Source organism: Microtus oregoni, unplaced genomic scaffold, assembly GCF_018167655.1.
Source record: "Microtus oregoni isolate MIOR12 unplaced genomic scaffold, Mior012 000032F_ref0000030, whole genome shotgun sequence".
Lineage (NCBI taxonomy): Eukaryota > Metazoa > Chordata > Mammalia > Rodentia > Cricetidae > Microtus > Microtus oregoni.
In genome coordinates, this window is record NW_024543091.1 from 27,764,429 (window position 1) to 27,895,574 (window position 131,146).

The following is a 131,146-nucleotide window of genomic DNA, read 5'->3' on the forward strand; positions in this document are numbered from 1 at the left end:
TAGACACATGCAAAGTCTGAAAGGTGAGACCAATAAGGCTCAAATGAGAAGGAAGTGGGAAGATTAAAGTTTGGAAAGCAAATGAGACCCAGGCATTGGAAAGCTATTGGAATTCAAAACGCAGTTAGGCAGGCAGGGCAAGGCAGTGTTACATATAATTGTCATGTGAAGTCAAGGTTGTCTGCTCTAGCACTTCCCCATGTGCACTGTGGACCAGTAAGGCACACATCACTGAGAGGCTCTGAAGAATCAGAACCTCGGAGCCCACCTAGAATTGACTGACTCAGATTTTTGCTTGTTAGCAAACAAGCAAAGGCTGAATTTAGAAATCTAACCTAGTGGCATATAATATAAAATAAAGAGATTCAATCTCTAGTACAAATCAATTAATGAGATTGACAACCACAGGACTGTTGTTTGTTTTTTCGAGATAGGATTTCTCTGTGTAACAGCCTTGGCTGTCCTGGAACTCTCTTTGTAGACCAGGCTGGCCTCGAACTCACAGAGATCTGCGTGCTTCTGTCTCCTGAGTGCTTGGATTAAAGATGTGTGCCACCACTGCTAGCATGAATATGTTCTTAAAGGGAAACTGGGACTCTGGCCCTTTCTGGTCTTTCTCTGCTTCTTAGTTGCTATGAAGCAAATGACTTTGTTATTTCACATGTTCCCTGCCTTGACAGATGGCCTGGCTTAAAGAAAGAAAGAGCTCCAAATGAGCATGGAATGAGGCCTCCAAAACTGTGAGCCCAAAATAAACCTTTTCTTCTTAGAAATTCATTTGTTTTGTTCTCTCTCTCTCTCTCTCTCTCTCTCTCTTCCTTCTCTTTTGTTTTGTCTGTTTGTTCAGGATGGCTCAAATTGGCTCAAATTCATAATCTCTTGGCCCCAGCCTCCCAAATGCTAGGGTTACAAACAAGCATGCATCACCATGCTGGACTCTTCCAAGCTGGTTATTTTAGATACTCATTACAATCACGGACAGATGACAGAGTAGGTAGGTCTTGATTTATCAAGAAAATACTTGGATAGTTTTTAACAACCTGGATAGTTTCTAACAAAACAGATCTCATGTTTTCACTATAATTCACCAGAGTCTCTGGAGAAGGAGCCCAAGAAGGACATCTCTGAGAGGGACTATTAATAGTTGTTTGTTTGCTTTGTTTTGTTTTCTTTTACCCTGTGCTGGCAATATGATGTCCTGAGTTTTTGTTTTGTTTTGGTTTGATTTTTAGTTTTTTTTTTTTTTATTTTCAAGACAGGGTTTCTCTGTAGCTTTTGGTTCCTGTCCTGGAACTAGCTCTGTAGACCAGGCTGGCCTCGAACTCACAGAGATCCGCCTGCCTCTGCCTCCCGAGTGCTGGGATTAAAGGCGTGCGCCACCACCGCCCAGCGATTTTTAGTTTTTTGAGACACGGTTTCTCTGTGTAACTTTAGAAGCTGTCCTGGAACTTGCTCTGCAGATCAGGCTGGGCTAAAACTCACAGAGATCCGCCTGCCTCTGCCTCCTGAGTGCTGGTTTTTGAACGCAACTAAATATATCGGTCAGTTTTGTTGGCTCGATCTGGAATCAACTAAAAGGCAAGTTGTGGGGCAATCCTGTGAGGAATTTTTCTGATCAGAGTAATTCAAAGTGGGAAGGTCCACCCTAAATGTGTGCAGGATTGTCTGGTGGTAACCCAGTTCAAGAATTTTTATTTATGATAGGATCACTATGTGGAGCAGGCTTGTCTTGAACTTGCAATAATCATTCTTTCTCAGGCTCCTGAGTGCTGGGATTATAAATATTTGTGACCACCCACATCTCAATTAGTGTAGTTGTGTCCAATATAGCAAATTATTGCTTCTAATTCTGTAGCTATCACATAGGGTCCACAGCAATAATTTGTTATCACAGAGTGATCTTTGAAAAAGCAGTCCAAGGGAAATGGCTCAGGGCTAAAGCACTTCTGTACAGCATGAGGATTTGAGTTCAGATCACTAGCATCCACACAGACCCAGGTGTGAAGGTACAGGTAACCCCAGCAGCCCTGGGGAGGTAGAGAGAGGAGCATCCCTCAGGTCTGGCATCCAGATAGTCTACCAAACCAGAGAACTCCAGTCCAGTGAGAGACTTTTGATGTGGGAATCCCCTCTCTGTGTTGCTTTTCTTGGTTAATGAATAAAAAAACTGGCTTGATAGGGCAGAACTTAGGTAGGTGGAGAAGACAGAACTGAATTCTGGGAGGAAGAAGGCAGAGTCAGAGAGAAGCCATGGATCCTCCACTGGAGATAGATATGCTGGACCTTTGCTGGTAGGCCACGACTTTGTGGTGATACACAGATTAATGGAGATGGGTTAAATTAAGATGTAAGAACTAACCAATAAGAAACTAGAGCTAATGGGCCAAGCAGTGATTTAATTAATATAATTTCTGTGTGGTTATTTCGGGGCTAAGCTAGTGGCCCTCCTTGCAACAGACTTTGTCTAAAAGAAATGAAATAAATAAATCATGATGAATAATAAAGAAGTTATTTGAAATTTATCTCTGGCCTCCACTCTCTGCTTAACTCACACCTACATGCGCATACTCCCTACAGACACACCCAAAGATAAATGGGGAAATCAGTCCAGTCCACTAATTCTTTCTCTTTTCTGATTGTCTTCTCACTTATTACTTGAGCTCATGTGTCTCGGTGTTTATCAAGTCTAGTCTTTTTGTTGTTGTTTTTTAAATGAAAGCAGAAGTAAGACTTCAACAGTTCTCCGTTCAAACTCTTACTCCTTAAGCTGCCATCTGTTGGGAGACCTATTAAGGTCAGCGACAGCGACAGATGGGCAGATAGCGTTAACTACTAAAGGCTTTTGCAAACAGAAACAGCCACACAAGTCCAAAGCAGGTCCTTCAGTCCGTCTGTAGCTGTACATTTGCGTGTTAGCTTTCAGTTCCTTGAGAAACCTTTCAACTGCCATTACAATCATTTTGACATTTTGTATTCTGCCTCTTATTTTGCATAGAAGTAATAAAAAGGGATTTAATATTTAGAATAAACAGCTATAAGTCAGGTGATGATGGCACATGTCTTTAATGCTAGCACTTGGGAGGCAGAGGCAGGCACATCTCTTAGCTCAAGGCCAGCCTGCACTACAGAACAAAGTTTCAGGACAGCCAGGGCTACTCAGAGAAATCCTGTCTCAAATCACCCCCTCCCCCAGAGAACAGCTATGCTGTGTGTGCACCATCACCACTACCAGAGCTCACAGACTCTGGACCACAGCGAGGGAGCCTGCATGGGATCAACCTAAGCCCTCTACGTTTGTGTGCCATTTCTGTAGCTTGATCTAACTTGTGGGACTCCTAGCGGTGGGTGCAGGGCCTGTCTCTAACACTTTGGCTGACTTCCAGGAACCTACTCCTCATATGGGTTGCCTTGCCCAGCCTTAAAACAAAAGGAAGAGCTTAGGCCTACATTAACTTGATATGCCATGCTTTGTTGACACCCATAGGAGGTCTGCCCTATTCTGAACAGAAACAGAGGAGGAGTGAATGGGTGGGGGTGGGGAGAGGGAATAGGAGGGGAAACTGTGGTTGTGATGTAAATTAATGAATAAATTTAATTAATATTAAAGAGCACTGGCTTTTCTTCCAGAGGACCAGGGCTCAATTCCCAGCACCTGGGAAAAAAAATTAAAAAAAAAAGAAATGTTTAAATGGGTTAAAATAGTAGCTTGTTTTTCTTTTTAAATTTGCCAGCCACGGTGGCCCATGCCTGTGATCCCAGCATTTGAGAGGCAGAAGCAAGCATATCTCTATGAATTTGAGACCAGCCTGGTCTATATAGGGAATTCCAGGACAGCCAGGACTTTATAGACTCTGCCTCAAAAAATGAAGCCAACTAAATTAAAATAACTGTAAGAAAGTTGACCTTTCTCTCATTTGCTTGGGCATCTGGAGTTTAGTTTATATCAAACTTCCAAGCACATTAGCATGTTTTTAAAATAGGTTTCTTTTAAATTCATATGAAAATTTACACATCAAACATGAGTGAACCATGTTGCAAGTATTTCTCCCAATTTGTCTCTTTTATTTGTGGTATTGTTTTTGCAGATGACATCTTCCAGGTCTGTAATCATACACATCTATATTTTGCTTGTAGACATTGCCTTCAGCACCATTCTTCAGAAGGCTCCAAGCATCCTTAGTTGTTTAATGTTCGCCAAGTTCTACTAATTGCTAAACTGATACTATGAATGCCCAAACCAATCTTCTACTTATTGTATGCCTCCTAAGTATCACCCCGTACTGCTGCTACAGGGTCACGTGAGACTCACTCCACAGGACAAATTGGAAGAATGTTAAGAAGCACTTAGTTATTATGGCAGAGGATACTCAGTCCATCTTTCTTGTTATCATATCCCTTGTAGTTGGTCATTTGGAAGGCGAGATACTGGATGAAGGTGAAGTAAGCAACAGCAGGACTGAGGCTGCAACCCAGTGGGTACAGTTCTTGCCCAGCACGGGTGAAGCCTTGAGTTTGATCCCCGGTACTGAATGACTTGTTGTGGTGGCACGTCTGTAATCTCAGCAATCAGGGAGTACAGGCAAGAGGATTTCGGTGATAAACTCAAAGTCATCTGTGACTTCATGGTAAGTTTAAGACCAGCCTTGTCCATGTGACACGTGTCTCGAAAGTAAAAAATTTATTATTTCAATATCTGTCAGTCAAAATCTGGTTGTTAGTTCGAGACCAGCCTGGTCTACAGAGCTAGTTCCAGGACAGGCTCCAAAGCCACAGAGAAACCCTGTCTCGAAAAAACCAAAAAAAAAAAAAAAAGAAAATCTGGTTGTTGCTTAGCAGGGCTACTGATCTCAGTATTCATCATAAGGGTGCAAATGAAGGATTGGCCAAGGCTCCCATCTGTATCTGACTGCGGGAAGGTTTGAGTCTAACTTCGTTTACATAGTTCTTGGCAGGATTGAGGTCCTCACAGGCTGCTGAACTCTTCAGCTTCGCTCTTGGATTTCAGTTTCTCACAGTGTTTATTGGATTACAGTCTCCTTCAGATCCTTGGCATATAGATAGGGAGAATTTATGTTTGTCCTGGGGTGAGTGTTTAAGTTTTTTTTTTTTTTTTAAATTTTTATTTATTTACTACGTATACAATATTCTTTCTGTGTGTATGCCTGCAGGCCAGAAGAGGGCACCAGACCTCATTACAGATGGTTGTGAGCCACCATGTGGTTGCTGGGAATTGAACTCAGGACCTTTGGAAGAGCAGGCAATGCTCTTAACCTCTGAGCCATCTCTCCAGCCCCGAGTGTTTAAGTTTTGATAAACTGATTTATAAGAAACATCTTTGTGAAGGAAACAATTTGCATTAGTACCCATATTCTTAATTCTCTATTCAAGAGTAAAATGAGTGTGGTACACTGAAAATCCCAAATTTTAATCATTTATGGCTTGTATAAATAATGTATGGTTGGCTTAAGTATTCACAAACCATTGCCCATTGCATAGGACAATTTTGTGCTATGATAGCGTCGTCAAGAAAATGAATGTCTGTGTATTATGTGTGTACAGTATCTGAAGAGGTCATAAGAGGGTATTGGGTTACCTTGGACTGGAGTTACAGATGGTTGTGTGCCACCATGTGTGTGATAGTTTGAGAGAGAATGATTCCATAGGCTCATATTTTATCTCTATCATCTATCTATCTATCCATCTATCTATCTTCCTTCTTTCTATTTTCCATCATTTATCATCTATCTAGTCTATCTGTCTGTCTGTCTATCATTTTCGAGACGGGTTTCTCTGTGTCCTGGCTTTCCTGGAACTCATTCTGTAGACCAGGCTGGCCTGGAATTCAGAGATCTGCCTACCTCTGCTTCCTGAGTGCCAGGATTAAAGGCATGCACCAGCTCCCACCCTGTTATCCCTCCACCCCACCCCCACCACCGCTCCAAGCTGGGCTCATATTTTTGAATTCTTCGTCCGAAGTTTGAAGCTGTTTGGGAAGGATTAGGTATGGCCTTGTTGGAGGAGGTGTGGGTTTTGAGGTTTCAAAAGTCAATGCCATACTAATTGAATCACTGCCTCTAGCTTGTGGATCCGATGTGAACTCTCAGCTACTGCTCTAGCAGCATTCCTGCTGCCATGCTCCCCTCCATGAACGGGCACAGACTCTAATACACTCTGGAACTGTGAACCTCAAGTTAAATGCTCTGTTTTGTAAGTTGCCTTGGTCATGCTTTTCCACAGCAAAACAAAAGTTATTAAGACATGTGGGTGCTGGGAATCAAACCTTAGTCTTCTGGAAGGGCAACCAATGCTCTTAATGCTGAGTCATCTCTCCAGCCACTAATCCATATTCTTATCATTACACATACATTCAAATTCTTTCCAGAACATTATTCTTTCACAAATACTCAGCTCGGGCCATTCACAACTCTTAGAAGTCCTCGTTGACAATCTTGTCTGCTTCCTACTCTGAGTCAGAGTCCTATCTTGTTTCCCAACATTCAGGCCATCATCTACTATGGTATTAATACTTAACATATTATTGTGTGATTCATGGCTTAAAATGTGTCTATTATTATGAGTCTATGAGCATGTCAATGGCTGAAATAATTTTATTCATCTTCTTAACCTAAATAGCTAGCATCACGCCTGACATATTGATGACTGACTTGTTAAATTAACTAATATACAGGCCTGTAAGAGCATAGTGACCTTTCCAACAATTTCACAAATGACTACTGCTTGAGACTGATCTAAGGGCCAGTCATTTAAAACAGACTAAGTGGCCATCTTTGTACATATTTAGGCCTAAAACAAAGCTTTGTGCTTTGAATCCTTTATATTTAGTCATCTGTTATAATCAAATGAAGAAAATAGTAATTCTTGTTTTGTATTCAGATGGGGGGGGCTGGAGAGATGGCTCAGTGGTTAAGAACATTGCCTGCTCTTCCAAAGGTCCTGAGTTCAATTCCCAGCAACCACATGGTGGCTCACAACCATCTGTAATGAGGTCTGGTGCCCTCTTCTGGCCTGCAGACATACACACAGACAGAATATTGTATACATGATAAATAAATAAATATTAAAAAAAAAAAAGAGCCGGGCGGTGGTGGCGCACGCCTTTAATCCCAGCACTCGGAGGCAGAGGCAGGCGGATCTCTGTGAGTTCGAGACCAGCCTGGTCTACAAGAGCTAGTTCCAGGACAGGCTCCAAAACCACAGAGAAACCCTGTCTCGAAAAACCAAAAAAAAAAAAAAAAAAATTAGATAAAAAAAAAAGAGTGGTACCAGGCTCACAAGATAGTAAATAGTGTAAGGTAACATACTTAATTCTTGGGGTTTCCTGCTTTGAACCCTATGGTGCTAACTGTTACATGACAGTACCTTTAATAGTTAGCTGAACAGAGCCAGGCATAGTGATGTAAGCCCAGAACACTGGACACCATGGCAGGAAGTCCTCAAATTCTGATCAGCATGGGCTACACAGGAAAACTCTTGTCTTAGAAAAAAAAAAAAACTAGAAAAAATTTTCCCTGGGTGTGATGGTGCACATCTTTAATCCCAGTACTTGGGAGGCAGAGGCTGGTAGATCTCTATGGGTTCAAGGTCAGTATGGTTTACTGTTCAGTTCCAGGACTTCAAGGGCTATGAAAAGAGACCTTGTTTCAAAAAACAAAACTTCCAAATAAAAATGGTGACTAAAGGGAAGGGGCTTATTTTAGTCAATTCCCAGTACCTCAAAGAAAAAACATCCTCCGAATATCGACTTCCCCACCACATTCCTGTGTGTCTGATCCTCTCTCCACATATATTTCTGTAGAAAGTTACAAAGGTTCACAGCTCTCATATGCCTTGAAAAAAATGTGCCCACACACAATTTGATTTGTGTTGCATAAAGGAATATGCCAATTGATAACTACTACAGCACTTTGGGACCATTTTATTTAGGAACACAGAGAGACAAAGTGGTGATTTTAGTATTTTTTTTGCCCTTTAAAACTGTTTAAAATGGAAATTCTAGTGTTTCACAGCAGCAATGTTACTCACACTTCTAAGCATGTTAAACTCCCTATTTTTTTACATTTAGTATGTGAATGCACATACACACATGTATATATGTAGGACAAAGGAAAACTTGCAAGAATTGGTTTTTCTTCCACCATGTGGGTCCTAGGATCAAGCTCATGCCACAAAGCTAAGAAATGTTGACCCACTGAGCCAGCCAGCTCAAAATTAGCTGTTCATAAAAGCAAAATGTGAAGCAATTCACAGAAAATTCTAGACAAGAAGTCAAATACCATAAGCTTTCCATTATCACTCTTCTGATATTGACTGAGGGTATAGAGAAATTTGATCTCTGCCATCTTGAAACATGACTGGAAGAGGCGACATTTGGTTGCTGGAGTTGGAAAGTGTGATTGTGCTGGTTGTAGCTCTTTGGCAAGGCAAATACTGTGGTACTGAGCTGTCCAGAGCCCTATTATGACTTTTAAATCATGGTATTGTTTCCAAAAGAAGATACCAGAAGAACAAAAAAACAAAAATAAGTAAAAGACAGAAGACAAGCTTTTTCATTTCTGAAAGCTTCGGTGTTCTTGGGACACACCCAACACTGCTGCTTCTGGGCTGTGGCCGCTAACTCCAAGCTGCAGTTCTTCATGCAGTGACAAGCACGCTACACTGTGGGCTTTGTAGCCCGTCTGTTTTGATTTCTGTATCAACCTTAACTTGTAATTCAGCATTAAAAGCTGCAGATGCGGGAGGTGAGATGGGCACGTGCCTCAGAGAAGTCCCAGATAAGGAGTGGCACAGAAGCCTCCCCCTCCTCTTTCTTCTCTTTCTTCCAGTCTTCAAGTTTTTATGGAGACCTAGAAGAATTAGCAAAAGAGATACCAATGTTTATTTAATGTTGACAAGATCCACTAAAGAAGTCAATAAATGTCTATTGGTCCACAGGTTTACAATTGACCCCACACTAGCAAATGGGAGGTACAAGGATGATTCACATTCTAGGTTTTTTTAAAATTCTTTTCTTAAGATTTATTTATTCCCCCCCCCCTAAAAAAAGATTTATTTATTATGCATACAGTGTTCTACCTGTGTGCCAGAAGAGGGCATAAGATTGGTTGTGAGCCACAATGTGGTTGCTGGGAATTGAACTCAGGACCTCTGGAAGAGCAGCCAGTGCTTTTCACCTCTGAGCTATCTCGCCAGCCCCCAGATTCCAGGTTTTAAATACTAAGTTTGGAATGACTTGAAAAATAGCAGTTTTGAAACACATGGATAAGCAGAGAGGTTAGGCATACAAAACATAGATTAAAAAATATTGAGGCCTTCTGAATTTCCAGGATAAAAAAAATATTGAGGCTGAGGAAAGTCTAATGTGATTTCTTCTTGAATTACCTTTATTCGGTGTGTGTGCTCATGCGTGTGCACAAATGAATATGTGTGCACTTGGATGCATGTACCACAGCAAATATGTGGAACTCAGAGGGCAGTTTCCTAAGTCTGAGAATCTGGAGCCATCTGAGGTTACAAAGACATTTGTCCAAACAATAAAACGAATATGTGGTTGGTTTATCAAGTGCAAACAAATTCATTCATTTACCCAAAGGCGAAATTTATCCACAAGGCAACACAAACTAGAGAAATTAGGACCCATAGAAAAATCTTTTCCAACTTTATTAGAAAATACCCTTTTTCAGTTGTGGAGGCACATGCTATAATCTCTACATTAAGAGACAGAGGTAGAATGATTGCTACAAGTTTGTGGCCAGCCTGGGCTCTATAGGAAGACTTAGTCTCAAAAACAGACAAACAAACAAACAACATAAGAAAATCAGGTAGTGGCCGGGTGGTGGTGGCACATGCCTTTAATCCCAGCACTTGGGAGGCAGAGGGGTGAATTCCTGTGAGTTCGAGGCCAGCCTGGTCTACAAGAGCTAGTTCCAGGACAGCAGGACAGCTAGGACTGTTACACAGGGAAACCCTGTCTCGAGAAACCAAAAAAAAAAAAAAAAAAAAAAAAAAAAAAAAAAAAAAAAAAAGAAAGAAAGAAAAATCAGGTAGCTAACTCCATTAATCTCAGCAGGCAGAATCTCAAAGGCAAGTGAATCTCTATGAATTCTAGGTCAGCCAGGTATACACAGTGAGACTTTGTCTCAACAATCAAAGAAGAAATGATAATGGAGAAGTAAGGGGTAGATGAAGAGAAGATGTGTACCACTACCACCTGGAGCTAATAATTTTTCAAATGTCATTCAGATATAGGAATGAGAGTACTGCATTACCAAAAATGATTCCTTCCTGCACCAAGGAAGTATTAGCTTATCTATTTTCTTTTTCTAAGGACCGTGTCCTGTTGTTTACAGAGTGCAATACTTCCACTCACTACTTCAGACAACAATAACACAGACAATACCTTTCAGATCAAATCATTAAAAGAAAAAAAACGAAACCCTAATAATGTATGCAGGTCATCCCTTGGCTAATTTGGGACCTTAGAGAAGCTGCTCTACTGGTTTTCCTGAAATAGCACCATATACCACAAGCTAATCTCAATCTAAGATGCTTTCCAAATATGAATGGAACGACTATTGCCAAGAGCCTGATTATGTTTATCCTAGAGTAGGAGAACCAAAAATTTAGATGTATTCTGGCATTGCTCATAATATTAGTTAAGATTCATTAGATAACAGAGGATTTTTCTGAGAAAAAAAAAAGATGAATTTCTTTTCTAGAAATTGGGGGTGACGAACTTAGGAGATGGCTCAGTTGCTAAGGTTTCTGACTGAATTTGATCCCCACCATTCATGTGAAATGGCAGGTAGGCAGTTGGCATCTGTTACCACAGCCCTGGAGGAGTGGAGATAGGCAGATTCCTGAAGCTCACTGGCCAGCCAGCCTAGACAAATGGATGAGTCCCAACTTTGGTCAGAAGCCGTGTCTTAAAAACTAAGGAGGAAAGCAATCGAGGAGGAAGTTAATTGATGTTGATCTCTGGTCCACACACACACATTCACACACACACATATATATCATACACACATACAAACACACACACACACACACCCTCCAAAAAGGAGGATCTAGGGTGTATACATATTAGCATAATTAAAATACAATGACAAAAACGGCTATATGTTTATATATATGTTATATGTTTATATGTTATATAGCCATCTAATTGGCTATAGTTTTCCTAAGGGTGCAGGTTATTATGACAGGGTTTTTGTTGTTGTTTATTTTGAGAGACAGTTTCTCTGTGTTACCTTGGTTGTCCTGGAACTCGCTCTGTAGACCAGGCTGGTCTCAAACTCAAAGATCTTCCTGCCTCTGCCTCCCAAGTGGTGGAACTAAAGGCATGTGCCACCACTGCCCTGGCAATTTTTAAAGGTTGTAATTTTGTGAGTAATTAACTATGTGGCAGGTACTGACTCTAATATTTTATTTTGTGAGACAGGGAATCCCTGCTGTCCTAGAATTCAATATGTAGAATGTGTAGACCACACTGGTCTCAAATTCATAAAGATGCACTTGCCTCTGCCTCCCAAATATTGGGATTAAAGATGGGCATCTGGCCTCATGTACTTCAAATACACTTTTTCATGTGATACTGGGGGGGGGGGGGAGAGAGAGAGAGAGAGAGAGAGAGAGAATTGTGTGTGTTGCTGGCAACTCATGCTAGGCAAAGGCTCTAAGAGCTATACTCCTAAGAAGAAGAGCTGTACTCCTGTTATGAGCAGCCCTGTGAGACTAGGAATTATGATCCTTGGAGTAAAGCTCATAGAAATTCACTGATTTTCTAAAGATTACAGGCAGCCCCATATTTAACTCTTTTTGAGTTTGAAGATTAGTACATGGAATTGTCTACTTTAAAACTATACTTTGATGCCTGATAAGCAAACAATGTGTTTCAGTAACTGTTACCACCTGTCTCAGTTGCTCATGCCCTAAATCTTGTAGGCATCCTTGATCCTCTTTATGCAGTCAAACTTGCAGCAATTTCCCCCCTTTGAAGAAAGAATTTATTTTGGTTTATGGTATGAGGGGATATGGAACTTAATGGAGAGGAAGGCATGGCAGGAGGAGCATGACGTGAGTGGTTATACTGCTCTGCAGTCAGGAAGCAGATAATGACGAGCGCTGGTATTTGCTGGCTTCTTCCTTTTCCCCGATTCTTCAGCCTGCGATTCCAGTCCACGGGACAGTGCCACCCATATTTGGGTTGCTCTTTCCTCTTCAGTTAAACCTCTCTCAAAGACATTCCAAAGGAATGCCCAAAGGTTCTGTCCATTAGGTGATTCCAAAAGTAGTCAAACTAATGATCGTCACAAGTCTACCACTTGTTAGCTCTACACCAAAACACATTGTTCCATTCCTGGTCCTCAAAGGCTCATTCTAAATGCGTCAGCTATATCATCTCTTCGAAAGCTCAAAGATGACTGCAGAACAAGGGGAGGGATGAATGTAACTCCCAGATAATGGGGAGATGTGTAATAAAGAGTCATCTGCAGGACATGACATAGCCACCACACTCATGAAATGCAATTGTGGCTATCTGTGTAAGACATGCAGAAGGTGGGACTAGTGACCATTTTCATCATGGATTGGGGAGGGGCCATGAGGCCCAAAGCCTTTTTATTTAAGTAGCAGTCAACTGTTGTGGGGAGATGTCATTTTCTTTAGTTGTGTAGCTACTGATAAGCTGGGTTTTTCCTAGTGATTAACCTCCCATCAGGCAAGAATTTTTTTTAAGTGTTTTTCAAGACAGGGTTTCTCCATGTAGTTTTGGCTACCCTGGAACTTACTCTGTAGACCAGGCTGTCTTGGCACTCAGAGATCTGCCTGCCTCTGCTTCCTGAGTGCTGGGATTAAAGGTGTGCGCCACTATGTCAGGCTCCACTGTATTTTAGTATTCACTGACAGCTTCACGCACACAATGGTTCCTCAGGTTCCTTGTAGAGGATCTGACCTTGTTTACATTGCCTGGCCTTGGCAGCTTTTGGAAATATTAAGTGTAAGTCTTCATGACTTTGTAACTATTGCATTTTGTATATCTAAAAAACAAGCTCCAGGAATGATGCTGCCAGGCTCAGATGAATGCAGCTATAGTTGCCTCTATGCAACTTGGTGGCTGAACCTTGGGGGGAAAAGCTTCCCTAGGCAAGCCCATCAGCAACATTTTCAATTCAGGTTCATCTTTTGAAATGAATTTTCAATTTCACCAGTTGGAGTCTTCAGTGGTGGAGTCTTACCCTCAGGGCATCTTTTCCTATTTTCCTCCTGAATAGGGAAATAGGTTTCTCTTTACTAGCTTGAATTCACTTGACAACCACAGTTGATTTATCCATGCCTACCTTTTAAACTCACACTCTTCTCCCATCTTCGTGCTGTCACTGTAGCACTGACTGAGAACACTGAGCAGTAACTGTGCCACAGCCTGAAAGTTACACTGTTGAAATTTCTAATACCAAACAAATTAGTCTATTAGCTTACTCAAAACTTTCAGGACATGGACAGAATGATGTATTCAAGTTCTTTGCTAGACTCAAACAAAAGTGCCTCTAGCACATTAAGCATCTCATTCCTCTTCAAAACTGCATGAGCCTGGCTTCTTTCTTTCTTTCTTTCTTTCTTTCTTTCTTTCTCTTCTTTCCTTCCTTCCTTTCGGATCTAGTTCATTCAGTGATTTTTTTTATTAATTTTATTTTCATTGAGCTCTACATTTTTCTCTGCGCCCTTCCCTGCCTCTCCCCTCTTCTCAACCCTCTTCTAAGGTCCCCATGCTCCCAATTTACTCAGGAGGTCTTGTCTTTTTCTACTTCCCATGTAGATTAGATCTATGTATGTCTCTCTTGGGGCCTCATTGTTGTTTAGGTTCTCTGGGATTTCTATTCTATTTCTTTTGTCTTTTGCCCAAACTCTCACCAGAATGGCCCTTTAGTCTCTGCTTATGATATTCTAAGGTTTCTTTAATCCACTGTGCCAAAATCTTTCAAGTTCCTCCAGAAAGTCCAAGACCCACATGGTCAAGCACATCACGGCACCTTGGTACCAATTTTCTGTAGTGTTTCTCTCGTTGCTGTACAAAAAAATAGCTGACAAAGTCAACCTAATGGAAGAAGTGTTTGTTTTGGCTCATGGTTTGAACAGATACAGTCTTCTCATGGCAGGGAGCACATGACCGTGAGGAGGTGCACACTACGTCTGTACTCAGGAATCCAGAGTTATGCTGGTGTTCTCATTGCTGAACCTGTTGGGTCTACTTCAAAGTACATCCAGACTTAACCACGTGTATCTCCAAGGTCATAAACTAGCTCAGGCTATTATTACTCTCCACCTGGATGTCTGAGATAGTCTCATAATTAGCTGATGCCATTGTAGCCTATGCTCTATGAAGTACCCATCTATCTTTTAAAGAACAAGGATCATATTGCTTTACCCTTCTGCTTGAAACACTGCCCTAACGTAAGCTTCTTAGGATGACCTATACTTCTCACTGTGTCCTGCATTATCTGCTTTCTCTGTTTTTCAACCCTAATAGTGTTTAGCTGCTCAGCATATTATAGTGATGTTGATATTTTCAAATATCAAAATTCCAAATATGGTCCCGCTTTCAATTTTTACTATAACTTAATTTCATGTGCTTTGAGAGGACTGAAAGGGCAAGTTTGGGGTGGGTTTTGTTGTTGTTGGTTTTTGTTTGAGATATGGTTCCTTCACAGAGCCCAGGCTTTGGGGCTTCAAAGTTCAATCCTCAGTCTCCAGCGCTGTTAGAATTACAGGTGTGAACCACCACATACATTGCTGGAGGTCCGAGGAAACTAATAAAGTTATGGAGAATAGGTTAAAGTTCGAGAACAAATTTCTAAACATGACAGCAGTATTGAGAGTCAGCATATTGCTAAGCATGTTTTTTTGGATTGTGGCCAGCCACTTCAGTACCCAACGGGAGATGTGGAGGGTAGGTACTATTAAAAGACAGGTGATGCAAAGGGTTTTTAAGGTCTTCAGAAACTGTCATGGTTACTATCATCAACTTGATGGACCAAGAGTTAGTTAGGAGATGAACCTCTGGGCAAGTCTGTGTGGGACTTTCTAGATGCAATAATTAAGGTGGGAGATCCACCCTAAATGTGAGCTGTAAGATTCCGTAGGTTGGGGTCCTAGACTGAATAGTAAGGAGAAAGTGATCTGAACACCGCCATTCATCTCTCTGACTGCTGATACACTGTGACAAGCTGCCTCATACTTCAGTCACCTTGCTTTCCTTGCCAGGACAGACCTTGTCCTCAAACTGTGAACCAAATTAATTCCCTCCTTCCTTAACTTGCTTTTGCCTGTTATTTTGTCATAAGAGAAACTGTGAGCACAAGAATGTTACTGAATTATTTCCATAGCTGTAACACAACAGGGATGCTGAAGAACAAAGTGTGTTTATGTCTATGGCTTGCCCCAGTTGTGGCAATAGCTTATAATGGCTAAATAGAAACTGACTCAGCTGGGCGGTGGTGGCGCAAGCCTTTAATCCCAGCACTTTCAGAGGCAGAGGTAGGTGAATCTCTGAGTTCGAGGCCAGCCTGGTCTACAGAGTGAGTGCGAGGATGGGCTCCAAAGCTACACAGAGAAACCCTGTTTCAAAAAACCAAAACCAAACCAAACCAAAAGAAACAAAGAACCACTGACTCAAAGAACCAACACAGAACCTAGAGCTGATGTTAAGAACTTTGATTTTAGCTGGGTATGTTGGTGCATTTCTTCAGCCCTAGCATCTGGGAGGCAGAGGCAGGAAGGCCAGGAGTTAAAGGTCATACTTGCCTATCTTTTAAAAAAAATTTAAAAAGGCTCAGCAGGTACTGAAAGTCACTTTCCACCAAGCCCAATGGCTTTAATCCATCTCCCAGAGCCCACACAGAGAATGAGCTGACTCCCACAAGTTCTCTTCTGACCCCCACATGCCACGCCCCCACCCAGTAAATATATTTTTCTAAAATACATTTGATCATTTGAAAAAAAATTGACAAATGAATATGGCCATATATATATATATATATATCTTCATGTTTCAAAGCCAGTTTCTAAAGGGAATGTATATTTTGAGTACTTTATTTGGTAAGCTTTTCATAAATTAAGGATTCAGCTTTTAAAAGGTTTCTAGCCTGGCCAGTCCTTCCAGTTACCGGAAGAGGGAGGCTTCTTCTGCCTCTGCTTCCTTCAAAACAATTCCCTGGCTCTCCTGCCCTATTTACAAGGTCCAAAGCAAATAAAACAACTTAAGTCAAGTGTTGGAAAGGCATAACATGCCTTGTCATGGCTTCTAACTAATTTGCTTAATATTTCCCATTTATCGATTGAGTTTTAAGCTTCCGTGTTACCATGTTTTGAGAGAGGGCATCTTTCCCTCCTCCTCTGTTGAATTAGCCACAGTGACACAGGTCACTTCTGCATCATCTTCCGGTAAGGAGTCTTACATTTGGTCCTTGGAGGTGTGGTTTGCCTGTATTGTTTCCTGACTCTCCTGTATTTTACATTTCATCTAATATGTAGTATATATCAGAAAGCCTTTGCTCCACTGCTGGGGATTGAAACCGGGGCCGTTGTGCATGGTGGGCAAGAGTGCAATCACAGGGCTACACTCTTTCTTGTCTCCTTTCTGTTCTAGAGCCTTAGGTGCCTGTGCTATAACATGGACACTAGAACTCAGTGAAACTGAGCGATAATTTTTGGAAGGCCCTTAGAGATCAACTGAGGAAAGCCATGGCTTTCGTATTGTTTAGGACCCTCAAGAAGTGCTGGTCAAAATGAGTTCATGAAACGTCTCTTTAGGATGACGTCGCATCAGGGGACCCGTGAACCGCTGCAGATCCACATGAGTGGACAGCAACACTCCAACTACCTGTCACACAATTTGGAGTTCCGATTACTACCACCCTCCAGGCAGTAACTCAGGCAACCGGAATTTTAGTTGAGCAGCAGACGGCTTTCCGGAACTAGCCTGGGCGGTCGAGCAGTGTCTGTGAGGCCTCAAAGCGGGGAAGGTCGGCAGCGAAAAACCTCTGCCTGGGCGCTCCCCGGGCCCCTCCCAGCGACCGGAAGGCCTCAGCCTCAAGGACCTGCGGGTTCTCAGTCCAGCCCGGTCGTCCCCGCGCCGCCGCGATCAAGTCCTTCTCCAGCCGGCCGTGGGGTCTCCCCTCTTACTACGCAGGGGCCAAGGGGCGTGGCGCGGTGACGCACAGGGGACCGACGCGATGACGCAGCGCGACGCGGTGACGCACGCCCCTTTGTTGGCTCAGTAGCGGTAGCAGCGGCCGCGGAGGTGGCGCTTGGGACTGTTTTCCGTCCGAGGCCGGAGCGGAGCGGTGTCTGACTGAGGCGGGCAGCAAGCGGCCCCCGCGCTCCCTCCCGCCCTGCTCCGCGCCCTCCCGGCCGCCGCCGCCGCCCACCTCCAACCGCCGCACCGGGGGAGCAGCCGCGGCCCACGGGGCCGGAACCAGGCCTGCGTCCGGACGGCAGCCGGAGCCGGAGCGAGAGCCGGGGCCTCGGCGTCCCCGCCCTCTTCGCGCCGCGGCCAGCGTCCGCCGGGCCCGCGCGCGTCGCGCCATGGACTCGGACGAAGGCTACAACTACGAGTTCGACGAGGACGAGGAGTGCAGCGAGGAGGACAGCGGCGCCGAGGAGGAGGAGGACGACGACGAGGACGAGCCGGACGATGATAACCTGGACCTGGGCGAGGTGGAGCTGGTGGAGCCCGGGCTGGGCGTCGGCGGGGAGCGGGACGGACTGCTGTGCGGGGAGACGGGCGGCGGCGGCGGCAGCGCTCTGGGGCCTGGAGGAGGTGGCGGCGGCGGCGGTGGCGGCGGCGGCCCGGGGCACGAGCAGGAGGAGGATTACCGCTACGAGGTGCTCACGGCCGAGCAGATCCTGCAGCACATGGTGGAATGTATCCGGGAGGTCAACGAGGTCATCCAGGTGAGGGGCCTCCGCCACGCCGTCTGGCCCTGGGGCCGGCAGGAGGATCGGACCCTGGAGGCCCGCGCGGCGCCCCAGGGACAGGCCTGGGCCTGGCTCGTCCGGGGCCTGTCCGCTCTGCCGGCCGGTTGGGAGGTGCTTTTGGGCGGTGCTTCCCGGAGTCCTGGCATGGCGGAGGCCTGGGACTGCCTGAGCGGCTCTGTCCGGCAGTTCCTGCAGGACCACGGCCCCGGTGTCCTTCCTCGTGCCGGAGGATGGGCCACCGGGGCGGGCTGGAGGAGAGGGTGAGGGAGTGAGTGTGGAAGAGGTGTCAGAAAGAATCCGACCCTTTTCACCAGGTTTATCCTAGCCCTTGAGTCTCTTGAGCAGTTTCACACGGGATTAGGGCAGGCCCTTCAGAGCAGCTTTGGTGTGCGATTGCCCCAAGTGGGCACCGGCTAATAAAGAAATGGATCTCCTTGGCAGTCTTAAGTGGCTACTTAGAGGTGGGGGAAGGGAACTATTTCTCGGAAGAGGTGATGATGGGCTTTATTTTCTGATGGTGAGGCTTGTGCCTACTCTTTCCTTCCTTCTTTCCTTCTTTTTTTCTCTTTCTTTTTTTTGTCTTTTCTGTTTGGGACCTGCTACGTGATGGAAGCTGGTGGAATAGTTATTGCAGATTGCCTATACACTCTTGTAGCTTCAGCAACAATAAAATTCAGTGTTGTCTAATTGGACAAAACTCTTTTGTGAATTAAAAAAGCTTTAGGCATCTGAACTCTTTTTGAGATTTCTATTTCGTGCACAGAAAGTTAGGCTTTCTTTTAGCTAGTAACTACATCTCACATAACATTATACTTTGTATTTTTGAGCTTTAGTAAATAAATCTCGATTTGCTTGGGGAAAATGTCACGAATGGGGTACGACTGAAAAACGAAAAGGACACCGATCATGTGTAAAAGTCTGAAATTCCAGCTACTTGGGATTGGAGGGCTGAGGCAGGCTAATGGCAAGTTTAGGTCCTGCTTGATCTGCAGGCTGTCCTGGGCAACTTGGTGAGACTGTCTCAAAAAAGAGGAGAACCGAGGATACAGCCCAAGTAGAGCACAGGACTAGCGTGTTCGAGGCTTTAGATTCAGGCCTCAGTTTTGCAAAAATAAATGAATGAAAACGAAATCTTGATTTAGTTCAACTTTTAGAAAACAGTAGTTACATGGGAGGAAATTACAGAGTAAAAAATTACTCTTGTTTTAAAGCACATTATTTTTTTTTTAAACTTGAGTATGGGCAGATTTAACAGTGTCACCGCCACTTGCTGACTTTCTATTATTAATATGTTTATGGTTTCATCCAGTAGGCACCGTTTTGCAGATTAAATCATGTAGGCATTAAAGAATGTGTTTTTAATAATGGAAAAATCTCATCTAGTGGTAGTATCACATTTCAATATAGATAATGTAGTCTCGGGAATAGATGGAAGGATTTTTTTTTTTTTTTTTCGAGACAGGGTTTCTCTGTGGCTTTGGAGCCTGTCCTGGAACTAGCTCTGTAGACCAGGCTGGTCTCAACTCACAGAGATCCGCCTGCCTCTGCCTCCCGAGTGCTGGGATAAAAGGCGTGCGTCACCATCGCCTGGCTAGGAAGGATTTTTTTAAAATAAGCTTTTATTATTATTATTATTATTATTATTTTGCTTTTCGAGACAGGGTTTCTCTGTAGCATTAGAGCCTGTCCTGTGAACTAGCTGTTGTAGACCAGGCTGGCCTTGAATTCACAGAGATCCGCCTGCCTCTGCCTCCTAAATGCTGGGATTAAAGGGGTGCACCACCACTTCCGGCCTAAATGGCAGGATTATACAAGTCAGATAAGTTTCACTGGTATAGTTTAATTCTTAGACAATTGAGATTTATTTATTTTTTTCTTTTTAAGAAACAGAAAAATTGTTTTAATAAGGAATTTGTGGTTAAATCTTGAATTCTTTTTATTTTCATATAATTATATAAAATCTGATGTTTTCAAATTTACTACCTAGGTAACTGGTATTATAATAATATTTGAAATAACTCAAGGGTGTTTATCAGAAATAACTTTGACTTATAAATGTGTATCTTACTATAGTTAAATCTCATACAATTTTGTCGGTTCTTAGATTTGTCTTAAGTTACCTAGGTCAGAAACATGTCATTTCTGGAACAGAAATATAGTTGAAATGTGTGACATCATTCTTAGTTTAGATAAGAGAATAAATGCTTCTGAACTACCAAGGCCTACAAAAAGGAGGGACCCTTACTTGGGGGCCGGTCTTTTTCCATATTTCCTTGCTTCATTATTCCAGCTTTTGTAAGTTAGGATGTTCTTAAATAGAGTTCATGAACATTTATATTTAGAAGTACCACTCAAGGCAAAGGTCAGGATATATCTCAGACCATCTTTCCTTGAATGCTTAAAAGTACATCTGAACTAGGTTTAGGGCTCGGTGGCACATGCCTTTAATCCCAGTACTCAGGAAGCTGAGATGGACGGATCTTTGTGAGTTCAAGACCAGCCTGGTCTAGTGTTCCAGGGCAGGCTACAAAAAACTACAGAGAAACCCTGCCTCGAAAAACCAATCAATCAATCAATCAATGAATAACTAGGCTTAATTATGTTTTGGGTTATTTAGAGTTAAACTCAAATAACTGTAGGACTGATGTGTGCACATCATAAGAAAAACCTCTTAAGAGAAACTTAAAAACAAAATAAGCCACCAGAGAGAGAAACCAAATATGAACTGTAGCTACTTCTCTAGATACTGCATAACTATATATAACTATCTGTGTATGTATATGTGTGTGTATGTATAGATGTGCGCGCGTGTGTGTGATATTTTGTGTGATCTGTTTTCAGTGGGGAGAAAAAATAGGTTTCAAAGCCAGTCTAAAGAACTTTTTGTAATAAGTAACGATTTTTCAAGATTTAGTGATTACACATTATTTTTTTAAAGATTTATTTATTTATTATGTATACAACATTCCTTCCATGTATGCCTGCATGCCAGAAGAGGGTGCCAGATCTCATTATAAATGATCGTGAGCCACCATGTTACTGCTGGGAATTGAACTCAGGACCTCTGGAAGAGCAGTTAGTGCTCTTAATCGCTGAGTCATCTCTTCAGCCCTACACATTAATTTTTTTTTTTAAATATTTATTTATTTATTATGAATACAATATTCTGTTTGTGTGTATGCTAGCAGACCAGAAGAGGGCACTAGACCCCATCACAGATGGTTGTGAGCCACCATGTGGTTGCTGGGAATTGAACTCAGGACCTTTGGAAGAGCAGGCAATGCTCTTAACCTCTGAGCCATCTCTCCAGCCCCCACATTAATTTTTATAATCAACCTATAGCTGACGTTTTTATGGTGTTTGACTTATAAGCATTACATATCTTCAGAGGTTAGTCGTAGAATTTTCTTATTTCTTGGTGTAAGTCCATTTGCAGAATTAAAGCTTTGGGATGGTGTTAATAGTATTTTCCAAGTTACAGTAGTTGCCTAATTGTTATCAAATGGTCATTTAAAACATTGCTTTGGGGAGTGAGGTGTAGTGGTGTACACGTTTGATCCAAACACTTCAGGAGGCAGAGTCAGATTGATTTCTGTGTGTTTGAGGCCAGTCTGATCTACATAGTGAGTTCCAGGACATCCAGAATAACATAGTAAAACCCTATCTCAGAAAACAAAACAGAACAAAAAGGGTCTTGTTATAGATAGCTCTGGTTTCTCTTAAACTTAGAATTCCCTTCAGTCTGGGCCTGGTATATATGCTAGGCAAGTATTCTGTTCCTAATCTATGCCCCAGTCCTTAAAAAAGTACACACAGACACACACACACAGAGCTGTTTTGAGACAGGAGTCTCATTGTGCAGCTGAGGCCATCCTGGGACTCTAGGCTTATGCCACTGTGCATTGTACTATCATTCTATTTATGAAATAATAATCATATATTTATCTTTTTTTTTCTCCTTTCATGCTTTTTAATTCATTTCATTTTGTCCTGTTTTGTTTTGAGACGGAATTTCTGTATTTTGCTCCTGGATTCAAGAGATGGTCTTGCTGCAGCTTTCTGGGTGCCAGTACTACAGATATGCCATACACACCAAGTGCTACTATAGCAGGGTGAACTCTGCTTATTTATTTTTTGTTACTTGTATTTTTTTAATTTGTTTGTGGTTTTCTTTTAGACTTTTTATTTTAAAATCCGTCTGTTGTGTGGGTACATGAATGCCTGCAGAGGCCAGAAGAGAGCACTGGATGCCCTGGAGCTGTAGTGACACGTGGTTGTGAGTTGCCTTGAGTAGATAGGTGATGGGAACGGATTTTTTTCCCCCCCCTTTAAGATGGGAGTTTCTCTGTGTAACAACTTTGACTGTCCTGGAACTCAGTTTGTAGAATGCAACAGAGGTCTGCCTGCTTCTGTCTCCTGAGTGCTGGATTAAAGATGAGTGCCACTGTGCCTGGTGGAAGTGAATTCTTGCAGTGTAAGAGTAACAAGCCCTCTTAATTGCTAAACCATCTCTCCAGCACTTTTTTTTTCTTTTAAAGGCATAGTATCAACAGGTGTTTAACTTTGTTAAACCCATACACCTTGATACTTTTAAGTATCCCACCCGGCTCCCACATGCCTAGCTTTGCCCCAGAAATAATAACACGCAAATTGTGTTCTTTTAAGCACTGCCTGACCCATTATATATCTAGTCTCTTCTTGGCTAACTCTTACATATTTGTTTACTTTTATTTTTTGAGACAGGTTCTCTGTATATCTTTGTCCTGGAATGACTCTGTGGACTAGACTGTCCTTGAACTCTTAGAGATCCCTCTGTCTCTGGTGTGCTGCCACACCTTGAAGTCACAGAGGTCAGTCTACCTCTGCCCCTTGAAGTCTCAGTGGTCAATCTACCTCTGCCTCCCAAGTGTTGGAATTAAGCCGGGCGGTGGTGGTGCTTGCCTTTAATCCCAGCACTTGGGAGGCAGAGACAGGCGGATCTCGTGAGTTCGAGGCCAGCCTGGTCTACAAGAGCTAGTTCCAGGACAGGCTCTAAAGCCACAGAGAAACCCTGTCTCGAAAAACCAAAAAAAAAAAAAAAAATATGAGAAACCAAGTGTTGGAATTAAAGGTGTGTACCACCACACCCAACTACTCTTTCTTTAAGAACTTTAACTTTTTTTCAAGCCTGCATATATTTTTAAACACACTGTAAACCATTTAGAGTTTTTTTTTTTTTAATCTCTCTTTACTGTATATCTCTTTTTCTAACTACTTGAGTCTAAGGAGAGGATTAAAGCCATGGCTTTGAAGGCTGAATCCAGCCCATTCCTTAGCTTTTCAGCCTTGTGGCAGAGGTACTTGCTGGAGCCATTTTTATTACCACAACTCTGTGGTGGTTCAAGGTCCCTGTCAGGAAGCAAGCTGCAGCATTCTGCTCACAGACCAGATTTAGTCGGACTGCCTGGCTGAAAGAGAGTTTGCCCTGGCAGGACGGCCCAGAAAGCCGGCATTTTAAAACGGAGCAGCTTTTTTCCTGCTATGGCTGAAAACCGAAAAGCATGTATTCAGCTTTTCCTCAACACCTTTTAAGTGTTTTGTGGCAGGAACTCTTTTTTGTTTTTTTTTTTTTTTGTTTGTTTTGTTTTTTCGAGATAGGGTTTCTCTGTGGCTTTGGAGCCTGTCCTGGAACTAGCTCTGTAGACCAGGCTGGTCTCGAACTCAAAGAGATCTACCTGCCTCTGCCTCCCAAGTGCTGGGATTAAAGGCGTGTGCCACCATCGCCCGGCTGTGGCAGGAACTCTTAAAAGAGCTGCAGGGTTTTGCAGCTAAAGCTGAGTCAGGAAGCCTCTCTTAGATGAGAGCACCTGCCAGCCTCTAGCAAGCAGAGCAGACCTGAGAAATTGCTGCTACCAAGAAAACATGCTTTACTCTTTCCCAAGCTTTCTCAGGTTTTCTGTGTATTCAGTTATTCACGTCTGGGAGCCATTTGTAGTGAGGAACTGCAGGCTGGCCTGCTTTTCATCCCACCCTGCTCCCGCATGGCTAGCTTTGCCCCAGAAATAATACACAAATTGTATTCATTTAAGCACTGCCTGGCCCATTATATCTAGCCTCTTCTTGGCTAACTCTTACAGGCTCCCATCCTCTGGAACAGTATCTGAAATTAAGCATGAATTAAGATGAATTTAATACCACATTAGGACAAAATAGTTAAATAGAAGTGTTTCAAACTGAGTGACTAGAGCCTCGGAAGAACATAAGTAAAGGATGATTGTAGTTTGTTGTTGCTTTTTACTCTATTCTTTGAAACTTTGAGGGCCAGCCACCCACCTTCGAATGAATATATGAAGATTACTCTTTTATGTTTGCCCATCCTTGGTTTGGCGGATTTCTAGCCAGCTTTCCTAACTTAAATTATCCTGTCTACCTTTTGCCTTTAGACTTTTACCTTTCTCTATTTCTGTATATTTTTTCTTTCCTTCTTATTCTGTGTCTGGTTGTGTGGCTGGATGGCTGGCCCCTGTCATCCTCCCCTGCTTTTTTTTACTCCTTCCTCCTAGTCTCTTTGCCTGGTAGCCCCGCCTATTTCTCTCCTGCGTATCTATTGGCCCTTCAGCTTTTTATTAACCAATTAGGTGTTTTAGACAGGCAAAGTAACACAGCTTCACAGAGTTAAACAAATGCAACATAAAAGAATGCACAACATCAAACAAATGTTCCACAGCATAAATGAATGTAACACATCTTAAACTAATATTCCACAACAGATGATGGTAGAGTTTTTAATACTAATAAAGAGACATGATTTCTACAGTCAAAAAAACTAATGTTACCTCATGAATAAACACGAACTACTGACTAGGCTTGTTATTTATTTTTTTAAAGTTTTGAGAACTAGGGAGATTTTTTTTTGGGGGGGGATAGGGTCTTTTTATGTACTGTTGACTGCCCTGAAACTATGTGTAGATCATACTGGCCTCAAACTCAAAAAGATCTACCTGCCTCTGCATTCTAAGTGCTGGAATTAAAGGAGTGTGCCACAATGCTCAGTTAAAAGGGGGAAAAAAACCCACATAGTTAAAATCAGAGAAAAAAGAACTTCATACCATTCTCACAGTGGAACCCAGAAAACAGCACAGTCATCTCACAGGTTACTTTTAAAAGTATTTCTAGGTACTAAGGATTGAACCTAGGACTTCATGCATGCTAAGCAAAGTACACTGCCACTTAAAAAATAGAAACACAACCATTTTGTTTTGAGTCAGGGTCTCACATAGCCCCCACAGGACTGGAAATTATATGGCTGTGGATGACCTGGCCGATCATCTCCTTTACCTCCCCAGTACTGGGATTATAGGATTATAGGCACTTGCCTTCACACTTTGTCCTTTTTTTTAACTTTTAATTTTTTTTTGTCTGTCCCCCTTAACTTTTAAATTTTGGGACAGGGTTTTTGTTTTTTTAATATTTATTTATTTATTATGTATACAGTGCAGGCTGGAAGAGGGTACCAAGTCTCATTACAGATGGTTGTGAGCCACCATATATATGGTTGCTGGGAATTGAACTCAGGCAAAGCTCTTAACCACTGAGCCATCTATCCAGTCCCAAGGGACAGGGTTTTGATAAGTTATTTAGGCTGACTTTGAGTTTGTGACCTTCCTGCCTCTGGCTCTTGAGAGCTGATATTATAGGCCCGACCTTTCGAGCTGCTTGAGTTCTAGTACCTGAATCAGCTGAGTCACTTCATAGTGCCTTTTTCTTTTTTTTATTTATTTGTTTGTTTGTTTTTGTTTTTGTTTTTTTTTGAGACAGGGTTTCTTTATGGCTGCCCTGGAACTTGCTCTGTTGGCCAGGCTGGCTTCAAATTTAGGAGTTCCACCTGCCTCTGCTACCCAAATGCTGAGATAAAGGTGTTTGCCACCGTTACCTGGTGTGTGTATTATTTTCTTACTGTTGCTCTGATAAATCACAAAAGTTTAGTGACTTAAAATACAAATTCATTATTAAGTAGTACTGATGATCAGAAGTTTGAATTGGCTCTCAGGCTAAAGATCTGGGTTGGGTGTCAGCAGCCTTTGTTTTTCTGGAAGATTTTTTTTTGTCCTTTCTCACTGCAAGATAATACCCCATATTTTGATCTCAGACCTTCCTCCATTCTCCAGCATCAGGGCATCTTCAGATTTCTGATTCTGCCTTTTTTTTTCCATTTTAAAGGACTAACATGGATCTTATAGGCTATCTTACTTCAAGATCAGCTTGTATTAGTCTTACTTCTATTTGCAATGTTAATTTCCCCTTGCATTATTATATAGTCTCAGAGTCTAGGTATTTGAATGTGAACACCTTGGGGTAGTAAGGTCACATATACCAAGCTGTGTCTCAGCAGTATCCTTCTGTGATAAATGGTCAAGCTGCTTGCTCCCAGAAGTACTAAGAAAGGTCCCTTAGGAGAAAAAAGTCACTTCAGGTATAAGGGTCACCAGCCTTAGTTCTTGTTACCTAAGCTGTTTCCTATGCCCATTGCAGGATTTACTTCTGGATTGTTCTTTGGCTTTTCTTAGGCCACTGTTTGTCTTTAATTTGGCTTTTGTGGATTTTGTTGTCTCTGAAATTATCATATAATCCTCATTCCTTATGTTCTGCCAAATCTATAACCATCCTTTAAATCCATATGCTTCTCCTGATATATGTGCTTGGTAGTAGTTATGCAAAGATGAGCAAAGTATATTCCTTTTCTTTTCAGGGCCCAGAGTGTAGGAAAGCAGAGTGGTCTATATACAACTTGATAATAAAGGCAATAACTCAGAATTTACTATGCCCACTTTGATTTATTTGTGTCCTAGTTTTGGTGATGGTTTTGCATGGTTTCCAAAGTTAAGAGTCTTAATATGCCACTCTATGCCAGGGACCTATCCTTCTAGTTCGTGATTTTTTTTAAAAAATATATTTATTTATTATGTATACAATATTCTGTGTGTCTGCCTGCAGGCCAGAGGAGGGCACCAGACCCCATTACAGATGGTTGTGAGCCACCATGTGGTTGCTGGGAATTGAACTCAGGACCTTTGGAAGAGCAGGCAATGCTCTTAACCACTGAGCTATCTCTCCAGCCCTCTAGTTTGTGATTTTTTTAGTTAAGTTAGTTGCAAGGCCCTCATACATTGCTCTGTTTTTGAACTATAGCCCTAGTCCCTTAAATGCTATTTTCACAAGATGACGGTTCTGGTGTGGGTTCTGGTATTTCCTTTCTTGAATAGTGGCCCATTGCAGTCTTCCTTTCTATTTTCTTCTTCTTTTTTTTTTTATATTTATTTTATTTATTATGTATACAATATTCTATCCGTGTGCATGCCTGAAGGCCAGAAGAGGGCACCAGACCTCCTCACAGATGGTTGTGAGCCACCATGTGGTTGCCGGGAACTGAACCCAGGACCCTTGGAAGAGCAGGCAATGCTCCCAACCACTGAGCCATCTCTCCAGCCCCAGTCTTCCTTTCTAAAAGGACAAGTTAGATTTTAGGAAAATAGTATAGTCTTATTAGATACAGTTAGCAGTTATTACAAGGCTCTTTTTAGAAATATTGGAAATCAGGGATGTAATAGAGCTTGGTCAAGCTAATGGTTACTCCCCTCCCTCCCCCCACAGGGTTTCTCTGTGGCTTTGAAGCCTGTCCTGGAACTAGCTTTTGTAGACCAGGCTGGCCTTGAACTCACAAAGGTCTGCACCACCACAGCCTGGTGCTAGTGGTTACCTTTCAAACATGGGAACCTGACTTTAATCCTTAGAATTAAAATAAAAAAAGCAGGGCATGATGATGCATGCTTGAAGGCGTAAGTCATAAACAATCCCACACCAGTTTGGAATTATGATGAATACGGTGGTATTTATTTAAAGGAGAAAAAACTTACAGATCACCGTCCCAGACAACAGCCCTCTGCGCAATCAGAAAGGAGTCTAGTTGCTGGAAACGGAGCAGGAAGCAAAGAGAGCTTGAGGAGGGAAGTGGCCGCTTTTTTAAAGAGAGAGACCACGCCCCAATGGGCTGGTATCTCAGCGGCTATTGGCTGGAGGAGCCGAAGGACCTCCCACAACACCTGCTTGTAATACTAGTGCTGGAGAGGTGGGGGAGTTTCTCTGTGACTTGCTGGCTAGTTGGTGGGTTGCAGGCCAGTAAGTGACCCTGCCCCCAAAAAACAAAGTGCTTGGTGAATGCAAAGCCTCCAGATAGAGGCACAGGAACACATAAATACAAATGCCTGTAGGACACACATACAAAGAGGTATCAGAAAATTTAAAACAACCAGAAAAGGGTGATAGAAAATGGAACATGTACACAGACGACAGAGTGGGGTGCATAAGAAAGTGGAGGAAGATCTGGGAGTGGCAAGAATTGAATTAAAATATATTGCATTACATTCTCAAAGAATAAATAAAAAACATTGAAAAAGAAAAGAAAACTCAAGCAGGGTGATGATGTGCCTTTAATCATAACACTCTGAGTTCTAAATCAGGTAGGGTGATGTGAGACCCTTCTCAAAAAGCAAGCAAATATAACAAAAAAGGATAGACAGTATTTCGCTGTTTTATGGGTAAGGAAGTTGAAGGTGAGAGGAATTAAATGACTTGTCCAAGTGGTCATAAGATATAACAGTAAAAAACACACATGTGAATTCTTTTTGTCTTGTTTTGAAAATTTTTGCTTCACTATTACCCCTTTCCCTTCCTGTGTCCTTGAGACTGACTTGAATAGAGCTGGCCAATGCGTTCTGAGTTGTGACCTTATTGCTGTGACCTATAAGTCTAATTAAATAGAGTCAGAGGTCTATCTTTAAGATTTTACATTTCAACTAGGCTTGAACTAGGCCTACACCTAATTTTATATGATGTGTGGAGTTGTACAGTACCTGTGTAGAAGAAGTGAGGTGTCTTTCTTTATCACTCCAACTGTTTTTTTTTTTTAATTTTAGATTTATTTTGTATGCATGAATGTTTGCCTTCATTTATGTATGTGCACCATGTGCATGCCTGGTGTCCATAGAGATGAGAAGATTCCTTGTTATTTGGAACTGGAGTTAGGAATGGTTGTAAACTACAGCATGAATGCTGGGAGTCAAATCTGGATCCTCAGCCATAGCAATGAATGCTCTTAACCGCTGAGCAATCTCCTTGGCTTTCTTTTTATGAGGCAGGGTCACTGGTTAACTGCCTGGCCCTCCTGCTCCCCCCCAATCCTCTTGTTTCTGTCCTTCAGTGCTAAGATTAAAAGCAGGCTACCATACCCTGCTTTTTGTGTGTGCTTCTGTCATTCAGTGCTAGGATTAAAAGCAGGCTACCATACCCTGCTTTTTGTGTGCTTGGGATCCAAACTCAAGTCCTTGTATTTGTACAGCAAACTCTTTATCAACTGAGCTATCTGTCCTGGCCCAAGAACATAGACCTTTAGAGAATTTTAGATGAACTTATTACTATTACTAGTGGTTGTGATTGTCATTGTTGTCTTTTCTTCCTCTTCCATCTTCATCTTCTTTGTTTTCATTTTCATCTTCATCTCTACTCATATTTCCTTGGTATAGTTATAGCTGAGTTCTTAGAATATATGACAATATCTGAAGCTTGATTGGTAATGTTGCGTTTTATCCAACTAAAGCCAATTGGACCTCAAATTTCACAAAATATTCTAACTACCCATAAGAAAGTATAAGCTGGGTGTTTAATCTCAGCACTCAAGCTTGAGGCCAGTCTGGTCTGCGGAGCAAGTTTCCAGGGCAACTATACAGAGAAACCCTGTTTTGTTTTGTTTTTATAAAAGCAAAGGGCCTTGATTCTTATACAAGCTTGCAAACTCGGTCTCTACTTGTGTCCAACATATTGGAGTGATCGGAGAGTTCTGAGCTCAGTTAGATTTGGATTTTTTTTTTCTTCCATGATATTTATTGAGCTCTACATTTTTCTCTGCTCCCCTCCCTGTCTCTCCCCTCCCCCCTTCAGCCCTCTCCCAAGATCCTCATGCTCCCAATTTACTCAAGAGATTTTGTCTTTTTCTACTTTCTACTTCCCATGTAGATTAGATCTATGTAAGTCTCTCTTAGTGTCCTCGTTGTTGTCTAAGTTCTCTGGGATTGTGGTTTGTAGGCTGGCTTTCTTTGCTTTATGTTTAAAAACCACCTATGAGTGAGTACATGTGATGATTGTCTTTCTGTGTCTGGGTTACCTCATTCAAAATGGTGTTTTCTAGCTCCATCCATTTTCCTGCAAAGTTCAAGCTGTCGTTATTTTTTTCTGCTGTGTAGTACTCCATTGTGTAAACGTACCACATTTTTTTTTTTTTTATCCATTCTTCAATCGAGGGGCATTTAGGTTGCTTCCAGGTTCTGGCTATGACAAACAAAGCTGCTATGAACATAGTTGAGCACATGTCCTTGTGGCACGATTGGGCATCCTTTGGATATATACCTAAAAGTGGTATTATTGGGTCTTGAGAAAGGTTGGAGAAACCCTGTTTTAAAAAACAAAAAGGCACTGGAGAGCTGGTTCAGCACTAGCTGCTCTTACAGAGGATCCAGGTTCAAGTCTCAGCCACCTATATGACAGCTCACAACTGTCTGTAACTCGAAAAGATCTTACATTCTCACACAGACATACATGCTGGATAAACACTAATGTACATAAAATAAAAATCTTAAATAAAAAATTAGAATGTAACATTTAAACAAGAATTGAAAAGTTAGGGATGACACTAAGCTTGCTTAAATATTTGGTTAATGCTGGAGTCAATAGAAGTTCTGGTTATCATGTAGTCAGATGAAAAAGATTGAAGAGATCTTCATGGTTGTGATGGCTGTTTATGGAGTTCTACTTCCATGTTATATATGTTATTAAAATTTCCACAGCTTTTAGAAGCGAATGCCTTTCTTGTTTGAGTACCTTTGACTTAAGTTCTCCATATGCTAATGTCTCCCTGTAGTATTGAATTTTAAATTTGTAAACCTGCCTCATAATAAGCTTTTCTGTGATTTTAAAAGACATTTAACACATTGGAGAATGTGTTAACTTTTTTTTCAGGGGTGTATAGAATTCAGAATAAAACACTCTTCTTACAAATTGTTGATTAGGGAGATTGTTTTGCATTGATATTTTGAATTTGTGCCTGTGCATGTGTGTTCAGGCATTAGTTTCATAAGGTAGAAAGAACACTAAAACAGAGTATGGACACCGTGCTCAGTTAAGTAAATGCCAGATAAATACCTAAGGCAGATTTGCTTGTTTATATCTTGTTGCAGATACTGGTAGGTTTTGCAGTAACCAGTAAATAAGTCACTCATCTTGTGTAACTGTTTTATTAATAGTTTTGAGTTCTGTGTGCTTCTCTGACTCCTCATTTATAAAAATAAAAGCAGTTGCTAAATAGTACTAACTAGGTAACTGTGAATTTAAAAAAATGTTTTTATCCTTTTTAGGTATTCCAGCTAGGTTAAATGAAGAACATTGAAATTGCAATGCAAACTTTGAATTTTTATTTTTTATTTATTTATTTATTTATTTATTCATTCATTTATTTATTTTTGGTTTTTCAAGACAGGGTTTTTCTGTGTAACAGCCCTAGCTGTCCTGGAACTCGCTCTGTAGACCAGGCTGTCCTCGAACTCACAAAGATCTGCCTGCCTCTGCCTCCAGAGTGCTGGTATTAAAGGCTGAAATTTAAGATGGTTTCTCTGTGTAGCCCTGGTCACCCTGGAATTCATTCTGTAGACCAGGCTGGCTAGAACTCTCAGGGATCCGCTTGCTTCTGCCTCTGAGTGCTGGAACTAAAGTCATGTGCCACCACCACTGCTTGGAACAGCATAAACTTTGAGTCAGGTTAATTTTTCTCCTTAGATGTCCAAAACAGTCAGGAAATTGAATGTTGATGCTTGTGTGACTCGTTTTCCTTTGTAACCTCTAACTTAAAAATAAACAAAACAACCTGGGGCATGGTGGCTCATGCCTATAACTAATAGGATTGCTGTGAGTTTGAAGCCATCCTGGGTTACATACTACTAGTTCATGGTGCACACCCTTACTTCCAGCTCTTTGGAGGTAGAAGCAGGCAAATCTCTTGAGGTTGAGACCAGTCTTGTCTACAAAGTGAGTTCCAGGACAGTTAGGATTATGTAAGGAGAATTTGACTCCAGAAAGAAAGGAAAAGAAAAATGATTAATAACTTAGTAGACAGAAAAAGAGTAGGAGGCAGCAGACAAAGGCAGGAGCAGTGGTTGGGTATTGAATGAACAGTAAGAAACAGATTGTCATTCTAGATTATTGAGTGATAGGAGATGGACACAGTCAATTAGTAGGCAGCATGACCTGTTTCTGAAAGATTTAGGATAGTGCTGTTAAAATAGACTTAATCCCTAAGACAGTGTTAAACAACTTGAAACATTCCAACTTGGTGGAACTAGTGCAAAAGCACCTGTTGGTCACTGATCATGTAAATAAAAGTGTGGTGAGAATTCTGTTAGACTAATCTAGCAAGGAAGAATGGTCTGAAATGGGTGGAGAAGGATAGCTTTCACAATACTAGGTTAAAAACACCTTTCTCAGTCACCAGGTTACATCCCCAGTCCCTCAGTCTGTCTTTTTGGCAAAGATCATGCATTGTATTTGGTTACTATTATCTTGCTCCAGAATTAGAGATGGTTGTCTAAGCCAGGTATGAAGGACTACAGATTCAAGTAACTGTGAATGACAGATTCCACTGTGGAAATGGTTATTGGAACCTTTTTTAGTCAGAACAAATGAAAGTCTCAAGCCAGTATGTTTGCCATACATTAATGGGGAACTCAGATGAGTTACATCAAATATGGGAAATCTTTCATGCTGTATGTCTTAGCTTTTGGATGGATGGAAGCTAGTAATCTGCTAATTACTCATTCTAAAGATTTAACCTAATAGTCAAAAGGAAATTAGATTGGATACAGAGATGGGTAGATAATAGGTGCCTATTAATAGACCTTAAGATAGTGCAAGATAATTTTGGTTCCTGGTCTGTAATGTTGATTTCCCCATATCCAAGGAAGTCCTAGTCACTCTGCGGAATCTTCATAAGTGTGACTTTTTTCAGGACTTAAGATCACACTTTTTTACTTGCTCCTGGTTTAATGGATTACAATGGTAGATCCTCTAGAAATGGGGGGAGGAGAACTTTTCCTCCTCTCCTCTCCTCCTCTTCCATTTTCCTCTCCTCCTTTCTTTTCGAGACATGGTTTCGCTGTGTAGGCTGTTCTGGAACTTGCTCTGTAGTCTGGTCTGGCCTTGAACTCACAGAGATCCACCTGCCTCTGCCTCCTGAGTGCTGGGATTAAAGGTGTGTGCTACCACTGTCTGACAACTTTTCCTTAAATTTTTTAAAATCCGTTATTTTAGATTCATGCAAAAAAAATATTTCTTTTGCCTGTAGACAGCTTTTGGTAAAGACAGGTGAAATGGGCATTTATGGGAAATGTCTGACTAAAATTTAACAGTGTAATACTTAGGCTGACTTAAACTAGTATTTTGGAGTATTAAGTAGAAGCCTCTTAAAATGTGAATATGAATTTGAAGTTATAGGTCAGATTCTACTTTGCTTTTTAAATTTTAGCTCAGAGTTTATATATAAATGCCTTACTGTTGAAACGTAATGGGCCTGGGTGCCTGTCACCTGTCTTAGGGTTGCTATTGCTATGAAGAGACACCATGACCACGGCAACTCTGATAAAGGAAAACATTTAATTGGGGTGACTCGCTTGCAGTTCAGAGATTTAGTCCATTATCATCATGGTGGGACATGGTAGTGGTGCAGGCAGGCATGATGCTGGAGAAGGAGCTGAGAATTGTACACCTTGATTACGAAGACATTAGTGTACAGTAGAAATTTTCTGCATATAGACATTTGACAGTTTAACTTTTTTGTAGAACATTTAAATATAATTTGTTGTCTGTGAAGAAACAGGGTTATGAAAGTGCCTGCTGTATCTGTTACATTAAATACTGATGAATTTTTGTTGCATGCTATATTGGTGTTATTTTACTGTGTTTGCGGGAAATAATTTGTCATTAAGAATAGTTTATTTGGAGCTCGGGTATAGCTGAGTTGGTAGAGTACATGCCCAAAGCCCTGTGCTCAACCCATAGCACTACAGAAAATCAAGCATAATGGCACATACCTGTTATTCCAGTAATGGGGAGGTGGGGAGAATAGGATTAGAAGTTCGGGGTCAGACTATGTGAGGTTCAGTTTCAATTGACTAAGATAGAATAAATGCAAGAAAAGCAAAAAGAATATTGAATATGGGACAGTTACAGACTTCAAGTTCAAGAATTTTGCTATAGAATAGAGGCAGATACTTCCCCACTTCCCTTTTTTGGTTTTCCCCTCCCCTTGATATACCTTGATTTTAATTTATCAAGTCTGTCTCTCTGGCCTTTGCCGCTGTGGCCCATTGATCTGTCCATCTGTCTGTTACAGTGCATTTTGGGTACTTCCAGAAGTTTGAATTCAGTGATGCAAAGGACAGGCGGGCTGCAGCAGCAAAGGTAGGACAGAATCATTCAAAAGACAAGTCATTAAAGGATCAATAAGTGCACACACACACCAGCAGCAATACTTCATTATTTAAAGGCCTAGGATTTATTCTGTATACTTTTATGGGAAAGCCTGTTCTAGGAAAGCAAATCTAAACTATTTGTAAAGAGCATGGATTTATTTTGTAGTTTTGGGACCATGATCATAGCATATATGTGTATTTTAAGGTTACTACTGAGCTATATATACTCTTACCTTATTTTATTTAAACAGAAGCCTACTACTTGGCATTTAGATTAATAAAAGGTACTTAGTACTATATTTGTTAGAAATATTGAGTGGTTAGAGATGATTTAATGGTGAATATTAGTATAAACCAAGTTGTTTTTTGGGCAGTTATATTGAAAAAGGTTCCCATTTTGGAAACGGGAGAAGCAGGAAAGATGGATTGATTTGCTTATGTATATGGCAGAAGCAATCTGCATCTTGCAGGTTGTTGTATGTGTTTTTTTTCTTTTGCTAATGTCTTTGAGAAATTGTAAGGGATTCTATTTAAATATTTTTAACATAGATATGCTATACAACAGCAATTGTAGTAGTAGCTACTCATTGTTTCTGCTGTTGCTTTTTAAATAGAATTTTTATAGTGCTTTCTAAAGCCTAAATTATAGGTAAAATTTAAGAGCTTAAATTTTAAGCTATGATTCCCTTGCCTTGAATGCATACAGCACTGGATTTGGTCCCCACCATTCCAAAACACTTCTCCAAACAAAAACCTTAAACTATACCGTACAGAAAGGTTGCTTACATTGTAGAGTTGGTTGTAAAGTAAGGTACTGTAGATATAGTTGAATGATGAATGATATTGCTTTGAATGATATTTGTGTTACTTTGTTTCTGAAAGGAAAGTGATTTGCTTTTTTTCTGGATAGATTAGTACTGTTGCTCCTTATGACTTCCCAAATAAAAAGTTAGATAAAAATGTGTATTTGATCTTCAGTGAAGATCCGTAAGCTTTCAAAATGACTTAAAACTTAATATTTAAATGTCCTTGGCATGAGTTTTGGTTTTAGAGCCTAGATAGTTGTGGTTAGTTATAAACTTAATATACTATATTGGGGAGATCTAGTGTGAAAGCATATTTTTGAAGTGAAACTTTATAGCATAAACTATAGGAAGTGTGTTTTGAGTTAAGTTTTGCAAAACAAAGTTGGGGTTTAAATTGTCCTCTTAGATCTTGGCTAAATTTTTTGCTTTCATATTTTATAATTCATTCTCTTCTATTGTATTTAGGTAATTTATAGTTCCTTAAATCACAAACTTTTATTTTTAACCTCTCTTTAATATGGGACGTTAAAAAGCATTTGTCATGAATCTGCAATTTTTTGAAAATTGTCAAACCTAGTAGCCCAAAGCAGAATTTTTAAGGAAAAATTGTGGTGTTGGAGAAATGGCTCAGCAGTTAAGAGCACTGGTTTTTCTTCCAGAGGTTCTGGGTTCAATACCCAGCATCACCCACCTAGTAGTTTACAGCTGTCTGTAACTCCAGTTCCAGAGGATCTGACACCTTCATACAGACATACATGCAGGTCAAACACCCACACACATGAAATAAAAATAAATAAAAGTGAAAATAAAAAAAGTAGTGAATTTAAGGAATCTAGGATCTGATCCTGGATGTACCACTATTAGTATAACTTCTGTTTTTCACCTTTCTTATCTTCAGAAATGCAGTGTGTATGGGATTAGAAAAGGAGAAAAACAGACTTCTGACAGCAGAAGGATAGTGATTAGGGGAGAATAAGGTTATTGTGTGAGAGAAGGTTAGAGGTGATGTGGGAGTAGACATGATTCAAATACATGAGACGCATGTATGAAAGTGTTATAGTGAAGTTCATTACTTTATACATCTAGTTTACATTAATAAGAATGAATGTTGTGGACTATAAGATAGCCACCAAAATTGATGAGCAGAATTTGATCCCTAGAACTTATCAGTAGAAGGAGACTATTGGGTTTTTGAAAGTTCTTCTTAGACTTTCACATATACACTATGGCACATGAGTGCTCTCTTCCTAAGTAAATGTAAAAAAAAATCTTGTGATGACTCAACACAATTTGATTAATTTATGTCTTTATGAAAATAGATTCAAGATTAATGCTATAAATTTTTAAAGAACATTTTTAAATTAATTTTTTTAAAACTATTCTTGCTCATAATGATTTTTTAAATAGCATTTTCTTGATTTCAGTTAACTTTAGACTCCCATTTCTGTCTTTTAGTTTTTATAATGTTGGTGATTTTCAGGTGCTTTCTTATTGAACTTTATCTCCAGTCCCTGTCAGTGTATTTAAATCTACAACTGAATCCTATTTGTGCTTATTCTTTCTGTTCAGATGCTATCTATCTTCTCTGAATTTCTTGCTTTACATTCTTTACAGTATTTTCTTATATTGCCATATTAGTTTTTCTTTTTTTTTCTGTATAGTCTACATTGGTTTTTCATTTGTCTAGTTGTTAGCCATTTAATTCATTGTTTTTAGTGTGTATATATATATACATATACATATATATACATATACATGTATATATATACACACACACATATATATAGTTTTCTATTAAATTTTATTAGTAAAGCGATTTTTTTTAAAGTTTTAGTTTCTTTACACCAGTGCTGTGTATTGTTTCTTTGTATACTTGCTGATGGGTCTTAGGCATTTTCAGATTTTTGTTAGTCTGAGAAAATTTTGCTTGTTTTTAACCAGGTGGTGGCCGCACACGCCTTTAATCCCAGCACTCAGGAGTGAGAGGCAGGTGGATCTCTGTGAGGTAGAGGCCAACCTGGTCTACAAGAGCTAGTTTGAGGACAGCTAGGGCTGTTACACAGAGAAACCGTATCTTGAAAAACCAAACAATTAATTCTGCTTTTCTTAATTTACATTTATACAAAATTCTGTTTCAGTTTTTCTCTCTCCAATTTTCTGTGTAACCAAGAATGACCTCGAGTTCCTAATCTTCCTCATTCTACCTTCCAAATGCTGGAATTATAGGCACAAATCACTGCTTTCACCTTGCATGGCTTTATACCTATCTTAATGAATTCTTTTTTTCAGTTGTTCAAGACAGGGTTTCTCTGTGAAACAGCCTTGGCTGTCCTGGAACTCACAGAGATATACCTCCCTCTGCCTCCCCTGTTGCTTATAGGTTGAATTTTTTGTTTTGTTTTTTGAGACAGCTCTCATATATCAAGAACTGACTTTGCTTCTTCCACCTCTATTGTGTGTAGCAGTTACAGGTTAGGAGTACAGGTGTGCACTGCTCTGCCTGCTTATATGTAGTGCTGGGGATTGATTTGAACCCAGGACTTTGTGTATGTTAGGCAAGTATTATATCAACTAAGCTATCTACATCCTTAGCCCTAATTTGAGTTTAACTAATACCATTAAATTCATTCATGGTTTTAAAACATCAAATGATACTTCAAGTAGTATATTATAATCATTACTACTTTTTTTTTTGTTTCGTTTTGTTTTTTGAGACAGGGTTTTTCTGTGTAGCTTTGGTGCCTGTCCTCAAATTAGCTCTTATAGACCAGGCTTGCCTCGAACTCACAGATTTCATCTCCCTCTGCCTCCCGAGTGCTGGGATTAAAGGCATGTGCCAGCACTGCCTGGCATCATTCGTACTTTTTAAAAATTAATTTTTTAATGTGTATTGGTAAACATTTTGTTTACCGTGTCTATGTACCTGTGCATTCCTGGTGCTCATGGAGGCTAGAAGAGGACATCAAATCCCCTGGGACTGTAGTTAAAGACAGTTTGGCCTGCCCTGTGGGTGCTTGAAATTGAAGCTAGGTCCTTTGGAAGAGTAGGTAGTGCTTTTAACTACTAGGCCATCTCTAGTCTTTTTTTGTGTGTTTGTGCTGGATTTGAATCCAGAGTTTTTTCATGTTGAGTTACACCTGCAGCTTTGGTTTCTAACATACCCAACAGTCAGATGCTCTGGGCACTCAGGTATTGAGGTCAATTGAATCTATACTCTGCACTCTACTTGAAGCCCTTTTTACTTAATCTATCAGCATGCCTTTCCCTCTTTTTCTTAGCACACATTTTCTGCTGTACACTTTATCATTGTTTGCCTGTGTCTGTCACAGGCTTTGATTTTTAGATTTTTGGTTTTTCAAGACTGGGGTTCTCAGTTTAACAGACTTAGCTGTCCTGGAACTGGTTTTGTAGGCCAGACTGGCCTAGAACTCACAGAGATCCGCCTTTCTCTGCCTGCCAAGTGCTGGGATCAAAGGTGTGCGCCACCACCGCCTAGCTTGATTCTTAGATTTATTGTTTAAGACTACTTACCCTAAATCTGACTGCAAAATTTTTGAAAGATGTTATTTGTTGTGACCCTAATAATTTTTAGAAATTCTTTCAGGGATGATTGTGAGATTGTCTAGACAGGAACCTGTAGATTGGAATGTTTGTGAAAGACACTGCCTTCTGTCTTCACTGTTGCTGATACAATTGACAATAGTCTGGTTGTGTGTCTTACTGAGATTTTCTCTTTAGGTTGTATATCCTTGATATTCCAAAAAGATCTTTGTGAATCTTCGGGTTCACTGTGCTAGGTAAGCTTTTAGCATTCTCTGAACTGGAAAAACTTATGTCTGTTTGTAGCTTTGCTGGAATTCTCTTACTGCTGTGGTAATCCCTTTTCTATCTTGGAATAATGGTTTAACTAAACACTATGACTGAAATTTCCAACAAAACCAAGGGAAGATTCAACTTGCTAGGATGTCAATAATATCTGTGATGGAAACTAATAGTTAAGGTTATAAGCATATTATTGAAGATGAAAACATACTAGAAGAAACAAACTAAAAGATTAAAATGGTTGCCTTACAATATTAGAAATAAAAGCCGGGGCTGAAAAGATAGCTCAGTGGTTAAGAGCACTGGCTGCTCTTCCAGAGGTCCTGAGTTCAATTTTTAGCAACCACATATAATTCACAACCATCTATAGTGAGATCTGGTGCCCTCTTATGACCTGCAGGCATACATGCAGGCAGAATACTATATACATAATAAAATAAATAAATAAATAAATCTTAAAAATAACTCATGTTTGAAGAAAAAAAAAATCAAAGCTGAAGACAAGTGTAGTGATATGCAGTTTAATCACAGCACATGAGAATCAGAGGCAGGAGGATCTCTGTGAGATCCAGGCCGTCCTTGTCTACAGAGTGAGTTCCAGGACTTACAAAGAGACCTGTTCTTAAATCAAAACTTAGTGTAGGGGGCTGGAGAGATGGCTCAGTGGTTAAGAGCATTGCCTGCTCTTCCAAAGGTCCTGAGTTCAATTCCCAGCAACCACATGGTGGCTCACAACCATCTGTAATGACGTCTGGTGCCCTCTTCTGTCCTGTAGACATATACACAGACAGAATATTGTATACATAATAAATAAAAAAATATTTAAAAAAAAAAAACTTAGTGTGGTGGGAAATCCCATCACCGGAGGTAGAGGTAGGCAAATCTTTTAGTTGGAGTACAGCCTGATTTACATAGTGAATTCCAGGACAGCTAGGGCTACATAGTGATATCCTGTCTTTAAAAACAACCACACATCCCTAGTAATAAGACTGAGAAAAGACAAAGATTTAAAACTTAGTCTAGCAAGGTAGTTTAAAAGGTAAAGGCACCTACTGCCAAAGCCTGACTAATTGTTTGATCCCTAGGATCCCATGATGGAATGAGTGAGCTCACTCCTGTATATTGTCCTCTGACTGCCCCAACACATACATACAAGTTAAATATTGCAATAGTGTTAGTTATAAAACTCTGTATATGCATTAAGTATAATAACTTAAAACCTGGCTGGTTTATTACTTTTTAATGCTTATATTTAATGGAATTTTGATGTGGTTGGAATCATTTTTACTATTTTTCTTTTTGTTCTCTACCTATATTTATATATTTAACACTTCCCTCACCTTGATGTGTTACCACTTTTGATTCAATAGGTTTTTTTTATTGATTTTTATTAAGCTCTACATTTTTCGCTGCTTCCCTTTCCCTTCAACCCTTTCCTAAGGTCCCCATGCTCCCCATTTACTCAGAAGATCTTGTCTTTTTCTACTTCCAATATAGATTAGATCTATGTAAGTCTCTTTTAGTGTCCTCATTGTTGTCTAAGTTCTTTCTAATTGTTTTTTCTGTGTCTGGGTTACCTCATTCAAAATAATGTTTTCTAGCTCTATCCATTTTCCTGCAAAATTCAAGCTGTTGTTATTTTTTTCAGCTGTGTAGTACTCTATTGTATAAATGTACCACGTTTTCCTTATCCATTCTTCGGTTGAGGGGCATTTAGGTTGTTTCCAGGTTCTGGCTATGACAAGCAAACCTGCTATGAACATAGTTGAGCACATGTCCTTGTGGCACGATTGAGCATCCTTTGGATATATACCCAAAAGTGGTATTACTGGGTCTTGGGGAAAGTTGTTTCCTAACTTTCTGAGAAATCGTCACACTGACATCCAAAGGGGTTATACCAGTTTGCATTCCCACCAGCAATGCAGAAGTGTTCCCCACAACCTCTCCAGCATAAGTTGTCATCAGTGTTTTTGGTCATTCTTGCAGGTGTAAGATTTTCTCAGAGTTGTTTTGATTTGCATTTCTCTGATGACTCAGGATGTTGAACATTTCCTTAAGTGTCTTTCAGCCATTTTAGATTCCTTTGTTGAGAGTTCTCCGTTTACGTCTGTACTCCATTTTTTCCTTCTTTTTTTGGATTATGTGTTCTTTTGGTGACCAATTTCTTGAGTTCTTTGTATATTTTGGAGATCAGACCTCCGTCATATGTGGGGATAGTGAAGATCATTTCCCATTCTGTAGGCTGTCATTTTGTCCTGTTGACCATGTTCTTTGCTTTAGAGAAGCTTTTCAGTTTCAGGAGGTTCCATTTATTAATTGTTTCTCTCAGTGTCTGTGCTGCTGGGGTTATATTTAGGAAGTGGTTTCCTGTGCCAATGTGTATTTCCCACTTTCTCTTCTATAAGGTTCAGTGTGGCTGGCTTTATGTTGAGGTCTTTGATCCATTTGGAGTTTTGTGCATGGTAATAGATATGGGTCTATTTTCATTCTTCTACATGTTGATATCCAGTTATGCCAGCACCACTTGTTAAATATGCTTTCTTTTTTCCATTTGATATTCTATTCTTCTTTGTCAAGTATCAGGTGTTCGAAGATGCGTGGATTGATATCTGGTTCTTCTATTTGGTTCCATTGGTCCTCCTGTCTGTTCTTATGCCAATACCAGCCTGTTTTCAGTACTGTAGCTTTGTAGTAGAGTTTGAAGTCAGGGATTGTGATGCCTCCAGAAGTTCTTTTATTTTACAGGACAGTTTTATGTTTTTAACAACTCAGGAGAAGAGTAGTTCTTGGTAATTATTCAGATATTTACCCTTGCTTTTCTTGTTTTCTGTAGTTCCAGGTTTCCCTCTTGTATCATTTGACTTGGTTTCAAATGTTTACTCTCAAGAGATGACTATTTTACTATTTACTGTGTGTGTGTGTGTGTGTGTGTGTAGGTCAGAGGATGGCTTGTAGGAGTTAGTTCTCACCTTCCACCATGTGAATTCCATCACATCAGGCTTTGTGGCAAGTACCTTTACCCTGCTGAATGTGGCCCCTAAAGATCTTTGATCATTGTAATATCTTGGTCATCTAAAAATCTACTTTGTTTCTTTTGAGTATTGGTAAGAATTTGTTTTTGTTGTGTCTGGTTACTTTGAATTCCATCTTGGACATTTTTGAAGATGATGATTTGTTTTAGTAGACAAATCAACCTGGGTAGACTATAATTGTAAGCAAGGGTTCCATTACCTGTTGGTTTTTAAAGCTTAATGCTAGGTTTATTTGCCTCTGTTCCCATGTGTGTAGGTTGATCCTAGGACTTGAGTAGTGATTTAAATTATAATTTGTTCTGAAAGCATCTATGCTTTTTTTGAGTCTCATATATATACAACTTTAGTACAGTTTCTCTTTGGCACAATCTTGGGTCAAAACCAGGAGAAAACCTAATGGAATGTTTAACACCATCTTATTTCCCTACATCTATCAGTCCATCTGTTTGTCCATCCATCTTGTGAAAATCTAATGGAATGTTGAGTACCATTTTATCTCCGTATATCTGCCTTTTGATCTGTCTGTACGTACATACGTCCGTATATCCATCCATCTATTCATATCTGTCTTTACAGTGCTGAAGATTGAATTCAGGGTCTGTCATATTGTGGGCAAGCACATCACTACTGAGGTACATCCTAGCTTTTTTAAAAGTGTTTTTATTTACCCAGACCGGCATTTAATTTGTGAGCCTTTGCCTCTTGAGTAGCTGGTATTACAGGCTTGCCTTCCAGACCCAACTTCACCACCATCTTATTTGTTTTTTTTTTTTTTAACCTTCCCCATTATACAGTCTACCTGCTATTTATTTTCAGAGTTCTCTGTTAGTAGCATGTGCACATGCTCCCCCACTTCCCCGGGTTTTTTGTATATACATGCATGATGTCTTAGGGTTTCTATTGCTGTGATAAAACACCATGACCAAGAGCAATTTGAATAGGAAAATGTTTGAACTTTTCTCACCTCACAGTTGATAAGTTCATTACTGAGGGAAACTGGAGCAGGAACCTGGAGGCAGGAACTGGAGCAGAAGCCACAGAGTGTTGCTTACGGACTTGCTTGCTTTTCCTTGATTCTTAGTTTACTGCTTACACAAAAACCATCTATCCACCAGGTTTGGCACAGGCTTGTTCATGGACCAGTCTGGGCGGGGTGGTGGGGGTTATTTTCTCTATTGAAGTTCTCTTTTCTCAAAGGACTAGCTTTTGTCAGTTGACATAAAATTAGCTAGAGTAATTGATCCCTTGTCAGCTTAACATACAAACAAATCAGTATTCTACTAGAACCTTTCCTTTCTTATTTGTCCCCAAGATGTCATATTAATTAACATTAACATCACAATATAAAACATGCCAATATTTAACCCCACTCCTTAAAAAAAAAATCAAACATATAGTTGGTTTTAGGTAGTGCTTGCCTTTAATCCTATCAGAGGCAGAGAGATCTTTGTGCTCTAAGTTAAAGGCCAGCCTGGTCATACATAGAGACCCTGTCTTAAAAAAAAAAAAATAAAATAAAATAAAAATAAATAAAAAAATAAATTCAAATACTTTAAACATTCAGTTTCTTTAAAACATCCAAAGTTTTTCAAAAGTATTCAGTTTCCCTAAAATTTTAGTCTCTTTAATTATGGGCTCTTGTAAAATAATAATAATAATAATAATAGGAAAAAGTAAATACTTTATCCAAGAGGGAAGAATCAGGTCACAGTTAAAAATCAAAGCAAAACCCGAGTCCAGTGGGGATTCACTAATGATCTTTTGAATTCCCAAGGGCTTCATTTCTCCAGCTCTGCTGTTGGCAGCACACACAGATTGCCCCATAGACTCAGACTGGCTCTACTCCACAGCTCCCGCTATCCTTGTGGTTGCTTCATGGTACTGGTATCTCCAAAATGCTGGGGTCTCTGCTGCTGCAGGGCTGCACCATCACCTCTCCTGGGCTCTTTTCAGGGACTCTGACTCTGCTGCATGGTAGCAAGCCTCATCTCCCCATGATCCCTTTATGTTTTCAGAACCAGTACACCTGGGAAGTGCTTACACATTACCAAGTTCAACTGCCAGCATGAAGTACTCCCATTTCAGGATCCTGAAGGTGGAAAAAATCAATGTTTCTCCCTCTTTGGACCATGGTTTGTGTGTTACGTTGGTGTCTTAGTCTCAGCTGATTGTTAATTCTGTCGTCATAGCAAAGGTTTCATTTTAGTGGTCTAGTATCCTGTTAATCACAGCCAATTCTTGAGCTCCTGCTGACCAGAAGCACAGATACTTAATTAAAAATATCATATGGTCCCGATAGAGTCAGGGTCTTTCCATGCAGTTCTGCATGTTGGAACTTGCCATGTAGACCATATTGACCTCAGACATAGATATCCAATAGCCCTAGCCTCTGTCTCCTGAGTGCTGGAATTAAAGGCTTGTGCCACCAAGCTAAACTCCAGTACTCCTTAAGGGACTCTCCAAACATTTTCTGAAACTTTAAGGGTGAGATTTCTATCATCTGCATAGCCCTCAGCATTCTTATAAGCTCTTGCAGAGCAGACTGTTGAGTTCTGAGTACTTGGTGGCTTTTCCAGGTTGTCCTGGCTAGTTTTATGTCATTTTAAGTTGACAAACTTAGCGTCAGTTAGGAAGAGAAACCTCAACTGGAAAATGCACCTCCACATTGCCATATGGGCAAGTGGTACATTTGATTGATTGATTGATTGATTGATTGATTGTTTGATTGATATGGGAGGGCCCAGCTCACTTGTGGGTGGCACCTCTCTTGGATTGGTGGTTCTGGATGCTATAGGAAAGTAGACTGAACAAGCCATGGTGGACAAGCTAGTAAGAAGTGTTCCTCTGTGACCTGTGCATCAGTTCCTGCCTCTAGTTTCCTGTCTTGAACACCTTTGCCATCTCCAGATGATAGACTGTAAGCTAGCTGTAAGATGAAATAAATCCTTCTCTTCCCTATTTGTTTTTGGTCCTGGTTTTTCATCACAGAAAGAGAAACCCCAAGACAAGCCAAAGTTCAACAGTCATCTCTGAAATAGTCAGGTCTGTCTGTCACAGCAACCCACAACCTAGTACCACTTTCTGTTTTAGTGTTATTGTGTTCCCTGCCTATTACTCACTTAGCCCACCGAGGTATATCATCAACTGTTGAAGTATTCCAGTACTCGTATGTAGATTTTGCTACTGTCTGTAGTTTCTGCCATCCACTCGGGATCTTGGAACATATACTTCATGACTGATGGGACCTGCTGTTAAGATACAGAACTTTTTTTAGTTCTCCAGGAAGTTCCTAATGCTTCTTTGTATTCTGACTGCTTCTTGTTCTGAATAACCTTTTAGTGGGGAACGTAAAGACTGTTAAGACATGGCTGGTTAGTTATGAATCAGTTCTGCTACCTGTTATAGTGGAAGGGGCAATAGAGCTAGATTATACTTTAGAATTTATACTTAATCAATGCATGAGATTAATTTTGTAACCTAATTCTAGTTTTCTCATAATCATAAAGATTTTAAATCTAGACATAGTAATCCTAGCACTTGGGAGATTAAGGCAAGAGAATCTTAAGTTTTTTGTTTTTGTTTGTTTGTTTTCCAAGACAGGGTTTCTCTGTAGCTTTGGTTCCTGTCCTGGAACTAGCTCTTGTAGACCAGGCTGGCTTGGAACTCACAGAGATCCCTCTGCCTCTGCCTCCCAAGTGCTGGATTAAAGACGTGTTCCACCACCTAGCATAGAGATAAAGTTGTAATCAAGCAAGGCTAGTTATTATTTTTTTTAATATTTATTTATTATTTATTATGTATACAATAGTCTATCTATGTGTATGCCAAAGGCCAGAAGAGGGCACCAGACCTTATTACAGATGGTTGTGAGCCACCATGTGGTTGCTGGGAATTGAACTCAGGACCTTTGGAAGAGCAGACAATGCTCTTAACCACTGAGCCATCTCTCCAGCCCCAAGGCTAGTTATTATTACTAGACTTAATTTTGATTCCATAATAAGATTTAGGATCAGTTTAGTCATTTTCCTTTTTATATCTTAACTCTTAGAGATTCATATTTTTCTGGAGTATGATTTTAAAGAAGATTCTTAGGATGTCTGAATAAGAACTAAGAGATAGACTTAGTAATATATGCCTGGATGTGTAGAATACTACTTTGATGGTTGGCCTTTTTGGGGGAATGGGTGGGGATGTTGTGTGTGGTTTTTTGTTTATTTGTTTTTGGCAACAAATGGTATTGTCAGAGATACCTTTCATGATACTTTTAGATTAGATTATTTTAAATTATTTATTTTATGTGCATTGGTGTTTTGTCTGTATTTGTCCGTGAGGGTGTCCTATCCCCTGGAACTGGAGTTAGAGACTGTTGTGAACTGTCATATGGTTGCTGAGAATTGAACCTGGGTCCTATGGAAGAATAGCCAGTGCTCTTAACCACTGAGCCATCTCTCCAGCCCCCATATTAGATTATTTTAAATCAGTACTTAACTAATACCATTATTAACCATATTGAGAGGAAATTTTAAGCTACAGAAATAATTTTTGAAATCCTCTTTGATGTAGAAATTTTTATATGAAATCTAAGTAGGACAAATCTGAGTTTAAGCTCTGTTTCCTGCACTGTCATGAGCGCTCATATCTTTGAATGAATCAAATTTCCCTGATCACTCAAGCCCTGTTGAGTTTCTGTTTTAGAGACAGGTTCTCATTCTGTGGCACTGACTAGCTTGGAACTCAGGAATTCTGCCTTAGCCACCCAAGTTTTAAGAGTATAGGTGAGCCAGCACACCATGCCCCATTATGTTTTCAGTTTTGAAAGCGGTGTGTTCTAGTAGTAGACTTGCTAGTTTAATGGGAAGAGGAAATTTTTGTGACAACAGGAAACTTTGATTTCAGAGTTCTAACTTTTCCTTCTATAAATAACCTAATGTGAAAGAGCACTCCAGGAGTACACACTGTGTCTTTCATTGCATGGTACAGGTACTTTGTTCGTTTGGTTAAATATGTCTAACACACTTTGGATAACTTTGAACAATTCAATACTCTGGTCTTAGAGATTTTATTAATTATATTTAGAGTGCTGATTCAGTAGTCTGTTAAGTACTTAGTGCAACAAATTACCCAATGCCTTATATTTTTGGTTTGCTTTTCAAGATAGGGTCTTGCTATGTAGTATGGACTGGCTTCTTTCTTTCTCTCCCACCTACCTTCCCTCCCTCCTTTTTTCTTTCTCTCCCTCTGTCCCGCCCCCCCCTTCTTTCTTTCTTGTTTTCTTGAGACAGGGTTTCTCTGTAACAGCTCTGACTGGCCTTAAACTCACATAAATCTGCCTGCCTCTGCATCCGCAGCACTCAGGAGATGTGCACCACCACTGCCTGGCTCATTCTTTCCTCAGGTGAGGTTATAGGTGTAGGTGACTTTAATTAGCTTACTACAATAATTACTTGTCATCATTTTTCTTTTTGGCTTATTTTGAACCCTATAAAGAATGAGGTATATATGGAAAACTATTTAAATAATCTTTATCATACAACTAAAAATTTATATCTCCTTGGGGACATGTTTCTCTAGGAAAAGGGTATTGTGGGTGGGACTTGGTACAGCAGTGCTTTTGTGCTTTTAGCAATGGTACATAAAAGAAATATATTAGGATAGGAAGTTTGGGTGCATTATTAGGGAACTTGAAATTTAGCGTAGAAGTTCTTACATGTCTGTGAAAGAGCTGGGTTTGGTGCATTCTTGTAATCCCAGCACCTATGATGCTTAAACAAAAGAAGTATGAATTGAAGGCCATCCTGAATTACACAGAAAAGCACACACATACAAAAAAAGATTAGTGAGATACAATTACTTCAAAATGTTTTTTTCCCTTCTTCTTCAGAATCCAGCAACTATCACGAGAATACTCCTTAGCCACTTCAATTGGGATAAAGAGAAGCTAATGGAAAGGTAAGGAACTTGTATTGTTAGCTTTGTACTTAAAAGTAACAAAGAAAGCCCATTGAACTGAATTTTAAGCAAAATTGATTTTTATAATAGTGAACAAACCAATGTGTAAGTTATAATTGCTGCTGTTTCCTGTATTAAAAATTTTGCAGTCAGGTTAGTGTTAGGAAATTCAGGTTAAATTCTGCTTTATTTTGGAAATGAAATAGAAAACTTTATTTCAGCTTCTTTGATATATCTTCTTGAATATTACGAACTAAAAGCAGATTTAAAAAAGCATTTACTAATGTTCTTGGAACACGTAAGATCTTTCTTATTAGTCACTAAGGATTTATTATTCATGAATTTTAAATTTATATTAGGAATATAAATGACATTCAGGAAAAACAAAAATGAAGTTGGTTAGGTTTTCTAGCTGTCAAACTAGATACTTCGCTTGGTTCTCTGTTTTTAGAGCAGGATTCGGCTCTGGATGTTTTACAAAGTTTGCCTCTCAAAATGTATCTAGTTTTAAAAGAGTAAAAGTTACTGAGATCGAGACTGACAGTATTAACCTTCTCCTTGGTTCCTTAGATTGGGTATTTGGGGGCTGTTGTCAGGGTAACGGTTTTCATTTTACTCTTACTAACTTTATTAGCAATCTTAATTGCAAAAATTGCAGCTTGTTGTTGGGGACTGATGAGTATTGTGAGAAATGAATGGAAAAATCTTTCCCATTCTACTTTCATATTCAAAGTGCTGTGTAAGTCTGATATTAAGTAATATTAGAAATGTAACTCATTTTATACACCTTATATCTGAGTTATAAGTTAATAGTAAATTATTGAGAACTTTCTGTTAGATACTATTTGATTTAATTCTTTTGATGGTTTTTTGGTTGTCTTTTTGTTTTGTTTTTAGAATCTCACTGCAGCTCTGGCTAGCTTGAACACTATGTAGAAAAGACTGGCCTCAAACTCACACAGATCTTCCTGTCCCCGACTCTGTCTCTGATGGGCATGAGCCACTATGCCCTTTCTCCTCATAGTTTTTTTAGTACTAGAAACTGTTGCCTCCACCTACTTGATGTGGAAACTTGTTTTGAGTCTTAAGTTATTCAGCTTAGTTTTGTAACAAAGACTTGAACTTATTTGTTGGTCTCTAAAGCCTTGTCTTAAGCGCATTGCATTCAATTTTTCCTGAGCTTGTGAAGGATACTTACCTATTCTGATCTCCCCACCCCCCAAATGTGTCTTGCTATCTTTTTGTCAGTGGTGTTTCTTAATTTTATTGTCACTTACTTTGAGGTTTATTTTATGATACTTTCAAGAAAAAGTTTTCAATTTGCATTATAGTCTTGAGTTTTCTTTTGTAACACTGCTGAAAACATTTTCCACTTACATACTATACTTTGTTATCACTGTTATGTTTCATTTTAAAGCATTTTATGTATTTTATAATTCTGAATATTCACCCTTCATTGATTATTTGTTTTTAAATACAACTTTTCTAAATAAAATAAAGGTAACTTTTAAAGAAATTTAAAAGCTCTAAATATATATATTCCTGTTTTATAATTTCTGTTTAGATTTTGCGATTTCTATTTTAAGTTGCACTCTACCATATTTTTGTTTGTTTATTTTGTTGACACCATTGGTTTTCTTTCTTATTTTGGCTTTTTTTTGTTTCTTGTTTTTTTTTTTTTGTTGTTTTTTTTGTTCTCTGTGGCTTTGGAGCTTGTCCTGGAACTCGCTCTTGTAGACCAGGCTGTCCTTGAACTCACAGAGATCCACCTGTCTCTGCCTCCCGAGTGCTGGTATTAAAGGTGTGCGCCACCACTGCCTGGCTTGGTTTTCTTTTATTATTCTCTACTGATGTTCATGGTTTTTTTGGGGGGTGTTCGGAGTGATTTTTAATTTATTAGATTTTTATTTTTAAAATACCAGTTTAAATTCTCGCTCTCCCCTTTTCCCATTCCTTCCACACACCCTCCCACCCACCCCATTTAATCCTAAGAGAGGGTAAGGCACTTTGCTTTGTAGAAAATTGAAGGCCCTTTCTACTACATCTAGGCTGAGCAAGGTATACATCCAAAGAGAATAGGACCCAAAATAGCCAGTACATGCAGTAAAGATAAATCCCAGTGCCACTGCCAGTGGTCCCTCAGTCTTCCCCGCCATACAATTGTCAACCACATTCAAAGGGACTAGTTTGGTTCTATGCTTGTTCCTTCCTAGTCCAGCTGAAGTTGGTGAGCTCCCATTAGCTCAGGTAAACTGTTTCAGTGGATGAACCCTTCATGGTCTTGACCTCTTTGCTCATATTCTCATTCCTTCCACTCTTGACTGAATCTTGGGAGCTCAGTTCAGTGCTCTGATGTGGGTCTCAGCCTCTTTTTCCATCTGTTGTTGGACGAAGGTTCTATGGTGATACTTAAGATAATCATCAGTCTGACTACAGGGCAAGGCCAGTTCTGAAACCCTCTCCTCTGTTGCTTAAGGTCTTATCTGGGGTCATCCTTGTGGATTCCTGGGAATTTTTCTAGAGCCAGGTTTCTTGCTAACCCCATAATGGCTCCCTCAATCAAGATATCTTTGTCCTTGCTCTCATATCTGTCCTTCCTGCATCTCAACTATTATTTGTTTAACTATGTTCATAGCAGCATTATTTGTAATAACCAGAACCTGGGAACAGCTTAGATGCCCCTTAACTGAAGATAAAGAAATTGTGGCACATTTACACATTAGAGTACTACTACTCAGCAGTAATAAACAGTGACATCTTGAATTTTGCATGCAAATGGATGTAATTAGAAAACACTATCCAGACCCAAAAAGATGAATATGGCATGTACTCACTCATAAGTGGATACTAGATATAAACAAAGGTCATTGAGCTCATAGTTCATGATCCCAGAGAAGCTAAGTAATAAGGTGAACCCAAAGAAAAACATATATAGGCCCACCTGGAAATTGGAAACAGACAAGATCGCCTGACAAAATTGGCAGTGTGGGGGCGGGGATAGAAGGAAGGGAAAAGGGGGAAGAGGAGAGGAGAAGAGGTGGGTTGAGGATGTTCATGTTTGACGTTTCAGCTTTCCTAATAGTTTTTATACACAGTCATAAAATGATACTTATATATGGGTACAATGTCTGTATCCTTTTTCTGTATGATAAAAACACATATTTGTTCTTTATCCTTTCCTCTTTCCCACTCAGCTTGATAAGTTGATGATAATTTATATTTTTGGTAAGCAGTAGCTAGTGCTGTTTCTCCATCCCTGATTTCTTGATTCTTTAAAAAAAAGTCTTTTTTGGGGGGCAGTCATTTATGTGTGTCTGTATATTAATGTATTACATGTAGAGGTCAGAGGACAGCTACTAGTGTTCATTTTTCTCTTATGTAAGTCCCTGGGATCTAACTCATTTCATCATATATGGCAGCAAGCATTTTCAACTTCTCATTTTAGCCATCTCATTGTAGTGGGTCACATGCAGCCCCTTCTGGTCTTGTGCTCCTGCCTACATTTCTGAGTGCTGGTATTATGGATACACATCACCATCTTGGGCTGCTTTTCTAGCCCCCAAAGACCATTTGTCACTGAATATATACTTTACTGGCCTGGACTTGCTGTATGTCCTGAGTAATGGGGATTACAGGTGTGACCCACTACATCTGAACATTATTTTTAAATTGAGTTATTTTTCTTTATCTTTTCTGGTCTTTCGCTGTCTTGAGTGGCGCCCCCCCCCCCCAAACTATGAGCTATTCTCTTTATAACGTTACTCGGTTTTGTGGGAACTATTAGTTGCCTTATTTCTCTCACTAACATTATTAACTATTCTTGTGAAATTTGGGGGAGGTGCATGGTTTTTTTTTTTAAACTGTTTTTTTCTTTTGGGACAAGGGTTTGCATTATTCTTGTACTACAGACTGTCCAGGAACTCACTGTATACCTAGGTGGTCCGCAAACTCATACAGTTCTCCTGCCACATCCTCTTCAGTGTTGAGATTACCAAGGCGAGCCACTGTGTTCAACTGTTGACTGTCCATGTACCAAAATAATTGGAAGTAAATGAGAATACATAAAGATATGAGATGTGTCTGAAGAGAAAAGAAAAGGTACATGGAAATGTTCAGTTTTAGGTGTATTTATTATAAAAAAAATAACGAGGTGAAATGGGATCAAGCTTTTGAAACAAAAAGTTAGAAAAATAAACTCAGACAGGTAGGATATTTAGCATAAAAGCAGTCATGGCTGAGATAAAGAATTAAAAAATATATAAAACAGAAAATTTTAAAGTAAATTTTGAAAATGGAAATATCAAAGCCAAGGGTGGAGAGAAAAAGTTTGCTGTTAAAGAAAGGACTTGTAACCCAAATACACAAAGAAGTCTTAGAACTCAACAACAAAACAACCTGATTAAAAACTGGCAAAATGCCGACATGATGACACACCTTTAATTCCAACACTTCAGAGGTAGAGGCAGGGAAGTCTCTTGAGTTCAAGTCTAGTTTCATAGTGAGCTTCAGGCCAGTCAAGACTCCATAGTTAGCACCCTGCTCCTCAAGGAAAAAAGGCCAGGTATCATGGGCACATGCCCATATTCCCAGCAGTTGGGAGGTTGAAGCAGAAGTATTAAGAGTCAGAGACCTTGGTTATATGTTGAGTTCTAAACCAGTATGAGCTTTACACTCAAACTTATCCCCCAAAGAAAAGGGATGGAGAGCTGGCAACTGTAGTGATGAGGCGAGCGGGTCTGATTTTCATGCCGCCCGGCTCCTGCATGGCTAGCTTTACACCCGAAATAACACACAAATTGTATTTAGGTATTGTTTCTGCTTATTTTGATGTACTTACATTATTTTTCTCAAAATTGTGAAATGTTTTCAGTTTCTTTCCTGTTTTCTTCTAATATAACAAATCATATTAGTGTATCTTTTGATTACTCATCAATGAGCCATAGTGCCTGGAGTTCATGGTACTTTAAGGGAAATAAAACATTTTTAATTCCTCCTATTTGTCTCTGTGCCTCTTAGTCTATAGTTAAACAAATATGCCACATTGTAAAAATAAATGTGATTTATTCTTTAAAATTATACATTTTTGATAAAGGGTAGAAAAAGGGCAATTTTATAAATTCATTGTCTTCCATTGTTATAACAGCTTCTCAGACTTTTTTCCTTTCTTAGTTTTCTTTTGTTGTGCTGGGGAATCAAGCCCAGGAGGCATGTGCATGCCAAGCAGAAGCTCCACCATTAAGTGCACTTGCTCTCTTCCTCTCCCTCTTTGTCTCTTTCCCTCTGTGTCTACCTGTGTTCTCCACACCCCCCATGTCTTTCTCTCCTGTTCAATACCAATAATTTAAATGGGATTTTCTGTACTTTCCCGGTTTTTTCTCATGTTCCTTGATGAAGCAGAGTAGAGAATCAGCTGGAGCAACAATCTTTTATCTTGCACTCATAGTTCTTATGTGATATTGCTCCCATTACCCCAGATCTTAAGCCTCTTCATTTTCTAGTATAGTAGAGTTAGCAGTTAAAAACAAATTTTAAGAGGCTAAGTGGAAAAGACATTGAGAAACAAGGCATTGATGTCCAGTTACCTGGGAAGCTACGACAAAGGATTTCTTGTTACCTGTTTAAGAGCAGATAGGTCTGCCACTTCCCAAAAATACTTCATTTACAGACTGAGAATCAGATATGAAGACTGTGCTACCAGAAAAGCACAAGAAGTACTGTTTAAGTGGAGGTGGAGGCCCAGTTGTTGCCTGGGGCACAGACATTACTGCTCGACTTTTGTCAGCATAGGGGCATGGGAGTAGCGGAAGAGTAGTAGCTCAGCAGCATCTGGAAGATGGTTATCTCTTTCTCTGTTGAATTCTCCCTTGAACCTTCCTTCAGTGCTAAGGTTTTTATAAACTGCTAAATGAGTCCCCCAGAGAAAGGAGGGGAGAGCAAACCTGAGTTGTTCTTTCTCTTCTTTTTGGGAGCCAAAACTAAAAAAAGCCTCTTCTAACTAACCTTTCTACTTTGTATCATGGTTTCTGTTTTCATATTGTACATCAGTAGAATAAAAGCTTTAAAAGGGTTCTGGCAAAATGGGTTAGCAGGTAAAAATCACTTGCCATGTGTGCCTGATGTTCTGAGTTTGATCCTTAGAACTGTGGAAGAAAACAAAAAAAGTTCTGCAAGTTGTCCCGGCCTCTACAGATGAACTGTGTGTGTGTGTCGTTTCAAAATTCTTTAATAATTCTAGACACTGGCTTTGGGCTTTGAAGAACAGGAAAAACTAGGAGAGTCAATTCGATCTGAGCCAGTGACTGCGAGTTCCAAGGGTTGACCCGTGGTTTCCAGAAACTGGACTGAAGTTAACAGGTTTGATAGCAAGTATCTGAACCCACCAAAGCATTTCACTGGCTCTAGAAAATACTTTAGTCAACTATTTTCTGTTCTTAAATAAAACTTTATTAAACATTGTGACATGAATGTTAATCATGTTTTATTTGTACAGATTTTAGAACAAGACACCAAAAATGGAATTCCTTTTAGAGTTCAAAACAAGTGAAACACACTTTTTATTTTCCCCTGGCATTTCAGAGTTATAGTGACTACTTTGTAAGTTTTAAGTCATTTTAGTTGTTAGTATATAAAATGGGTATTAATGAATTAACTGGAAGGTATTTTAAAGAGATGCAAGTGTTTGAGGTGGGGTCTTACTGTGTTTGTCCATGCCAGTCTTACAGATTCATGATTGAGGTAAACGTTACTCAGACTTCCAAGTCCTAGGGCTCTAGTGTGTGCTACCACTTCCTTGTCTTACCCAGGTTTTGTTGTTCTGAAGCTTACTACTTCAGAGCAGAGGAAAGAAAAAGTATTCTTAAGGATGGTGTCATCCTTTCCTGACTTGTATTTCAAAAGGCTTTGTGTTTTTTGTTATGAAATACTAATACCTACTTAGTGAAGTGGTTGGGTTAGTTTATAGTCTATGATACTACTAGAGCTTTTCTTAGCTGTCTCTCTAACATGTTTCATGTGAATTTGGTTTTTCAGAAACCTTCCTTTTAAAGTGACATTTTCATTCTTTTATAGTGTAAATTTTTTTCCTGTTCAGTTGTTTTTGACAGTTGTGGATGGAAATAGATAAATGTCTCATCACTCTGTAGTGTAAACCTAAAATTTCTGTTGCTCCACTTATTAGATGTATGATCTTGAAGCAATTTTCTTTGTTAGTTACTTTATCTGAAGTGATTTTTCCTAGCCAGTGTGTTAGTACATGCCTGTAATGCCTGTACTAGAAAGGCTAAGGCAGGAGGATTGAGAATCCGAGGCCAATTTGGGATACCTTGTAAGACCCTGACTCAAAACAAAACACAAACAATAAAATCTCCCACAGATGTTTTTTCTTTGCTTTGTTTTCCGAAGTTTATCTGCTTTCTCAAGGCTCCATAAAGTACAATAATCTTTGGAAATGTATCAGTTTTTTCTTTGCTTTGTTTTCCATAGTTTTCTGCTTTCTCAAGGCTCCATAAAGTACAATAATCTCTGGAAATGTATCAGTTATGTCTACAATACAGGTTGAGTTGGTGTGGTATTTAGTGGACAGACAGCAGTCTTTTTCGTCACGGTACTTAGCATTGTTTGGGAATAAACAAACTACCTCTGATCTGGGTAGAAAAATATTCTTTGTTGAATGACATTTGTTGGGGTTATGGAGGATATGGAAACATGAGAACTTACGCATTTCTGGTAGAAAAAAGAACCAAGCACGGGAAGAAAGTTAAAGAGCATGTGTTGAACAATACACAGTGGCTAAAGAAAGAGAAGGGAAAATGTAAAATCTTATTTGTAGCCCTGGTTGTCCAGGAATTTACTATGCAGACCAGGCTGACCTTGAATTTAGAGACATACACCTGCCTCTGCCTCCTGAGTTCTGGGATTAAATGTATGAGCCACCACGCTCAGCTCAGGAAGTTTTTAAGAAAAGTAGTTTTAATATTACTCTAGATTATCCAGATGGTGGTGCCAGTGCACGCCTTTAATCCCAGCACTCAGGGAGGCGGGGGATGCAGATCTGTGTGATTTCCAGGCCAGCCTAGACTATAGATTGAGTTCCAGGACAGCTAGAGATAATAACAGAGAAACCCTGTCTCAGAAAACAACAACAAACACACACATACACACACCTAGTATGAGCAATGACAGTTAAGTAGGTAGGAAAGATTAGGTAGAAGTGATGTAGAATTTTATGTGAAAGGATGTTCAGGGAACCTGCTAGTAATTTGGGCTCTTCCCCTAAAGATAATGGGAATGGTTAGATGAAATCCTGAAACATATTTTAAAAAATTAGAACATAAAAGTGTTAGTAATACAGAATTGGATGGGAAGGCTCAACGAAGCCTGAATCTGGAGAAAATAAGCCAAGATTCCCAGTCTGTATTACTAATCCAGAAGAGTTAGTTGGATGAAGAATGGAACTAAGAAGGAGTACCGGGCCAATGAAGTATGGCCGAATTTGATACACTACTTTTTGTGAAGCCTGGACTTACATCAGTGAAGTGGCTTAGAAAATCTAAAGCTTTAAACTTGGGTTAACTGATTGCTCTTCGAGCTGATGAGGGAGAGGAACTTGATTGGGGGAGGGGGGGAAATGGGAGGCGGTGGCAGGGAGGAGGCAGAAATCTTTAATAAATAAATAAATTAAAAAAATAAAAGAATTAATAGAAAAAAATAAGTAAACTTGGGTTAAGATGATCACAAACTGTTATTGCCTCTTTTTCCCTAACAGCAACAAACTTAAGACCTCAAACTACTTATTTTACTCCCCCCAACTTTGTTTGCTTATTTACTTGTGTGTGTGAGTGCACACACACATGCAAAAGTGTATGTATGTGTTCATGCATGTAGCGGTTAGAGGAAAACTTGTGGGAGTTGATTCTTTCCAGCGCTTGAATTTTAGGCAGATTTTCAGACCTTGATGGCAAGAATTCTTCCTTCTTGAGCCATCTTGCTGGCCCCTTAAGTTTAGTTTTCTAATTAAACCTGCCAAACCAGGGACTTCAAATACTAGAATTGCCATAGACAAAATCAAGTGTGCTATCACTAGGAAAGATGAGTACAAACTGTCTTTCAGATGTCAAAGTCAATTTCTGTAACTGAAATGTAAAATAATGGTAACTTAGTGAAAATTTATAGTAAATGGGAGCAGACTAAGCTAAGATTCAGAAGCTATCTAATAAAAGATGAAAAATATAGAAGAGGAGAGAATGAGAGATAGTCTTTGGGATGAGAGTTTTCCAGATTGGTAAAGTATCAGTGTATATACAATTCTATCAATTCCCATGCAAAATAAATGCTCTCCAATTGATTCTAAGATACTATTTTTCTCTCTCCCTCTGACTCTCTCCCTACCTCCTCCCCTTCTTTCAAGGAGCCTTGCCTCAGACAACCCAGGCAAGGCTCCTTGCTTAACAAACACTTTTCTCACACTGGTGGACTGCCTGCTGTGGGGAGATGGAATAGAAAATGTTTTTGATTTATTTTTTGTTTTTAAAACATGGGGTCTTTATGTAGTCCTGGCTAGCCTTGAACTTGCTATTTAGAGCAAGCTGGCCTCAAACTAAACTCAGCGATCCCTCTGCCTCTTTCTCCTGAGTATTGTCTGTTAAAGGTGGTTGTCACCACGCACTCCTTAACTCCCTTTTTAGAGACAGGATATTGCTGTGTTGCTATAGCTGGCCATCTTCTTATCCCTGCCTTTCAAGTGCTGGGATTATAGGCAGGAGGTAACATGTGAAGCATTTTTTTTTTTTTGGTAAACACTTAAAAAAAAAGATTTATTTTGATTTTATGTGTATCTGTATGTTTTCTCTCTCTCTCTCTCTCTCTCTCTCTCTCTCTCTCTCTCTCTGTGTGTGTGTGTGTGTATGTGTGTTGCCTATGAAAGCCAGAAGAGTGCATTGGATTTTCTGAAACAAGAGTTACAGAAGGAAGGTTGTGAGCTGCCATGTAGGTGATGGGAATCAAGCCCCAGTTCTCTGAAGAGCAGCCAGTGCTTTTAAACACTGAGCCATGTCTTAACCTCAGTTTTGTTTTGCTCAAAAACACTTTAGCATGTCTAAATCTTTGTGAACCTTTGAATGATGACACCTTAAAAGATGGAAAATTTTACCTACATGAAAATTTATTCTCTTGTAAAATCATGATGTTTCGGGTCCAAAGCATTTTAGACTTGAAGACATCTGATGAAAAGAAATCCACCCTTTAAAACATAGTAAACAAAGTATATAGACGTGTACCTGTGTTCTTCACACTCAGGAGGCATAGGCGTGAAGTTTAAAAAACAAAAACCATAAACTCAAACTTAAAAATAATAGTAATGAGACTGAAAAATGTAATATTTAAAGCATCAAAATGTATCAAAAAATAAAAGTATATAGCATATTCTAAAGAAGATCAGATATCTCATTAATAGCTTTAAAAGTGATTATTAGACTTATACTTTAGTGACTTGAAGAGAAGAAAAAATCCTTGCCCATGTTCATGGAACATGTTCATAAATAGTGTGTTAGTGAATAGGTAGTTGATCTGGGACAACACAAGTTTGAAGTGTGTAGGTTTGCTTTGATATTTTCCCCAATGATTAACAATAAATTGAATACCGCACAAAATTAGTTAGCTTTGTCATAAATCCATAGAATAATAGAAGTTATATTTTATCAAAAATTGTACACAGGCCTTACAGGGAGTCATTTGTAGTGGAAAGAAATGCGAAGAGGCATTATTCAACTGTAGTTGTGTGTACATACATACATACATACATACACACATATACTATAGTATATATGTGGACCATGTAAGTGCCCTTCAGTATAGGGTTTATTCAGTATATTACAGTATGTACATACAAAGATAAAACACTGTGCAGATATGTATTGATTGACAAATGTCTGCTAAATATTGTTTAGTGAAGAAATGAATGCCGTATATACACAAAGAGTGTGTTACACTATTGATATATCTGTGTGGCTGTGTATGCATGAAATGTTGTCTAGAATGTTAACTAAAGTATGGAGAGTCCACCAATTCCGTGTTGTAATTTAGGGTAGCCAAAGTTTGTCTTTATTAACATCATTTTTCTTTTTAGGAAAGGATGTTTTAGGAAATTGTGTTTAGTGTATTCTTTTTCCTTTTATATAAAATTTGAACTTATGTTTTTCAGGTAAAATTTATAAGACAAAACATTTTTGATTTTGCTACAAGGTTTTTTCTCATTATCTGAATCACATTGTTTTAGGTGTCAGTAATTCACATAATGTGTATTTACTTTACGTGAATTACTGACAACTTTAAATTTATGAGTTTCCTTTATAACATGTTGACATTTTGATTGATGGATTGAATATTTCTTGAGAAATACTATAGTTAAAATACTTAAAAAGATACTTATTGATCTTAGAAGAATCATAATATGATTTGTTCTTGGATGAGTGAATTTTCTATAGAAACATCTATTTCTATACTTTTCATAAATGCTTAAGAAAACCTTCATTAAAAAATACTGGAAACCTGGATTGGTGAGATCACTCAGCAAATAAAGGTGCTTGCTGCCAAGTTGAAATACCTAAATTAGATGCCCTAGGACCCACATGGTAAAATGAGAGAATTGACTCTACAAGCCTCCCCACACACCCTAATAAACACTCATGTAATTAAGGAATTTAAAAAATACTGAAAATCTTGGTTGAGATGTCTCAATGGGTGGTGCCTGGTGAGCATCAATAGCTGAGTTTAGATCCTCAGTATCTACATTGAAAGAACAAGAACTTGGGTGTGATGATGCATATCTATAACCATAGTGCTAGTAGGCAGAGACTGGTATCCCTGAAGCTTGCTGTCCAGTCTGTACAGCCAAAATGGTAAGCTCCAGGTTCAGTAAGAAATTCTGTCTCAAAAAACAGCAGAAAGCAAACAATAACCAAAGTTTACCTTTGGCCTACACACACATTAAGGAGCTTGCACACTTAACAAACATAATAGTAATTTCAGCCTTGGGTAAAGCTAAAAACATAATTGAGCATATTCTTTATTAATATTTTTATTTACATCTTGTTTTCCTTTTTAAATACTAAGATATTTCAGGCCGTGTGTAGTGGTACGTGCCTTTAATTCCAGCACTTGGGAGGCAGAGGCAGGAGAATCTGTGAGTTCCAGCAAGAGCTACATAGTGGGGCCTTGTCTTGAAAAAACAAAACCAAAAAGATATTTCAGAGGACTGGGGACCACGACTCATTTGGGAAACATTTTCCTTGGCATTTACCATTATAATCCACCAAGTAGTTCACCATTTGCTCTATAGGCATATAATTTATGTGATGTATTTGTTTTAAGATACACTGTTTCATTTCTTCTCCTTTCTCAGTATGTTAAAGAAATAATTCAGAGGAATTTGTGGAAAGCAAGTATTGTTTACAGTGAGACATACATTGCCTCTTATAAAATAGTTTAAAATTATTACTAAAGTAAATTTCATTTGTATAAAATACAGCCTAATTTTAAAATAGCATTACTCTTCACAGGTAATAGTGGCTGTAGCCCAGCTTTTATTCTAAAATTTTAGTTACAGTTGTGTTAAATGCTAATTGCTTAACCTTTCAAGGTGCCTACTTAAAAACAAAGTTAAAAGAAAAGCCAAAAGTCAACCTCACATGCACATCCTCTGTTTGCTGTCATTTAGCCATTTTCCTGTCTTGACCAGAATGGGTTTGATCTTGGTTTATTTTAGTTTAGTTAATTGATCTTTCCTTACAGGAAGTCAGTTTTTTTTTTTTTTTTTTTGGAGAGCTCTAATTGTGCTATTTGCTGGGCTCTCATCCTTTCTGTTTAAATAATGCAGGTACTTTGATGGAAACCTGGAGAAGCTCTTTGCTGAGTGTCATGTAATTAATCCAAGTAAAAAGTCTCGAACACGCCAGATGAATACAAGGTCATCAGCACAGGATATGCCTTGTCAGATCTGCTACTTGAACTACCCTAACTCGGTGAGTACCTGGTAGTTTAAGGCTAGCACTATGTCAGAGGGTAAATCAACTTCCATTACTTAAACAAAGGACAGTCTGAAAGCCTGAGACCAGTAACTATTTCTGTAGCCCATTAGTAGGTTTAAGAATAAGGAAAGGAAAAGGAATGTCCCAGTTCTCTTCCCATTCCTGTACTGTTTGTTTTTCAGACTTTTCCAAGTTGTCATTGATTCTTTCTGGAGTTTATTTTACCACCATTTGGAGACTGTGTAATTGATCAACAGTTTATAAACTGGTTTTTATACAGCTTAAAATACATTCAAAATTTATTGTTTCAAATAGTCAAAATCCTTACACATTTTTTAGAGTACTTTCAGGACTTCATATTCCTCACTATATTAATCTAGTCTGATATAGATTCTTAAAAATGGCAAGTGGGGGTAGAATTAGAACAGAATAGAACCAAATAATAGGTATTTCTCTTTAAAATGTCAAAGGTTTATTGAGTAACTATAGGAAAATTATGTTTGTAGTGTAAAGATGTTCAGTTGCTTGGAATTGAACTTTGAATTTAATAATTATGACCATCATGCTGATATTTTCAGCATGATATTTTTTTTTTATTGCGAAAAGAAGAAAAAAAAACATAAACAAAAAACAAGTTTCCACCTCCTCCCAGCCTCCCATTTCCCTTCCCCTCCTCCCACCCTTCTCCCCCTCCCCCCACTCCTCTCCCCCTCCCTCTCCAGTCCACAGAGCAGTCCGGGTTCCCTGCCCTGTGTTAAGTCCTAGGTCCTCTCCGTCCATATCTAGGAAGGTGAACATCCAAACTGGCTAGGCTCCCACAAAGCCAGCACATTAAGTAGGATCAAAACCCCCTGCCATTGTCCTTGGTGTCTCATCAGCCCTCATTGTTCGCCATGTTCAGAGAGTCCGGTTTTATCCCATGCTTTTTCGGTCACAGTCCAGCTGGCCTTGGTGAGCTCCCCGTAGATCAGCTCCTCTGTCTCAGTGGGTGGATGCACGCCTCGTGGTCCCGAATTCTATTTAATAGACCGATTTTCTTGTAGTTGGGTGGTTATCAGGTGTTTTCTGTTGAAGATTTCTCATTTGTTAGTGTTAGAATTTTAGATATGTCTCTCTAAAGGAGTTTATTTGAAAGGTGCTAACTTGTTCAAATGATCAGTTATTCTTTAAAGTTAGCAAAAAAGAGTGATCAGTGAACTACTTTAGTAGGAAAAGTGTGGAACTACATTTCTGAATTCTCAAGTTCTAGCTGTGGCTTAAACTGAATGTTTTTCTTTGGAAGTGATCTATCAGTTTTACTTAGGTTGGAGTTTTATCTTTCAAATGAGCTGGCTTGGATCTCCTATCCATCTTTACAGCCTGTGAGCTGTATTACTTTTCTTTCCTTAAATCATAATCCTAGTGTATTTGTAGAGTCAGCGTCTTTTGGAATTCATTAAACTCAGGTTTTAACACTTTTATTACCTTGAATGATTCTTTTTGCCAGTTTAGATTTATACCATGTCTGTACTAGTACTAGTTTCTGTAAACTAGTAGTACTAAGATCTAAATAATTTGTCCCAGTTTATAGATGGCTTTCTTATTCTTCTGCCCTTTTCCTCTGTTTCAGTATAGCCAATTTCTCCTTCATTGAAATCTTTAATTTTAGAGCTAGTTGTTACGAATATCAATTACATTTTCAGTGCCCTCGATATTGTCCAAAAGTCTTGCATAAATTTGACCAGGCTTTTGTAGTGTGTATTTTTTTATTTTTGGTTTTTATACAGCATATGATGGAGAAATTAAGCCATTAATTTGACATAGCAGGAATTATTCTAAATTTAAGAACATAATGGAGAATAAACATAAAATTTGTCTTCATAGAACTCACAGGCTAGCTGGTCAGATTCCTAGGGCATTCGGAAAGAATAAGTAGGTACTTTGAGACAGCAGATAAATTATACTATAGTACCATGTTGGAGGCAGGAACCTGGGTTTTATTTTTCTTCCTCAATCTCTCTTTTAAACATTCCATTTGTTTATTTACTCTGTATGTGAGTGGGCATGCGTGTGGAGATCAGAGGACATTTTGTGGGAATTGGTTCTCACCTTCCCTCATGTGGGTTTTGCCATCTTTGACAGCCAGAGCCTTTTTCTGCACTATTGACTCAGCTTGGTTACTTTCTTTGTTGCTCTGACCACGTGCTTTAGCAGGAAACAACTTCAAGGGGGTGTGATCTTAATTTTTTTGCTCATGGTTAAAGGATATAGTCCATCATAGCACGGAAGGAGTGGTTATGGGGATGGAATGTTAGACATTTGGTTATATTATCTCTACAGTCAAGAAGCAGATTGCTGGCTTTCTCCTTCCCTCTTTTAATCCTTGTGAGTCCCCAGGCAGAGGGATGGTGTCCCATCTGCTTCAGGGTGGGTCTTTTTCCTTGGTTAATCCTTTTTGGAAACATCTTTATAAGCAAGCACTAGGGATGCTTCTAGAGATACTAAATTCAGTCAGGTTGTTTATGAAGATTAACACCCCTTGTGAACTTGACACCCACATGGTCACATTAGACTGAAATACAATGTAAGTTCACAGTCTTTTGCTGTGACAAAATACCCCAGATAATCAACCTGAGGATTTGGTTTGGTTCATGTTTTCAGAGACTCCGGTTCTTGGTTTATCTTAGGGCCTGTGGGGAGAACAGACTTCATGATTCTGACCATGGTGGAGTGAAGCCAAGCCACTCAGCTTGGGGGATTTAGAGGAGAGAGGGAGAGGACTGGGCAGGAGACCCAGTTTTCCTTTTATGGGGACATTCTACATTTATAGTTATTTGACTTAACATCCACCTAAACTAAGCCTTACCCGTAAAGGTTCTGTAACTTCCAAGCAACCTCACAAACTGGGAATCTAAGTCTTCAATATACAGGTTTTGGGGACATTTAAGATTCAAACCACAACAGAGACAATTCATTTATGGATCTAGCACATCCATAGGAATTGATAACTGAGGGTATGATTAAAAAAAGTCAGGAAAATGTTTGAGTATAGAAACTAAATAAAGGAAGGTAAAAGTGCTAAAAACTTAAAGATCCTGAAGTTAGGGGGTTGGTTAAAGGTGGCCTCGGAGAGTATTTTAAGTTGTGTGGTTAGTTCAAAGAGTGGAAATAGCTAATATTATGAACTATATAATTCTAACACAGTTACTTTCTCATCATTTCTAGATCAGTATACACAGATGATTGCTTTTGTTCAGTTTTAACAGTGTCACCAGAAACCCTTCATGGAACCTTATTTATGTGTTGAGGGATTTCTCTCTTAAGAAGCATGTTTATTTGGACTCTCTGTCAGACATTTGCAATTTTCTCTTTTTTATACAAATGTTCAGTACCTTATCTTTCTAGAAAACACTTTTACTATTATACACTGTCACATGAATAAAGGCGTGTGTTCCGAAGAATTGTTTTATTTTGTTATTTTCATTTTTAGAGAAAGGTCTACTATGTGTCTCATGTTGACCTTAAACTCATGTTCTTCCTTCAGTTTCCTGTGTGCCAAAGTTAGAGGCTCACATTAACACACTTGACCTAAACAAATGTTTCTGAAAGCTTACTTTCTATAGTACTTTGGAGTTAAGTATCTGGGAGAGAGGGTCTCACTTTGAATTTACTAAGATTTAGGATAGAGCACTGGGTCAGTTCTCAACAGCACTACTTTGTTGGCACCTAACTCAGGAATTTTTTAATCTTAACTATGCTTGCTTATTTTGAGTTAAAACAGCTTCAGATGTAGGTGAAGATCCTGTGACCCTCCAAAATGTCGTGACCGTAGGCATGTTCCACCACACTTGACTTTTTATCTATCATTTTACTAGAAAATGTAACATACTTTAATAGCTCACTTTAAAAATTGTATTTAAGAATCAAGATTTAGCTGGGTGGTGGTGGTTCATGCCTTTAATCCAAGCACTTGGGAGGCAGAGATCTGAGTTTGAGTTCAAGGCCATCCTATGTCCCTGATAGCTAGTTCTACACACACACACACACACACACACACAAAAAAAAAAAACAAAAAAAAACTGGAGGGGGGTGTGTAGTGGCTGGAGACATAAGAATTGTTAAATAGAGTCCCATTCCCATGTTGAATCGTCCATTTAGAATTTTGGTGCTTCTAGCATTAAGCACCAACATTATTTGAAAGAATCTGGTCTAGGTCTGCTCCTTCTTTACTTTTGAAATAAGTTGTAGATTTATTTATGTATTTAGCTTTTTTTTTTTTTTTTTTGGTTTTTCGAGACAAGGTTTCTCTGTGGTTTTGGAGCCTGTCCTGGAACTAGCTCTTGTATGTATTTAGCTTTTTGAGATAGGGTTTTACTATGTAACAGCCTCGGCTATCTTGGAATTAGTGCTGTATACCAGGCTGGTCTGGAACTCAGAGATTCACCTGCCTCAGCCTCCCAAGTGCTGAGACTAAAGGTGTGCACTACCACTGCCCAGTTTATTTTTTTTATTTTTTATTTATTTTTTTATTTTTTGTTTTTTTTCGAGACAGGGTTTCTCTGTGTCTTTGGAGCCTGTCCTGGAACTAGCTCTGTAGACCAGGCTGGTCTCGAACTCATGGAGATCCACCTGCCTCTGCCTCCCGAGTGCTGGGATTAAAGGCGTGCGCCACCATCGCCTGGCTTGCCCAGTTTATTTTTAATTATGTATATGAGTGGAATAGGTTGTGCACATGAGTGCAGTGTTCACAGAGGCCAGAGAGGTGTATCAGATCCCCAGAACTGTAGTTGCAGGCAATTGTGAGTTGCTTGGCGTGGGTACTTGGAAACGAATGTTCTCTTAAGCTCGGATCCATCTCTCTATTCTATTTTCCTTCTCCACCATCCAATTAAACTCTTGCGAGAACTGATGGATTTCTTTTTTATTCTGTTTTTTTTTTAATATAAACAAATGACTAATTTTCGAGATTATATTGGCAATTTCTGATGGAGGACAGATGATTTTTTTTTTAGTTGAAAATAGTTTTTTTTTTAATATACTATATAGTAAGATCATGGTTTACCCTTTCCAATACCATGATTTCCCTAGAAATCTGCTGTTAACTGGATGTTGTGGCACATATCACTCCTGTGTTTAGAAGGCAGAGGCAGCCTTATTCTAGGTCTATCCCCCCTCCAATTTTTTTGAGCATTATTTGCTATATATGTAAAATAAAATGTCAGAAATTAAACTTTCTTTAGATCCTTTATAATCATTTTTGTTATAGATGATACTCTAAGTTATTAATACTCTTTTGTTTGGATTTATTTACAGCATAAATGAATAGTCAAGTTTTTTTTTAAATATTTATTTATTTATTTATTATGTATACAATGTTCTGCCTACACGTACCCCTGCAGGCCAGAAGAGGGCACCAGGCCTCATTACAGATGGTTGTGAGCCACCATGTGGTTGCTGGGAATTGAACTCAGGACCTTTGAAAGAGCAGGCAATGCTCTTAACCACTGAGCCATCTCTCCAGCCCCCGAATAGTCAAGTTTTATGAGTTAAGTAAGGACAAAGAAATTAAAGGAACTGGATATGAGGTAGTTAAAAGCAAACATGTCAAAGATGAGAGGAAAATATGTCGGACCAGATGGAAGAATATGGTTGTAATAACACACTTTTCTTTAGTACAGTGAATGTGTATATTCAGACCACAGGCTAGGTTTTGCACTCACTTTAGCCGTAGTGATTTATTTTTACTTAGATATATACAGGGTTTTGCTATATTCTCCGGCTATCCAGAAATTTACTATGACTCTAATCGGCTTTTATCTCATGGTCTTCTTAATTAGCCTTCCAAGTCTATAGGCATAAACTACATCTCATGTTTGTTATGTGTACCTAGTTAATATATCATTTTGTAAAATATTCTGTTTACAGACTAGATAGTGCAATAGATACCATTATGGCTTCCAATAATAATTTATTAACTATTATGTCCTTTAATCCCTTAGCTTATTGATTCTTGATTGAATAGAAGAATGATACACAAAAATTCTTGTGATCTGGTAGCAAGCTAGTGCCCTATCTTTTTGTGGTGATGGGGAAAGTAATGAGATTATTACACCTTCAAAGTTGGCATACTGTGTACTTGCTATTCTGCCTATAAAATTAATTTCAGGATTGGGCTATACTTCTTTACATGACTACTTCTGTGAACTTAAGAAATAAGTTGGTAGGCTATGTGTAGAATTTTTGGTTCTCTAATTCTTTGCATCAATTACATAAAGCATATTTTAGATAATAGCTAATTAGAAAATATAGCAAAGTTTTAAAATTATCACTTAGAAGAAAGACTAAAATGAGCTAGGAATAAATTAGATAGGAACTATGTGAACGAAATTGTTAGATATTAAGAGAACTTAAAGAATGACTTGAATATTTGGCACAATATAATAGTAGTTGGATAAAATGTTTAAAAGGAATAGATTGTGTTAGGGACAGAGAGAGGATTAAACTGCCAGGTGCAAGAATAGACAGTAGCTGAATAGGGTGTACTTTAGGAGAAGATAATGGAGAGAAGGCAGATTCTGCAGGATGTGGTGTTAAAACAATATGGAGGTAGAAACAGACTCAAATTTCTTAAATTTGAAGCCATCATTGAAGACTGGCTTTTACCATGTATAGTAAAGTGTTTTCATGGCAACACAATATGAACACTCCGAATCGAAAAAGTATTTTCGGTAATTATAAAGACCAACTATAGTAAAAAAAAGTTCTGAAAGTCATTGGGTGTGCTTGGGTGTATGTTATATGGCGTGAGAAATTAGTAAACTGTGAAGAAAATGGTGTGCACAAGAGAGCCGTGGGTAGGACAGCCCAATGAGAAATTAGCAAATTATGTTAAGAAAATGCCAAGGAAAAGAAATTGACTGGATTGGACATGCTAAAAACACACACACACACACACACACACACACGCACACACACACCCTTGCAAAGTTGAAACTTCATTCTTTATTTTTAAAAATGAAATTAAAATTATTTGGAGGAGGAGTGGATCTGGGAGGAGTTAGGGGAGTAATGAAGGTAAATATGATTTTAAAAAATTTGCTTTGTAAATAATTCTCAAAGAACAGTCAGGTATGATGAGGGATACCTTTAATCCCAGCACTCTGGGAGGCAGAGGCAAGTGGATATCTGATTTAAGGACAGCCAGGGATACACAGAGAAACTATGTCTCAAAAAACAAAAACCTCAAAAGAATGTGCAAAAATATATTTTAAAGACCAAATCATTTATTTTGTTTTTTTATGTTAGATTGGTGAAAGCTCCGACATGTGTATGAGAAACTTTATACTACTGCTCAGTCAGAACTGCTACCAGTTCTTATAAAAGTACCTAATAATAAATGTTAAATTGTACTTGTATACCTGTCATCTTTTATGTATCCCTCTTAAGAAGTCACATGGTTGCAACGTGTATTACAGTCAGTGTGACAGAGTGGTAGGAAAAATCTTTTGTTTCATTAATAGTGAATGAACAGTTAAAGAAATTGTGGTTTAAAAGGAGGTAAACCATGGGACCAGAAAGAACACTTACTTCTGTTCCCAGCACCTACATTGGCTAGCTGTAACTCAAGCTCTCCTTGGCCACCTACACGTACACATTTCCTCCATCCCCTCACATATACACATAATTAAAAATAATAGAACTGTGTAAAGAACAGGGAATGGGTAAATGTTTGTACAGTTATGGGGCCCCAGCAGAAATTAAAAACCCAAACAACAAAAGTAACAAAGTACCAAGGAAAGCATAAGGTTCTCATACTGTATGTGTATGTTAGAATGTCTCTGCAAGTACACTTCAGAAATGAAAACAACAGCCATTTCTGATAAAGGAAATGGAATAGGGCATAAACAAGGGGATTAATTTTTCCACGTAATCACTCACTCAAAAGAATTTGTTGTCTTTTTAAAAGTGATACTATTTCAAGGTGCCGCTCAGTGACTGCTCACAGGTGCCACTCCACTGCTGCTGCTAAGTGCAGGCACCTGATAGAGTAGCCCAGACCTCTTGTTTGTCTCAGTCCCCCAAACAACTGAGAGTACAGGCACATGCCACTTGTAGTCATACCTGCTCATAGCATTGCTTAAAAATTCTCACATCCATGTTAACACAGCTTTACCAGCTTAACGTGGAAAATGAGGTAATTGATTTTATTTATTTATTTTTTGCAATCAGCTAGAGCGTTTATTATTTCGAGAAGGTAGGTACCAGCATGCTAGTGTCGTGCACCCGAAAAAGGCAAAAATGGTGAATGGTGGTCCCTACGAAAAACTTGCGGACTCCTTTATATCACAACTAAAGGAATTGTAAAAGTGGTGTGACCATTCTAGCTAAAATTGGTTTATGCAGGTGACATTGATTTTATTTTTAAAATAGAATATTTTTAAACTTCTTTGACGGTTTTTACAATGTGTTTTTAAATGTGTTGCTTAAAAAGCTTAAATAAAAAGTCATAAATATTGTAAACTTGCTTTTTTGTGTTGACGTTTTATGTATTTATTTGGCAGTGGGAGAGAATCTAAGCTAGGACATCAGAAAAACTAGACAAAAAAACTGCCACTGAACCATATCAGCCCTGTAAAATGTTCTGAAATCTAAACAAGTTAACCTTTTGTTTGAGTTCAAACACTATACTTTGTTCAGCCATCACCTCAAAGTTAGAACAAAATCTATTATTAGTTTTTCTTAGTTCTTTGTGACTCGTGCTGTCCAAATCTCTTCCTTTCTCTTGCTCTGAGCCTCATTTTGCTGAAACTGTAGGCATGTACATATGGGCTTACTATTATCTTAATTACTTGTTTATTTTATAGTTATGGGAAATAATTCTAGGGTCTCAGACTTGTAGGCAAGTGTTTGAGCACTGGGTTATATTCTTTTTTTTTTTTTTGAGACAAGGTTTTTCTTTTTTCTTTCTTTTTTTTTTTTAAGGTTTTTCAGTGTATACCTGTTGATGGGATAATAGATTGGTATTTATAAGTTATTGTTTTTAGAAAATTATATTGGTATCAATTCTTGTATGTTGATACAAAGTTAAATTATATTGAATATTGTATGTGAGTATGCTTCTACCTCTGTTTAAAACATTTGTTATGTATTTATATATATTGTATTGATATGTATATTTACTATATTGCAATGTACATTTCTACCTCTGATTAAGATACTTATATATTGTTTATGTAATGATATACATTGTTTACATTTGGAGGTCATTGTCCTTATTTCTTGGACAGTTGTTTATTCTCTTAGTCTTCAAGTTAGATAGGTATTATCGAGAATTATAAATCAATAGTCATATATGTTTGTCATATTTATATTTAGGCTAATCAGGTTCTTTAGATACATAGAGATTATATTTAGTATAGATAATATAATCTTCAACCTCTTCGAAGAGCTGTAGAAAATGGCCTTTAATCTAACTTAGAGTTTCATGGTAGTGAGACACAATCAATCACTCCTGGCAACACCGCTCTACTCCCGAGAGAATGTTGAGCACCAAAGACACTCTACTTGGAGTTTGTCTTCTTCTTGGCAGAACTGGCCTTTGTGCAAAGAAAAGCCCATTCCTCTACCACTGACAGAGGTACAGGATATCCATAAATGGATAAAAACAGGATTGTCTTATCCTGCCAAGACAGGGTAAGATAGTTCTAAAAGGTTTCTCACCTTTGAAAATGGTGTGTCAGTTACGTTAGATCTTAGCCAAAGTTGGTTGCCTCAACATTGCAAATGAGACTTTGGGTGATTGCACAGGTAGGCAGTTGTCTCTGTCATTTGTTGCACATTTTGGAAGTTTCTAGATTGTACTTCCTGTTTACTCAAGTAATATTACTTCCCTTCTCAGATCTTTGATGGAGTTGAAGATTAGAAAATTGTAGTTACCCTCCTCATGATTTAGATAAACTCAATTTCAATACATTATTTAGACTCCTTGAAATAGAATGCTTAGTAAAACTTTTGTTATATGTTTCTTGCTTAATATTGTTTGTTGCTTATAATTTTATATTTGGTATCTATTCCTATTGTATATAGTTGTATTGGGTTTGGTTCGATTTGTTTAGACAAAAGGGGGAGATGATGGGGAAGCTCAGCCAATCACATTTGGCTAGGGTGTGGGCCCTTGGGGAGCTGGAAGAAGGACCTGGGCATCCAGGTGCCCGCCCCTTGTTTTGTATTCATTTGGTTGCGCGTGATTCTCGCTGGATCCCGGTCGTGTGAGTTTCTCTTGCTCAAAATTATTAAAATTATATTCCTTGTTTTTGAGCTGGTCTGGTTAATTCTGACTACCGGTCGACCACACCCTTCATTTACCTAGCTGAACTTGCTCTGTAGACCAGACTGACTTCAAATTCACAGAGATCCACCTGCAACTGCTTCCCTGATATTAAAGGCACCACTAAGTTCTAGATTATAGACATATGCTACTATACCTGCTTCATAATAAATTTCTCAGTTTACTACAGAATTTAATTTTTACATTCTTTGTAATTCCATGAAGTTCTGTATGTATTTGCAAAACATTTAAAGCTGTGCATGTCAGCACTTGGGAGGAAGGCAGGCAGATCTGAATTCAAGCTCAGCTTGGTCTACATACATACTGAGTTCCAGGACAGCTACATAGAGAAACCCTGTTTTGGAAAACCAAAAAGAAAGGGGGGAAATGAAAGGAGAAGAAAACAGAAACATTTAAAAATACCATTTTAGAGTTAGTGCTTTTGTAACTATCCTTGCACACCTTGCTATATTTTTATCCTTGTATGACCTTCATAATTTTTAAATTTTAAGTATTATTATAATTCCCATTCACCTTTAAAAAAAACCTATATTTTTTGGTAGTCATCCTCCTTTCACTACAGATATAAAGCCCATGGCAAACATTTTCTAAGGATTTATTGTTTTGTACCTTTTATCTAAATAGAAACTGTGTGAGTCCTTTTGTCATTGGCTGTTTTAATTTAGCATGTTTTCTGGGTTCATTTCATGTTATAGTATCTATCAGAACTCAATTCTTTTTTGTGACTATATATGCCTTTATATAGCTGTTCCTCATCTGTTTGTTGATGAATATCTGAGTTTCTGTATTTTGGCTATTATGCATGGTGCTAATGTAAATACTGTGCATAAATTTTTATAAGGATGTGTGTTTTAATTTCTCAGAATATACTGGCTGGGTCAGTATGTTTTAAATGAGAGTGGGCACCATAGATTCATATATCTGAATGTTTGACCCCTAGTTGGTGGCTGTTTGTGAAGGATTAGGAGGTTTGTGATTGTCAGAAGTGTGTCTCTTGGGTTGGTTTTGGGGTTTCAGAAAACCTATGCCATTTCCACTCAGCTCTCTTCTGTCTTGTGTTTGTGGATCAGATACACGCCTGCCTGCTGCCGTGCTGCCATGTTGGCCATGGACTGTAGACTTGGAGCCCCAAATTAAACATTCTTTTATATGTTGCCTTGTCACTACACTAGAAAAGTAACCAGGAGAGAGGTTATAACAGCTGCATTAATATTTTGAAGTAATTGTTGCTTAGTTGTTTTCCAGAGTTGTGGTATCCTTTCACATTCTTACGAAACAGCTCTTGTAGTGAGTGTGACATAGTGTCTCATTGTGGTTTGATTTAATCTCCATAGTAGCCCATGAAATCTTCATATATTTAATTTAAACATGTCTACCTTTGTAAAATTTGTATCAATGGCATGTATTTCCTATTAATCAGGTAGACTGTTCGAAGTATTCACATGTCTAGATTTTATCATATAGAAGTTAAATTTTAGGACCTGTTTGGTTTTTGTCAAATGGACATTTTAACTACTATGAGAATTGTGAGATAATAAAGCTCTGAGGCACTATGTAGTTAGTTCAACTTTCTTTTAATGAAATTCTTGTTAAATATCATGTTTTGTTTTTGTTACAGTATTTTACTGGCCTTGAATGTGGACATAAGTTTTGTATGCAGTGCTGGAGTGAATATTTAACTACCAAAATAATGGAGGAAGGCATGGGACAGGTAATTTGATTTTTATGTCGTTGGATAACTATAGCCAGGTAAAAATTTTGGGATTAAACATTTTTCTAGATTAAAACAGGCTTAAGAAAAAAAAGACTTTCCATTTAACAGTTTAATCTAGATAATGTGGTTCCATCATTTATCAGCCCTGATAATCTCTGTCAGGTTCTCCCTGATAGAGAACTTTGTATTTTGCTTGTAACTTTTTTTTTTTTTGGTGAAGAAAAAAAACAAACAATTGCTTACAAGGATAGTTACACTCAAAAATGTCTTTCCTGTAATACAAACGGAAAGGATTGAGATCCTGCAAACTGGAAAGTATTATCAGAACCTAGCAAACTGCCTGGCGTCGTATAAATATTGTTCAATGAAGAAGTTTAAATTTTGATCTTTTCCAGACTATTTCGTGTCCTGCTCATGGTTGTGATATCTTAGTGGATGACAACACAGTTATGTAAGTATTTATTTCAGGGTCTGTATGTTTCGTTTTATTGGTTAAGCCAATTAATTACCTTTGATTGAGTACCTTCAAGAAAGTTAATTATTTAAATTCTGAAGACGCTTTATGTTCTACACTTATTCCTTTATAATACAAAAAGATACTTGCAATGTGCTTAAAAGTCACTCTTAATGATAAATTTGGAATTATGTGGTTGCTTAATTTAGTTAAATTTCAAAATTATATGATGTGATAATGAATGTGTTAATTGATGTCGTCTGGGAAAGAGGCTAAGGCAGAGAATCAGGGAGAGAGCTGAAGGCTGGGAGTGCTGCTCAGTGAGTTGCCCAGCCTATATGAGCTCTGGGCTTTGATTTCCAGTACCTACCAAAAACAAAACAAAAATGGAAAATAATAAAAAGTGATGTGACTCATGAAAATATGTGTGTTGATTTAAAAAGAGAGGATCATTAACAGATAAGACTCCTTGCAGGTACATAATGCCAGACAAAGAAAAGAGTTTTCACAAAGAAGAAACTAGGTGTCTAGTCAGCGTTTCTGTGGCTATGAAGCCACACTGACCACAGCAACTCTTAAAAAGGAAACATTTAGTTGGGGTGGCTTGTTTTTACAGTTCTGAGGTTTAGTCCATTATCATCATGGTGGGACGTGGCAGAATACAGACAGACATGGTGCTGTAGCTAGCTGTAACTGAGATTTCTACATCCTGTAGGCAACAGGAAGTCAGCTGACAGTCTTACCTAGGGAAGCCTGAGCAAAAGAGACCTCTAAGCCCACCCACACACACACTGACATACTTCCTCCAGCAAGGCTATCCCTCCCTACTTGAACACACCTCCTAATAGAGCTTGGGGGTGGGGGGGGCAGTTAAATTCAAACGGCCACACTCAGCTTATGATGCAGCTGAGTCTGGCAGCCTTTGAGGATCTCCAACACTTAAACCCTACAGAAGACTGCCTTAAAGAAACAGAAGGCTGTGCCAGAACATTCTTTATTAGCCACTCACTGCACTGCCTGGGGATACAGTGGTGTCTGCTAAAATACTGCTTCTAATTTCAAAGGCACTGCAGCTGGAAGCTGTAAACCAATTGTTCTCTTGTACAAATATTCTGTTTGAATGGAAAACAGAAATTTGGAAAAAGAAGCTAGTGAATTTCCAAAACTAAGCTGCTTAGTTCCTGAGCCAAGGTCCTTGTGCCCTCAAGTTATCATTCCAGGGTGCCAAGCAGATGGAGGTCTTAAATGATCCATAAACAATTTGTATAATTAGTTTTAAGAAATTCCTTATACATAAAATTTATCTGTGGGGGGAGGGGGAGAGGAGGCGGAAATTTTTTTCAATAAAAAAATTTATCTGTGATTAAAAAGTAATAAAATAAAACAACAGCAGTGTGTTTTAATGAGTAATTTTAACTTATTAATGCTAAATTAACCCAACCAGCACAACCTTTTAAGCTCACCTATTCCGTTTAAAGGAAAATTTTTATTTTATGTGTGTGCGTGTAACACGCATCCCAGCATGCTGCTGCTTCCTCCTCCTCTTCCTCCTCCACCACCACCACCACCACCACCACCACCACCACCACCACCACCACCACCACCACCATCATTATTTTTCGAGACTGGGTTTCTCTGTGTAGACCAGGCTGTTCTTGAGCTCAGATCCACCCTCCTCTGTCTCATGAGTGCTGGGATTAAAGGTGTGTGCCGCCACCACCAACACCACCACCTGCTCCCATTCTGCCTTCTTAAAAACTTCAGTCTATTTTGGTTTATTTAGAATATATTTATTGCTATTACTAGTTCTGTATTAATCTTGTTTGTCTTAAGAGCTATTTCCATTACTGTTTTCGGCTACCAAAATAAATCAGCTACCACTACTCTTCCACTTGTTTTTATCTTGTCCCCCTAGTACATCCTTATTCATTGTATTCTTTCTTCAGTGTGTTAGTTTCATCCTGCCATCCAGTGCACTGTATCTTTTCATTCATTCCAGAAATTACTGGGTACTTCGTTGTTATCACACCTACAGTGCCATTTCCCAAAAAGTTCACAATAATAAGTGTCACATAAGTACATTGTATATGTAAGGCAGTATTAGAAGGAAACATTATCCCTTAAGACTAGAAATAAAAGTAGTAAAAATGGCTGGGTAATATTGATTAAATATAAAATGTCAGGTTTTAAATATTGATGAGCTTTTCTCTTAGATCAAAGGGGGAGGGTTTAATTAGTGATGTGGATGGAAAGAGTTTGACAGTTTGTCATGGTTTTGTCACAGATACTAGTCAAGACTTGAGTAATATGATGTGTGTTTTAGAAATGCAACTCTGGTGTAGTGGAGAATGCTTTAGAACGGGGAAGTAACGGGATGAGATGTTTACCAGATGTTTATACTGTAGGGTAAAGATTTAGGAGGCAGTAATTCAGTGGGAGCAACAGAATTTAGAAACAAAGCAGATTGTGTGATATGAAAACTTGTATGGATTTTCAATTTGATGTATTAGTCAGGAACTCTTAAGGTTTGAAATCCATTAAACAGGTAAATAACATTAAGGTAACAAGAGAGGAAACCATTGCTCCTGGAGGAAGTGTAGGATGAAAAAAAGAAAAAGACTGAAGTCGTAGAGGCTTAAACTTTGAGTTGAAAGAAGAGTAGTAGTCATGCATGGTACACTCAAGAGGCTGAGGCCAGTTTATGCTACATAATGGAATGCAGTCTTCAGCTTGAAAAGAGAGCACGTAAGTTAGATGTAGTCAGACACTTAGACTTAAATGATGCTTTGAATGAAAAATAGAGAAACCAAAGGAGTAGAGAATGTTATCAAGAGGTCACTGGTGATGTTACTTTTCCAGAATTATAAACAAGAATAACAGTGAAAACAGATCATTAGGTTTCCTTACTACAAAACAATTTTACTAGCATGACAGTAGATATTAGTCTGCAGTGAGTTATGAGTAAACGATGGGGGAATTATGGTAATTCAGGGAGATGAGCTGTCAGCTATCGCCCAGTAGATTTCATACTGAAGTAGATATTTGATCTCTAGATATTCTAGTCTCCTTATGTATTAGAACATCTTTTTAATTAAAGAAATCAATTTAAGCCTGTTAATGTCATTGCTAGTTAGACTTAACAAGTTGTTCTTATCACTTAACAAGTTGTAAGCATTATCTTTCAACATGTACACACTGAAACTAAATGTATTGGAAATTCAGGATCAGAGTTGGGGAACTCCTTCCTCTGAGCTTATTTTCATATCTGTTTTACATGATAGTAATTAAAGTACTATTTGGGCGAGGACTAGATAGAAAATGGGCAAATATCTAAGAAAACCATTGTGCCTTGTTTCCTTGAAATCATGGGATCGTTAAGCAGATAATATTCCAGTTGTGGGGAGGTAACTGTTGTTACAGTGTCTGCTGTGCAAGCATGAGGACTTGAGTTTGATCTCTATAACCCACATTTGGAAAAAGGGAAAAAGTCAAGCTTGGTTACATGTTCTTGTAATCAATCCCAATGCACAAGAGGTCGTCTCAAATCCAAAATTAATGTCACCGGAGTAACAACACTTAAGGTTAACCTCTGACCTGCATGTATATAACATATATAATGCATACTCCCAAAAGAGTCAGCAAAAATGATACACCCATAGAATAAGCAAGCAGATTATAATAAAAATAATTTAAATTAATACAAAATTCATGTAAGTGTAAATCAAAATTTGATGCTCCAACTTAAAAGGTCTTTTGGGTTTGTTGTTGTTGTTTTTTCCTTTTGTTGTTTTTAGTATTTTAGATTGGGTAAAGATGAAAGAATTTTGATAATATCTGAAGTTCCAGGAATATAATACCAGAGGGAGAATAAACAAACTGTTAACAGTGTTTGTGAATTTGTTTGACAGTTTAAAAGTGCATGTATTCTTTGGTCTTTATTTGCACTTAGATAGGTTATTACAGTGTTTTTTGTTGTTTGTTTTTGCCCCCTATTGTTTCTTATTACTTATTATTTTTTTCCCCATAATTGGTGCCTTAACAATTTTGTCTTTGACTTACAGACATTTGACTCCGATTTATCTAGATTTGGTTCTGTTTGTGTTTGTTCTGTGTACAGATCTTTGAACTCTGGATTCAGAGGTTAATGTTTGTCTTAAACTTTGGGGACTTTTTGTTCCTTATTTCATGGGGTGGGGGTGAGGCAGAGTAACACTGTATCCCTAGCAGGCCTCAAATTCAGAGATCCATAAGAGGACATCAGTTAGAGTTGCAGGTGGTTGTGAATCAACTACTAATGGATTCTGGGAACATAAGGTGGGTCCTCTGGAAGAGCAGCTGGTGCTCCTAGATGCTGAGTTTCCTCTAGCTTGTTTTATTTATTAAGAGAAGATCCATGGACCCCAGGCTGACCCTTAAACTGAACTCCTCATGCTAGCTCTATCTTCCAAATGCTGGAATTACAGGTGTCTGTATCACCGTGCTTAGCTAGCCCATTATTTCTTAAAACACCCCTCTCTCTGTGTGTATGTTTCTGTGTAATGTGTGTTGGCGTGGGAATCTATATGGAAGCATATGTGTATATACTTGCATGAGTGTGAGTATCTGTGTGAAAGTTCAAGGCTGACAGTGGGGGATTTCCCCTGATTGATCTACACTTCATTCATTAGGACCTAGTTTTTTAGTTGAACCACTGTTTCTGCTAGCCTAGCTGGCTAGTTTGCTCCAGGAATCCCTGTCCCTGTTTCATTAGTATTGGAATTATAGGTGGGATACCTTTATATAGTGGGCATTAGGGCTCTGGACTTCAGTCTTCATACTTGACATAGTAAGTCCCCACTGAGACATCTATAGTAATAATAATATCACTTCTGTCCTTTCTTTGCCCCATAGTAACCCCATTACACCTATTGACATTTTATTTGCCACACATTTCTAGGAGGATCTTCTTGTTTTCATAGTACCTTTTATTTCTATTTTAAACACTCAAAACATTTTTATTGACACATCTTTTGGTCAAGTTTTTTTATTAACTTTTTTATTGAGAGACTGCTGATTTTATTATTAAAAACAACGTAATTTATTCTTAGGATCTAACTCAAACACCTGGGCTCTGACAGAGTTTTATTGACTGCTTTCTCCCAAATGTGGCTCACATTTTCTTCTTTTATTTTATCTACATAATCTTTAGTCGAAAACGGTACATTTGTTAGTAAACTATGTTGTTCTCCTGGCCTGATTTCATTCCTCTCTCTGTTCTTTATTTTTTTTTTTTTGCCCCCCTCACATGTTTAGCCGCTGATAGCACTGCTCTGTTTTAAAATTCTCATTTTTAAAATCTGCCTTTCTATGGGTCATTCTTCATTCATAAATAAAAATTCTGTTAAAACGTTTAGACTATAAGTCATCTAGTCTGATAGATCACCTTGAGGTATAGGTTAGGAATACATTTAAAGAGTAGCCACATCTCAGTTTTGAGCTTTGACTATTTGTTGAGTTGCTGTTCCTTTTTAGAGCAATTTGAATGTGTTCACTATTCATTTATTGGAAGTGCACAAATTTTATTTCCATCTCATAGTCTTAAATATGGAGCTTTTATATACTAATATGTGTCAACATCTGTTTGTATTCATAGCTCCTACCTTGTCTCCCTTCCTCTATCCTCAGACATCACCTCCTTTGCCGCCAAACTCATTATTATCAATGAAAGGTTATCATTACATGTTAAGGATGTTCCTGGATTAATAACCTTGGGTGGTATTCTTGATTTGCTCTTCTCCTGTATCCACTCTTGTACCAAATTCATTTCATTTCCAGCATGACCCGGGCCATCTTTACTCTGGTTGAAATTTGTTGTTGAACAGATTTCTTCATAGTTTCATCACCTTCCAGTAATATTTCTCAAGTGCCTTCTGCTGTTTTTTTGCTGTTCATCTTATCAGCTCTTACATTTTCTGTTACAGCTATACAGGGGATTTGGTCTGTTAAAAGTATTGTGCATTTTATTTGCATTTGGTTTTTACTTTATTTACTACTGTCTCCTGCTTCAGTCATGTTTTTCACTCTTTCTGAAGTATCCTTTAATTTTTCTAGTTCATTCATCCTTTGAGTCATTATTCAGGACTATGTTTGTATTTTAATTTTGTCAACACCCTATATGTTTCTAAACTCGCCCTCTATTTTACTTACGTTAGCTTTCTTATTGCCTATACTTTATAGCTGCACGACCCAAAGTTACACTGCTTATACTGACTGAATCTGTTATTTTCATACCCTGAACGTCTTCATTCTTTGGATTCTCAGTACTTTTTTAGACTATTAAATCACACCCCCCTTCCTCTTCATCATCTAGGGGACTAAATATCGTGCCTCCTGCATTCTAATAGTAGTATTATTAGTAGTAGTAATGGTAATAATAACATTCTACTACTACTAAGCTCTTTCCTACTCCAACTCTCAGATTTCTTGGCCTCATCTAGAGTTTTGTAGGATGATATACTTCGAGAACATTTTCTTTGTCCCAAGATTTTTCCTTGTTGCTTTCATGAAATAAGTAAAAATTATTTGTCTAAACTATATATCATTTATTACATATGATCAAATAAATTTGTTTTTATTCATCATATCAGTTTATTATGTCATTTACTTGCTTGAGGTCTCCTTTTGATTGTCTATAGCTTCCCTACTAATCTTAGGATAAAGAAAAGTATATATTTCTATGTTATGAAGTCTTTCAGGATGTTCAAGTAGTATCTCATCTTTTATGGCTGACCTTGAACTCAAAATTCTGGTCAGCCTCCTCTGTGAAGACATTATAGGTGTATGCTGCCATGTTCAACTGTTTAATTTCAAATATGAATTGTAATAGTGTTTTTTCTAATTGTGATGGATCTAATTTCACACGATGTGGCGTGTACCTAAAGTAATAATAGTAACTTTATTATTATTTACATGTCTGGATTTAGAAGCAGACAGATTCATTCCCATTCATTTTTAGGTGAATTATGTCTGTTGCTTTCATAAAATCTCCTGAAGACTGTGGGCATAGCTTGCTATTATTGTCTGTGTTTAACAAGTTCTTGGGTTTGATCCCAGCATCTTTCTTTTTTTTCCTAATGGTTCATAGACTCATTGACTATGATTCTGTTCTAATTTTCCATTTGTATGAGAGACAAAAATGTTATTTTTTTTAGTTAAGCACTGTTTCATCAATTTTAAGCAATGGTTCTTAACGCCTTATTATTTAATATGAGGTAGTTGCAGCCTTTATACTGTCCTTTACCTTTATTTCTCCACCTTCTAACATATCAAGTGCATAATTACTATACATTACTAACTTTATGTGTTTTTTCTGTTCTGTCATTAATTCTTTTTATTTTTTGCTGTGGATTGATTCTTAACTAGGAACAACTTATTTTTGTCTTTCTTGAATATCATTTAAGTGGAATTATGTAGCATGTATTTTTTGTAAGTTATTACCATTGTGTGCACGCATATATGAATTGAGGTGAGTGATAGCACACATGTACCACTGAGCATAAGTGAAAGTCAGAGGACTACATTTTTTAAGAATTTTTATTTACTATGTATACAATATTTTGTCTGTGGTATGCCTGCAGACCAGAAGAGGGCACCAGACCCCATTATAGATGGATGTGAGCCACCATGTGATTGCTGGGAATTGAACTCAGGACCTTTGGGAGAACAGACAATGCTCTTAAACTCTGAGCCATCTCTCCAGCCTCTAGAGGACTACTTTTGAGAGTGGTGCTTTCCTTTCAGTTTTGGTCCCAGGGGTCATCAGGCTTGCTCAGCTGAGCTAGCCTGCTAGTATTCTTTTGTGTATGCATATATTCTTCATGGGCATCGTGTCTTTGTATTTGTCTGTATTATTATTGTATAGTGTTTGATTCTTTAGATAATAGAGATTTGAAGTTTGTGGGTGGTTTGTTTTGGCCAGTGTAAACTTTAAAGAATACTTTTCTATGTCTTTAAGCAGACATATACACTGACTTTCTTGGGTTATGTTGGGACTGAAATAGTTTAGTAGATCCTGCCAAATTATTTTCTAAAGTAGTTGTGCATATATTCCTCACCAAATATGAGATTCTTGGTGGCATTGTGGGCATATCTCATTGTAGTTTTTTTTTTTATTTGAAGTTTTCTGGTAGATAATAAAAAGCATTTTTCTACATTTATTTTCAGTTTAGGTAACTCTGTATTTTTTTTTTTTGCTGCATTTATTTTACTATGCATGCATACCATGGCACACTTGTGGAGGTGAGACAGCAACTTGTGGAAGTTGGCTTTTTCTTCCATATAGGCCCTGGAGGTCAACTCAGATCAGCCTTAGTCATCTCTCTAGCACTAGATAGTCCTTTTAATCAAGTGCTCACTGAAATCATTTCTCCATTCTTAAATTTGGTCTATCAGTAACTTTTTGTGTATTTTATACCCCTCTCCCCATGTGTCTTACCCTTTACCTGTGAGAGGTGATTTACTTTGATGAGGAAAAATTCTCATTATGTCTTCAGAAGTTTAGATAATATGTGGTTTAAAAGAGTTGCTTTTTTCACAGTAAAACAGAATGAATGCCCTTTTATTTCTGTGCAGAGAAACAAATAATATTGATTTTGATATTCTGAGTAGGAAGTTTATCAGGAAAACAGTAGTTTATCTTCTGTTTACAATGTACATAACTCAGTTTGTTAGTAAATCAATTCCTAACTGAAATGTAAAAATGAAACCACTTTTGACACATAATGCTAGAGAAAGAATACATTACTGATAAAGCCCCAGCATTATTCTAAAATGTTACTTACCTGTAAACATAAAAATGTATAGATTGAAGTAAGTAGGGAGAGGCAAAGAACTGTTGGGGAAGCTGCAGATTTTGTAGGTAATGATATGTTTCTGTACAACCGTTGACCTTTGATTATTTTGGGCAAGTGAATTATAGGGTCAGAGAGAATTGCTTTGACTGTTGGATTTTGGAAGTCTTAGTGTATCTGTGTCTCAGGAGGAGAGCAGAATAACTGAATTTGAGGTTGTTGGGATATTTAGTGAGATCTTGTTTCAAAGAAAGGCAGGAAAAGAGGAAAGTATAGAAAGGAGAGGTGATCGTATATTTAGAAAAATAAAACACAGGTTTATAAAAATCCTTAGTTATATGTGATGTTATTTATTCTTTGTGTTTGTCTGCAGTTTGTACATCAAAGGAAAAAAGACTTTTTAAAGGAAAATGCTTTTATTATTTGAGCTAAATTATTACATAAAGTTGTTTTGTTTTTTAACTCAGGGTGCTTTATATGCATAAGCGTTATTTAGTACTGGCTAGGTGGTTTTTGTTTTTTTTTTAAATATTTATTTATTTATTATGTATACAGTATTCTGTCTGTGTGTATGCCTGCAGGCCAGAAGAGGGCACCAGACCCCATTACAGATGGTTGTGAGCCACCATGTGGTTGCTGGGAATTGAACTCAGGACCCCTGGAAGAGCAGGCAATGCTCTTAACCTCTGAGCCATCTCTCCAGCCCTAGGTGGTTTTTGTTTGACTTTTTTTTTTTTCTTTTTAATCAATTTGACACAAGCTAGAACATCAGAGAGGAGGGAGCACTAATTGAGAACAGGCTTCCGTAAGAATGACAAAACCTGTATGGCTTTCTTTTAATGATTGATGTGGGAGGACTGGCAGACCACCATTGGGCTTGTGGTCCTGGGTTGAGCAAGTCAATAAGTAGCACTCCTCCATGGCCCCTGCCTGCATTAGCCCTTGCCTCCAGGTTCCTGCCCTTTTTGAGTTTCCAGCCTAAATGTTTTCCAGGGTAAACTGTTACAAAAGTGTAAGTGAAATGAACACTTTCCTTCCCAATTTCTTTTGATCATGGTGTTTCATCACAGCAATAGGAACCACCTAAGATATCCGCTTAATTCAACAAAACAAAACATAAACCTTTATGGTTAAGTTAAAGTCAGCATTCCAGTTTCTTTGTTAAATCAGATATGATTCTCAAACTGTGGGTGCTTAAATGCTTCTGAAGTTGTACTCCACATGTGTAGTAGGCATTCATAAGAACCTGTTTTGACTCCCTGAGGGATGCCCTCCACAGAGAATTGATCCATTGACTTTTTTTTTTCAACAAAGTTGGTAGCAACTGGTATCAATACAATTAGCATATTAATAGCAGGAGCTTTCATTCATCTTAATAGTGCTATTCTTAAAGGTTTGAAGTCTAGCTAAGATCAGCCATAATAAATGGTTTGTAGAATCAGAGAAGCATTATGGATAATAGGCATATAAATATCTTTGGAACCAGAACATCTGACTTAGAGTTATATACTTTATTTTACTGATGTCAAATCCATAAAAAAGTAGCAGTTGTTAGTTTTCCCTACCTCCTGATATTTTTTTTTCTTTTTTTGATTTTTCGAGACAGGGTTTCTCCGTAGCTTTTGGTTCCTGTCCTGGAACTAGCTCTTCTAGACCAGGCTGGCCTTGAACTCACAGAGATTCACCTGCCTCTGCCTCCGAGTGCTGGGATTAAAGGCTTGCGCCACCACCGCCCGGCCCTCCTGATATTTTTAAGAAACTGTCTTGTTATGCATTACAAATTGGAGTCAAAGGAAAAACCCTACCGTGTTAACCTCCTAAAATAATTTTAGCATTCTGTTTCCATTCAACAATTCCCACATGTTCCAATACCTTACCAAGCACTTGTCTAGTGTCTATGTGTATCGTTTAGTCTAATCTAGAAATCATATTAAATGGAATCTTAATATGTTTTTCTCCTCCTCTAGTTGCATTATTTGGCATAGAGTTTGTGTGTGTGTGTGTGTGTGTGTGTGTGTGTGTGTGTGTGTGTGTATGTGTGAGGGGGGGGCGGGGAGAGGGAGGGGGCGGGGGGGGGATGAATCACCACTTAGATCTTTTTATGGTTTAGTTGTGTGTTAGAGCTGTTTCAACTTCCTGTGAAAATTTTTCTCATGAGCTTTATGTATAAGATTTTGTGGGGCACCCGTTTTAATTCTAAGCACATATATCTAGGAGGGAAGTTGAAGAGGGTTGTGGTAATGCTGTGTTTAACTTGTTGATGAACTCCCAAATAAACTAATTATTGTTAGACTTTGCCTCCGGCATTTGTGTATTGAAAGTTAATTTGTTTAAAAATACCTAGCTGGTTACACTCAGGAGGCAGAGGCAGACAGATCTCTCTGAGTTCCAGGACAGCCAGAGCTGCAACACAAACCTTTGTTGAACACTGCTCTTTCCCCCTCTTCTCCAGGGGGAAAAACCTTATCAAACACTGAATAGTTCAGACAGTGTGCTGGACACAAGATACTTTTTTCATGGAGCTCATTGTTTGGGAATGAATAAGCAAAAAAATAGACATGAAAACAAGATTATACTAATTGCTATAATTAAATGATGGGGAATTCTTTCAACTTTTGTGCGTTTAATGTTTAGTGAGCATATGCTATTTTTTAGACACATCTAGTTTCATAGATCTTTAATTTTACAAATTGTTTTTGCAGAGTAGTAACCAGAGGAATAGAAAGGTCAGAGAACTTACTCTCATTTCATAGTTGTGAGCCGTACTCAAATGAAGGTTGTTTCACCTCAGGTCCCCTTCATGGCATTTTTCTCTGTCTATTCTGGGTGGGGGATGGGTATAGTCTTATATAGTAGTATTCCTAAAGATGCATGGTATTTAGGATTTTTGAGGAACTAGAACGGTATATTTGGGATCTAGGCATGGGCAACTACACCTACAACCACTGCAGATTTCAGGTCCTTTTGGTATACATAGTGCTTAGCTGGCCAGCTTAGGCTACAGAGTAAGACCTGTTTCCCCTGCCCCCATGTGACCTGATATGAGTTCATCTAAGAGTGGCATAAGAGAGTGAGGTTTTAAGGAAGGACAGAGGAAGAAGGATATGAAGCTTAAGAAAAATGAAAGGACTGGACATGATAGCTCACGCCTTTAATCCCAGCACTTGGGAACCAGAGGCAGAAGGATCTCTGTAAAATCAAAAACATAGTTCCAGGACAGCCAGAAGTGTGTATTACATAAAGACCCCTTTATTATTATTGTTATTATTATTATTATTATCATCATCATTTACATAGAGACCCCCATATCATTGATAATAATGACAATAAAATTTGAAAGTTAAAAAAGAATTAATGACAAAATCAGAGCATACAAAATTGTCTTATTAAAAATATTAGACTATATACTTTTGTTAAAAGGTTGTTTGTCAGTGGCCATCACACACTACCACTTGATTTAATACCAACTAAAAATAAAAGCAAAACCAAAAAAACAAAACCTTGACAGTGGTGGTTGAACCTTTTCTTGGATGCTTTTGGCAGAGGCTTAACCATTCATTGATCTCTGTCCTTAGCTCTTAACACCATTTTCCTATGACATTCAGAATGATGCTTCCCATAAAACTAATGAGACTTCATCTGTTTATTGTTCCTCATTTTCATGCCTCTGTATTGTGAGTTACACAGTTTGTTGTTCATCAGTGTTCGGAAAACACCAGGTTGCTGTCAATTTTTTCATTTAATTCCTGAGAACTGTCACATGAAGGCAACCTTCAAAATTATATACACAATACTGGGTCCATTCTTTGACATTCGTTTGGTTTCATGGACTGTTGGGGGTTCCAAGGAAGACAGTCATGAATTGCTCGCAGAAGACTTATAAGGGATGAAAATTTGCTGTCGTTAGACTGCTATGTGAACTCAGCAAAACAGAATATTTAGAATATAAAATATGAGGAAAATGTCTATCCAAGTCACATTACAGAAACTTGGAGATCACTGTTAGGACTAGTAGATTTCTGAATTGATGGAGGATGTACATTGGATATTTTCAACTTAGGGTAGTTTTTATGCTATAGTCTAAACAGTTTTTGAAGTTACATTTTATATATATGTGTGTTGAAACTTGGCTTAATAAACTTAATAAATTTCTTTCATTTGTTTCAGGCGCCTGATCACAGATTCAAAAGTTAAATTAAAATATCAGCATTTAATAACAAATAGCTTTGTAGAGGTAAGTGGTTTATACTTGTCTAATTTTAGTTTTTAAAAATTTTGTTTATTAATATGAATACTAGTTAGGTTCTTTTTGTTGTAGTTTTGTTTGTTTTTTTGAAACAGGGTCTCACAGTGTAGCCTTTGCTGGCTCTGTAGATGAGGCTGGCCTCTAACTTGTAGAGATCCATCTGCCTCTGCCTCCTGGATACTAGGTGCCCAAAAATGCTAATTTTTCAGTTGAAATACTAGTTTTCAAACTGTCAAGAGCCTGCTACCATATTTAGAACACTTACTAAAAGAAAATATTTTTGAGCCATGCTCATTAAATTACTTTTTTAACAGTATTTTTCTTTACTGTTTTTTTATCCCTAGCAAAGAATTGCAGTATGTTATTAACATGTCATAATCACGTGTATTTCTCTGTCTTAACGATTCATTGCCAGTAATGAATACTGTAATTACGGTTTTAGAGAGTAGCACTGGCTACTCTTTGAGAGGACTTGGGTTCTTTTCCCAACACTCACATGGTAATTCACAATTGTCTGTACTCCAGTCCCAGAGGATCCAGGACTTTTTATGTTTTCTATGGGTCAGGCATGACTACAGTGCACAGACATACATAGATACAGGCAAAATTTTTTAAAATAAAGAAGATGCTGTATTATATATTTTTTCTTTGGTCAGCAAATGGCCTTACCTCTGTTTGCAACTAAAGATTTATTGGGCCAAGTGGTGTTGGCACTTGCCTTTAATCCCAGCACTTGGGAGGCAGAAGTAAGAGGATCTTTGTGAATTCAAGGCCAGCCTGGTCTACAGAGCAAGTTTCAGGATAGGCTCTAAAGCTACACAAAGAAACCCTTTCCGAAAAACTAAAAATTTAAATGAATGAATGAATAATTAATAATATAAAAAAAAGAGGACATGCCTTTAAAACTCCATCATTGAGGGAGGCAGAGGTGGATCCCTGTGAGTTCCAAGACAGCCAAGGCTACAATGAGAGACACTGTTTCAAAAAAACAGGCAAACAAAAACAGATTTATTGGAAAACATTTATTGCATATTTGTTCTTACTGATTTTGTGCTGTGTTGGCACAATTGAGTAGTTGCTACAAAGAACACTGTAATGTTTTATTCTCAGGTTTTATTGAAAGTGCCAAGTCCATGATAGTTAACGTCTGTATATATCTTGGTATTTTAATTCTAGAAAATAGTCTTTATTAATTAAACTATAAAATTGCATATTATAGGTATACTTTATGCAAGTGATCTTCTAATGAGTTATATTCCTAGCCAGTTAGTTGACTTTTGAATCATGATGCAGAATGTTACTTAAGACATGTCTTATTTATGTAATAAAAATATTTCATAGTTTGTATTTTGCCTGAGTGGGATGGTACACTCTTTGAAATCGTAGCCCTGGAGTGGTTGGGGCAAGAGAATTGTGAGTTTGAGAGTACTCTGAACTACCTAGTGAGAGACAACTTCTTAAAACAGACAGATAAACAAAAACCAAAATTAAACAATGCATGAGGCAGAGGCTAGTGGATCTATGTGAGTTATAGGTCAGCTTACATACCCAGTTCTACAATAACCAGGTCTACATATCGAGACCTTGTCTTAAAACAAACAAGCAAACAAACGAAAAAACAGTTGTAGAAACAGTTGAGAATCGATTGTTAAAAGGATTATTTTATTTTCAGGAACTAGTAAGAGTCAGTCTTTTCCTATTGCGTAAGAGTGGTTTTGTGTTTTTAATTTTTTTCCAGTCAAAGGGAGAAATGAAGTAAGTCCATTAGCTTCTCCCAGGCTGTTGTATAGCATCTAAACACCTTCCCAGATTATGAACTTATCTGATTTTCTTGCATTTTAAGAAAATTTCCCTGGGCTGATTTTGGTTGCAAACATATATGTGGAGGTCAGCCTGATCTACAGGGTGAATTTCAGGCTAGCTGTGACTATTTAGTAAGACCTTGTCTCAGAAGTAAAAGTTTACTCTAGAATTGAGGTTAGTAATCACAAAAATGTCTAAACTGGCACATGGTTGCTTAATCCTGTAGTCTCAGAAATAGTGAGGCTGAGGTAGCAGGATTGCTATAAATCTGGAAACAAGCTAAGGAGTGGGATTTGTAGGTAGCATAAAAAATAGTTCTTATGTTCTATAGAATTAGAATTTTAAAGATGATTAATCTTGTGAGGGTCTGGGGGATACAGCTTTGTGGTCAAAGGCTTCCTTAGCAGGTACCTAAAACCAAAGTAAACAAATAATGAATCGGCAAACTAGATCTTCTAGAGTTGGGGCATAGCTCCTTAGGTAAAACACTTGCTTAATGTGGTCCTGAACTTTATTCAAAAAAGGAAATAAGCAAGTTCCAAGGATTACTTACTATTGAAAAGGTTTCAGTCAATGTTACCTGCTCCTTTTTCTTTCTCTTTCTTTTCTTCTTTTTTTGTTTCGTTGGTTTTTGATTTTTGGCTTTTTTTGGGTTTGGATTTACAAGACAGGGTTTCTTTTTGTAACAACCCTGGCTGTCCTTGAACTCACTGTATAGACCATGCTGGCCTCAACAAAGATCCACCTGTCTGCCTCCCAAATGCTGGGATTAAAGGAATTCATTTCCATTGCCTGGCTAATCTGCCACGCTTTAACAAAGTAAAATAGAAATATCATTTATCTTCCTAGGTGGACAAAAACCTAACACATTTCTTATTAAAAGGTGATAATTATAATGAGAGGATATTACCCTTCAGAGCACTACTGTGTACTTCATAGGGATTATGTGCTTCATAGAGTTTTGTTATCTCTCTTCCAACTTTATTCTAGACTTATGTATTTAACTTGCTATCATTTTAAAGATTTTCTAACTTGTATTTTAGTGCAACCGACTGTTAAAGTGGTGTCCTGCTCCAGATTGCCACCATGTTGTCAAAGTCCAATATCCTGATGCAAAACCTGTTCGCTGCAAATGTGGGCGCCAGTTTTGGTAAGCAAGTGATTTGCTAAATGAGTGAAGTGAATGTAGAGTTTCTGTGTTTTCTTTTTAATCTTGGTAATAAAATGGGGGACGCTTCATGCTGGGAGATACTAGTTAGAAATAGTTTATATCTTTTAAGTAAACGAGAAACCACATCTTAAGATTTTTTTTTCTTTCCTTGATGCGTTTATCTTTGGAGGGAGAGGAGAGGAGAGAGAGTGAGTTAGTGTGCTTTGTTTTAAGGCAGTCTCGTTTTCATTGCCCTTATTGGCATCGAACTCATGTTTATTCTCTTTTAATCCCCCCGAGTTCTGGGATAAGCATATGCCACCACACCTGCTGAATGTATCAAGGGAAAATGAAGCTATAATCCTAATTTTCTTTGTATTTCACTTTAACTTTTAAGGAGAGAAATTTTAAAAATCTGGGCTAATTCCCCCCTTTTTTCATCATTCAGAAAGCTCAGGTGTGAGTATAGTGCTTACGTGCTAGTTGTATCTTGGGCATCAAGCTTCAGTCAAAGCTTAGTGGCAGTGCTTTATCCACTGAGCCATCTCTCTGGTCCAAATTGCTATAGTCATGTAGTATTTTGTTCCATCTGACTCTTGCTCTCTACTTGTATGTTCTCACAGATTAAGGAATAATATGGTTTATTTAAAAACAAAAAATTTACTTGATTTAGACAAGTTTTAATCTTACAAGAAAATGTTGATGTGTGGTTTTGTAGGTAATTTTGGTTGTTTGGCTATTGGTATCTTGGGACTTTAGAGTTCTATAGTATACTTTCCTCTGACTGAACTTATTAGAGATTTTTCAACACCAAAGATTAGGGAACATTTTAGTGTCTTTGAACTATTTAACTGGCTTTCTTTTCCTATATGGATAGCCTGAGAATATCTCAATTTGAAAGATCTTGCTCCTTTTTCATTAGTAATTCATCTTTAAGTCCATCTTTGCATTCAGGGGCCAACCTGCATCTTTACTGACGTTTATTCAATCAAAAATTGAGTTTCGTTATTTATACATTCTACGTTGCATAAAAGCAGTCTGGTACACACACAGTTAAGTCATGTTCTATTTTTTACAATGAATGGTTGTGTGCTAGTTTGCAATAGCATGTTTTTTATTTTCATCAGTAGCATCATCAGAATGACCTTTATTGCTTTTAGCTCCACATGCATTCTATTTAGAATTGGTAGATATTCTTTTAAGATGACGGAGACTTTCTCTATACCTCTTCCTTCATTATCAAGTCTTACACAATCACCCTGGAATAGTCTCTATTCATGATAATATATTCTTTTTCTAACACACATCAAACCCTGTCTATTATTGATTTACAAATCTGCTTTCTCATTTTAAGCTTTGTTAAAAATGCTTTCCTTATTTCTCACTACCAATTTCTTATAACAAAATACCAATATTATCTAGTATTTACACAGCAGTAATTTCTTTTTCAAACTGGGAAATCATGGGTCAGTGTGCTAGTGAATTATTTGTGTTGTTGTTGTTGTTATGTGTAGGTGGAAGTTTCCTGTCTTGCAGCTGCTGGGTGCCAAATACCCAGTGCCCACTTCATAAATGACCACACAGAGGCTTAGTATGCTTGACCAATATAGTCAGTCTCATTATTAACTTACTAATTAGCTCTTAGATTTTAAATTAACCCATATTCCTTATTCATGCTCTGCCATGTTGTCAGTTTGGCATACCCAAATCAATCTGGCTGGTGTCTTCTGACTCAGCCCTTCTCCTTCTCATCATCTTTAGTTTGGTCAGCCTGACTATACTTCCTATACTGACTATATTCAGCAATCAGCTTTTTTATTATTGTTGTTGGTGTCCTCCTTTCCCCTCGAGACAGGGTTTTTCTGTAGCTTTTGGAGCCTGTCCTGGAACTTGCTCTGTATGCCAGTCTGGCCTTAAGCTCACAGAGATCCACCTGCCTCTGTCTTCCGAGTGCTAGGATTAAAAGTGTAAGCAACCACTGCCAGGCCCAATCTGGATTTTGTTAAAGCAATTCAACTGACAGATCTTTACAATGGACAAGCGGATTGTTGCACAGCAGTTGTGGGTCTGCTTTTTACTATACAGAATATCTTTGTGAATAATCTCACGTGGTGGATGGAACAATAGAGCTGTGTGCATCTCTTTATTGTATTGCTCCTGAATACAACCCTCATGACAATCACCTTATAAACCATTCCTAAGTGTGCGTGTGTGGGTCTGCGTATTCTTGCAGGGAGTGGGGGCATGGTGGTGTTGCGACAGTCTCTACATAGTGCTGGCTGTTCTAAAACTCACTAGTAGATTAGATTAGTAGATTAGACTGGTATCTTCAAACCCACAGGGATCTGCCTGCTACTGCCTTCTGGGTGCTAGGTTAAAGCCATACACGATCATACCCAACAACCCCTACCTTTTAATGCTGTCACTCTGATGATTAGGTTTCAACATTGTTATTAGGGTGGGGCACTTGAAGAATATAGCAGAAAGGTAAAAAGATTTTACTATCTTTTTAAAGAAAATGAAGGAACTAGTGCTAACAAATAGGTGTTTCCTTGGTAGATATTTCAGTATGCTTTGATTCTTTAAAAATCGCCGTCGAATTAATAAGTATCCCCAAAGAGCAAATAAATTCACAAACATGCAAGCATGTATACAGTGCAAATTGTGTTGATTAAAGATCAACAGTGCCCTTATAGTTTTAGAGTTTAGTCCTGTGACCTGGGGTGATGATTTAGTGTGTAAAGTGCTTACTCTGCAAGAGTTAGGGACTTGAGGCCCCAAACCACATAAAGCTGGGCACCCCAGCTTGCACCTGTACTCCCAGTGCTCCTATAGTGATACGAGGCAAAAACAAGAGATTTACTAGGAATTTGTGAGCCAGGTAGGCTAGTGTGCACAGCAGTGAATACTAAAAAGGGAAGAGAGACCCTGCTTTAAAGAAGATCAAAAATGAAGACAGATGTTGTCCTTCCTCCAACTTTCAGATGTTTACTATAGCACACACGTGCCTGCTACCACACCTCAAATTTACCTTTGTTACAGACGAGAAGATGAAATCTGATTCCTTGCATACTCTAAATTTTTTGTTTTAATAAGAAACATTTCTCTTTTTTGTAAAGATTTGTTTAAGGTAATTAGATTTATTTATGTGTATAAGTGTTTTACCTATATGTATATCACGTGCATTTAGTATCCATAGAGGCCACAAGAGGGAGGGCATCAGATCCCTTTAACCGGAGTTGGTTGTCAATTCTCATGTGAGTGCTCTGGTCAAATCTGAGTCCACTGCAAGAGCAACAAATGCTCTTACTTATTCAGCAATCTCTCCATCTCCTTGTCTCTTTTTGTCAGGGAATGAAGTGCAGTATACATTTGAAGCTCCTTGGTCGCCTGTTTTATCGGATTTCCTGTCTACCTTGTCAGAGAAATAATCATACCCTTAACCTCATTACTTCTCTCTTTGACAAACATTTTTATAAATTATGTGATAATCACATTAATAACCGGTTTCATTTTGTATAGGTTTCACTAAATTTCTTTGATAATTTTACACATAACCAGTACATTTTGATTATTCTATTCCCCCCCCCTCCACCCCCCCAATCTCTCCTGTCCCTATCAACTTTACTGCTGCATCCCTGGAATTCCTTTCCCGCATTTGTATCTTACCTTGTGGCTCACCAGGCTCCTTCTGTGTAGCCATTGGTTTGGAGATACTCGTTGCAGCCTGGTGGGCTCCACACCAGTGGGTACACTGTTGTGTTCTGTGTCATCCCTGCCCTTTCCCGCCCCCATTTTGAGGAAGGGTGTTATGAAGCTAGCCTTGAATTCTGTATTCTCCTTGAGGCCTAGGATTTTACAGGTTACCATGCCCAATTCGATGTTTTTCCATAAGCATTTGTGTTTTCTTCATTTAAACTCCTAACATGTAAACATACATGTACTTAGTACTAGGATTACAGATGTAAGCCACCATGATTTTTTTGGTTTGTTTTGAATAGATTGACCAACACCATTTTTCTCTACGGGGCTGAGTATAGTCTTGTTACATTATGCAAAGATGTCCCCTTTTGTATCTAATGTATTATTTGTTGTATATTAATATGAATTTGCAAATTAATCTTCAAATGCAGGCTTTTGTTCTTTAGCGTGTGAAGATAGAGTATACACTGGTGAAACACTACTAAAAGTTTCTCGGTACAATCTGAGTGAGCCAGTCTTGCTAACAGTTACTGTGTAGTTATCAGGGCATGTCTTTATGCTTTTAATCATTCCCATATCATACATATTGATTCTTTATTTGCTGGTCCTAGAACACACTAATTCTGAAAAAAAAAATTCACTGTAAAATAAATAAACACATTCCCTGCCTTGGTATTTGCCAATCGTTTAGAATTTCCTGGCAATACTGGGGAACTGTAGAGGTGAAATGGTTGAGTTGCTTACTTACAGTGAGTAGTATTAATTATGTAAACTCCTGTGTCCTTTAACAGCTTTAACTGTGGCGAAAATTGGCATGATCCTGTTAAATGTAAGGTGAGATTTGTTTTTTTTTTCCTTTTTTTAAAAAACAAGTCAGTACATTCCTAAGATTTGATGATTTGATTAAAGATAACAGCTGATGACTTTGTACTAGCAAATGGAAGATTTTATTCTATGCTTTTTTGTTTCAGGTGATCATTTGCAAGTATTCTGTGTGCATTCGTTTGAGTGTTAAGTTTCTGCTTATCTTAGAATATCCATGAGTAGTTAGGCTTTGTTTTGAGGAAATAACATAATTTGATTTTTCATCCAGGTTCCAGGCTTCCCATTCAACTTTAACAAGTCAAAATTCTTCAGTTCTTCGGTTGATCCTATATAAATGAGTTGGGTTTTTTGTTTTGTTTTGTGTTTCTTAAGACAGGGTTTCTCTGTAGTTTTTGGAACCTGTCCTGCAACTAGCTCTTGTAGACCAGGCTGGCCTCAGACTCACAGAGATCTACCTGCCTCTCCCTCCTGAGTGCTGGGATTAAAGGCATGCACCACCACCACCCAGCAATAAATGAGATTTTACACCCACAAATTTTCCTACTTTGAGAATATGCCTAGTGATAATCTATTTCTTTTTGAGTCTTACATTTAAAAATTTCCTTTGTTTAAGTGCTGAAATAATTTGCTATCCTTAAGGTTTTAGTTATATTCTAATGATTGTTATTTTCAAATAGTGGTTGAAGAAGTGGATTAAAAAGTGTGATGATGACAGTGAAACTTCTAATTGGATTGCAGCTAACACAAAGGTTGGTCCATCTGTGTGTATCCTCCCACCACTACCCCTCCCCTGCATATTGAAGGGTAGGTGTATAAGCATTAGCAAAAGCAGTGTGAGTTTATGTTGGTTTGAGCCTTATGATAGCTTTTGTCTACCCCACCCCATCTCCAATGGCTACGTATGGATTATTACCTTCAGGTGTTTATTTTATTGAGTGGCTGTAATGCATTATGCGTAGTGCTTTACTTTTATTCTAAAAACGTGGATTTCCTGTAGATAAATCTTATTTTGTTAAACTAAATGTGACTATACTTCATTCACTTCACTTATATTGGCCTAATGTCAATTTTTTTCTTTTAAAATAATTTTTTGTATTGTGTGCATGTACATATATGTGCTCATGTCTAGGTAGGGGAGAACCACACTCAGGAATCAGATTTTGCCTTCCACTATATAGGTACAGTGTATTGAATTGTTAGACTTGGTGGTAAGTACCCTTACAACCCTGAGCTATGTTGCCAGCTAATGTAATTTTCTACCTTAAGTTTCTCAGTTTTACTTTTTAGAAGTTAGTCTTCAGAGGCCAGGATTTAAGCGGAGTAACTAATTTTAAGTTTTGATTATATAAAGTAGACATCGCAGAACTGTTTCTCTGAATCTACTTTATGCTATACATCTAAACTATGACATAAGTGAAAACATTGAAAGTGGACCCATGTAGTGTCAGGAGCCATTTCCTCCTAGGATTATTGCAGGAACCATCACCCTGGGGAGTCTGCAGAGAACTCCACACCCATAATTGTGTTAAGAATCGTTCTATTGACAGAGCCTACCCCACACCCAAATTGGCTGTCAATGGAGAGCTATCTGTTAGCGGAACCCACCCCACATTCCAAACTATCTAGAGAACTAGGTGTGTCAACTCGTGACTTCCTGGCCTACGTGATCTGTTCGAAGGTAACCTCCTGGACCATGTGACCAACGTGAACCACGCGACAAGATTCCATTCCCCCGCCCCCATCCCAAGCCAAACTCCTTACCCTATATAAGCTGTACCCCATCTCTAATAAATGGAGGCTTTGACAGGAACCCTCGCTTAGCCTCATTCCTCTCTCTTAGCCCATTATCTTCCAGATAGTGCCTCTCCGGGACCCTGGAATAACTGAACTGCCAGGCGGGTTACAAACCCCTAGACTAAGTAACCCGCCAAGGCAATCAACAATGTAGTACTCCTTATTTTTATTTTGAATATGTTATTAATGAAGCTAGTTGTGAATTCTGTCTCTTTGGGGCTTTGATTGTAGCTCAGTTGATAGAGAACTTGCCTAAAAGGCACAAAGCCCTCATTAATCTTGATCCCAAACACCATATGAACTGGATGTGCTGACACATCTTGTAATCTCAGCACTGGAGAAATGAAGGTGGGGATCAGAAGCTCAACATCAGCCCAAGCTACACAAGACCTTGTATCAAGCCATAAAAACAAGGGCTGAGAAGATGCCTTGGTGGATAAGTGCTGTTCAAGTATGAAGAACTGAGTTCAGATCCCTGACACTCATAAAAATGGCAGGTGTGGCCATGTAACCCCGGTGCTGAGTTTCAGAGACAGACTTTCTGGAACTTAATGGTCAACCCCTGTAGCTGAATATAAAGAACTCCAGGTTCACTGAAAGTGTCTGAGAGTTGTAAGGCTGAGAGCTATAATGCAGGACATCTAGTGTCATCTCTTGCATACTTGTGTACACAATCTCTACACCACTCAAATTTTTAAGTTTTTGAAAAGCTAGATATTGTGGCACACATAGTTAATCCCAGGATTTGGGAGGCAGAGACATCTGGATCCCTGACTTTGAAGCCAGCCTAGTCTATATAGTGAGTTCTAGGACAGCAGGGCTTTGCAAAGAGATCCTGTCTCAACAACAACAAAAACAAATGCTTAAAAAGTAAATAAGAACAAAAATGGAAATTGTGAACTTCATTATGAAGTTTGAAAGTTGGGGCCTGATTACCTGCTTGCCTGACCCTGAAGGCCAGACTGCTTGTATATGGATCTTTGTGACCTAGAATTAGTTTCCTTGTTATTTCTTTTTGTCTTTTATTCTTGTGATCAACAGGAATAAATAGCACTGTTACAAGGCTTATGGGTTTGTGCTATGCTGCATATAATGCTCTTGAGTAGTGCTCAGGATAGAAAGTACTCTACAGCTAGGTGGCACTCAATAGTGTGTCACGATGAGTAAAATACTTCAAGGTTTTATCAAGCTTACTATCTCTGATTAAAAATATTTTGATTGTTTTCACTGGGGTGGAGATGGTTCAGCAGCTGAGAGCACTGGCTGCTCTTCCATAGGACCTGGGTTCAATTCTCACGTGCATGGTGGCTCGCCACTTTCTATAATTCGATCTCTAGGAGATCTGATGTCCTCTTCTGGTCTCCACAGGCATCTGCACACAGACATATAAAGAAAAATAAATATTTTATAAAAGGGATTACACTGTTTTTGTCTTTTAAAACCCAATAATAAGCAGGGCAGTGGTGGCACATGTTTTTGAGGCAGGTGAATCTCTGAGTTCAAGGCCAACCTGGTCTACAAAGTGAGTTCCAGGACAGCTAGGACTGTAACACAGAGAAACCCTGTCTCGAAAAACAAAAACAAAACAAAGAAAAAAACCCCAGTAATAATGATACAGGTTATTTTTTTTAATGGTATTTATTACATGCTTACTACTTTTGTAAGTGACTTAAGTGTAATAACTAATAGATAAATGAAATCTAGAACTGGCTTCTCTCAATGGTAGCAATACAGCTTAGTGTAGCATTGACACCAACTTTATAGTTTTTTTTCATAGGAATGTCCCAAATGCCATGTCACAATTGAGAAGGATGGCGGTTGTAATCACATGGTTTGTCGTAACCAGAACTGTAAAGCAGAGTTTTGCTGGGTGTGTCTTGGCCCTTGGGAACCACATGGATCTGCCTGGTAGGTTGGACAAATGGTAGAGTATGTTAACATAATTATGACATATATATCACATATAAATGATATTTCTGCCTTTGATTATCACCTGACTTGAGCTAAATGAACAATATGTATTTCAACAGAGGAATATGCTAAGTAGAGACACAGAGAGGGATTAAGTTGTCATTTCTCACAGGAATTAATAATTGAGATTAACCTTTAGGTTGAGATTTTCATTAATTGTAGTTGGAAACAAAATAAAAGGAATACTGAACAGAGATGGAGTATATTTTAAGTTCATGATTTTAATTTTTTAGTTACATTGTCTGATGACTCTAGGTAGACATTGTAAACTAGAATTTATCTACAGAAATTTAACCTGTGTGTTTTTCTTACCCTACACATCATTAAACAACAGTTGTTGTCTTTAATAATTGGAAAGTGCTGAGTGGCGGTGGCGCACACCTTTAATTAATCCCAGCATTTGGGAGGCAGAGGCAGTCGGATCACTGTGAATTAAAAGGCCAGCCTGGTCTACAATGCAAGTGCTAGGACAGGCTCCAGATCTACAGAGAAACCCTGTCTTTAAAAAACAAAACAAAACAATAATTAAAAAAAATTGGAAAGCTACTGAACAAAAAACTGTATTTTTTGCTTCTCTTTGACCCTTTTTTGGTTTGGTTCTTTGAGACAGGGTTTCTCTGTGTAACACTCCTGGCTGTCCTAGAACTCGCTTTGTAGAGCAAACAGGATTAGAGGCATGTACCACCACCACCCAGCCTAACTTCTCTTTGAAATAGGCTTACATTCCTATTTGGAAGAACTACCTATAACTTGTAAATAGTTCTTTGAATGGGCCTTTATTGTGCAATTTTATAAGTTCTTCAAGACTGAGAGTTAATGTTAGATCCATGTGCAGTTGTCTCTTAGCATCCATTGAAGATGGAGTCCAGGATGCCCTGTGGATACCAAAATCTGAGCATTATATACAATAGTATAGTACTTGCATGTATGTAGATTATTTATAATACCTTGCACATAGTAAATGTTTTGTGAACAATATTGTTTAGGGTATAATGACAAGGATAAAGAAATCTGTTTGTGTTCAGTACAGTTGGGAGTTATCGTCAGTTATTTTTTGCTCCAGGAAAGATTGTTTTCATGGTGCATAATCCTTAAATTCAAAGGCTTCCTGTTTTAAAAGGCACCCTTCATTTCCTTCTGTACTAATAGATAATTTTCTTATATATGCATATTTATTTTGGAAAATACAAGTTAAACTTTAGATGAGTTTTGAGAAACATAGGAGCTAAGCACATATGCTGATGAGAAATGAAAGTGTTTCTGGGTGTTATAATGTGCAGATAACCTGCTTTTAATAATTTGTGTCACCTTCCTGCTTTCTGTTGGTTAACCTGGTAAGTTGTGGGGGATAGGAGAAGTTAGGAAATAGAACTTCAGTATAAAATTGTTTGGATGCTGTGAGGGTAGAAGTGGCATGGTTAGATGAAAGGGGCTTGTATTGTGCGGTTTACACATTGTCAAATAATTCCAGCACTGTTGATGACTGAATGCAAGGGGAAGGGTGCAGCTTCAAAATAAGATGAAGCGATAGGAACTTAAGACAAAAATTAGGCATTTGCTTTTCGTTTAATTGGGACTTGTAGTTACCGTGATTGGAGGATTGGTGATAGGGATTATTTCTGGAGCTAATTCCAAGGTAGTAACTGATTTGTTAATGGGGAATAAAGAAAATATGCCATTGTCAGAGCTGAAGACAGATTCTCTCTCTCTCTCTCTCCCTCTCCCTCTTCATCTTCTTTCTCAGACAGGGTTTTTCTGTGTAGCCTAGGCTGGCCTGGAATTCTCAGAGATCTACCTGCCTCTGTCTTCCCAGTGCTGGGATTAAAGGTGTGTGTTGCTGCTGTTGCATGCATGTATACACACATACACATGCACACGCATGTATTTTAGGAGAGCAAACTATAGGGTTCCCAGAAACTAAAATAAGGTCACTGTATGCTTTTTTTATGCCAGCCTAGTGTTTGGGGGAGGGGAGGACAAAAAAGATTATTTTCAAGACTCTGAGTTTGATGACATCACTGATCATGACTCAGATTTTAATTAAAACATGAGAACTACCATAGACTGAGTGATGACTTGGTCGAAAGGGTCATGCCTATATGCTTGTTGACCTTGCAATTGTATCCTCCTTTGTTTTCTGTGTATTCTTAAAATGCCTTTGATTTGTAAAAACAATATTCCAAGTAGCACAATCAGTTATTTGAGTTATAAATATAGGTAGACCCTAAATATTTGCTTTGCTAGCCTTAAAATCTTCAATAGTTTTGGAAAGGAAAAGCCTGTATTAAGCTAGTGCTTTAAATTCCTTTTTAAAAATCATTTCAAGGAGTGAATATGGTGGCACACACCTTTAATTACAGCAGTCACTAGGCAGATGGATCTCTAAATGATGGCAAGTCTGAGTTACATAGAAAGACCATGTCTCAAATACTAACCACAAGCGAAATTGGTGATGTTTAAGAGATAAGAAAAAAGCCAATGTTAATAGTTTATGAAGAGAAATCAAAGGTGGTGATCCTTCAATTAAATTAAGTAAACTAGTACATCAAGTAAAAACATTGAATGATCAGGTGAAAATTAACATTAAGTCTTTCTAATCCAGATAAATTATCTGTGTTACTTTAAGACCAATTTGTGGTTACATCTCAGTAGTGGAAAATAGGCAATAGGCTAGTATCAAAGATTAAATAATTAAAAGTATAACTTAAAATTTCTGAGATTTGTGATTTAATCCTATACCTAAAACTATATTTAAACCATATTTCCACCAAATATTTCATTTGGAACAGAAATTTATAGCCTATTGAGTAAAAATAGGCCAGGGTATTTGGGAGTGATTGGACATTTCTTGGAGTAAACATAATAAATTCACATTTTCCTTAAGGTAATGTCTTTAAAAACTTTATGAAATATTCCCCTACTTCCTTCTGTTTTCTGGTACATTTTTGTAAGAGATCATCTTATCGCCAAAACCATCTGTTACTCAAACATAAGTCAAAGCAAGGTATTGAACACACATATACCACCACATAAATGTATACATAGACAAGCACGTCTCTTAAAACTGCTTTCTGATACAAAATTTGGTGAAATCAAAGATAACATGTATTCGTATGTTATGTGTGCATACAAATACATAGACACCATTACAGTTCTGAAGGGATGAAAATAAAGCTCAGTGGCAGAGCATTGGCTTAGCGTGCGAGAGGCTTTAGATTGAATTCTTAACACCACTTGCTCTCACACATATTCAAAAAACAATTCTGAAAAGGTTGGTAAGTCTGTACCACTCAATTTTAAATTAAAAAAAAAAACGTGTATGAGTGTGTGTGAATCTGCTTCTGTTACACAAATGGTCACTCATCTTTCAACAGCTGCCCACAAAAGACCTGAAGAGGGCATTAAATTACTTGGAATTGGAGTTCCAGAAGGTTTTGAGCTGCCCACTGTGTATGCTGGGAATCAAACTCTGGTCCTTCTGAGTAGCAAGTATTCTTAGCCATTGAGTCATCTCTTGAGCCCCATGCATTTCACTTTTAACATTTAAATTCAAGTTTTTCTTCGGGATGAAGGGAGGGATGGGGTTTTGAAAATCTCTTCATTTAGCTCTAAAATAAAAAGTTCACTGTTAACAGATGCTGCAGCAGCATGTTAGTTTTTGACTTCCTGCTAACTGAACTACTTTTATGTATTTATTCTGAATCTCTCTTTGAAAGTCTATTGCAAGTGGACTTTACAGTAAATAAATAACCACAATCAGAATGTAGTCTCTCATAAAAGATACGTAGTAGCCAAGTGTGGTAGCATAACCAGTGCCAGACAAATCTCTGAGTTTTAGGTTAGTTTGGTCTCAAGCTAACCAGGACTAGTGAGAACAAAAAACCGGATACATAGTAACAAGGACAAAGGAAGTGCCCATCATTTTGGCTCTGAGCTAATTTCTCTGGATATGTTTTCTCCTTCCCTTCTTTTTTATGTATCATTCAGTTTTCAGTGACAGTTAATAAATCATAGAGGTATATAAGTACATCGCACAGCATCTCTTTTTTTTTTTTTTTTTTTGATTTTTCGAGACAGGGTTTCTCCGTAGCTTTTGGTTCCTGTCCTGGAACTAGCTCTTGTAGACCAGGCTGGCCTCGAACTCACAGAGATCCGCCTGCCTCTGCCTCCCGAGTGCTGGGATTAAAGGCGTGCGCCACCACCGCCCGGCTGCACAGCATCTCTTAAAGAGTAACTTGTAATTGTTGATTCTCTGGCTTATAAAAGGAAAGATACAGTGAGTAACAGATGGCTTAGGAGATAACATGATCTCTTCAGAAACAGTTTAAAGATCAGACTATAAGTAGTAATTTTAAGTACTATACTGCAGTGTTTTCTGGTGGTTGTAGCTTAGCTGGTTTGGGATGGGTTATCCAAAAGATGTGGAATTTCCTATTACTTAGTGGAGAATTGATCTAGTACTTTAGACGCCCAGAATATTAGGTGTTGGATTATATACAACCCTCCCAGTGTTGCTTTATTTAGTCTTGTGATTTTTTTCCACTATATCAATAGGACCTTGTGTGTGTTGACATCTCAGTTTATCTGTTGTCAAACAGAATGCTAGTTCTAGATAATCACTTAGTACAAGTTAAAGTGCTACATCCTGTTCCTTTTATAATTGATTTATGGCTTTCTGAAAGTCTCTTAATTTTTTTTAAGGTACAATTGTAATCGCTACAATGAGGATGATGCAAAGGCAGCAAGAGATGCCCAAGAGGTGAGTTGCAGCCGTGGCAGGTCAGCACTGGCTAAGAATGCCTGATTCACATATTTCTCGGTTAACTTTATAGAAGCATTCAGAAAGGGACTCTTTTACGGTACTTAATTAGGAACATTTATTTTTGTTTTCTGAGACAGGCTCTGTAGCCCAGATTGGCATCAAATATATGATCCTTCTGCTTCTGCTTCTTCCTGACAGCTGATTATAGGCATGTGCATTGTGCTCACTCAGTCTTTCTTGTTTTGTAATTGGTTTTTGAATTTTGAGACAAGCTCTTGCTTTGTCCCTTGTCTGAAATTACAGGGGTATGCCAATCCTCCTCCTCCTCCTCTATAAGGACAGTCTTGTCTGTTTCCTTTCTTTTCACCTCTGCATTCTGCTCATTCAGCACAAAGAATAAGAGACCAGCAGTTGTTGAGTGAACTGCTGCTATTCTGTATAGAGCACACAGTGTGTCACTTATTTTTACTTTTTGCCTCATTGTTCGTGCAATTCTGATAGGTCAGGTGATTTTGAAACAGACTCCCTCCGGAGTCTCTATGCTATTAGGAAAGGATTCAGACAATAGGTTTGTATTTCTATTTCTTTTATTCTCATAATTTTATAGTAGTTGAAGAACCATTGAATTTTTCTTTACTCATTTTTGTTGTTATTGGTTGTTTTGGTTTTTCTAGACAGGGTTCCTCTGTGTTAGAGTTCTGATAGTCCTGGAGTTCACTTTGTAGACCAAGCTGGCCTCAAGCTCACTGAGATCTTTCTGTCTGTCTATGCCTCCCAAGTGCTGGATTAAAGGCATATACCACCACCACCTGGCTAAATCTTTTGTTCTTTTGTCCTTTTTTAAAATAGATTTATTTATTTTTATGTGCATTGGTGTTTGGCCAGCATGGGGTCTGTGTGAGGGTTTCAGATCTCCTGAAACTAGAGTTACAGACAGTTGTAAGCTACCATGTGGTTGCTGGGAATTAAACCCAGGTTCTCGGGAAGAGCAGTCATTATTCTTAATGTCTGAGTCATCTCTCCAATCCTTTATTTATTCAATCATTCTTTTTTTGAAATTCCTAAAGACAAAAATGCTTTTTAGCTGGATGGTGGTGCCACATGGCTTTAATTCCAGCTTCTGAGTTTGAGGCCATCCTCATCTACAGAGCAAGTTCCAGGACAGCCAAAGAAACCCTGTCTACAAACAAAAAAATGCTTTTTAAATGGTATTTCAAGCTGGATACAATCCAAAACATGGATTCCATGTGTTTGTTATTGTTAGTTTTTAAAGGCAGTTTTTTGCTTGTAATCCCAACACTCTGGAGGCTTAGAGGATCACAATTTTGAGATAAGCCTTTGACTGCACAGCAAATTTGAAACCAGCAAGACTCTGTTCAGTCAATACACACACAGACCTCAATCATTTCTAATTAAAGAAATAAATGCCCTCCCCCCAATACATATTACTATATACTTCTATATTGGCAGAAGTAAAGATACTGTCTTTTGCTATAATTAAAATAATAAGCTGGGCGGTGGTGGCGCACGCCTTTAATCCCAGCACTCGGGAGGCAGAGGCAGGCGGATCTCTGTGAGTTTGAGACCAGCCTGGTCTACAGAGCTAGTTCCAGGACAGGCTCCAAAGCCACAGAGAAACCCTGTCTCGAAAAACCAAAATATTAAAAAAAATAAAAATAAAAAAAGTGAATGTTTCATATGTATTATATATTAAAAAAAGGTCTCCCAAAAGGTCCTTTAGGAGGTTGTAGTTTAGATGGTTTGTGTTCTGGGTATTTTGATTTTTCAAGACATGGTTTCTCTGCCTCCTGAGTGCTGAGATTAAAGCATGTGCCAGCACTGTACAGCAAGACATTTTTGTTTTAACCTTTTAGCTCATTCTGGGTTCAAAGTACTGGAATTACATGCATATTATTTAGTCCTTTCAAAGAACAGAAAAATTCTCATAAATTAATAGGGCTGACTTAAGTATATTCACTACAGTATTTAGATATGTGAATGTAAAACCACTTGCAAATATCTTATTTCTATATGGTTGTATAACCAGATCAAATCACAAGTCAATGAAATTTGTCTGCGTTCATTCATTTTTATATAACAGAAATAATATACCACTGTGTCTTGTTTATGTGGTGCGAGGGATAGAATCCAGGGATTCATATATTGAAGAACAAACATTCTACCACCTGAGCTGGCCTGGAGCTCAGAGATCCACTTGGTTCCTCTTCCTGAGTGCTGGGATTAAAGGCATGTACTACTACACCCAGCTTCATGAGTTTTAATGAGGAATAGTTTTCAGAATCATAAAGTATATGAAATCAAGTCCTCTCGCATCGTATGTGGTAATGTGATAAATTGAGTTTTCTGTTAGATTTTGTGAAATTTGCAAATAGTAATACTTACTGGAAAGTAAACATGACAGACAGGTTAGTTCCTACATAGGTTATTTGCACATAGGCTTAATTTTTATTTCATAAGTGTTGGTTCAGCACCTACCTGTCTCTTGAAATAATATGGCTTTGCCAGGCATGGTTGATACATGATGCAAATATAGCTCTCATGAGGTAGGAAGTAGAAAGAGAAACATCTTGATTTCAAGGCCAGCCTAACCTGTTTCCTGACCCTCTGGTGGGGGTGGGGGGTGACGACAAACTTTTGTTTGACTTTTTTCTTGATGCTTCAGTGTTGTGTATGATATTGGAGCATGTGATTGAGTATTCCTGAGGTTCAGAGTTTATATATTTAAGAAGAAGATCAACTGTAGATTCTTCTCCAAATACATATTTTTTCCTCTCGAGACATGGTTGGAGCTTTGGAGCCTGTCCTGGAACTTGATCTGTAGACCAGGCTGGCCTCAAACTCAAAGAAATCTGCCTGCCTTTGCCTACCGAGTGCTGCGCAATATTTATATTTCTGTATACTTGGTATAGGGTAAGAACCCCAGCCAAGGAAAACCAACCAATCCCTGAGCACTCTGACTCTGAACCCAGAGCTAGTGAAGGAAACAGACCCAGGATCTGAAACCTGAGCTAGTAAAAGAAACACTTTATCCCAGAACCAAAGAAGCATACCCTGACTCTGAAACCAGTGCCGAAGAAACACACTTTGTCCTTAAAAACAGAGCCAGTAGAAAAAAAAATGCCCTGGCCCTAAAATTAACCAAAGACTCAAAAAGGACCAGGGAAAGAAACAGTTTGGCTCTGAAATCAGAGCCATCTCTGCCCCTGACCAACTAAATTAGTCAATCTCTGAGCATAACTTCTTCCTGGGAAAACTCCGCCCCTAAGAAGCCCTGTATAAGCCCCCTCTGCCTGTTCAGCTGTTGGCTGTTATTTACTACTCTGGCAGAGGTATCCACTCTCCTGGACTCCTCCTTCCCAAATAAATCTCAAAAGAGTATTGGGTGAAGATCTTCACTTGGCGTATCATAGAAGGTACCCGAGTGTCTGTTATTTCTAGACTTTAAAGCATGGAGAGAAAAATATATGTATATGTGTGGTAAAATCACACTTAAATTTATTTAACTAATCATTTTCTATATATCAGGCACTAGTGATAATACTAAGTATATGATTTAAAATCATCCAACACATCTAGAGACTTTCAGAATAATGAGACTTTACATCAGTTATTTTTGTAAGACAATAATAATGCAAAACATATTTGAAGTACAAAATTATGTCATTAATACTACTTTGTATATTATCAAATAATAGACTTTACTGAATGCCATTATTGTATGTAGGTGTATTGGGAGTGTGTTTGAAATTAAACCCAGTAACTGATGTCAAACAAGCATGGGCTTTAAGCTTTACCCCAGACTATATCTGTAGTGCTCTAGCCCTCACTGTTAGATTGTTACTGTAAGTTTGTATATATTTGGTTGGTTTTGAGGGATGGGGTAGTGGAGGCACAGACAGAGAGATTTGCTCTGTAGCCCATGGCTGGTCTTAATTTATGCTACCCATGCTTTCCTCAATTTTGGCAATTCCATGTTTCTGTCTGCTGAGTGCAGCTGGTATTACAGGTGTGTACCTCATGCACACCCTCCTCTTTAGAAATATAGCTTATTTGAATCAACTATTGTTCAGATGCTTCCAATTCTGCCAAATTTCTTCCCGTTTTCATCTTTTTAGGCAGGATCTCATTGTAAATTATTAAAATTTTAAATGTATTTTGTGTGTGTGTGTACATGTACATATATACATGCGTGCTCACAGAGGACAGTTGTCAGAATGTTCTTTTCTTCCTGCCACCTCATGAGATCTGAGGATTAAATTCAGGATGTCAGACATGTGCATAGGTACACTAGCCATCTTGCTTGCTCAGATTTACTTTATAAATTGAATTTGATTAACTTTATTTCCTCTTTACAATATTCTTCTCTTGCTTCCTTTAAAAAAATTGCCATTTGTTTATTGAATAAACTAGGTCATTTTCTCCTGCTGCTTTTCCAGCCCTAAAGATTTTACTGCTTGCTAATAAATGGCTCCCTGGCGTCATTTATTAACCTTTTTTGTCTCTCTGCTACTACTACTACTACTACTACTTTTTTAAAGACAGGGTCTCGTAAAAATGAGAAAAGATAGATTAAAAAAAGAGAGACAGAGGGTCTCACTGTATAGCTCTGCTCGGTACTCTCTGTGTAGACCATTTTGCCTTCTTAGTAAGTCTATAAATTTAAGCAAATTCAGACTCAGCAAAAAGAGCTTTGTATTTTTTTTTTCTGTTGGGTGGGGTTTTGAGACAGGGTTTTTCAAAGACTGGGTTGTCAGTAAATTTGTTTAGCTTGCACACAACACACCAGCCACCAGCAACACACAGCTGCTTTGTGTTTTCTAGCTCATTGCTTCCTCTGTAGAGTGCTATCCAAGAGAACTTTTTTGTATTGCTAAAAATACTCTTCATCAACATTGTTTAATTTGTTTTCCACTAATTGTAGAACAGACATTTTAATGTTGAGTTAAAATAGACAAATATGTGGCTCATGGCTGCTGTATAAAAACTATAGTAAGACATTCAGAGCAGTAGTATCAAAGGTAACTGTAGATAGCTTTATTCTTAATTTTAAATTAACAGTTCTAGATTACTGTTACTTTATCAGCAAATACATGAAATTTCAATTAGCAACTGTAGTCAAAAATAATAATACTCAAGGATATGTTTACTATGTGTATAAGGTTGATGTCTGTTTATAGGTAATTATTTTGTCACCTTGGTTACCTATTGTTTTTTATGGATAGATATTTGACATTAACTCTCATTTTTGAATACAAGGTGTATTTTTGACAGGCTGGTCCCCCATCTCCCATCCTGTTCCCCCTAGTATCATTATTTTACTCTCTACTCCTCTGAGTTTAGGTTTTAGATTCTTCATATAAGTCAATATTGTGTAGTATATGTATTTCTATATAGGTTTAGTACATTGTCTTCCGTGGCTAGCCATGTTGTTGCACATGACCACCCGAGCAGTATTCCATTTACTATGTATGCCCCCATTTCTTTATCCATTCATTTATAATAAACGAACTGATTCCATGGCTTGATTATTACAAAGAATAAACGGAGAAATGCAGGCATACTCAAAATAATGATTTCAGGATTTGTTGTTGTTGCTGCTGTTGTTATATACCCAAATGTGGTAAAACTGAATTTTATGATGGTTCTGCTTCAGTTTTGTAAGGGACTTCTGTGTATTTTCCATAGTGATTCTACTAACTTACATTCATACAATTCCCTTCACTCCACATACTTGCCAACTCTTGGTATCTTTGCCCTTTTGAGTGACAAGCTGTTTTACTGTGTGAGGTGCTATCACATTGTTGCTTAATTGTACACCAGCTTTTGTACATGATACATGATATATATATATGTCATAATTACAAGACCTTTATTTTTCTTACTGGGTCAGCGATCTAGGGCAGCCCTGCAGAGGTACCTGTTCTACTGTAATCGCTATATGAACCACATGCAGAGTCTACGCTTTGAGCATAAGCTGTATGCTCAGGTGAAGCAGAAGATGGAGGAGATGCAGCAGCACAACATGTCCTGGATCGAGGTGCAGTTCCTGAAGAAAGCAGTCGATGTCCTCTGCCAGTGTCGTGCCACACTTATGTACACTTATGTCTTCGCTTTCTACCTCAAAAAGAATAACCAGTCCATTATCTTTGAGGTAGGATTAGTTCCTGGACGGGGGAAAGGCCAATTTTTCATAAACCCTTTCTATTTAAAAAAAAAAAATGTAGGTAAAAAATATGAGAAACCTTTTTGTTATCTTAAACTGTATCAGATTTAAGTGGTTTAGCCAGCTAGTTAACTGTGCTAGCACTATAGTCAGCCCTCAATTTATCATGGATTAGCACTGTAGACTTGCCACAGATTATTTCCCCTCTTATCTCATTCTTCTCCCCCTGGTGGTTTTCCTGTGGTTTTTTTTTTTTTTTTTTTTTTGTTGTTTTCTGAAGTTTTTGTTTTGTCTTGTCTTATTTTTTGAGAGGAGGGCTTAGCGCTGTAGTTTAGACTGCTCTCAAACTCAAAGAGATATCCCTGCTTCCCGAGCATTGGGAGGCACACCCAGCTTGTGCATCAATTTTACAGTATCTATATTTGAAAAATTAGAAAAGCCCCCCCTTATCCATCACATCAACACTAACTACCATGTTAACTTCTAATAATAAGGCTTATTAAGAACTTTTGATGTGCCAGGCATTGGTGGCGCACACCTTTAATCCAGCACTTGGGAGGCAGAGGCAGGTGGGTCTCATTAATTTTAGAGGCCAGCCTGGTCTACAAAGCGAGTTCCAGGATAGCCAGGACTATTACCCAGAGAAACCTTGTCTTGAAAAACAAAAAAACGCAAGAAACCCAACAAAAGAACTTTAGATGTGCCAGGTGCCGAATAAGCAATTTATATGAATTGTGTCACTTAAGCCTCATAATATCCTAGGATGGTAAGGGTTCCACTCTCATCTAAAATAGAGAATAGCAGGGGTTGATGGCTCATGCCTGTAATCCCAGCATTCAAGAAGCAGAGGGAGGCACATCTCTGTGAGTTGAAAGCAAGCCTGGTTCTAGTCCACCCAAAACTACATAGTGAGACCCTGTCTCAAAAATAAAAGGCAGCAACAGCAAAAAGTGATGCATAGAATACTGATCTTGCTTATGATGTAAAATAGATTTATCCACTTGGATATGATGACACATGCTTTTAATCTCGGAACTCCAGAGGCAGAGGGAGGCAGATCTCTATTTGTTGGAGGCCAGTTTGATTTACATAGAGAATTCTGTGCCAGCCAGGGTTACATTCACGGTAAAGACATGGTCTTTTAAAACAATAACAAAAGACTTGTTATATTTAAAGTCATGCAAATGGCTGCAATGCAACCAAATATGGGCAACAACAAGGTTTTTTTAAGTTTTAATTTTTTAGTTTTCAAAAAGAGCAGCTCTCATATATAAAACATTGTAAAGACTTTCTCACATTGTCCTCACTGTTATTCTAGAGGTTAATGGTTGAATCTCTTTTCTAACATTTTAAAAATTGTTCTGGGCTAGAAAATTATTACAGGTGAAAGCCACAAAGAGCTTTACTAGTTAAAAAATGACTGACTGTGCTGGGCATCGATGCTTCAACCTTAATCCTAGCACTGGGGAGACAGAGGCAGGTGGAACTGTGAGTTCAAGGCCAGCCTGCTCTCTACAAAGCTAGTTCCAAAGAAAGCTAGGGCTGTTACAAAGAATCTCTATCTTGAACCCCCCCCCCATGATTATCAGTGTTGAGAGTAAGTTTATAGTCCTCAAACTAGCTAAACTTGGTTATATTTTAGCTTGATTTTGAAGCCAGAATTTCTATTCTTTTTCTTTCAGAATAATCAAGCAGATCTAGAAAATGCCACAGAGGTGCTTTCGGGCTACCTCGAACGAGATATTTCCCAAGATTCTCTGCAGGATATAAAGCAGAAAGTCCAAGATAAGTACAGGTGAGATTTTTATAGCTGGTGAGTAAAATATTTTGCCAGTGGTGAGATTTTGTATGTTTGACTGTGCTTCTGTGTGTCCCAGATTCCTTCTGTCGATGGGGCAAAAAGTTGCAGGGAATAGACTGATCAAGAATAAAAGAGAAACCTAGCCATGTATTCTAATGGCTGATTCTTTTTCAGTTGAAATCCCTACACCATAGAGAAGAAAGACTTTAAAAGGAATAAGTAGCCATTAGCAATGAGGGGGTGATCATAGGGTGTTGGTTTTATCCAGGAACTCTTTGTGGGTCATGCTTCTTTACAAGTGAATTATGAATTCTTTTTAGAGTTTTTGTTAGCTTTTATCTTTAGGATAAATTTAGCTCAGGGGTAAATAGTTCAGGATTGGATGATTCCTCAACATAAAGCTTTCTTTCAGTGTGTTTTTTTCATATGCTTGTATTTCTTTTTAAAAATGAGGTTTTTTTTTTAAATTTATATATATGTATTGGGGGGGGGGTGCATGTGTTTGGATATCCAAAGAGGCCAGAAGAGGGTGTCATATTACCTCGTGCTAGAGTTACAGGCAGTTGTGAGCCACCATATTGTGGGTTCTGGGAACTGAACGTAGATCCTCTAGAAAAGCAAGAAGTGCTCTTTAGGGGCCTGGAGAGATGGCTCAGTAAAGAGCATTGCCTGCTCTTCCAAACGTCCTGAGTTCAATTCCCAGCAACCACATGGTGGCTCACAACCATCTGTAAAGAGGTCTGGTGCCCTCTTCTGGCCTTCAGGCATACAGACAGAATATTGTATACATAATAAATAAATAAATAAATATTTAAAAAAAAAAAAAGAAGTGCTCTTTACCACTGAGCCATCTCATCATCCCCTGATATCTTTTTAATAGTGCTAAGGGAACCGGAAATTTGGAAGGGAAGGCTTGGAGATTTAATCTCAATATCTTCACTTCCATAACTGTAATTATTACATTGTGTTTTTAGAGTTAATCAGGACTTTATAGATGGCTTTTAGTGGGGGGAGTTAGTTTTTGAGAAAGGGATTCTCTGTATAAAGCCTCTGACTGTCCTGGAACTTCTTTTGTAGACCAGACTGGCCTTGAACTCAGTAGAGATGTAGCTACCACAGTCCAGCTGAAATTCTTTATAATTTATGCAACTATGGGTTTTAATCATTGTTTCTAGGCTCAGTCACATCTTCTAAAACATGAGGGCTCTAAAATAATTTCCTGAGTCGGAAATCTGAGTTTGAAAAAAATAATCTTGGGCTGGAAGAATAGGTCAGTGGTAGAGTGTTTGTTTAGCATGTACAGGGTCCTGGGTTTGATTTCCACCAGTGAAAGAAACCAAAAAAACAGTCCTTAGAACAGTTAGAAGTAGTTTGATGTGTCTGTACAGATAAATCATAGTAATAGCAGGTGCTTATTTCAAAGTCTGGGCAAAGTATAGGAGTAGTACTTTTTAAAAGTGGGTAAAATGCCTCTTTTTCCATTATCAGAGGCTGGATGACAAGTTGTTTTGTTTTGTTTTGTTTTCTCTTTGATTACAGATACTGTGAGAGTCGACGAAGGGTTTTGTTACAGCATGTGCATGAAGGCTATGAAAAAGATCTTTGGGAGTACATTGAGGACTGAGAATGGCCCTGCATAAAATGAACTCTGAAAACTTTACCATCTAGAGTGCTCATGCAATTAAAACAAACACAAACACAAACAAGGAGGCACTAAGCCTATTCTGACACCGCTGGTCTGTAGTACCAGAATTCTGTTTTGTTAACGGAAAGTTTAAGTAAATTATATTGTAATAAAAAAGGTAGATAAACCATTGTACAACAGTATTCTAGGCCGCCAACAAAGTGTGACAGACACACAAAAAGCCCTCCAACTTTAACTTGTAACGTAGCTTCATTCTCAAAGCTGACTTCCTTTTTCTTTTTCCTGAGTGTAGTACAGTTAAAATTTCAGATAGCTCCTTGACACTGCTTTTCATGTCCAAATCAGCCATTTTGTTGTACTTTGGTAAAGGACCTCTTCCCCTTCCTCCCCTGCACATATACCATACACAGTTGGACTCACTTTTCTCTCATACCCTAAGGTCATGAGTGAATAATGATTATTAGCTACTTGTAAAGGAAATTATTGGGAGGGGGAACGGGGTAGGCAACAAGAGGATTAAGCAAAAAACACAAAAACTTTGTATATGACTTTTAAAACAAGAGGACAACACAGTATTTTTCAAAATTGTATATAGCGCATATGCATGGATAAAGCAAGCGTGGCACGTGTTTGCATAATGTTTAATTACAAAAATATTTATTCTTTAAAAAGCTTCAAGATTATGTCTATTTGCTGTGCATTTTCTTTCAGTTGGCTTTATCTTTCTAGGGTTGGGGTTGGGATAAGGGTATGTTTGTTAAGCACCTCTGCAAGACCTAACTAGAGTGCTTCAGTTTCCCTTTCCTGAGGTCAGTTTGCCCTTTCTGGTTTGGTTCTGCCTTTTGCTGGCCATGGGCCTCATGCCTTGAATTCCCAGCTTCTAGATGTAGAACAAGGAAGTCAAGTCCTGAGCAAATGCCATGGCCTGTTAAAGACTACAAGTGGTTTTGTTGCTTCACCTCATGAATTATCCTGTCCCAACTTACTCTTCCTGTGTGGCCTTGATGCCTCTATCCTAGCCCATGTGCCCATGTAATGCACAGGGCTGTGGGCTTCCTAGGCTCCCCATCACGTCTGGAGGAAGCATTTCAAAATTTCTTTTTCTGTTTTATTTTTCCTGAATTGCTGCTTTGAGCCTTTTAAATTTTTAGTTATGGCTCGTTTCTCATCCCTTCTTTATGTTAGGGTGTTGAATACAATGTTTTCACTTTAAGTATAAATAAATAGCCATTCACTTAGTTTGAGATTGTGAATTTTAAATGGTGGATATTGAAATTGCTTGTGTGTGTTACGGTGGGTTCAGTTTGAAGGCAAACACCACTGGAACATTGATACTCCCATCCAGTGCATTTGAGTGGGAATCACTGAGTTTGCTTCTTTTCTATTGTCAGCATATAGGAGAATTAATAATGCATTTTAGCTGTGATGTCCATTTTTATGAAATTTCTACTAAAAGCTATGTTAAAAGTAAAGGATGGTGGTGGTTTTATTAACTATATACCTGTTTAGGCCATTCTGCCTGTGGTATTTTTCAACAGGTCAGCATCCCTAAGACTGTCAGTTTTATATTTGAGTGCAGAGTGAACTAGGCAACTAGATCAAGAGGTATAACTATTAAATGCCAGTTTTGGCTGAGGACCTCTTTGTCTTCCTTTAACTGTCTTGTGCCTAGGGAGTGTTTACCATTTGTGAGGCAGCTGTGTCTGTTCTTGCATTGTACATCTTATTACTCCATTGGGAAGTAGGTTCACTTTCCTCTGGCTTTTTGCCTAAGTTAGGCTTTGCTGAATCACCCTACTTTTCCTTTTAGAAAGGTTGTTACATGAGATGTACTTGCAACTGTTCTTTTCCCATCAAAAATCAGTGAATGTTTGCTGAGTATATTATGCTGCTTTCTTAAACTACTTGTCGCTTTAGGATCAACTTTACATCTTTTTTCTTCCCTTTCCTTGTCACCTCAGGTGCAAATCTGAACTCATGTCTGCTTTTCCATTTTCTCTTTGCCCTCTCTTTTTCCCCATTATCCATCTGACTTTATTTTAAATAATTGCATCAATCTTAAAAAAATACACATTTATCAAAACCAACGAGATTTCAAAGAAAGCTCAAAGTAAGTTCCTTTTCCTGGTGACTTTGAAAAGCAACCAGAATTGTCACATAGATATATGTGGTCCCTTAAACTGCTTTGTGTATGTAGTGTTTTAAAACAGTTAACTTTGCAGTATCTAGGTCTGAGTGTCATAAGTCCTCTTTCCACCCTGCCCTTGAAACAAGTATCCAAAAGAGTGTGTGCACCTTATAGTCTCAGTCCCTGCCCATGGAGGGATAGTGCAGTTGGTGACACTTTCTAGTCCCAGTGCTCACATGGGACCTGAGGGTATTGCACTCATAATTTGTGTGGATCGAGGTGAATTGGCCTTTCTGCTACATCCAAGCTTTTAACAACCGTCTCCATATCTAAGAGTTTCCAGAATTTAACTGCTTTTGTTAGTAGCTTCAGTGCCCCCAGCTGGGATAGGCAAGCCATATTGTTAGACAGCTTTCCTATTTGACCTACCTAAGTCTCTCAGAGGGCTCTACTTACAGTAAGCACCAGGGTCTCCTTGTGTTTTTGAGGTCAGTTATATTGTAGGTGCATGCTTCATTTGAACAATTCATTGAGCAACAGGTGAACTTTTCAATGATTTCTAATAAAATTTTGATCCAAAGCTCAGGAGACATAAAATTGTGGTAAATGGAGTAGCATATAACATCACCAGACTCTAAATTCTTTGTAATTTGCTGCAACCCAGATTGTATATGTTTTATGTGTGTTTAAATAAATATATTAAAGACACACGTGTATACATACATACCAGTAGATCCAAGACTGACTGACTTGATTTGATATGGTTGAATCTGCAGTGTAATGTGTGGTTCACCTGTGATTAGGAGTTGAAACTTAGAACAAGAGAGTTAAAGGATTTAATGTAACATTATTTTTAGCCACGTATCCCAGTATAGAGCACTTGGGGGATGGGATGGGGTGGGTTGGTGAGACAATCAGATCGATAAATTGATTAAATGCTCCTAACCCTGTAATTTTGTGCATAGAGCACCTTGTGCTGTGGAAATAACTGTTCTTAGATTTTCATTGTAACTGGACTGTTCAGGTTGCCCAGAGGGAAAGAACATTCCTAATTCTAATAAAATAAACGTTTATTTTGTTATTCCATTAGTTACTTATGTTTATTTTTATAGTTGAAAACAGATGACTTAGGTGGATAACAGCCACCTGTATAATGTGCCTTATTCACTGTTCCTGTTTAATATAAACTGTCAAGTATTGGTTCAGGTCCTAGGTAGGGAACTGTGAATGAGACCATCCCCAACACTTAATTTGGCTAATGAAACTTTCAGAAGTACTTCTGAAAGCTTTCTGGCTTCCTAATTGCAAACACTTAATTTAGATATGATATTTAAAAAATTTAAAGCATTATTCTCAGCCTCAAAAGTACTTCACCTTACTTATAGAAGCTGATGGTCCCTATAAAGCAGACTCAAAGCTGAAGATGCTTCTGGATATTGTTAATGTTAGATACTGTAAATCCAGACTTCAGGACAGTTGAGTCTTATCCTATCTATAGTCTAACAGTCTGTCACTTTCATCTTCAAAGCACTCTAAAACAAGTGGAGTAAAGATTGCTGTTTTCACAGAAATGGAAAATAATAAGATTAAATAATTTGCCTAAAGTTTCACAATTCTATGTAGGACCCGAGCAGCATTCAACTACCTCTGTCTGTACCATTTTCTTATTCTGGTCTCAGAATGATGTAATGTCCAGGACAAGAAATGGCTTTTAATGCTGTGCTTCTAAACCATACTTTGACATTAGTAATGCATGGCAGTGCTCCTTTTAGAGGGTTACTGTTTCATACACCATTGTAGTCCTGATTTCCTCTAGAAACCAGTGGTGACTAGAAAAGAGCCCTTCCCCACCGACAGATTTGGCACCCAGACCACATATGACAGTTGAGAATAGCATAGTGTAACTATTTATAGGATATTTGCGGTTGACCTTGAATATGGATAGCCTTCTGGGACTTGCTAAAGGGTTTCTTTTATACATGATAACTGAAAATGCAGAGAGCAGCAGCTAATGTTTTCTTTTTGGTTCTTTTAAAGACAAGAGCTTAGCCAAGAAGTGGTGGCACACACCTTTAATTCCAGCACTCAGGAGGCAGAGGCAGGCAGATCTCTGTGAGTTTGCGGTCAGCCTGGTCTACAGAGTGAGTTCCAGGACAGCTAGGGAAACCCTGTCTCCAACAAACTAAAAACCTTACGTAGCCCAGGTGAGTCTTGAGTCTAGAACTTAGGTAACCAAGGATGGCCTTGAACTGCTGATCATCCTGCCTCTGTCTCTCAAGTGCTAGAGTGACAGGCAGGTACCACTAAACCCAGTTTAGCATTTGATCTCAGCATTTATCCCTGCAACTGTAGAGTCTGGTAGTTTTGAATTTTGGGTTTTTTGTTTGCTTTTTCAGGGGTGTTGTTTGTTTTCCTGTTTTTTTGTTTGTTTTTGTATTACCTCAGAGTCTCAGCACTATAGCCCAGGCTGACCTCCAATTTAAAATTTATCCTCCTGCCTCCTGGGTGCTGGGATTACAGGTGTGTACTACACCTTGGGTTTTTTGTTTGTTTGTTTGTTTGTGTTTTTTTTTCTTTTTTTTTTTTCTTTTGGTTTTTCGAGACAGGGTTTCTCTGTGGTTTTGGAGCCTGTCCTGGAACTAGCTCTTGTAGACCAGGCAGGCCTCGAACTCACAGAGATCCGGCTGCCTCCGCCTCCCAAGTGCTGGGATTAAAGGCGTGCGCCACCACCGCCTGGCTTTTTTTTTTTTTTTAAATAGGAAATCTTGGCTCCTTCATAAATGAAAAATGTGGACTGTTAAGATTTCTTTTTCCATTTTTCTTTGGGGAAGTTAGTATATATTTTAAAGAATGTACATTGTTTTTCAAGTTAAACTAGCCCACCTAATAGTCTAGAAGCCCTCAATTGAAAGTCAATTCTAAGAATAAAAGAAACTTTGACATTTTCTCGGTACATGTGTGTCGTCTGTGTGTGTGTGTGTGTGTGTGTGTGTGTGTGTGTGTGTGTCTGAGAGATAGACCTACTATCTTTCTCAAGCATTTAATGAGGAGTAACACTGCTTTCTTGGACAAAATTTGGTTGGGGCCATGGGTGGTTTTCACTGTAGTTGCCAAGTTATAAAACAGTCTTCATTTTGGTACTTAGCATCTCTGACAATGCATCCATCCATGAGGGATTCAGGGATCTCAAACTCAAATGTATACCTAATTGTGTAAATAGGGTACATTACTCCCACTCGAGCTGAATTCTAAGAATACTGTCAGGAGTTCATAGTTTCCATGCTTGTCTGATTCCACATTCTTTTATGTTGATTTTTTTAAAATTAGGAATATTGTGGGGATCAAAATTAATGGGTAAAATAAATCCTTTTATAAAACAAATCATAAATATTTAACTTAAGTTTCCTATTAGAACAAAACACCATGACCAAGGCAACATACAAGAGAAAGTGTTTAATTGGGCTTACAGTTTCAGATGGTTAGAGCTCATGATGGCTGAGGGTTCACATCCTGATCCCTCAAGTAGGAGGCAGAGGGAGTACACTGGGCATGATGACATGAGATTTTTGGAATGGAATAGCCTGCCCTGAGTGACATACCTCCTCCAAGGCACATGTCTCCTAATCCTTCCCAAACAGTTCCACCCACGGGGCCAAATATTGAAATAATGAGCCTATGTGAATCATTATCGTCTAAATCACCAGTTACCTTTCCCATTTCAGTGAAAATGGATAGTCATCCCCATTAATTAAATTGCTTCAATACAGCATTGGGCACTGGAGGTTCAACAGTCCACTGAAGGGGTCTGTCAATTTGTGTGAAGCTGTTAACCAAGGTTGTTCATGCAAATGGGTGCCCTGTAACCCAGCCAGTTACCAAGTGGAGTCACATCTGGCCACTTGACAATATTCAGATAGCCTTAGCAAAGTACCTGCTGGGCCTTAAAGACTTCTAATATTAAGTTTTTCTAGGAACTCGGCAAATTTTTTGTTGTAAACTTCAGATAAATCCAGCAATTTCTCATATTTAGGAGCCACCCTATTTTAATGAGTTAAGAAGTAATAGGACCTTATATTTTCAGACCCTTCAAAGATTGCCAATCCTGACATGATGACATTGTCTCTATATGCATAAAGTAACATTTCCTGAGGACTACTTTGTGCCTTAACTAGCACCTATAAAGTATTCCTCACTGACTACACCTGTGTGAAAGTGGCTCATTAACTTGGCAAGCTCCTCGTAGTCTGCCAGAAAAGGCAAAAAGTCAAGTCAAGATTTCTTTATACAGAATAAAACAGTGCTGTACAAGTCACATCAATAGCTTTTTGAGTCTTATGCTGTGGAGATCCAGCTCTCTGGAGGAGTTGGTTCAGACAGAGATTCACAAATTTGTATCCTAAAACTTTAAGGGACCCTATCAACAGATGAATACTGTAGCTTGCTGCTGCTACTGTTGGTACCATTCCTTGGGGTGTAATATAAAATAATGCCTTGCCCTTACAGATGACCTTTGTGGGCTTACCTGGGCAGCAGACATTCTAATGAGATGCTCCAAAGTCGTCAAGTACATTCTCTCTCAGATCATTTATAACTTCATTGCTGCTATTCCTGGTATGAATGATGTTTGCTTATTAATAAATTCCTATCACATATCCTGGCTTGTGGTTCATTTCTACCCGTATAAGACAAATATAATTTTTAATAGAAAAATATGACCTAAATTTTCACATGATTTGGAAAAGATGTACTCTCTCAACATTTTACTTAGTGTGAGGCAGGATCTTGCTATAATTACATATAGGTCCAGGCTGGCCTCTTAAGTTGCAACCCTCTTGGTGCTGGGGTTTTAGGTGTGTCCCACTATTCCCTGTCTAGGGAGTGATTTGGAATACTAAAGATCATGACGGTAAACACCAGAGAATATGCTTCGAGAAGGGTGGTAATACTGTTCTCTATGCCTTCTCCCTCCCAGAATTTGTTATTTTGACTAGCTTGCAATAAGGCCAACAAAATAAGTAGTTTAAAGAACTTCGTGATGTATTGTAAAAATCAAATGAGTAATGTCAGTGCCTCACAGTGACCAAATGTTAGCATTCTAACTCATGGGATCAGATGGTTGGTTCCAGGAAACTGCTTCGTAGATTGCAAATGCTGTTTATTTAGAGGACACTGAGTGTGTCTTTAAGATAAATTTCATAATCTGGGGGCTTGTCCTAAATAGATGTGAGCCCATAAATCACACTGAAGAAAACAACTGGAAACACATGCCCCTGAAATAGGACTTCCATATCCATCATGTGTTTAACTGGTTATACTGTACACATCTTATGTTTAGTTGAATATTTTAAGAACTGTGTACAAGTGTAATCAAAAATTATGCAGGAGAATACTATTAAGCTCTCTATTTAAAGTCATATTTGAGGCCCCTTTCCAGTGCTCTCTTGCTTGCTTTAGCCACTCAAGATCAGTCCTGAGCTTCATATAAATAGGTCATATGTACTTGGGTGGCTAATTTATAATGCCTTAAAGATTCTTTAAATTAATGTGTTAGATCATTCTGTGTAGTACATATTATACATAATACAAGTTTCTCAAATTTCCTACTAATAACTTGTTTCCTATTAGGGGCAACATGAGTTTTTAATTTTTTAAAGGTCATCATGTGTATGGGTGTTTTGCCTGAATATAGGTCTCTATTTTTGGAAGGCTCTGTATCCCCTAGAACTAGAGTTATAGATGGCTGTAAGCCTCCATGTGGTTAATGGGTCCTCTTGCAAGAGCAGCCAGTGCTCTTAACCAATGAACCATCTCTGCAGCCCATAATATGATGTTTTTAGATACATGCTTTCTTTTCTCCTGGTTAAATATCTAGTAGTAAAGCATTGCTGGGTCACATGGTTACTTTATATATAAGGTAATAAACTGTCCTATACAAAAGGTCCATCATTTTGTATGCCTATGATTGATGTATGCAATCTCTAGTTTCTCCATATCTAAACATTTCCTGTTGTCAGTGGTTTGTTTTTGAGACAGGAGTTTGTGTAGCTCAGGCTGGACTTGAATTTAAGATGCTCCTACCTCAGCCTCCTGAGCACAAGGATTATAAGGATGCAACACCACATCTAGCTCTATCACTGTTTACTTTTTATACTAGCCATCTTAGTGGGTAGGACATTTATGTAATTTTAATTTCTGTTATTTTCCCTTGATGATATATACTCCATTTTCAAGGTGGGAATGTAGCTGTGTTGAGTGCTTGCCTAGGGTGTATGAAATACCTAGGATCTGGGATGAAAGTTGTGACATTATTTTACATTATTGGGCATTAAACCTGCCCTTGTGCATGGTAGACCTACTTTTTATTTCATTTTATTTATTTTGACACAGGGTCTTGTTATTTTGCCCAGCTGGCTTCAAATCCCTGGGCTCAAATGATCTTCCTATTTCAGCCCCTGCTGTTTCTGAGACTAAAGCCTCTGTGCTACGGTGTCCAGCTTGTAATTTTATATTTTGACTTTTATACATTTTGTGCTTTATGATTTTATGAGTTCAGTGTCATAATTGAACTCATAATCCAGCATGTTTTCTGCTGGAAATTTAACGATGCTCCATCTCAAGTTAATTGTTTAAACTTTTAAGGTGCTTTACATTTAGGTGATCCAAAGCTCGAGGTTGATTTCTGTTAAGAGAACCACATTTTTTTTCAACATGGACATTCAGTTCCAGCAGCTTATTTAAAGGGTTTCTATCTCCCATTAGCTTTAGGTTGGCATTTAGGTTGAAACTCAGGTTGAAAATCTTGATAGGTTGCATTAAAATCAGGTCAGTTTAGGAAGAATATTTTATTAGGGATGAGTTCAACTCTGTCTATGAACATGGTATATATCTTGCCATTTATGTTTTTGTTTACTTTTTTCCTGCTTGTGTTTTGAGGTAGGGTCTCAAGTAACCCATGTTGGCTCTGAATTTACTATATGTAACTAGAAATTACTGTGAATGCCTCAAGTACTGGGGTTGCAGGCATGTGTGCCGTGCTTAGCTATTTAGGATTTCTTAATTTTTTTTCTAGTAGTGCTTTGTAGTTTCCCTTAGTTTTTGCTCTTGGGTATTTGAAAATAATACATACACATACACACGCATTCCATTTAGTTTTTTTTTTAATTTTGTTTTTAGACAGGATCTCATGCTTGTAGCACAAGCTATCCTTGAACTCAAATTTTCCTGCCTCAACCACTTGAGTACTATTGTTATAGATGTAAGTGACCATGCCAGGCTGAGTTTTATTTTAAAAATACTAATTTTTAAATGCCATTTTTAGTTTTGCTGTTAAAAGAAATAAAACTGATCTTACATATTGATCTTGAAGCCATTTACTAAACCTATTAGTTCTAAAAATAGCTCAGTGGGTTACAAATATGCAAAATCATTTATGCAAATGATGTTTTTACTTTTGTTTTTTCATATTTTTATTTTGCCTGTGTAGGGGCATACATGCCACAATACATGTGTGGAGATCAGAGGACAATGTTCTTTTCTTCCACCTTGCTGAGGTAGTGCCTATTGTTTCTGATGTTGGCTGCCTGACTCTATGTTAGATAACCCACCACTTTTAACTTTTTACAAGGGAATTGAACTCAGGTTGTCAGGTTTGTTGCAGCAGCAGTTTTTATCTTCTGGACAATCTCCATGTTCCCCCTTTGGGTTGTATGCTTATTTTGTTTTGCCCTTCCATCCTGGTGCTAAAATCTAGTACAGTGCTAGAAAAATGTCACAGTGACTTTCTGGTTCTGTTCCCAGAATCAGAGATAAGGATTTTTTATTTTTTTATTTCATTTTTTGGTTTTGGAGACAGGATTTCTCTGTAGCTTTGGAGCCTGTCCTGGAACTACCTCTTGTAGACTAGGCAGGCCTTGAACACAGAGATCCGCTTGCCTCTGCCTCCAGAGTGCTGGGATTAAAGATGTGCCCCACCATCCAGCATAGAGGTATTTTATTGGGTTTTTATTAAGTATGATTTAATGGTAAGTTTTTTGTTGTCGTTGTTGTTTTGTTTTGTTATTTTTCAAGACAGTGTTTCTCTGTATAACGGCCATAGCTGTCCTTTAACTAGCTTTCTATAAAGGCTGACCTCGAATGCAGAGACCTGCCTGCCTCTGCCTCCCAAGGGCTGGGATTAAAGTTGTGTGCCACCACTGCCCAGTTCTAGTGGTAAATTTTTTTAAATATATGTACTTTACAAACCTGTAGGAGTTCATTTCTTTCTGTATTTTACTGAGCATTTTTATTAGGAAACATTGCTAAATTTTATCAGATGCTTTTCTGATTCTAAGTGTCATAGAGTTTTGTAGTGTGAAGAATTAAGAGACTTTAACAACTATACCACGGGCTAAATACAGTTCAAGGGCTTTGTACATTAAACCCTTGAGCTATTTTTAAAAGTTTAAGCTGCAGGCTGTACTCTAGTTACTGTCCAGTCTCCTGCCTGCCTATCTGCAGGCCAGTATAGTCTATTTAAAGGGAGGGTTAAGATGACTAAGCAGGTAAAGTGGTGCATGCTGCTGAATCTGATGGCCTGAGTTCCATCCCCAAGACACACAGGGTAGGAAAGAACCAGTTTTGGCAAGTTGTCTTCTCACATCCACACACATCATGTACAGGCTTCTCCTAGTGAAGAGATAAATGTCATTTTTAAAAATGGAGGGGAAAGGTTTCAGAAGGGGAGAGGAAGAAGAGCCGCAGAAACATGCATTGTAAAGCTTAAAGTACTCTTGCTACTAAGCCTGGCAGTGGTGGCACACAACTCTGATCCCAGCAGAGTCAAGTAGGTGGACTTCTGAGTTCGAGGCCAGCCTGGTCTACAAAGTGAATTCCAAGATAGCCAGGGCTACTCAGAGAAACCCTGTGTTGAAATACCAAAACCAAACAAAAAAACAGTACTCTTTGTTCCCTCTCACTCTACAGTAACACTGCCCAAGGTGATGGGAATATACATTGTACTTAAAAATATGGTAGCTAAATGATGGTTATTGAACACTTAGATGTGGCTAGTATAAATGGAATTTTATTTTCAGTGAATTTATAATTTAAAAACCTAATATGTTCTGTTTGGGTCTGTGTAGAACTAGAAATCACATATATGTGTGTTGTATATGGTACTTTAATACTTTAATGATTTATTTGCTTTTTATATATCTATAAACTTTAGAGTACATACTATTATTCTTCCTGGTTTCCAGTAAACCTAAGGTTTCATCTGATCTAATTTCTCAAGTCTGAATGCCAGGGATTAAACCACACTCACTAGGCAGTTGCTCTACCAGTAAATTGTACATCCACTCTCCTTTCTCTAGAAATGAATTCTCTGACTTTTCATTGGTGGAAGAATGTATTTCCCTTTTTTTCTTTGTGAGGGCTGTTTTATTTGGATACAGAATTGTTATATTCTGTTTGGGACAGGGTCTCGTGTAGCCCAGGCTGGCCTCAGATTTTCTGTGTATTAAGGATAATCTTCTGATCCTCCTGTCGCCTCCTCCCAAGTTATTATTTTTGGGTATAGAATTCTCATTCCATGCTGACCTTGTATTCTTTGGGGACTTTAAAGAAGTCATTTAATTGTACTCTGCCCTTGGGTGTTTTGCTCAAGTTTTTACTACCTGTATTCCCCTCCTCCCATGGTTGCAGTTTTGCTGTAGTAGTTTAGCCAGTTGCCTGCGATACATCTAGCTAAGTTGTTTTGTTTTGTTTTCAAAAAGATTTTTGTTTTGTTTTTCAAGACAGGGTTTCTCTGTGTAACAGCCCTGGCTGGCCTTGAACCCAGAGATCTGCCTGTCTCTGCTCGTCCAAGGAAGTGGTGAGACTCCATATGGGTTCTGAGAATTGAACCTGGGTCCTTTGCAAGAACAAGTGCTCTTAACTACTGAGCCAACTCTCCCACCCTAAAATTGTTTTGAGATTTATATATTTTATGTGTTATGAGTGTTTTGCTTGCACTTAACATTCTTGCACCACATATGTACCTGGTGCTTTATGATGATCAGAAGAGGATCCCTGGAACTAGAATTATGAACAGTTGTGAACCACCATGTGGGTGCTAGGAACCAACCCTGGGTCCTCTGCAAGAACAAGTGCTATGGGCTGAGCGATGGTGGCACACACCTTTAATCCCAGCACATGGGAGGCAGAGGCAGGTGGATCGTGTGAGTTTGAGGCCAGCCTGGTCTACAGATTGAGTTCCAGGACAGTCAAGGCTACCAAAGAAACCCTGTCTCAACAAACTATATTGTATATATATAAACAAAAACGAATGCTCTTAACCACTAAGCCATGTCTCTAGCATGTTTTTATTTTATGTGTTTGTATATGAAGGACCGTATACGTGCATTACAGAAGCCAGAATGGGTGTCAGATTCCATGTAACTGAGTTGCAGGCAGTTGATAGTTGCTGGGAACTGAATTCCAGCCCTCTGAAAGAGCCACGAGTGCTCTTAACTAATGAGCCACCTCTCTGGGCCCACTAATTTTTTTTTGGTTGTTTGTTTTCGAGATAGGTTTTTTTCTGTGAAACAGTCCTTGCTGTCCTAGAACTCACTCTGTAGACCAGGCTGACCTCAAACTCACTGAAATCCACCTGCTTCTGCTTCCCCAGTCCTGGGATTAAAGGTGTGCACCACCACTGCCCCGTCTGGTAATTTTTATTTTTAACCAACAAATGGAAGCTTATCATATTTTTCTTTCTTTTCCCTATATAACCTGCAGCTGCTTATTTTTTTTTACATGTCCAGGAATTTTTACAAGCTAGATAGTATATCTTACAGTAGCATCTCGCTTTGATTCATTTCAACTGTCCTTGGTGATGGACATTTTGAGATGTCTAGTATTTTTGTCTTATAAGCAAAGCACTGTCTGCTTCGGCTACATTCTCCACTGACTACAGTCATTTGTACTATCATGAAGAGGCAATATTCCATGAAAGATTTTGAAAAATATGAATACTTAGTACTTAGTGTGCTTTTAAAGGGGCATTTTCCTACAATGTTGACAGGTAATGGTGTGGGTTCTGGGAAGCCTGAGATGCTAGAGAGATGCCTAGCAGGTGGCTTCAGAACAAAGTTGGCTGAGAACCTTAAAGTCCAGAAATTAAATACTCCAAATAGAGAAATGTAGCTGCAGCTTCTTTAGACTTACACTGGAGAGATGGACGTTATGATGCTTAATACCTCTCCTGCCACCATTAAACATGAAGAAATAGCGATTGTTTATAATTCATCCCACAGCTACATAATTTGAACATTCTGATGAGCAGAGCTGCTCTGATGGGAGTTTGCCAAGGGAAACGAAGATGTGCTTGTGACACACTAAACATGCTCTAAGGAATTCCTAGGATTTTTCTTTGAGATATTCTAATTACCTAACTGAAACACTATGTTTGATGCAAACAATTTGAGAAACAAATGCCCTTTTTAAAAATGAAAATGGTAGCCCTTGCAATAAAAAAGGGTGGGGATTCTACCTTCTTCCTAAAGTCTGGGGTCAAAGAGAGATGGGTAACATGGGTCAGTGGGTAACAATGTTTGCTGCCAAGCCCAATGACCTGAATTCCATCCTCCCGACTGACAGTGGAAGGAGAGAACTGACTTCCAAGAATTGTTCTCTGACCACTACATACGTGCCATAGTATATGCACCCCCTCCTCATGATAAATGTAAAACATATAATAAAGGCTTCTGCATACTAAAGAATATTATCCTCACAGGGTCCCTTCAAAGGAGGTTTATGTACTGGGGAGCAAGATCATTAACTTGCTACTAACATCCTTAAAGCTCTCCACCTTAGTAACTGGCTGAACAATTCACCCAATTTGCTTTTTGTTTTCGAGACAGGGTTTCCATGTATAGTTTTGGCTGTACATAATTTGTTTTCGCGGTTAGAAACCTGGCAGTATTCCTTTAACATGAATCTCTTTCCCTCATTCACCAACATTAATTTTTATGATCATAGATTTACTCTAGATATTTCCTACATTTCTTTAATGTCTTATATAGACTAGACAGGCCTATCTTGGCTGATCCTCCTGCCTCTGCCTCCTAAATGCTGTGCCACTGTGACCAGCCTGTTTGTTTTGGAAAAAAGGTCTTACCATATAGCCACGCCTAGCTTGGAACTCACGTGTAGCCCACAGTAGCCTCAGATTCATGGCAGTCCTCTGGTTTTCAGCCTTCTCAGGGCTAAGATTGCCAGGCCTGTTTTTCCTCCTCTTTTATTTTTATCTGTTTACTACTATTTTTTGAGACAGCCTTTCATATAGCCAGGCAGGCCGACCTGGAGCTCACTATGTTATTAAGGCTGTTCATGAATTTCTGGTCTTTCTGCAGCCTCTCCAGTGCCAGGGTCACAAGTGTGTGCCACTAAGCACCCGCTTTTCTATTCTTTTGTACCATCTCTTCTATCCAAGGAAACTAATCTCTCTTAGATTATCAATTCTTGACATTATTCTTTTTTGAAACAGGGTCTCACTATTTTGCCTTGGCTATTCTGGAACTCCCTACTATAGACCAGGCTGGCCTCAAACTCATAAAAATCCACCTGCCTTTACCTCCCAAAGTGCTGGGATTAAATGCTTGCCACTGCACCCTGCTAATTCTTGGCATTCTTAATTAATTCTCCACTCAGTAGTTAACAAGAACTCTTGAACTGTTCATTCTTAGCAAGCCATTCCTTACTCAAAACTCTAGTGCCTTCCCACTGCCCTTTATAATAGACTCCCTCAAATGGCCTTGGCAGGTCTAATGGCCTTGGTGGGTCTACCCTACTGGACTGTACAACCTCCTCAACTATGGGAACCAACACTTCCTCATTTTTTTCTTTTCCAGCTGTAATGTCCTTTGTGCTGCAAACTAGCCAAGCTTTTTTCCATCCTCAGGGTCTTGGCACAATTTCTTTCTCTGCCTTAGAATTCTTCCCTGGTCTGCATGCTTCCTCGGCCTGTTTCCTCCAGCTAATAATGCCTTATTCTTTAGATGTAATTTAAAATATCAACCTAGAAGAAGCTTGCCTTGCTAGTTTAGGTGGAAGCCCCTGGTTATTTTCTCCTATTGTTCTATATTTCTTTCTTAGCAGTTCTCACAACCCGAATGCTAGGTGATACATTTTGTTAATTTTATCTTTATTACTGGCATAGATAATACGTGCATATAGTGTAAAATTAAAAGTTGTATTAAGTCTACCTCTGTTCTTTGCATCTCTGCTACCCAGTTCTCTTCCCTAGAGGTAACCACTTTTAGTATCTGAATATTCTTCCAAAAATATTTTCTAATAAATAACTGTGTGAATATTCTTTATTTTTGCTTTCTCTTTATTAACATAAATACTATATGCATTTTTTTGCACGTTGTCATTATCTATTAGTGTACCTTGGCAATTCTTATCATGTAAATAGTTGCCTCTTTTCATATGCCACATAATATGAACTTCTTATAATTTATTTAATTTCTACTGTTGGGTATTTAGGTTGTTTCTCAAGCTTTGGTTTATTCCAAACAATGACACATTGGATATCTTTGTATGTAAAGCCATGTTTCATGTCTATACGTATAGAATAAATTCCTATAATTGAAACAATTTGGTTAAAGGTTATGTGTATTTTTAATTTTTTTTTTTAGTTGCTAAACGCCTGTTGAGAGCTTGACCAATTTGTTTCCACTGGTGAAGAAAGCATGTTTTCCTCACAAATATGTCGGTGACAAATTTTGTTGTCAACGTGAGGTAGATCAAATCTCTTGGAAACATACCCTTGCATATTCCTCTTCCTGGTAGTTTTATTTTCGTATGTTTAGGAGCTACTTGTATTTATTGAGTGAACTGTTTTCTTCATAAACTTTGCTTCGTTATCTAATATCTGACTGACATATTACACTCCAAAGTCATCCAGACCGGTGCAGAGATCATGTCTGACCTCCGGCTGCGAGTTCCCTCACCTTTTCCTTCCGAGCTATGCCATCTGTGGTCATGTCACTCTATGGAGACGCCAGGAGTTTACTAACCTTACCGCCGCAGCCTTCCTCTCCGCAACCAACTTCCTGGCTCGGGTTCCTCCTTCCTTCCCCGGTTTACGACTTCCGGCTCTGCTGGCTGTCGGGGAAACGGTTGGCTTCCGGTCGCGCAGCGGTGGGCGGAGCCAAGATGGCTGAGGAGAAATTTAGGATGGTAAGCGCTGAGGTTCTGCGGGACAGTGACCGCCTCAGGGCGGGGCCCGGCTGGGCGGTGAGGCCGGGCGGGGAGCCGAGGCCGGGCGAGGCGGACGCCAAGGCGCTCGACGTGGCCGTGGGGGATGCGACGCGGCCAGGTCGCGCTCCCCGCCAGGCTGGGCGAGTGCCAGGCTGTTTAGCGCTTGGTCTGTATCGGGACTGCTCCTCCGCTCGGGCAGAAGAGAGCGATTTTCACTGGTGATGGCTGTTTTTCCTGCTCTGTAGGTTTTTTTGTTTTTCCTGGGGAGGGCGTACGCACCTTCGCTAGACAGTTTTTGATAACCGAGGATTCGAAATTTGATAGGACGGAGCCCGTGAGCTCTCAGCGCTCCTGCCCTCTCACTGCGACTGGCACCTTGTTTCCCCTTGTGGTTATGTTTTGGAAATGAGCTCTTTCAGAACTCAGCTGTTTAAATTAAGCTTTGGTTAATTTCACAGACAGCCTACGTGAATTCAGGCTGACCCAGTAGTAGTTGGCTTTTTGCATCCTTGTACATCTCTCATGTCCTTGCTTGTTTGTGCGGGTCTTGTATGTACATAGTATTTGCTAGTTAGTCCAGGCTGCTTTCGGATTTACCACAATCCTACGGCCTTCATCTCCCTAGTGAGGGGATTACAGGAGTACGTCATCACTCCCAGCTGAATTTTTTAATTGACTCATAATAATTGTACGTTTATGAGATATAGTATGATGATACGTCAGTTCATGCGTACTGTGTGTAATGGTAATTAGCATTTCTATTTTAGTATTTCTTCTTTGCGGGTTTGGAACCTTTAAATTCCTTTCCCCCCTAGTTCTTTATAACTATAAATTGTGAACAGTAGCCATCCCACTGTGCTGCGGGTCATAAGCATTTATTCCTCCTATCTGTCGGCATTTGGTTCCTATTATTGAACTTTCTCCCACTCCATCTTTTCCCTTTCCCCACTTCTTGTTCTGCTACTTTGCTAACCTCTTGTTCTACTCTATTTTCCCATGAAATCAACTTTTTAAAAGCTTCCACAGAGGAGCAAGAACGTGCCTTGGCTTTATCTGCTTGGCATATTTTACTTGGCTTAACTTTCCCCATGCTGCTGCAGATTAGACCTCATCTTTTTTCTCACTAAGTGATATATTTACCCATTTGTTTGTATCCGTTGCTGGGCACCTCCACTGATTCTCTGCTTTCATACTATGAACAGTGCTGCAGTGATTGTGTTTTCTTCAGGTCTGTCCTCAGTCGTAGGCTGGCTGGATCATAGGGATGTTTTGTTGTTTTGAGATAGGGTCTTCTTGCATATCCCAAGCTGCCATTCCCTTGTCTCAGTACCAAGATGCTGGTACTATAAATATGTATCTCTGGACCACTAGGCAAGGGCTGATAATTCTATTTTTAGTTTTTTGGCAGTAGGGTTTTTTTGGGGGGTTGGTTTTTGTTTTTTAAAGGAAGATGTTCATAATTGAATTAAATTTCTGAGAAATCCCAAATATAAAACTTTCTCCCTTACTTTACTGTTGGGTTTCAAACTTTGCCCTGCACTCCTGCACTAATAGAATTATTTCAGTTTTTTTTATATTGTCATTTAAAAAACACCTTGGAAAACATAGACTAAATTAGCTGCCTCTGGTTGACAGTTTTATAATGTAGTGTTGTCTCAGGTAGAACCCTCTGCTGTTTGCTCTTTTATTTGCAGGGTAATCACAGCAGTCTGTATTCAGAAAACTCAATACAGAGAAGGAAGCTCAGTGCATAAGCTAAAAATTAAAATAGCATGATTAGTATTATTAGGTTTAAGATATTGGCACCACTGTCGTGAGTATCCACCAGAGAAGATCCTGGGACATGGATTTAAGCCAATAGAAAGTCTTTATTAGCTGGCTGGCCGGCAACTACACTAGATGTTCAAGATTCCATTGTAGCACCAAGCCTTTCATAGGGAGAGCATTTAAGCACAAAAGCCATACTCTGGTTAACATACTTCAGTCAACAAGAACAGTGAGATGGAAGCAGAACTACAGAAGTCAGAAAGGAAGCTTAGTACATTTAGACTTTCCCAGAACTATGGACTTCAATGAATTAGGTCTGTTTTCAGGTAGTGTTGTCTGTGTGCTGAGTTTTATGGCTTGAATGGTACTTTCATCATGGAGTCAGTTATGCTAAGACCTCAGGGCCTACTAAGGTCTAGAGGCCTATTACAACCATCAGAGAAATGCATAATGTACACAATCATAAATATGAGAGATGAAGAGTATTTCAATTCCACAATACTGCTGTACCATACCTTTTTACTGTTTTTGAGAAAGGGTCTAAGTTAGCATGTGGCTCTGGCTGGCCTGGGACTTGCTGTATAGCCTGGAACTAGCCGTCAACTGCCTGAGATCTGCCTGCCTCTGACTCTCATGTGTTGTGCTTAGATCAA

At 38.5% G+C, this 131,146-nt stretch overlaps 1 protein-coding gene across 2 annotated transcripts; it reads left to right on the forward strand.

Moving 5' to 3' along the window:
- The first annotated feature begins 17,281 nt into the window (after positions 1–17,281).
- Arih1 (ariadne RBR E3 ubiquitin protein ligase 1) lies at positions 17,282–113,058 on the forward strand. Of its 2 annotated transcripts, XM_041679452.1 has the most exons (14): positions 17,283–17,967; positions 48,080–48,147; positions 61,019–61,163; positions 73,115–73,207; positions 73,606–73,661; positions 86,660–86,726; positions 89,585–89,691; positions 94,185–94,227; positions 94,896–94,967; positions 97,790–97,920; positions 102,685–102,742; positions 108,657–108,917; positions 110,612–110,724; positions 112,270–113,058. In XM_041679452.1, the coding sequence occupies exons 1-14, from the start codon at positions 17,599–17,601 to the stop codon at positions 112,352–112,354; spliced, it is 1,668 nt and encodes a 555-aa protein (XP_041535386.1). In that variant the 5' UTR covers positions 17,283–17,598; the 3' UTR covers positions 112,355–113,058. The 2 variants fall into 2 exon arrangements, with proteins under 2 accessions (XP_041535387.1, XP_041535386.1); XM_041679453.1 differs by lacking the exon at positions 94,896–94,967 and having other exon boundaries at positions 17,282–17,967.
- The last annotated feature ends 18,088 nt before the right edge of the window (positions 113,059–131,146 follow it).

What these genes read in the sequence shown, in the direction of transcription:
- Arih1 (XM_041679452.1), top strand. Translation starts at nt 17,599, where the DNA reads ATGGACTCGGACGAAGGCTACAACTACGAGTTCGACGAGGACGAGGAG. An exon ending in ACTTGAACTACCCTAACTCG is followed by an intron (nt 61,164 to 73,114) that starts GTGAGTACCTGG and finishes TTTTTGTTACAG; the next exon opens with TATTTTACTGGCCTTGAATG. An exon ending in GTGGATGACAACACAGTTAT is followed by an intron (nt 73,662 to 86,659) that starts GTAAGTATTTAT and finishes CATTTGTTTCAG; the next exon opens with GCGCCTGATCACAGATTCAA.